The sequence below is a fragment of the Dryobates pubescens genome, chromosome 15, assembly GCF_014839835.1.
Source record: "Dryobates pubescens isolate bDryPub1 chromosome 15, bDryPub1.pri, whole genome shotgun sequence".
NCBI lineage: Eukaryota > Metazoa > Chordata > Aves > Piciformes > Picidae > Dryobates > Dryobates pubescens.
Genome location: NC_071626.1, coordinates 16,570,930 through 16,694,864, shown reverse-complemented (window position 1 = coordinate 16,694,864; position 123,935 = coordinate 16,570,930). Strand labels below are relative to the sequence as shown.

Below are 123,935 nucleotides of genomic sequence, written 5' to 3'. Positions count from 1 at the left end.
TGACCATTGCTTGTTAGAATGTTTATTGATTTGGCACAGTACTCAACAGGGCCGAGGTAAGTGTTGGATTTTTTGAAGTTGGTGCAGGACACAACACTTCACAGCAGAGGCATTTCCAGCTCTCACTTTTTAGCCAGAAATGCCATGTGCTAAATTGTGCATTCTGATATTTTGTAGTCTTATATTGTCTTTCATACATTTTTCCTTGGTTTTTGTTCATTAATTCACTTCCTTCATCTGTGCTGTGCTTCTTCATTTGGTTATCCAGCCCTGGACAGGTCTTTTGACATCTCTGCTGTGCAGGCTAGGTTATCTCAATTCAGATAAGCAGCTGTTATTTTCTCTGTGTGCTTCTTAAAATGTTGTGATAAAATTCTAAGAATAGCCATATTAGGACAGACTAAAGGGGAAGCACACACAATGCTTCTGTAAAATACCCTCCCAGCTTCCAACTATTGTGAGCTTAGAAACATTCAGAGCTAGATTTGATTCCTACATCAATATTTATTTACATGCAGTACATCTCTCTTCCTTAAACTTGTCCAAACACTATCTGAATCTATTTAAACTTTTACTGTCGACAACGTTCTTTAACATATATGGAGCTTAACAACTCACCCATGAGGGCTACTGTCTTTGATTTGTCCTGACCTGGTTGCCAATGTTATTAGATGCTCCAAAAAGACTTGTATTGGAAGGGACATTAAACAAAACTGATGCTTTTCCACCCAGCCCAGGCTGCTACTCATTACACAGACCTTCAATCCTCCTGCCCCTTGCCATTTCTTTTGTAGAGTGAAGACTCCCAGCTTACTTAGTTGGTCTTGATACTGAAGCTGTTTCGCACCTTTCATCACCCTCGTTGCCCCTCTCTGACACTTTTCCAGTCCTACACACATTCCAAGATGTCCCACTTCTAGTCTAAATTAAAATATAAACCAAGTTGCACTTGCTCCATTTCAGAGTGGTGTCCATGAGGTCATATGGCAAAATGAAAACAACAGGATAGAAGAGATTGGCACAGAGAAATAAGCTGGTATTATCTGTCTACTTCAGGTGCCAGCAGCTTCTTTTCCTGTGCAACTGGGATGCTTTGCTTTTGTGTTTGGTTGTTGTTGTTTTGTTGTTGTTTGTTTTTTCTTTTTTTCTTTTCTTTTCTTCCAGGGATTAAAGGAAGAATAGGAGACAAAGTTCCCTGCTACATAGTGAAGAGTATTTGCTGCAGGGAATGATTGCTGTTCTTCTGGAAGATGGAGAGGCAGATGCCAAATATCTTCCTGGTATTAATGATCCCTTAGAGCAATGAGCTCCAGCACACTGTGAGCTAGTGGGTGAAACTGCTGAATAATCATGCCTGTAAGGCTATGACAAGAACTCCTGACCAAAAGGTCATTTAAGACCACCTTCACAAAATTTTACAAGCTGGAACACAGAAGGTTCCAGCTCAGTGTGAGGAGACACTTCACAGCGAGGGTGATGGAGCACTGGAACAGGCTGCCCAGAGACATTGTGGAGTCGTCTTCTCTGGAGACTTCCAAAACTTGCCTGGATGCATTCCTGTGTGTCCTGCCCTAGGTGATGCTGCTTTGGCAGTGAAGTTGGACTCAATGATCTCTAGAGGTCTCTTCCAATCCTTAACATTCTGTGATTCTGTGACATCTCCATAGAATACTAGGTTGGAAAGGAACCTCAAGAATCATCTGGTCCAACCTTTCTTGGCAAAAGTACAGTCTAGACAAGATGGCCCAGTACCCTGTCCAGATAAATCTTAAAAGTGTCTGATGTTGGGGACTTCACCACATCACTGGGGAGATTACTCAGTGGCTGGTAATTCCCACTGTGAAATTTTTTCCTCTTGTGTTCAATTAGGATGTTCCAAAGAGTAATTTGAAGCCACTAACCCTTGTCTTTTCCATGTGACTCCTTCTGAAAAGGCAGTCTCCATCTTCTTTGTAGCAGTCCTTTAAACGCTGGAACATGGTGAAAGGCTCTCCCCTAAGCCTTTTGTTCCTCAAGACTGAACAGACCCAGTTCTCTCAGCCTTTCCTCATACGGCAGGCTTGCCAATCCTCTAATAATCTGTGTGCTTTCAGCATAGCATTCTTGGAAAACTCCCAGTACTCACTAGCTCCTTTATCTTCCATGAAAGCTTCCTATGGAATCCCTCCCAGCTGAGCTCTGAGCAAACTGAAGTTTGCTCTTCAAAAATCTAACCCCTTTGTCTTAGTGTTATCTTTGGCATGTTCAGCAGGATCCCAAACTCCACAGTATTGTGATTACTGCAGCCTACTAACTAACCAAGATAGTACAGAGCAGGTTTTCTTGGTTTTTTGAGCAGCAAGTCCAGCAGCACCTCATTCCTGGTTGACACATTGAATGTCGGTATGAGGAAGTAGTCCTCTATGCATTCAAAGAACTTGATGTGTGCTGCTGTATTGTTCTTCCAACAAATGCTTGGATAGTTGAAATCACCTGTTAGAACCACATTATGTTGATCTGAAGCTTCCTTAAGTGAACTTTGTTGGCCTTATCATCTTGGAGGTTGGCAGCAAATGCAAGATCCTCCTTGGAGACAAGCCCTCTGATCTTCACCCAGAGGCATTCAACAGGGCTTCCATAAATGCTGTAGTTGACTTCCATACATTCAAAGTTTTCTGTAATAGAGCATGAGTCTTCCACCTCTTCTTCCCTGCTTGTCTTTGTGAAACAGCTTCTAGCTGTCCATTGAGATCTTCCCTTCATGTGAGCTGTCCCACTAAGTTTCATTGTAATGCTTTTATAACAAAATATTAGCCTTATGTCAAGCAGTATGTAGTTTCCTGGGTAAGAGTGAGAAACTTTGTTGTAAAGATATGCAGATAAGAATATATTTCCTTTTCCTGTTCTTTCCTTCAACGTTTGAGGGTTTCAAAATGTGAAGAATAAAAAAGACAAATCTGTATAGAATAGAAATATAAATTCTAATGCCATCCAGAACTTGAAATTTTGGAAGCATTTTAAATCTATTGGTTTACAAGAAAGGACAAAGCCAGAAATCAACTCAGTGTTAGCATATTAATAATTTATCTTTGAGAAAATGCACTCAAGAGAAAGGCCTTTAAAGATCAAACAGTTTATTTGCTGTCTCTCACATCACAAGTCATCCTTTTGTTTCATTCTTTTCGTATAGTGCAGCTGAATATTAGCTCTCACACTCTCCCACTTCCCAGGCTCTCAACTAAACCTACTACTCTGCACCCAAGTTAGAAAATTTCAGATTAGCTCATTTGCAGCAAAACAAATATCCAACAAGCAAACAAAAAACCCCCAAACCCGAACACCCCCCCCCCCCCCCCAAACAAGAGAAGGCAAACAGAATAAATATTTTATTTAATGTGTCTGTTGTACTCCTAAACATGTGAACAGAAATTGGAGAATACTCTTTTAGCTGCCCATTTTCTAGGACTGCTTCTTTTCCTTCTTTTCTCCCCAGGGAGACCTCTATCACACTTTTTCCTCATCTCCAGCAGTTTTATTTTCCCGCTCTACCGGCTTTGTGACACCAGATGCTGTCAAGGTCTAGCAATTTCCATGCATTACACTTCCTTGCTGTACTGAGACAGCAGCGCTGCCACACCTGGGCAACAGGGGCACACGCTTGGCTGTTTTCTGCTTTTCAATGATTTCCGAAACTTAATGTCTCGAATAAACGCGGCCTTTCCACGATGCTTGCTGAAAACCCCCTGGCAGCCAGCCCGGGCCAGCCTACCCCGCCCAGGCTGCCTTCGGAGCTTCGACTCTCGGGCCGCACCCTACCGGGGATCCCCGGCAGCGATCAGCTTTGTCGTACTAAAAGAGAGACATAAAACTTGGAGACGGTTTGTAATAGAACACCACAGCGACCAAGTTTTCTCTTCTCTCGATCCTCCACCCCCTGGCCCATTGCCAAACAAAAGCTCTGCCTCCCCGGGTGGGAAGCAACTGACAAACAGCAACGACCGCCGCCCTGCCTGGCACCTCCCCTGCACTACAACTCCCATGATGCCCGGCGGCGGCAGCGCTGCGCCCGGAGGTGCACGCACAGCCTTCTGGGGGCCGCGCCGTGCGTGGGGGCCGGCGCCAATGGCGGCAGGCGGAGGGGGAGGTTGACGGGTGCTGTTGCCTGTCGCGCCCATTCATCGCCGACGCCTTCCCCGGCCCTTGCCCTCCTTCCCGCGCCGTTATGGAGGCGCTGATCCCCGTCATTAACAAGCTGCAGGACGTGTTTAACACGGTGGGGGCTGACATCATCCAGCTGCCGCAGATCGTGGTGGTGGGCACACAGGTGAGGCGAGGCAAGGCGCGGCGAGTCAGACCAGGCCGGGGTCGGGGAGCGGGCGGTGCGGGCTCTTACTGCCGTGAGGGCAAAGTCGAGGCGTCCATCGCTTCTCCGGTGCTACTGACCCGCGGTCGTCTCCGCCAAGGGCACAAAGGGACGCGACTAACGGAGGGTGGCAGGGACGGGCGGACACCCGCCAAAGCCGCCCTTCTCTGCTTACGTTCTCCTTCACTCTTTCCTTCCTTCGTTCCCTCCCCGGTTTCCTCTGCTTCCCCACCATTTTCAATGGGAGTGCCCCTTCCACCGCTCTCCCTCCCCTTTTGCGCTTCAAGCGGCCAAGGAGCACTCGAGGGCTGCCAGAAGGGCCAGCCCTGCCCCTCCCGTGGCCCCGCGTCAACCCCCAAACGCCGGAGGTGTGGGTGGCACCGCCCGCTCAGGGGCCTGCTGCTTCAGCGTGACCGTCATCTCTGCTCGGTGGCTTCCCATCTCCGACAGCCGCCGTGAAGTGGGGGCTGAGTGAAAGGGATGTGGTAGTGAAAAGGCATCTTGCAGGCGTGGATCGTTTTACCTTGCTACAAGTTATTCTGCCGCTTGAACCTCTTTGTCTTAGCTGATGATGGGGAACGAAGGTGAGAGGTGAAGCCAGACTTTCTGTTGACTGTAACAGTTACAACGTTCGTGCCCCAGTCGATAATGTTGCTTCTGGGCTCAAAAGATACCTTAGGCCCATTCAGATATATTCAAATGGGATGCTGTTCTTCAGCAAAACTTTTTGGCAGCAGGACATGTGTGACCAGAACTGTAGCTGTTATAAGGGAATTGAAATGTTAAACACAACTGTAACTCCAAGTTAATGGATCCTTCTTTGTCTCTGTGAAATTAACACTGTTTATTGAATGTGTGATGTTATTTGATTGTATGTTACCTAAGACAGTAATACTGACAACTCTGCTGTCAGGTGTTTCATTATATGACTTAAAATAAATGAGTTAAATGTTTAAGGCTTGCACATTGCTGAAGCTTCAAATAGGTTTGCTCAAAGTTGTCCACAGTGTTGAACAGATTGTAAGGCCATCGGCAGTCTTTCTTTGTTTTACCCATGTGAATCAGATAGATTCACTGACTTTGTCAGCCACTTTATGAGATAGATCTAAAATACTTGAGTTGGGTGGGAGAGGCATTGCACTGGTAAGCTATATTAGGTACTTGCTATTTCTGTAGATGGTAGGAGCCTATCACTTCATGAAGACTCCTTTACATTAAAAATCTCCTTTGCATGAAAAGTCACACAGGCAAGCAACTAGTGAAATTCAAAGTGAGATTTTAAAATTACTTTTCAGGTATATGTTTATATAGTATTTTTGCTCAGTCTTCAGTTAATGCTATTTTGGGACTTCAAATAGGGAGGTGTAGTTTACAATATCTAAGAGACTTTTCTGTTGGATGCTTCATCTGAAGGAGCTGTTAGCCTCTGTGATTTGCCCTGAGATGAGCATCACATTTATTTCTATTTGGAATAAGTATCACGATTCATATGTCAATGCTAAATGAATTTTTATTGCCAAGGAGGAAGGTTTCTTGATCTGATAAACAGGTAGTCTGAGCATTTGAATAATTATATTCTGTTAGGCTAAACAGTTGGGATGGTAATTTGCCTGTTTAGCTTCCCATTGCTTTCAGCTTCTTATGTGTGGTGTTGATTGCTGAGATGAGGAGAAGAATCCAGTGAATACTGTATCCAAAGCACCTGGTATGAGAGAGACTGGCATTGTGATCTTTAGCTTCAGATGCTCTACAGAGCTTCTGTGACCTTTTGCTGTCACAGAAGGTCAGGGCAACAGAAATTCAAGCCATTTCAGCTTGCTTGGTTTACTCAGTCTTTTCTACATTCTGTTGGCAAGAAACCAGTTTTAGAAGAAGAAAGTGCCAGCTTGTACCAAGCAACCCCACATGAAACTTTTCTTTCTCCTTGTGTTTTTGTTTTTGTTTCTTTGTTGGGGTTATTTGGGGTATTTTGTTTGGTGTGGTGTGTGGTTTTTATGTTTGGGGGTTTTGTGTGTGGGGGGGTTTGTTGCTGCCTTTTTGTTTTTGGGGGTGGTGGTGGTATGTGTTTCTGTGTTTTGGTTTTGTTTTGGTTTTGTCCAGGAATCTTGCCTGGGATTTCAAGCAAGGGATGTAACTAGATCATAGCTTCAGTACTGGCTATGCTGGCTGGGGAGAACTTGGGTTTTATTCCAAGTGTTTTGTGAACTTCTTGGTTTGTTTTTTCTTTTGTTTTGATACCTCACATTCATTGTATCTGGCTATGGGTGTAACTGTTTTCTGTTTTCCATCCCTTCCTCCTGTGGAATCATGCTGTTACTGTTCTGGTGTCTGTAGTGGACAAGCAGCAAAGTGAGGCTGACATTAATTAGCTATTTACATTTATCAGACGTAAGTTTTGCTGCTAATGTTCCATAATGCAGACATTTGGGGTTGTGCTGTTTACCTTTTCAGATGGGCCCTCTCAGTTTCTAAACAGCTATACTTTTTAGGTCCTGAGGGCCTCTCTGATTGGAAGGATGGCATTTTCACTCTCTTATATGCAGACTTTATATGAATTGAAATAAAAATAAAGATCAAAAAACTTGGTTGCCTTTAATCTTGGCAGAATTTTAATATAAAGAAAAACAAATTGCACTGATTTTGTTTGCAAGTGCCCAGTTATTTTGTAAGTGTAGAGAGAATACACCATCATAGATGGATGTGAATTGAGTGGCATGTTTTGTTTCGTATTTTTTTCCCCCACTAGTTTTGCATGCTTGGTGCTAGAGTCCTTTTCATCTTCTGATTGGCAATTGTTTTTCTTGGAGAACCTGTATTTTTATTAGAGTGTATGGATCTTTTATTTTGCCCACAAGGGATAGTGCAAAGTAAATGTTTGCGGGAAAATGAAGGGCAAGGGTATTAAAGCAGACAGCCCTAGTGAATGTGTTTGGGAATCTGGAGAGAAAGAAACTGTATAGTTCTTGGAAGAGGTTTGTTTTATATGTCAGACAGTTAACTAACTTTCTCTTAACTTTTCATTATTTTACAAATCTTTGTTACTAAGAACTTGTTAAATCTGAAGATATGAATTGGCTTGGTTTTGATTTGATTTTACTGGGGGAAAAAAAAGCTATGAATGTAGTATAAGCAATATTATTTAAGGTTAGTCTGTCTGGCTTTGAAATGTGGGTGTTAAATACCCCAGTTCCATGATCTGACTTAGATAAGTCTGTATTTGTAATTTCTATTTACATGAGGCATTTTTTTTGTTAAGTGAATTACTGGAGGACTTTGAGAATTGACGTGTTGAGAAAGAATGCACCCACAAATCTTTCAGTTGTTTGGTGTGTATCTACATTTAGACATGGTGTAAGTACAGCATTCCTGAAGAATACTTACTGAGCTGTGCAGATTCTCGCTCTCCTTGCTGCGTGTTATCTTTTGTGGCAGTTCTTGGCAGTTTCTTCCTGACTGATTCAGAATAGAATAGAGTAAACCAGGGTGGAAGAGACCTTCGAGATCATTGTGTCCAACCTATCATCCAACACAATCTAATCAACTAAACCATGGCACCAAGCACCCCATCAAGTCTCTTCTTAAACACCTCCAGTGATGGTGACTCCACCACCTCCCTGGGCAGCCCATTCCAATGGACAATCACTCTCTCTGTGTAAAACTTCCTTCTAACCTCCACCCTAAACCTCCCCAGGCACAGCTTGAGACTGTGTCGTCTTGTTCTAGTGCTGCTTGCCTGGGAGAAGAGACCAACCCCCACCTGGCTACAACCTCCCTTCAGGTAGTTGTAGAGAGCAGTAAGGTCTCCCCTGAGCCTCCTCTTCTCCAGGCTAAGCAACCCCAGCTCCCTCAGCCTCTCCTGATAGGGCTTGTGCTCCAACCCCCTCACCAGCTTTGTTGCCATTCTCTGGACACATTCCAGCAATTCAACATCTTTCCTAAACTGAGAGGCTCAGACCTGGACACAGTACTCAAGGTGTGGCCTAACCAGTGCTGAGTACAGGGGGAGAATGACCTTCCTGCTCCTGCTGTCCAGAAAAGCTCTCTATTCCAGTGAATGGGGAATGGCCTGCATGAACAACAGTCTTGTAATCCAAACAAGATTTTTCACAGAAAAAAATATATTTTGCAACAGCCTGTGGTGTGCTATGCTCGTTTCACTGCTTTATCAAGTTGGGATCAGCCTGTTAGCTCTTCTGCATCTTTCTTGAAGTACAGTTTTTGTTCAAAGAATGTCTTGCAGTAATTCATCAGGCCTATTTATAATTTCAAAATTCTCCTCTGGTTAGTATAAATGTTTAGAACCTGCCTAGCATGGAGTGACCCTAGTTCACATAAGAAAATTTTGCTGCAATAGCTGTTCCAACCAAAGCAGTTTCCTCGTGGAACTGCTCTGAAATTGAATGTGTGGTGACCTTTTTATTCAGAATAATTTCTGCCTGCAAAAGCAGGGAAGAAAAAAAAAGAAATTGCTGCTCTTTAGTTCTAGCATGCTGAAGTCTTTCAAAATAGCTACTGCAAATAACGTATTTTCAAAGTACCTATCTGGGTAATATTCCTGTGGATGAGATCCCAACAAAAGTGCATTACCTTACATTTCCCAATAATAGATTTTTTTAATAAAAACCTCATATGTGTATCTATTGCTTGTATGACAAAAAAATGGCAAAATTGCCGCTATTTTGCCTCGGATGTCAAAGAAGGTATATTGCTTAAGAGAATTCTTGAGGAATTACTATGTCTCACTGAGAAATCTCATACTTAGTAATTTCTTGTATCTGCTGGAGAGAGTCCAATGGAGGTCTGCAGGGATGACTGGGGGACCTGAACTTTTTGCCTGTGAATAAAGACTGAGAGAACTGGGGTTGCTTAGTCTTAAGAAGAGAAGGCTGAGGGGGGATCTTAACAACTTCTATAAATATCTGAGTGGGAGGGGTGTCAACATGAAGGTGATATTCTCTTTTCAATGGTGCCAGTGATAGGACAAGAAACAATGGGTGCAAGCTATAACACAGGAGGCTCCTCAACACAAGGAGACACTTCTTTACAGTGAGGGTGACGGAGCACTGCAATAGGCTGGCCAGAGAGATTGTGAAGTCCCCTTCTCTGGAGACTTTCAAAATCCGCCTGAATGTGTTCCTGTGCAGCCTGTCCTAGGTGTACCTGTTTGGCAGTGGGGTTGGACTCGCTGATAACAAAACAAGCAGCATGCTGCTATAGCCTATTCCTAAAATTTCTATGGTACCCTTTGCCATCAATATTAGTCTCTTTCTCCATCTGTTGTTATGAAGGACTGATTGAACTGAATTTGTGTTCTGAACAGACCCACACTCTCCACTTCATCCTACGGGCAGAAAAGGATCAGCTTTGTGTTTACTGCTTTCCTTACAGTGTTCGCAGACAGGACTTGGTAATGGATGTGGATGGGGCCCAGATAAAGGAGTGCGTCATTAGATACTGTATTGTGTTCTGAGAACAGATTGCTTTAATAAGGGAACCTAATGCAATTTGAAACAAATTTCCTCATGTGCAGAGTACTGTAGTATCTCATCTGTGTGCTTATTCACATTTACAAAAGATCCAGATTGTTCCTTCTGCATCCCAAGACAATTGTGGGAGCGGTGTAAGATGTGGTGGTTTAGTTCTGTACATAGTTTGTTGTGACCATCTCATCTTTCTGGAATACCACTCTTTTGGAAGAAGTGAGCAGTAGTGTGCAGCAGCTTGACCCATGGATTTTGGCTTCTTGCCTTGATGAAATTCTTGATCAGGACTTACAGCTATTTGTTGTTATTCCTTCTCTACTTGGATTATGTGTTCTTCATCTGTCTCACTTCCAGCCCTTTGAGACTGAGTGATCATTCTACATGTGTATAACAAGTCTTGCTCAAGAGATGCTAAAAATATTTCTAGTAAATGAAACTCTGGTGGTTTTGTTACTACTCTGTGTGTGTGTGTGTTTTCTCAGTGCATTTGATGAACCTTTACTATAGCTCATTTCATTGAGCAGGCATTCCACTTTTTTTGAGTTACAAAATTTAAGTGGTTTGTTGTTTGTCACTCTTCAGATTTGTTTTTTTTTATATTCTGTAGCATCAGTAATTCTTCAAAACAGGAGCTCTCTCACAGAGGCTTCCAGAGCTGGGTCATGCTTTGGCCAGATTGTTATGCTTCGGTAAGATTTCACTGCCCGATGTCCTGCAATAGGCTCCTTGCATGGGAGGTACCCAAAGTTGATTGGAGAAGGTCAGCTGAAGAAGAAAATTATTAATTACTTTCTAGGGTAGCCTTTTGAAGCAAAAAACTCTTAAGGCTGTCTTTCTACTCCTGTGACCTTGTCCTTCCCCCAAGTTTTTCTAGCTGGTTGGTCTCACCGCTGTCAAATTTTACTCAGATTTACTTGGAAAAATATGCATAATCTGCACTGGTTGGTTAGTCACCTATTGAGTCAAATGACAGTCTTGATGAAATAGCATTTTTCTCTGCCATAAAGCCCAGCTATATAGTAAAGTGTTAGAAGAAAAGAAGGCTTTCATTTTCGAGTTTTCTAGGGGTTTGGCCTTGTGTTTTAATAGAATAGAATAGAATAAACCAGGTTGGAAGAGACCTTCAAGATCATCATGTCCAACCCATCAACCAATCCAGCCCACCTAAACAACTAACCCATGGCACCAAGCACCCTATCAAGTCTCCTCCTGAACACCTCCAATGACAGCAACTCCACCACCTCCCCAGGCAGCCCATTCCAATGGGCAATCACTCTTTCTGTATAGAACTTCTTCCTAACATCCAACCTAAACCTCCCCTGGCACAGCCTGAGACTCTGTCCTCTTGTTCTGGTACTGGCTGCCTGGGAGAAGAGACCATCATCCGTCTGTCTACAACCTCCCTTCAGGTAGTTGTAGAGAGTGATAAGGTCACCCCTGAGTCTCCTTTTCTCCAGGCTAAGCAATCCCAGCTCCCTAATATTTTTGTTTGACACACAAGTCCTATTTTAATAGGATATAATGCTCTCCTTGTAATAGGTTCCTGTCTGGTCTTTCTCCACTAGTAGAAATGTGCTTTTTGATGTGTTGCTTGATCTCTGCTGATCTGGTTTTCATTTTTAGAAAAGTCACATAATATGTCATTAAATGTATGTTATTTTAAATACATTCAGCGCTGCTTTTGTTTCATGTTACACTAGGTTATGTACTCATTCTGTGATGTACTTGAAATCTCAAATCTGTTCTTTTGTAACTGGTAAGCTGAATTGAGATTCTGTAGCAGTAATGCACATTGTAACTGCCAGAAGCATCTGTTGGGGTTGTTGTTGTTGTTTTTCTTAAGAGAATTGTTTGGTAGAATTCTAGTAGCATTAGTAGCGAATCATTTCCTAGCTGAGGGCAACGGTTGTCCGAGCAGGTTTTCTCATGGCATGCCCGTGATGACTTCCCAGCTGCTGACAATGGGAAGAGTTTAATACAGTTCTACTGAAAAGACAAAAGCTTATCAGTCAGACTTTCAAAGTATTATGTTGGCATGTCTGTATCTATTGCTTGTTGTTATTTTTAACATGACAGTAATCTTGAATCACTCTTAAAATCTGTGTGGTCCCAGCTCCTTATTGGGCCATCTAGCCTAATTCCACATTTTATACAAAAGTGCTGCAGGAGAACATTTTACATATAGACTCTCAAAGTGTATTTGTAACTTCAGTCTAAGTATTTCCAGCTCCTTACAGTTTGTTATTGCACAGACAGATGTTTGCAGTCAATTCAATTGTTAAACACTTACACAGAGAATGGGAGAGACAGCATAAAGCAATGGAGTTTTATGTGTTTACAGTATAAAATGATGTCTTCACTTATGAAGCTGATATAATACATCATATAAAAAACCCCACCCCTAAAGTGAGAGGAGTAGAAGATTGCAATAGTTTAATGTACTCAAGTGCACATAGTTAATTTTGTATAACGCTCCTGTTAGTATTAACATGGCTAGTGTGTGTTAATACTAACAGAAGGTTCAATGCCTTAGTCTGCAAGTGAGATGTTACTGCAAGGTGCTAAAAAAAGGTCAGAGTAGAAGATGTTGAATTTCCTTCTAAGCATTTTGAACAAAAATAATTTTTTTTCTTTTCCAAAATTGTTTCTGGAGAGATGAATATTTGGGATAGAAGAATTTAACTAGCATATTAAATCAGATATGATAAGTTATGTGTTTAATGTAGCCCTAAGAGATAGATAATGCATCTATCTACATGGGTTTTAAGTATCCCAAGTAGGTTTAGACTGTTAGTGCAGACTTCAGTGTGTCCTTCATTGCCTATCACAGTATCACTAAGGTTGGAAGAGACCTCGAGGATCATTGAGTCCAACCTGTCTCCACAGACCTCATGACTAGACCATGGCACCAAGTGCCACGTCCAATCCCCTCTTGAACACCTCCAGGGATGGTGATTCCACCACCTCCCTGGGAAGCCCATTCCAATGATGAATGACTCTCTCTGTGAAGAACTTTCTCCTCACATCGAGCCTAAACTTCCTCTGGCACAGCTTGAGACTGTGTCCCCTTGTTCTGGTGCTGGTTTCTAGAGAGAAGAGACCAACCCCTTCCTGGCTACAACCACCTTTCAGGTAGTTGTAGAGAGCAATGAGATCACCCCTGAGCCTCCTCTTCTCCAGGCTAAACAATCCCAGCTCCCTCAGCCTCTCCTCATAGGGCTTGTGCTCAAGGCCTCTCACCAGCCTTGTTGACCTATGCAGTGTGATACCGCTGCTTCAGACGTGGCAAAGTCTGTCAGATGCTCTTTTGGACACTGTATTGCAGAGTAGAGCATTGTGTGCAGGAGTTATGAAAGCAACCTGAAGCTAAAATATTACAGCTTTTTTGTGTTTAAGAAAATCATGTAACTGTATTCTACTTTTCAGAGCAGTGGAAAGAGTTCTGTGTTGGAAAGTCTCGTGGGGAGGGATCTGCTCCCACGAGGTACTGGAGTTGTCACCCGGAGACCCCTCATTCTGCAGCTGGTGCATGTTTCCCCAGAGGATGGTCGGAAAACAGCTGGAGATGAGAATGGTAAGTGTAATCCAAGATTGTGTTTTGCCTAGTAAAAGAGAAATAAACTTTTAATCTTACTCGACTGAAATTCAGTTGTAATCTCAAAACTTGAGTGTGCTTCTTGAAATGTACTTGGAAGAAAACCCTGCTGTTGTACAGCTGTTCTATTTAGCAAATATCATGAAATACAGATATTGTGGATATTCAAATATCTTTAGTGTTTTACACTTTCCTGTTTGTTCTTAGGAAACAGTTTTGAGAAAAGCAAGCTGAAGAAAGCTTTTTCAGTTATAATGATTGTCCTGAGTGTAAAGAACATGATTTTCTTATGTTTCTATTCACATCCTTGTTTGCTGCATAAATAAGGTTTTTCCTGGAGAGGATGAGAACATGAAATTTTAGAATGCTAGGAAATAGGTGAGTTCTGAATAGAGTGGAGAGAGGGAAAACAAGCCTGCAGAAGGAAAACAAACTTGCAGTAGGTGCAAAAATAATTTAATGGGCACGTTCTGTGGCTTACACAAGGTGCCTTACTGGGCTGTCCTGAGTGATTCCAAGCACACCAGGAACAACTCTTTAAATGTTCTGAAACTGTCTAGTTTGAAGCTTGGTCTTCTGTAATGTTTGTATATTATCCTTCTGCAGATCAAGAAAGTAATCTCAGTTGTCACTTGGGAGTTTACATATTCATTGTATACTGACTAGTGCTCTTGACCTTATGAAAGAGCAGCAGGCTCTTATCCACCATCTGGTAGTAAGACATATCTTAGCTGTTTGTTGTAGACAGTGAAAAGTATGCAGGCATTTGATGGCTATAGTTATTGTGTTCAATTCTTTAAAAATTGTCAAACTCTACAGTATTTGTCTGCATGTAATATTTATAGCTTTCATTTCTAAAGGACAGTTATTAGTATTGCTCAGTGCAAAAGGTTTAAGCTCCAATTTTCATTATTGCTGCAAGTACAGACTAGGTAGGATTCAGGTTCATAACAATGAAGAACTTTTAGTGTTCAATCCAGGGTGGCTTGCAGTGTGGGAGATTGTACAGCAACTCAGGTTGGAAATAATGTTAGCATTTCTCTAGTCCTGTTACCTCCTCAAAAAAAGGGCCAACTTTGACTTCAAGACCAGGGTTCCTCACATTGTTGGTTTTTTTCCAGCTGGGTCTTGAAAAATTCCAAAGCTGGAAAATTCAGAGAGTCTTTGGGCAACCTTTTAGAAATGGCACATTTTGCCTCTTTAAATGTGGCTTTATGTTACTTGCATTTTGCAGTTATAGCTTCTAGTATTTTCCAGAATGCTTTAATTCTGAGTTGTGGAATAAATTATGATTTTTTTGTTCTGCTCTGCAACTTTACAGATATAAAGGATGCTTTTGTAATTGGATCAAGGAAGAGCTTTTCTGTTTTCAGTTGCATTTGATCAGATTTTAAATTTAGAGTGGGTTAATGATATTATTGCCTAAGGATGTTTGGCCCATTTAGATCTTTGTGGGGAAAATCTGTATGTAAGATGGATGTGCTGTGATCTCTTCTTGATGTTCCTTTGAGAGAGAGATGGGCTTATTTGGTGAGAACCAAAAAACCTTTATGCCTTACCAGTTGCATTTGAAATGCTGTTTTCCCTCCAAAATTCAGGCAAATCAAGGTCTAAATGGTTTTGTCACTGATCTGGTTTAGCATATCTGTGTATTGTGGTGTTCCATCTGAGAAGATGGGATCAAGTAGCTTGGAAAGACAAAAAAGATGGTAACTTTTTGTCTTGGCTTTGCTAACTGAGACAGTAGTAAGTCAATATACTATTACAGGTCATTATTGTTTGTTAGTTGGTGGGTATTGAGGTAGGGTTGAATAAGCATTTGGGATTTCCAAGAGAGAAACTTATCCATAGTCCAGATGAGTGATTTCTTCTTTACAAATTGAATATTGGACAGGAGGGTCTCAGTCTCAGCATGCTGCTTTCTGAATGTGCTGGTAATGAACACTCTGTGTGCAGATAACATTTATGCAACTGCTTCATTTTGTGATTTGTCGCCTTTATCCATCCTAATGCTTGTTCTGGATATGTACTAGTATTACACGTAAACATATCAGTTTAAACATAGTACTGGTCTGTGGTTCATAGAAGCTTAAATTTTACCTATGTCTTAGTGTTTGCATGCAGAAAACTTCCCTGTATTTAACACAAATCACAATGCATTGCTGTGCTGTTTAAGCCTTATCTTGATGATGATGATGATGGGCAAAAATTATGTCTCTCAGTAGCTTAATTTTGGCATCTTCTGGTGCACATGAGCTGCCAAAGAATATCAGTTCATACCACCTTAGGCTATTTGGTTATTTTGGTGTTTGCTGGTTTGTATTTTTTTATTTTTAAATGTTTGATAATTGGGAGCACATTGGGAAAGATAGCTGAGGAAGAATTGCTGATAGACACTTGAACTAACTTAAAATTCTTCTAACATGCAATATTAAGGATCTTCTCTGCTGTCCCTCAGTCACTGATGAGCTATGTGATTTCCTTGTGTGGTGGTCTCTGCAATAAATCAAGGTAGTCAGAAAATAGCAGAGAGATGAAATTTCCATTAAATGGAAGTGCTGTGTTTTCATAACATGATATTTCAGACTGATACATACATTCTACAGAGACATGTGTGGTTTGGTGTGAAAAAAATGTGCTCATTATGCTTTTATTGTTTCTTGTTATCCTGTAGTGTTTCAGCATATATAGTGTGTTTGATGTGGTGACACCACACTCTGGTGTTCTCTTACCAAATTGCAAAAGAAACTGCATTTATGAGAGAACAGGGAATGACCTTGTGAATTATTTAATTGGTCAAATAGCTAAGCCCTATTCTGGTAGCTTATCCATTTGTTAGGAAATGGAAAAGAGGAAGGAGCATACAGATGGTCACTTAGTAAATGTTTTGTCCAAGATAGGAAGCTGAACATTGCTCAAATCTTCAACAAATAGAATTGATATGGAACAGAGGAACAGTATGGATCTGTTGCTTACTAAATCACACTGTCAGCTTTTTGCTCTCTAATTAAAATAGGAATCCCTTACCTGCAGCTCCCAAGCAGTGTGGACCCCTCTAGGTTTTGTAGAAGCATAAGAGAAAAAGCTTTCACTCAAAAGAACTTGCCATCTAGTTAGAAGATGTGCACATTTTTTTTCACCAGTTGGATTTATTTTATTTTCTTTTTATTTAGGGGAAGAGAGTTAGGAAAGAATGAAGTGATGGGGTAGAAAAATAGAGGTCAGATGGTAGTCTGCTGAGTCCAAAAGTTGTGGAGGTAACAGGGACTAGAAAGCTAGGAGAACGGGTAAGATTCTTCATGCTTTGCTAATGTTTGTCCTTTTTAGTATTTGAGACCTTCTTGTTGTCATGCTGCAAGAAATTGTCTATTGTGGTAGCCTTTTATGACTTTAAACAGCTTCTTTCTGGTCCTGTTGTGTGTGACAAACATTTCTACTGTTTTAGGAAGGGAGAAGAGATAACATGGGTTACTGAAGTTGGTTAGTGTTGTACTCTTTTTTCAGCTTCATAAAGGAGTATTGCAGTATGGGAGGTAACAAGGAACAGTTTGGAGGGCAGTCCTAAGAAAAATACTACAGTCATGTCTAGTTTTCAGGTCTCATTCCAAGATATCTTGGCTGCAATGACCATGAAGCAATAGAATTAAAGATCCTCAGGGCAACTAGGAGGATGTATGCCAAGCTTACAACCCTGGATTTTAGGCATGCAGTCTTTGATCACTTCAGGGATCTGCTGGCCAAAGTATCGTGGGACAAAGCCCTAGAGGGAAGAGGAGCCCAGGACAGCTGGTCAGTATTCAAGGATCACCTTCTCTGTGTCCAGGAGCAAAGTATACCCACAAAGAGGAAAGGAAGAAAGAATGCTAGGAGACCTGCCTGGATGAGCAAGGAGCTCCTGGACACGCTGGCACACAAAAAGAAACTTTACAAGGAGTGGAAGAGAGGACAGCTGGAATGGGGGGCATGTATGGAAGCTGCTTGAGCAGCAAGAGACCTGGTTAGAAAAGCTAAAGCTCAGTTAGAATTAAATCTAGCCAGGGAGATCAAGGGGAACAGTAAAAATTTCTATAGGTATATTAATAGTAAAAAAGAAGACTAGGGTAGGTGTGTGCCCCTTCAGAAAGGAAACAAGTGAGCTGGTGTCAAAGATTAAACGTGGCCTTCTCTAACTCAAGGGGAAATCTTCCCTTCCACTTCCCTCTTTCTTTCTCTCAGTTAACTGATAAGGTGTGCATTCCTAACTCAAGGGCAAGACATAGCTGTTCCAAAGCTATCCAAAAACAACCCTTCTCCTCCAGGCAGGCGATAAGTTACCTGAAAGTTTTGCCTGAAAAGCTTCCAGAAAGTAACATAAGCGGGGGAAGACTGATTTACCAGTGAAACTAGTGATGAAAAAAAAACACATTTCAGGTAAACCAAAAGAGTGGATTTTTCAGTGTTGGCTAATTAAGATATTTTTTTTTGTTACCTTGAGCATCCCTTCCTTCATTTTGAATAATGCAAATACTTGCTCCTTTCCTAAAAACTCCTTTGTATTAAAGTAGAGCTCTTGAGAAATGTTTCTCAAATTCTAAGGTGTCAGTACAGAATTCCTCAGATAAGTGGGGCAAGAGTTTTCTTGCTGTATTTTTAAAAGCTTTTCTCTGATACACCTCAGGAGATTGCATTTATTTCTTAACTGTTTTTGTTCCTTTCTTTTTTGTGTGTGCACCAAGTCTAAGACAAAGACTAAGCCATTTTTCAGGGCTTTTTTTGTTAAATATAGTAAAGAAAACTTTTGGCTTGTTAAATCTTTAAAAAATTTCCAGTCTCAATGGATCTGTAGATATTAAGTTAAAAATAAGGATAAATGTAGGGTTTTTTTAGTCATTATTTTTGTCTTTAATGGATCCAGAATATGTAAATCATCATATTTCCCTCGATGACAAACCTTTGCCTTATCTATGTGAGCGAGACATTAAAATCATTCTACAGAGGTACTTGGCTTTCCAGACCTTGCAGTTTGTGCCAAACAGCACGGGCCAGAAATGTGTTCACCAGTTTGTTTTGATTCCTGCACTTCCATGGCACTGCAGAAAAACAGAGTTGTGAACTCATCAACTCTTCAAGAAAAAGTGTGGGTGGTTGGTTTGTTTGTTTACTTTTAAACGCGACAAAAATATTTTGAGACAATTCAAAGTTGAGAAGACCAATAGCTAATATTGCTCTTCTTAAATATCTCATAACTCCCATAATTGTTTTGTTGTTTGGTTGTTTTGTTTAGCTGAGCATTAGAAAGATTGTTGCCAAACCTCAGACCTTTTTTTTCCCCCATGCAGCAATATTATTTCCAGTGACATTTAAAAACATTTTTTAACTCTTCATTCCTTACTCTTTGTCATTCTTGCCATGAGTAAATGATGAGAAACATATTTTGCCAAAGAAGTTCAGCTTTGAGTAGCCTAGTGGTGCAGATAGAAAACTGTGATCTGTTGGAATTAGGTGAACAGCAATAATAAAGTCATCATCAAGTAAACTTTAATGTAGAGAATATCTGATTAACATGCATCAGTGTTTAAATCTTATTTCTGTGCATATTAATATGTTACACATTTTCATCAGTAGTAGAATAGCATGCACATCTCTCTAAATGCATTTGTTATCTTTGTAATACAATCTGCTACTGAAAGTTAATAAAATGCCATGTTAAATATGATGGGAAAAAAATTTAAACATTCAATGCTGTTTCTCTTTAACTGCAGACCCTGCTACATGGAAAAATGCAAGACACCTTTCTAAAGGTTGCCTTTATCCACTTGCCTTTGCTCCCTATGCATAAGAGTGCATGCTTATACACTAAACCACATACATTTCATGCCACTTTGTTGTTGATTACACTTTTACTTTTACACTTTGCTACTGTTGTTGATTATTTTGCTGAGTCTTGTGATATGGTTGAGTTTTAGTTTTTTGACCTTGTTGCACTAGAATGAAATTATTTTTGCTTTTCTCCTGTGCTGTTGCTGCTTCATAGAATTTTCTGCTCCTTTAATTCCCAAATACTTAAAAAAACCCTTTAAAAATCTTGATTCATCAGTAGCTTGAAATTCAACTTGAGTGGCAAAAATGTTTTGACATCAAGATGGTAGGTAAGCAGCGTGTTTGCTAATTAGCCAGATTTCATGTGGAATATTCTTCTAGAGCAGATTTCTGTATCAAGGAGCAGAGGGAAAATGACCACAAACTCAAAATTTGAAGTAAAACTTATCACTAATACTTGGAAACCTAGTTGTGAAAGTGTGAGTATCTCACAGTATGAGTCAAACTGCTGCCTGTGTTCCAAAGCAGGAATTGCCAAAACCTCCTTTGCTGTTTCTGGGACTGCTCTTGAATAGCTCTCAAGTACTTCAGTTATGACTGACAAGGGTTAAGACATTTGGCCTTTGACAGATTTGGGAAGAGACATATTCTCCTAAGACTTCATTGTTATGCAGAATTCTTGTGGGTTTTTTTTCTGTTTGCTTGGTTATCATTCTACAGGTTTTTCTAACCTTTTATTTCAGCTGTGACTTGATTGCACTGCATGGTAAAAAAAAATATGCTAAAAGCTGGGTGTGCTTTCAGTTTGTTTTTAATAATTCTTTTGTTTTCTGTTGCAAGCTGAGATGTAATGCACTGGGCCATTTATGGAAAGTGGTGGGATATCTGATTGGCTCAGTCATAATTAGGAAGGTAGACCTTCTGTAAGAGAGACAAAGACTAAGGACATGCAGTGTTTGGGTTAGCAGAATCATAAATGTATATGTCCTGAGCTATTTAATATCTAACTGTAAAAAGCAGACTAATTTTTCTTTTGCTGCTTGGAAAAAATAAAGTAAATCACATTGTAGTTTTCAACAGAGACTTTTGGAAAAAGATCATTGAAACATCTGCTTCCTCTTCCTCATTTATCAATTCTTTGTTTTCAGAGATAGATGCTGAAGAGTGGGGTAAATTTCTTCACACCAAAAATAAGGTATGTTTACTCTGATGGACTAGCAGTATCATAAATATGCTGTCATATGTACATTTAATTCTGTATCTCTTCACTTGACTTTCCCCAAGAGGTGATTATTCTGCCTGACATACTATATGCCAGACAATTGAGGATTTTCAGGTTGTTTTTTTTCAGAAGACTTCTGAAAACAGTCTTTTAATTTCAAGCCAAAAAGTTTGTTGATGTTTGTTTATGGTGAGGGTCATTGATTTGGCTGAGTTATTTATCTTAATCCTTTCTGTGTTATTTTGGTTTTCTTCCTTTTTCTGCATATTGGCAACATTAGACGGGATATTGGAAAGACAAGGAAGTATATAACCATAAGTTGTTTCATTCCACTGAAGAACTGGCTATGTCAAAGATTTTAGAAGGCTGTGAATAGGAAAGGCCTCCTCTCTCCTATCAGGAGAGAGAAGCCAAAATTGAGATGACCTAAGACTCCAATGAGAGAGTCAAAGCTTAATTCTTTGCTCAAAGTCTCATTTTTTTTCTCGGCACATGAATTATTTAAGTGTTTATCGCTTTAAACTGATTTCCTAACTATCTAGACAATGCCATAAATGTAAGGAAATCTAGAGAAGAATGTAGAGGGAACCTTTACAAGGGTAGCTCTGTGCTAATTTAATTTGGGGTGGTGGATGGAGAACGGTTTTGACAAGAGTGGGAAAATTTTAAAAGGAAACTATCCTTCATCCTCTTCAGGGTGAGAAGAGTTTCAGGTTATGTGTTGCTTATTAATTTCAAAGGATTGCAGCAAGATTAGAATTGGAGTTAAGTGTTTGAAACACTCTTTTATACCTTGTCTGACACTGATGTGGTAATAAGTGCTAATAAATGCCGTCTCACAGTGTTGATTAAATACCAGGATTCCAATTTCTGTAAGTTTTTAGCACTAATGATTGCTGTGAGCATTAGTTTAAAGACTAATAGTCATTCTTGGGCTTTCCCTCACCTTCTGTATACTTAGTTACAGAGTTTTTCACTGTCTTTTGGAGAAAAGGACATTATTTTAGACTTAGGTAAGTGGATTCTGTCTTTAATTTTTTAACAAGTTTTTTTCTTGTCTACTTCAGATCTATACAGATTTTGATGAAATTCGTCAGGAAATAGAAAATGAAACCGAGAGGATTTCAGGAAACAACAAGGTAACTGTTGCACTGCCCATCTTCACCTTGCTGTAGATTGTTTTGCTGCTTGAACCTTTCTTAAATGTTTTTTGGTGGCTAGAAGTGAAAAGCATAGAACTGTTCTAATGAAGAACACAGTATGGCTGTTTGCTATCCTGAGATTTTATTTTTTCACTGGGTTCTTCAGACAAATGACATCAGCAAAAAGAAAATGCAGAGAATTGCTGTTGCTTTAGTTCAAAGCTTGAATAACAATAGTGGTGGTGGTGGGAAAACAACCTTCAAGTTTAACTTCCATTTTCCCATGTGCATAGTTTTGTGGGATCCTAAAAATGAGCATTCTGTTATTACATGCCTATATAATCACTGGAATATAAAAGCTTTTATAAGGAGGAAAACTGGGCTACTTCCAAAGACAAGGAATGGCTTGGCATAAGTAACAGGCTTTTTTCCCCTCACTATGTAATTGTAAGTTGTATGATGGAAGAAAGTTTTTCTCATATGAAACTACAGCTTCTGCTTTTCTAAAAGGTACATTTCAGTAATCCACTATAGTAATTAATTTTTATTATTAATATATTTCTAGGGGATCAGTCCTGAACCTATTCATCTTAAGATTTTTTCATCTAATGTTGTAAATCTGACTCTTGTGGATTTACCTGGAATGACGAAGGTAAGATGCATCATGCTGCTCTCCTGAGTCACTGTGAACAGGGTATTTTGAATAGTCAGAGTGTATGTTCACTATTTGGCATTATTCTGCACTGCTAGATAAACAGCTTTCCTCGAGCTGTCTAGTCAGTTGTATAAATTTGAGATACCACTATCTCTTGTCTAAGACCTGGGTTTCTGGTGCTCTTTGCTGTTGCAAGAGGTAGATTTGCTTCAGTTCTTCTTTCTGTATACAGCTGAGGGATTACAAGTGTTGTGTTGCCAGGATCTACTTTTAAACATAAGAGGTAGCATTTGAAGTTTCAGAGTTGTACAGATAGATGGATAGTTGAAATGTTTGCAAATAGTTTCCCTGTTGCTTCTCCAGAAGTAGCCATGTGTATTTCGTGTAAGAAGTTGTATAATGGGAGGATACACTGGGAGAAATGTACTGGTTTTATGCTGAATAACTTTCTGTGGTGTGAAGATGACTTCTTTCTCTGCCTGTGCACATGTACACACTTCATTCTGCCAGTTGGGCATGTGGGTTTTGGATACCAAGTCTTCTTGAGAACAGTATAAAATAAATTGAATTGCTTCTTACTTCCATAATAGTAGTTTTCATTTTTATACCATTCAAGATCTTCCCTTTCTTTGTCAAAACTGTAACGCCTGTTTGTTGGTGAAGGGAAAGGAAAGGACTGGTAAACTTTATTTTAGATATGAACTTTCAATGAGTGGTCTCACACAGGTGTATAAATAACACACTTTTGAACAGTTATTTTTTTCCCTCTAGGTGCCTGTTGGTGATCAGCCTAAGGACATTGAACTGCAGATAAGAGAGCTAATCCTTCAATTCATCAGTAACCCAAATTCAATTATTCTGGCAGTCACAGCAGCTAACACAGACATGGCCACTTCAGAAGCACTTAAAATTGCACGGGAGGTGGATCCAGATGGTAAGCAGCAAGAAAAAAATGATCCTTTAATTCAACTTCTTTTTTAAATCCTAAAATAAAGCTGAACTTGTTTGGGCAAAAAGTCGTAAGAAAAGCAAATGTCACTGTGATTCCCAGAACATGAAATTATTGTATTTGCTTAAAGACTTCCTGCTGCAGTCTCTGCACTGCAGAGACTCAACTCAGAGAATGATGTGATGAATGACTATCTACTGGATTTCTGGCTTGTGCACAGGCCATGTAACTGTTCTAGTAGTCAGATTTGAGTTTTAGTTGCTCTGATCAAGAGAAAGCATCCCTGTGAGTGAATTTTCCTTTTGGTAGGTCGAAGAACCCTTGCTGTTATCACAAAGCTGGACCTCATGGATGCTGGCACTGATGCTATGGATGTACTCTTGGGAAGAGTGATTCCAGTCAAACTTGGCATCATTGGAGTAGTGAACAGGTCTGCCTGGGCACATGGATGCTCTTTTTAAAACTGTGATAATAGGAAGTAAAGCTTTGTATATAGTTTTAAGAGTACAGTGGCGTGATGTTGAAATACATTTCTGAATGAGCAACTAAGAAGCTTGTTGCTTGCTTTTCAAAAGCCTCTCTCCTTCTACTCAGCCATTTGCTGTTTTCTGAAAGTAGTGGGGACAATTCTAAAACAACTGTAGTGTCACTTGTTTCTGCTGTGGGTTTTATTTTAGCTTGAGGGATGCGTCTGGTCAGCTGTTCACATGAGCACTGATGCAGTCCAGATCTTGTATGTATTAGTGCTAACTGCATATGGCTGTAGTACAGCTGGCTTTATTTTCTTTGCATTAGCTAGGCCAAATCTCACGTAGCTTTGGTAAGTGTTGCTTACTTTGTTTACAGCTGCTACTCGCACTGATTTGTTTACTCTGCTGCATGGAAAAAGGAATAAAATCCTTTATTGTCTGAGGACAGTGAGTTTTGTGTGTAAAGCAGAAGCCAAGTGTTATATATGTCCTGGCCAGAAAATCAGAGGTGTAATTTTTTTTTTTCTTTATTTTTGTCTTTGTAATGATGCCTTTCGACTTCAGGAGTCAGTTGGATATCAACAATAAGAAGAGTGTAGCTGATTCCATTCGTGATGAGTATGGTTTTCTTCAGAAGAAGTATCCTTCCCTAGCTAATCGAAATGGAACCAAGTACCTTGCTAGAACACTGAACAGGTATTACATATCATAGAATCAATCAGGGTTGGAAGGGACCACAAGGATCATCTAGTTCCAACCCCCCTGCCCATGGCAGGGACACCTCACACTAGATCAAGCTGGCCAGAGCCTCATCCAGCCTGGTCTTAAACACCTCCAGGGATGGGGCCTCAACCACCTCCCTGGACAACCCATTCCAGGGCTTCACCACTCTCACGGTGAAGAACTTCTTCCTCACATCCAGTCTGAATCTCCCCACCTCCAGCTTCATTCCATTCCCCCTAGTCCTATCACTACCTGACATCCTGAGAAGTCCCTCCCCAGCCTTCTTGTAGGCCCCCTTCAGATACTGGAAGGCCACAATAAGGTCACTTTGGAACCTTCTTTTCTCCAGACTGAACAGCCCCAACTCCTTCAGTCTGTCCTCATAGGAGAGGTGCTCCAGCCCTCTGATCAGCCTCGTGGCCCTTCTTCATCCTCGTGGCCCTTCTGTAAAATAAAATAAATGTGTGCTTTTTAAAGATACTAAGTTATAAATTGGAGTATTAAAAATAAGTGTTAACACCTATTTTTACCTTCCCTATCTCTGGTTGGTTCCAAATTCACTTTAAGAATTTACTGTAGCTCTTCTAAGTAAATGTTTTCCTTCGATTATTTTGTCTCTTCTCTTTTTTGATATGGGGGTGATAAAGCTGAAACTTCCACCCTTCTCATGAGACACTGTTTTCTATTTTTAGACTACTGATGCATCATATCAGGGATTGCTTGCCAGAACTGAAAACTAGAATCAATGTTTTAGCTGCTCAGTACCAGTCTTTACTAAACAGCTATGGAGAACCTGTTGAGGACAAAAGTGCCACCTTATTGCAGCTTATTACCAAATTTGCCACAGAATATTGTAACACTATTGAAGGAACAGCAAAATACATAGAGACTTCGGAGCTGTAAGTACCAAATGGGTTTCTAGAATATTGACTGAGCAGTTAGATTGACCCAATAGCCCTTGCTGACTTTTGCTTGGCACTAGTACTGCACTAGAGCATAACAAACTCAGAAATGTTTGAATCCAAATAACTAAAAAAATGCTTGCAATGAGATATTTTTTTCTTGTTTGCTACTTCAGCTGTTATTTTATTCTTTCAGGTGTGGTGGAGCCAGAATCTGCTACATTTTTCATGAGACCTTTGGAAGAACTTTAGAATCTGTTGACCCACTGGGTGGCCTTAACACTATTGATATTCTGACTGCCATTAGAAATGCTACTGTGAGTGTTCTTCTCTGTTTCTAAGTGTTGCTGCTATATGTTGGATTAGAAGATAAAGTTTCAACAAACACGTGCTCTTTTTCAGTCCTGTGTATTAGTGATCTCAGCTGAATGAGTTAATATGAAGAAGCAGAGTCTCACTTTTGGTGTTTTAAGTAGAAAAATTGACAGTATCCAAATTTACAGCCATTATTGTACGTGGATGAGTTTAACATGAATGCTTGCATCTCATGACTGTTATTTACAGGTTGAAATAAAGATCAGCTTTGGCAACCCTTTGCTGAAGCTATTATATATTACAGAAATGGTGATGGAAGACTTCCTCTGCATTTATTTTGCATTAAGTACTTCTATGAAGACTGTCTGAGCTGTATGGGCTAGGAAATACTCAGACATTTTAATTCTATATAAGGAACACAGCTCTTTAATGGTTCAGTGTTCACAGGCCAGATTTGGTTTCTTGTGTTTATGGGAGTTGGTATTGCTAAAAATGAGCAGAGCAAGTTAGCTTCTAAATTTTGCAGTTTGCAGACTAGAGCTTGACTTTGGATGTCAGACAGGTAAGTCTGCTTTGTACTGTGTTCTGTTGAGTATAGACAGTCACATTTCTGCATGGTCAATAACTGCTTTAAACTTGGAGCACGTTAGGTACTCTTCAGCAATGATCACTGTGCATGTTCTTATCCTTCTGTTAAGGTAACAGCACTTAGCAACAGGAGAGATGTCTTGGTTTTATGTGATATATTGCATCTTTGTGTTTCTGAAGTTAAGTTAATTTAATAACAAAATGAGAAAAAAGGGAAATTTCAGGTTAAAAGTGTTTTGTGTATAGCTAACCATGGGGGTGTATGGTCATCAATGAAGCTCTGCTCAAATCAGTGACACTGTATTACAATTATATTTAACAAAAACCCCACTTGGCCTTAGACTAAGTATTGTATGTCCAGGACTGTCAAATAAGTAAGGGCAGCCTTTATTTCTGAAGTTAGGAAGAGTATGTCTTGCCTTTCCAGTAAATTTAATTTAAACTTGGATCCACAAAACTGAAAGGAATTGTTCATTGTTGTAAGCTTAGAGTGACATTAGTAAGCAGAAATCTTCCAAGACTTTACAAGGAAACTGGTTACTCACTATTTGACACAGAGTTTGTCTTAAAGGTAATAACTCTATAGCTTTTATTTTTAAATTTCTTGTAACATGTTTCACTCTTAAGATCTGAATGTTCTTTTGGGTGCAAGCACTGTGACCTGACGTATTCTGGGCTTCAGCAGATACTACTACTTAAAAATGCATATTATTCTAATGCACAATTTAGCTTTTTTCCCCCCTTCCCCTTGCTTTTGAACTAGGGTCCTCGTCCTGCCTTGTTTGTTCCTGAAGTTTCATTTGAATTGCTGGTGAAAAGGCAAATCAAACGTTTAGAAGAGCCTAGCTTGCGCTGCGTGGAGCTGGTTCATGAAGAAATGCAGAGGATTATCCAGCATTGTAGTAATTACAGTACCCAGGTAAAAACACATGCTTTAGAATTGCGTTTGGCATTGCTGGACTTCTGTCCCACCACTTCCCTAAAAAATTCTGGAAAAGCTCATCAGTAAATGTTTATTCTGTTTTCCAGGAATTGCTGAGGTTTCCTAAATTGCACGATGCCATAGTCGAAGTAGTAACCTGTCTGCTGCGTAGGAGACTGCCTGTCACAAATGAAATGGTAATTGCCCATCTACAATAATTATGCTAGGAAAAGCATCTGTTTTCTGGTGTCTTTCTGGATGCTTCTATTTGCTCTGTAATGTCAGGAATCCAAGTCATTAAAGGATTTATGACTTTTATGTGATAGCTGGCTATTCAATATCTACACAGTTCAAAAACTTCTTCAGTATTAGAAAACTGATACATAAAAGCCAAAGAGGTGAGGGAAACACTCTTCACCTTACTGTCCCCTGTGTTTCCATTTCCAGAGAAGACTCTTACTAAAACTTGATTTAACATTCCCTAGTCTTTCTGATACACATATATTTCCCTCCTATGCAAGAGAAGCTGTTTGGGATGCAATAATGAGAATTAAATTATAGTCTTTATTCTGTGTGTTTCAGAGACAAAATCAACACAAAATACTAGTTTTGCTTGGAATGCCCTTTAACAAGTGAGAACTGAAAATCCAACTTCTAGCTCTGAGTGAATATGTTTTAATATAATGGTCTACTTGAGGCTGCTTATTAGGGAGGAAACAAAGTGTTTCAGTTACTGAAGCTGTGCATGTTTGATGTGAAAACAAAAACTGTTCTGTGTGCTCACTATAAGTGAGCCATCTCACTAGTTCAAAAGTTGTATGTGACTTTTGGCTGAAGGTTAACTGTATAACTCACTTTACAGTTTACACTCATAAAATTGCTGAGTTTTGTTTGTTTTCTGCTGGAGAGGTGCTAGCCTGATGAAGCTAACAAGTTAAGTTGATGTAACATCCAAACTGCAGTGAAGGAGTGCATTCCCTTCTTGTCTTCTGTATCAGAACTTTAATATCTTGGAGGCAGTAAAGAATAGTCTTTTGTTATGGACAATTAGACTATGCTTTCTAGCATTGTATGTGATTGCTCTTCACTAGCATTAGATTTACTCACTGAAGTACTGAACTGTGAATAATGTTGAATTGCAGGTTCATAATCTAGTGGCCATTGAGTTAGCTTATATCAATACCAAACATCCAGACTTTGCTGATGCCTGTGGTTTAATGAATAACAACATAGAGGTAAGAAAATACATTATCTTTAACAGGTCTTTTGACTCCTTTAATTGAGAGCCAAAATAATGGGTAAAGGGGAAAAAAAAATCTTTCAAATTCTTTCATTGAATCATGGTTCTACATCTGGAAGTGTAACAATGTGATGAGCATATACTTTGGTGGTATAGTGATGTATTAGATTTATAGTGCATATTCCATTCAGGAGCAGTGGTTGATACTTCACTGAAAACTATTCTGCCTCTATTTCTGTTTGGAATATCAGATGGGCACCTTAGTACTTGCTCTTAAATTAAAGTTTTGGAAGGAAAGCTTTGAATAGTTATTAAATACTGTAATATTGAAGTAACTGCATTCTGTTTCATGATTAATGTATCAATAGCTATCACATTCCCCTCATTCATGAAAGGATAGTAAAACTATTGTTTCTTCTATTCAGGTTCTAACTTCTGCTTTGTTTCAACATTGTTCTTGAATCTCTGTGTTACCATGCTTCAATCTCCCTAAAAGTTTTCTCCATGAGTCTCTCAAAAGCCTTTTACAATTTCTGTGGTCTTTCTGGTTTTCAGCTTTGTTAATACTTGTTGCTGTCACTATCCCATAGAAGCAGCTGTTCTACAACTGATCTGATCAGTTCTTTCTTGATTTTGTTGCATTCAATACTTCACATATCTGGCTAAAGAGCTTGCTAATACTCTTGTCTTCCTCTTGCTTAACCAACATGTTCTTTCACAGTAGTGTTCCTTTTTTAAAATGTCATTATCTTTTCTGCTCTTTAATTCTAACCTTTTACTTTCTTCTATCCCTAAATATTGTATTGACTGGGTATGCAATTGAATTTGCCTTGGTACACTGCTCTTTGATCTAGTTCAGAAACAGTGTGTGTGCAAACTGCTTTGAGTACAAAAATTAGGACTTTGGGAAGTTGAACATAAGACATTATTGAACATAGGAGATTATTGTGTTATTATCTGGAACTTAAAGTAGTTCTTTCACATCATGTTCCTGAACACTGAAATGTTTGAAGAAAGAAAGTACATAAAACATCTTACCCTTATTCAGTGGACAAATAGTGCATAATTTCAAGAAAAATCAGATCTTTGATTGTCCTGATTGCTTCAAATTCTGTTTTCCTATACACTGAATCCAGTCTCCTTCCTTTTAGGTTAACCATAGTTAATCCTGCTGGCCATAGAAATAAGTCCTTTTAGATTACTCTGAGGATTTGAAGTGTAATGAGGACTGTAGAGTATCTATGCTGTGTAGCTTTGGTCTTGTTTTATAAAGGCTCTAGTTTGGATTATGAAATGTGTTGCAAAGAGTTTTGTAAAAGTATATCAAGAATTAACTTTTGACCAAGTAATTGAAGTAGTTTTAACCAAGTAATTGAGGTTTTCATAGATTATTAGTATGGCCACATGACACTGGATGAGATGGAATTACAAGCCTTTGTCTCTAAAATGTAAGTCATCTGTGAAAGATGAATCTTGCATATGTGTTGATACAGAGTAATACATAATTGAGGTCTTGCTGGGTTGTTTTTAAAGGAACAAAGGCGTAACAGGTTAGCCCGGGAATTGCCTTCCGCTGTGCCACGAGACAAGGTAAGTAAATGCTGCTTTATATTTATTTATTCAATGAAAGTTTACTGCATTCACTATTGATCCAATCTAAGCATTAGAAACCTTGATATACTGCCCTAGTAACAGTCTTGGGAGCTTCTTGGTATTGACTTTTAAAATTTGAACTTCATAAGATAGAAGTGGAATGTCTTTCTTCTTCCAAAGATGCAGTTTTGGGCAGGTTTAAATCTGGGATTTCTGAAGGCTGGCCTATACATTTAAATTAATATTACACTTAGTACTTGAAAAGCCTGCAGGAGTTAGTCAGAACTTGCATGGTTAAATTTATAGCTGAGCCATATTGATTTCAAAAAATGAACAAGTGATTTAAAGTATTCTGTGTGCCAGCACAGTGACTTGGTGGTTTGGCTTAGGTTTGTGTTTTTAAAGAACTCTTAAAATTGCAATTTATTGAAGTCTTGCTTTCTTTGGGAAATGATGGAGGTGGTATTTTTAGTTGATCATCATAATCCAGTCATGTATTCTGTCTCTGGAGCTTGCTTAGTATTGCCAGGATTTGGGGTTAGTTCCATGACAAGGAAATTCAAGGGTGAAATGTCCAAGTGTCATGGAAAACACTGCCTGCTTGTAGAAATGAATGATCAGCTGGAGCTTGATACAGCTAGGTGGTTAATATTAGGTGAAGTATTAAGAATCCAAACATAAGGAATATAGTTTAAGCTCCTCATATATTGTAACAGGAGTTACTACAGCCAACAGAAATCTGTTCATAAAGTGTGTTAGTTTAAAAAGTGAGGTGGAGTCCCAGAATCAATCTAATACTACTGCCTTTAATCAGTAGAAGCCAGATCATGCATAAATTGGGAATTTAAGGTAGCTATCTAGCAACTGCTTTTTGTGCTTTTTGATCCTTCTTCTTATTGACTTCACATTTATACTACTAGTGTAGAAACTCAAATGAAATTAAAGGCAGATAAGCCAAACTTCTCCTAATTGTCTTGGAGATGCTTTTTTCATCTGCTTGTATTACTGTTTTGCTTGCAAATTCAAAGTATTTTCTTCTCTTGATTTTTAAGGATACTAGTAGGTAAAAGTGTATGAAATCTGCTAGGTAGGTTTGGTGGTCTTCAGTTGAAAGTTTTTTATTTTATTTTTTTTCCCCTCCCTGCATTTTTTACTTTCCTTAGTCTGCTAAAGCTCCAGGTGCATTGCCACCTGCTTCCCAGGAGACTGTTACTGCTGCTTCTGCTGAGGCTGATGGCAAGGTCTGTCTTGATTTTTCCTATAAGCACTGCATGCACATTTCTGTTGTGGTGCACCACAGATTGTATGGAAAGCAGTTTGTACTGAGTGCTCTTGTCACTGACACAGTATAGACAACTTGGCATTACTGACTTTAGTATGTGCAGTGGCAGGTAAAGCTGTGCCATTTGAGGTGGCAATCACTCCTGTCTGTTTAAACTCTTGGCTAGAATGTATTGTGGTGCAAGTATGCAGCATCATTTGTTGCAAACTTTAGTCAGTAGTTTGTTTGGTGCAACACTGTTGTAATCAAGTATTCAGCATGGTTGTTAAACTGCATGTTCTTAATGTGTTGACCATTAAAGGAGGAGGACAGAATATGAGGTTAAAAATTAGGAGTTTCCTGCTTTCTGCAGGGAATCCTTATAGGCTTTCTTCAAACTGAACCTCCTTTTAGTTGTTTCACATAATTGTTCAATACCTGGTTTACTTTCCTTTGTGATATGTATTCTTCAGTGGTGCTTTACAATCTAGGTATGCTCTCTCTAATGTTAAAATAGCAGCTCATTACAGGAAAGAATTTTTTCCTAATTGCTTTTACTTGGAATCAGAAAATATGCATAATCACAAGTTTGGGAGTAGCAAGGGGACTCAGGCTTTCTGCTTCATTGCATATCCACATTCAGCTTCTGCTGCAAAGCTGCCATTTCCATCCTGAACGAAGTAGTTAAAGCCAAAATCCAGTCTAGTGCTCTTTTGACTATTTTTTGTCAGGTAAATTGAGAGCTACTGTGAGGATATTGTTGTGATACAAGAAGTTGCAGGAAGCTGACAAATGGTTTCATTTGTTTCCCCCCAAACCAGTCATTTGTTAGGAGGCACATACTCAACACTCCTGTTAAGGAATGTAATTTTGTTTTCTAAAACTTTTGAAGGCAGAGCAGGCTCCACAGTCATACTGAATGAGAGTGGCATTGGGTTTATTGCCATTGTGATTAGCTGTCTTGCAGTTAGAAATAAGGTAGTGGAGCTTTCCTCATTGATGGGTCTCTGTTACTAGCAGGGGTTGATTTAGATTCTTATAGTGTGTTTTTTACAGTGCCTCTGAAGAGTTGTCCAATGTTAACAAAATTTCTGGTGTGCAGAGTTTAGCTGGCTTTCCTCCCAGTATACAGCTGTTGGTGTTCTATTTGCCATGCTTTGTTTCTCCCTCTTTTTGGTTTAGGCTCAAGATCAGCACAAGGGATAAATTTATCTTACTGCCTTCTATAGCTGAAAAAAGACAAGTAGTAGCAGTAGTTCAGAGCCTTGAATGCTTCTCAAACATCAATAAATTTTTAAAGCACAGTAGTAAGTAGAACAGATACTAGGCTAATGGAGAGATAAGAATATAAAAAATTGCACCGGTACACATCAAACTGAACTGTTTGGGGTTTTAAATACTAATTTACTATGTAGTGGATACTAATACTTCTTTTGTCCTAATGTTTAAGAGTTGGGTGTTGTGGCTTTTTCTCAGGAGAAACTTGAATTTTCTGATCCAGATTCCAGAGGATGGAGCTTTATGGATTCGATTTTTGATTTGTTACCAGAAAAGCCTTCTGTAAATTGAAGTCTGGCAGCACAAATACATCTATAGCTGTGGCACCCAGCAACATAACTGTGCATATTTTTAACTGCTGTTGTAAGAAATTTCAAGTTTATATTTTAATTCAAGTCTTCAAAGAGCTGTGGTGATCTTCAAAACATACTATTGGAATGATCTTGATAGTATGGGCTGTATTGCTCCGGGGATGTGTAGTAAAAGCCAAATGATTAAGGAAGACCATTCGGTATTTCAGAAGTGATTTTTATACCCTTAAAATGCTGAGGAGTTCCTCTGTGTGAGGCATATTCACAGCATTATTAGGAATAATACAAGTTTTAAAAGCTTTCATTTTACTGGTACTTTGTGTCAAGCAGCAAAGAGAGAACAAAGGTGTGGAATGTGTAGAACAGAATGAAGGGAATATATATATATGAAAATCTCATTTTTAGTGAGCCTTACCTATTGCACAAGAAATTAGATTTGATTGGATGCTGCTTTGCAGCGCCCAAGTTCTAATTCCACTGTTCATTGTTCTGTATGTGCAGGCTGCTGCAGGAACAGGAGATGCACCTCAGGAGCCTGGAACAGGCAATTGGAGAGGAATGCTGAAACCTTCAAAAGTGGAAGAGGTATCAGCAGAGGAGAAATCCAAGCCAGCTGCAGCCCTACCTGCTAGTCCTCAAAAAGGACATGCTGTAAACCTACTAGATGTGGTGAGTCATGAAAGACAAATACTGCCTCTTTGTAGTTTAGGCTCAGGATATTAACCACCTGAATTCCAGGTCTTGTAACTTTGATACTAAGCTGTGGTGTCTATTAAAATAACTACCACTACAGCGACAGGGTCTTCTGCTTGCCCACTCCTTCATCCTTCACCTGCCCAGTTTTGGCCTGTGACTTGGGATCACTGGCTTCCTTCCACAAATTCCTGTGCAAGTGAACTCTTGTCCAGATTGCTCTTTGTAGAGAAATAAGTCTCAGTTCACATATCAAATCAAATCCCTGCTCTTTGTTACCCAAATGGGCATTTTTATATTAGAGGAAAATAATCATTGCAAACAAAACCCACTTGAGTTAAAAACAGATGGCGATCCTGTAAGTGTTTGGAGAGCTTAGTTCCTTTAGGGAGCTTTTAAAAACAACATTTAGTAGTGGTGCCCTCTCCACAGATCTGGATTTTGGTATGTCTGTCATTCAGGGATCCAGATCCACAGATCTGGATTTTGGTATGTCTGTAATTTTACTTCTGAAGAATTGGAGGTTGTTGCAAGGCAGGTTACACCTATCAAACCATAAAGCTAAAAGAGTAATAGATTATTTTAGACTCCTGAGTTTTATTTACTTATGCAAATGAGCAGAACTGGTAAACTGAGGTTGTTGGTTGTTTGTGGTTTTGTTTTTTTACATAGCCTGTACCTGTTGCACGCAAACTTTCTGCCCGTGAGCAACGAGATTGTGAAGTGATTGAACGACTTATTAAATCTTACTTCCTTATTGTCAGGAAGAACATTCAGGACAGGTAAACTTAAACTTCCTAGAAATGTTGAAGCCATACAAATGTTGTAATACCTCAAGAGTCATGTGTATAATCTGGTTATTTTATCATGTTACTTTGCCAGGGCCTGCACTTGGCTCGCAACAACCCCATGCAATGCTACAGGCTTGGGACAGAGTGGCTGGAAAGCTGCCTGGCAGTAAAGACCTGGGGGTGCTGGTTGACAGCTGGCTGAACAGGAGCCAGCAGTGTGCTCAGGTGGCCAAGAAGGCCAACAGCATCCTGGCCTGGATCAGGAATAGTGTAACTAGCAGGAGTAGGGCAGCGATTATGCCCCTATACTTGGCATTGGTGAGATCTCACCTCAAGTGCTGTGTTCAGTTTTGGGCCCCTCACTACAGGAGGGAAATCAAGTTGCTGGAGTGTGTCCAGAGAAAGGCAATAAAGCTGGTGAAGGGTCTGGAGAACAAGTCATATGAGAAGAAGCTGAGGGAAAGGAGATTTAAACAATCTGGAGAAGTCTGGAGAAGAGAAGGCTGAGTGGAAACTTCATTGCTGTCTACAATTACCTGAAAGGAGGTTGCAGGGAAGTGGGTGTTGGTCTCTTCTTCCTAGTATCAAGTGATATAATGAGAGGAAATGGCCTTAAGTTTCATCAGGGGAGATTTAGGTTGAACATCAGGTAAAAATTCTTTACTGAAATGGTGGTCAGGTATTGGAATAGGCTGCCCAGGGAGGTGGTAGATTCACTACCTCTGGAGGTGTTCACAAAACGTGTAGTCATAGCACTTTGGTTTAATGGCAAGTGACAACTGCAGCACTCGGAATGAGCAAAACGTTCTTGTTCTGCTGTGATTTAGATTTAGGTCACTACTTAATGAGACAGAACTCCAGTTGCAAAATACTGCTGCCAGGAGTGACATCAACAAGGTTATCTAAACTAACATGTTCTCTCTGTTGGGAACAACTACCAGTATTTTTATTGTCCCTCTGGTGAAATAATCTGGGGTGCACTAGTTCAATTTTGGATCCTGTGTTTATATCCTCAGGTTTTGGTACTGCATTAGTGTGATGGTTTGATTTTGTCAGTACTTAATGTAAATATTGCACCTTTTTTTTTTCCCTAAAAAAAGTCTCCAGAGAAGGAGGCTCCTCAGCCTCTCTGGCCAGCCTGTTCTAGTGTTGTGTCACCCTCACAGTAAAGAAGTTCTCCTCCATTCTGAGGTGGAACCTCCTGTGTTCCAGCTTATACCTGTTGTTCCTTGCCTTAAGACCAGGCACCACCGAAAAGAGACTGACACCTTCATGTTGACACCCACCCCTCAGACATTTGTAGAGAATAAACAATATATTATATATGTGTATATATATATATATTCACAGTCCTTACAATTGGGAAGAAATTCAGCAGCTCATGAATTGTATGAATTGCTACATTTATTTGAGGAAGCTTTTATCTATGCTAGTGGTGAATTCCTGCTAGTTTGAGCCAAGATTGCATGTGGCCACATGTTCACACTCTGCATTCCTCAGTCTTAGAGCAGTCCTGGTTTTGGATAATTCTTTCTGAAGAAACAATCTTTGTGTGCTTGCAGTGTGCCAAAGGCAGTGATGCATTTTCTGGTGAATCATGTGAAAGACACGCTTCAGAGTGAGCTGGTAGGCCAGCTGTATAAATCCTTGTTGCTGGATGACCTTCTGACAGAATCCGAAGACATGGCACAGCGCAGAAAAGAGGCAGCTGACATGCTAAAGGTATTAAAAAGATCAGGACCTCATGGGGAGGGTGGGGTGTGTTGAATTAACTTTAAACCATATAAATGAGATTTCTGACTTGCCTTTCTTTTTTCTTTGCTGCTTTTTAAGACTATGCCAGTGTATTGCTTCTCTCTGACAGAGGGGTTAAAATCAGCATGTGACCAGAAAGTATTATGTGGATTGAATGCTTGCAAAGAGGTGACTCAAATGATACTTTGGTGTAAAGCAGAAGCTCTAATCTGGGTGTTATTTTCTATTACATATTTGGGTTTAATAATTTGCTTTTGTTGAACTTTTAGTATTCAGCAGTCCTCTTTGGAGGATTAAGCTTACAATGTTTAAGTGTCATTTATGTATATGCACCATCCAGAGCTTACTGTGCCATGTAATTGTGGGGATGTTGGGACTCACTTCCCATGACCCCTACATAGATCTGTATGACAGTGTGCTGGTGACATCTCCTCGGTGCAGAACTCTTCATTTTTTTTCATTTTCAGTTCTGTGCTGTATGGCAGTTGACTACAGGTGCAGCAGAAATATGCTGCTTTGGGTTGAACTGCATAGGAAAGAGTCCCTCTGAAGCTCCCTGAAGAATTAACAAGAGGTGGTCATACACAGTGTGGTCAGTGTGTGTTTGAGAGATTGGACATCCTCAGGTAGCACTTTTCTGAGACCACCTGCAGCAAGTTTAATTTTTGTTATTTTATGATCACCATTTGAGTGAGGACAAGTGTCTGTGAAGTCCCTTCAACTGTAAACTTTATAGGGCCAGACTCGTAGCTCAGATTTCCCCAAACTGGGAGTAATACTTTACATTTTGTTTAAAGAACACAATACCAACTAATATAAAGTTTAGCAGGCTAGACTGTAATGAATGCATCAAAATGCTGAAAGTGATACAGAATAGGTACAGTTTCCCTTGTAGTCTGAGGAGGGTGTAAAGCACTAAAACTGTGTGTGGTGAAAAAGCCCTTAAGAATTTATTTAGAAGTACAAAATGTTAAGACATAGAATAGAATAGACCAGAATAGAATAGAATAGACCAGACCAGGTTGGAAGAGACCTTCAAGATCATTGTGTCCAACCTATCATCCAACACCACCTAATCAACTAAACCATGCAACCAAGCACCCTATCAGGTCTCCTCCTGAACACCTCCAGTGATGGTGACTCCACCACCTGCTCGGGCAGACATAGATGTTATTGGGAACATGTAAGTGTTGCTCAAAACAATGACCTCTTTTTGCTTCCAATTGGATATTCAGTTTTCAGTTTTTAATTCTTAACCAATCTAGAGAAATGATTTAATCACACCTTTGCTAAATTTTACCATTACCTTTTCCTTGTTTTCCACTTGCCTAAGCTTTTGCAGGTTTGGAAGGCTTCAGAGTCGTCGATGTCGTTGCTCATTTCATAATGAAAATTGTTAGCTTAGATTTGACTTTTGACATCATCCGTCCTCGGCTGCCACTGTTCTCTCTTGGAGAAATCTCTTCAGGACACTGAAGTAACTTTGCCTTTTCTGTCTCTGTGTGCAGGCCCTGCAGCGAGCCAGTCAGATCATTGCAGAGATTCGTGAGACACATCTGTGGTGAAAGCTGTACCAACCAGCCACAGGATTCATGTGCATCGGAGGTTACATTGACTTGAAACTCGCTAGGCATGGTGTACGGAGTAGCATTTGTATTTATGAACTCTTTATCTGTGTACTGCAACTGTGTAAATCTGCTCATGTAAAGACAGTTGGTTTCATCTGCAGACAGAAAAATATGCTGTATTTTGCAAAATAAGTCATATTTAATCTATATATAATAAACAGCTCTAAATGTTTCTTTACCAGCTTTCTGGTGCAAATTAAAGCAGACCAAGTGGACGGTCTCAGTGACAGTCTTACTCAAACTTGGGAAAAAACAACATTAAAGTTCCAGTGCCTGACTTGCTAAACAGGTTACCTGTGGTTAAGATGGACGGTGTAGTCTTGTGGCATAGTTTCAAGCTGCTTTTACAATAGAAGTTTAAATACTGTGAAGAGAAGAGAGCACCGAGTATTTTCTTTCATGAATTATCTTGCATGCACTATGACAGATGGAGGTGTCAATTTTATAGCACAGTAGAGATGTCTACGTATTACTATGTATGTGTGTCCCTAGGGTTTTTTTTTTCCCCCCAGATGTTAAAACTGCAGAAAAAAACCTTTGAACTTCATTTCATGGAGTACCATGTCGGGAGAATTAGCCTGGAGCTTGCGAACAAGAACAGCCTTACTAAAGAGTAGGTGCAAAGTTATTCCTGTGCACTGGAGCTTGTGTATCAATGTTGGAGAATATAATCGGGTATGAAAAACACCTTCCCCTTCCTTTCCCCTGGGACCAAGCCCTTGGACCATCTGATAGTAAATCTGTTCTGGCAGAACTGCAAAATAAAGAGAGATTTTGAAACTGTTACAGGATAGTAAGTGTTTATTTTAAGAACAGGTTAAGTTGGCCAGGGAGAAAAGGATCCCCCTAACTTCCACATTTTGGAATGTATCACAGTGTGAAACAAAGCCTGTGGGATTTGAGTATTTACAGCAGAAATTGCAGTTACTTTTGAGGAAATTGTACTGTGCTGTAAGTAGCTTTTTTTTATTTCTGTATTGGTTTATTTTTTGGGTTTGGTTGTGTTTGGGTTTTTGGGTTTTTTTTGGTTGGTTGTGTGTTTTGTTGTTGGGCTGTTTGGATTTTTGGTTTTTTTTTAGGACAATCTTAAAATTAGGGTGTTTTTAGGTTGAAAATTGTTGAGTTATTCTGATTGTAATTCATACAGATCAATATTGATCACACTAGCCTTTAAAAAGGAAACATCTTCATTTCTGTGAATAAAACTCTGGCCAGCACACTTGCATGTACTGTTCAAGCAGATTCACTTTTTTTTGTATAAAGTAAAAATGTTTATTGTGGGGTTGCTCATGTTTTATAGCTTTAACACAGCTTGCATGAAAAAATAGGAGGACACTGCTGTTAACGTCCATGGCTTGCTTTTACAATATTGGGCCAATACAGTGAAGTGTTTATTACCATCTTCAGTTCCTTCCCCTTTTCATCAGTCAGCAGGAATGGAATTCTGTGTTGTAAGCTGCTAAAGATTGGAAATAGTAAAAAATGTTAACCATTCATTTTCCAAGAAGTCCTATTTAAAAGTTTTTTTCTCATGGTAATCTTCACTTTGGCACCAGTTTAAGCACAAGGAGTTAATTCTGACAGATGCAACTTTCAGATACTTCTATGCATGATTTGAAGTAATTCCTGCAGAATATAGAAATATATTCTGTAGTTTTAAGCAGCCTAAAATGTCATGATGTATGCATTACATGTAATGAATTACAAAGGAAGTCATTGTAACAGCTTGCTGTGTATCCAGGGATGGTAGTTCTCAGACTTGAGAGATGTGAAGTTGTGGTGCAAGCCATTTTTCAAAATCAGTTTTGGTGAACCATGAAAGTTTTTAAGTTTTGTCCAAGTTGTTAAATTCCTGTCTAGAATTTACTTGACACCTCTCTCCTTTTTTTCTTCTGACATCTTGTAATTATGTTACCAACAGGGTAGAGCCGTCCATAAGTGAACTGCTACCTAAGCTTTAACTCCCAAAGTTCAGTCACTCTCGTGAGAAGAAATATTCTGACTTAAGTTTTGAAATGCTGCATAAAATAAATTCCATTTCAATTAAGAAATTCCTGCAAGTGATAACTGGCTCTGTAATGTCATGTGACATTTCCACTGTTCATTTGGGGTTTTGAAATGTTCTTTTTTTTTTTTTTTGTCTGACAAAATCTCTCAAGTTGGTAGTGTTTTGAGTGCCAAGACATGAACTTGATCTGTAATCCTCAATGCAAGTCTTTAAAAATCCATGCTGTAACAATCCTGTTATTAAATAAACAGATAATACATAAAAGTAATTAGCCCAGCAATAAAGTTTTGAACCGACTTGTGGTTCAGGTGGAAGGATGTATATGCTCTTACAACTTCATAGGATAGCTATATTTGCACAGCCTTATGTATGTTTGCACTTGCCCTCATGCAGTCCTACGTTGTTAGTTCTTGTATATGTGATAAGGTAGACAGGCTGCTGGTGGTTTTTAAACAATCTGGTCTCTGCAATTGAACTAAAATACTTAGAATGCTACAGTTACTGCCACCATCAAAAGAAATGATGGGGAAGCTATGGAAAAAAGCCTAATGAAAGCAGCAACTGAAAATTTCCTAGATTAGACTGATGGTTCACAACTGTCTTCTGGTCTGCCTAACTTGAAATGCTTCTCTGTCATTAATACACAAATCTCAGCTAACTTAAAACCCCAACTTGCTATCCAGTGAGAAACACAACCATCAGGCAGAAAAGCCACTGTAGCTAAGTTTAGATTAGTAAATGTCTGACATTAATACCTGACCTCTATGTGGTACTACTGTAAATAAACCAGCATCCCCATGCAAATAGAGTTTGTCAATAAATTACTTGGGTTTTTTAGTAGGAAGTTTCCATTTTCACTTAGTGGAATGGATGTGTAAGGAGAGGTATCTGTGCTTCAAACTATTCTGATGTAAGCATAACATCACTTACGTAAAACTTGCCTTTACCCTATGCTTTATGAAAGATTGAAAGATGCAGACTGAAGCCTTTGTTTTACCAAATACAGCAGGGGAAACAACTTGTTGGTCTGTTGTGCCATTGCTGGTAGCTTGCGTTGAATTGAGTATTTTCTTTCCTACAGTTAAATCCATTAGCTATGAGAGCAATTGCTAATGTTTCCTGTAGATCTCAAATGCATCTGCATTTTAACTTGCTGCCAGATAAACAGCTTTGAGGGAGAGAGGTAGATGATTGCTACTTCAAAGTTTCTGAGCAGGTACATCACCTGATATGGTTTTATGCTGAGTGACACTGTTTGAAGTAGTGCTGTCATGCACAAGTAGTTCCCTTCTAGTTTTCATGCTGTACACCCTCTCATTCTTTACCTCTTCAGGGCTAGCTGCCACAATGTTAAATTCAGGTCCTTCAGATGCTGTACAAATGTTTTGGGTTGCTTTTTCTTTTAATATCTGGCCCAAGTAATAACTTTTTTCTTTGCACTCTCAAATCTCACATTTGTAGACATGGTAAATACTTTAATATTAGTTATTAGTTGTTTACATTTGAACAAACAATGTCTCTGATTACCTGAATGTACTGTTAGGGTTGTACCTAAAAATGAGACCAGGGTGAGGAAGACTACTCAATTTTTCAGTCATCCTTGACTCCTTTCCTGGCTGTTCAAACACTCGCTTGTGATACCTTGTACAGTCACAAAAAGTACTGTTTGTGTCTAGCTGTTTCTTTGGAAAGTCAGGGAAAGGTTTGGATTGCTAGGTGTCAAAAGGAAACACAAACTAAATTTCTTGGGAGGTTGATGGATCTTATTCAAAACCTTGTATGCAAAGAATTTAATTCCCTTTTTTATTTTGTATTTGTAAAAAATAATAAAATCCTTTTACTACTTGATTAAAATGAGTACTAATGCTTCTGAAACAAACAGAATCAACACAATTTGTGGATGTATTTGTTTCTGCACCACTTGGAGATAAAGGAATAAAGGCAGGAGAGAGATCAGACTTGAAATCTGACTCTCTTCTAACTTAGTTCTTGGGACTAGAAAGTAGCTGTTAAATCACTCCCCTTGTGCCTGCTGTGACTACAGTACTGTATTGTCTAGGAGTTTCATGGACAAGGAAATTAGGCCAAGGAGAATAAGAGTGAGTGTTACCCTAAACCTTGAAAATAACATTGCAGCCAAGGCCCAAAGCAATCAACCACCTCAAGAACCAGACTGAGGGTTTGTCACGTCCCTTGAAGTTCTGAGCCAGCCTTACTGCATTCTAAGCCAACTAACTAGTATAATTCAAATATGAGCTTGTATTACAAATAATCTTGGTAACCACATACTGGTTTTGATTTTAAGTGACCAGAGTCTTCAGTATTGTGGCACATATATTGTGTAAGAAACCCAATCTGAAACCTCCCCTGAGAGGGGACATTTTTAGCAATGTTTATTTGATTTCAGGTGTGTAAGCAGATGTAGTGGCTACTGATAAAAACAAAGGGAGGGAGGGGGTGGTTTTGTCTTTCAGAGCAATAAAGCAAAACTACCTTTAAATGTAGATGTTGCTATTCTAACTGCCCTCGAAATACATTCTCGCTTCCATACTGTCTCTTAAAGAAAATGAGGAACCTATGGTTCCAGAATTTGGCTAGGTCTTAAGCAATAGGCTCACCTTCTGCTCTTCTGTGAAAGTGCAGCTTTTGCACATTCCCCTATCTGTAGGGTCTGACAATTTTAATTGCAAAAGCACTATAGGTCCCCTCACCTTTCCCAGTGCAGATACCCATGTGCTGTTACTCACCCACAACTAGGCACTTTAATAAAAACCAAAATGCTTTCATGTACATGCTTCAAATCTTCTGGTCTAATCTTGCAGCTGACTGCAGAGCCCACAGAAACTAGGGTCTGGATATGCCTTTGATGCATCCATGTAATTCACAGGATGGAAGAAGAAGAATGTAACCCATGTAACTGTGGTCACACTAAGCACACAGAAGACATAAAAGGAATTCATCAGGCTGATTTAAGCTTTGAAAGGCTCTGTACTTTTGTGTTTCACAAAGGGCATTTGCTCTGTAAATAACACATGAAGCTTGGAAAACTTTTATGCAACATGCCTCCACACAGACAACAACAGAAGCTTGCATATCAAGAGCTTAAGCATTTTACTTGTTTATTGTGAATCATCAGCTTCCTTCAAATTAAACTTTGTTGATAAAAAAGCAACAAAAAAACTGATCTCAAGTTATTGTCCTTACCCACTCAGGCAGGTTTCTTCTGTTAGAATGAAGTCAAACTGGACAGCAGCATACATGCTCTGTAAGAAGTACTGGGTTTGTTGATGCTTTTGCCCATCTTGCAGTAGGTTATGGTGTAACATATAGGGCCACTGTTCTACAACGCAGCAGCTTAAAAGAGAGGAAAGGCATCTCCATCTTCAGGCTTGGAAATTAATCCTTTCATCTTCTTGTGCATATCCTCTTATGAATGATGCTTTGAAAAGGCAGAGTATCTAAAATTCTCTTCAGAGGTATAACTTAGCTGCCTTTATTTGAACTCTTGGTGTGTTTTGAGAATGACACTGTGGTACTGGGCAGTCTGTGAGCTACCTTGTAGTGCACAGTATAGAAACATCAAGTATGCCTCTGAGCAGCTGAGTCAAAACGATGCATCATTTTTAGGGAGGCATTCTGCTGTCACAACTGCAGCCATTTTATAATGTAGTAATTTTTCTTTCCAACCCTAAGCAATGACACTCCATTCTTGAGAATATGCTGCCCAAGAACAAGAACAGCCTCAGGATCAGTTACTCGCATCCCATTTATTGAAACTCCACCATTTGTGATTTTCTGGTACCTTAAAAAGAAACCAAAACCAACAACTTGTAATTGCAAGAAGCAACTTTTCATTGTCATTAAATACTTAAAAGTTCAATTAAGGTTTTTTTTTTAGGTTGGATCCATAATTGAATACATTTTAACTCTCTTAACATTTACTTTTAATCCAGGCAAAGAGTGAGTGAAGTTAATGTTAGCCTCTACCACTCCAATTCTTCTGAGAGGTATAAGGAAACTTAGGCTGTTGCCTTAGACTGCCCATCTTTCAGGTGAAGATTTTATAGCTAAGGTAACTGAGATTTTGTTATCTTATACTTTTACCTCAAAATGGAATGCTCTCCTCTTTTTTAATCTAGATCACTAGCCTATTTCTACTTGATTTGTCTGTCCTAATAGTTTAACTTCTGAAAACATACTACTACAACCTGTTTGTGTGAAGTATTACTGAAGAGCACAGGTGATAACATACCCACTAGGTCCATCTAGAATGGCATTTGCTTTGCGACACAAGTCAAGAACGCTCATTCCAGGTTCAAGCAGCAGTTCAGCTGAAGGAGCTTGTTTAAAAAGTTCCTGTAACTCTTGGTCAGACATAGCTTCCAGTGCCTCCACACTGCTGTAGTAAAGGGCTTTAGTACACCTGTGAAAACAAAGATGATTGAGAACACAGTGCTAGTCATATCTCCACATAAAGCACTACTCAGCTGATTAAACCTTTCCCCAGCTTCTGTGCATCCACTTAATTAGGGAAGTATTTAAGAGTATACCCTGAATTTTTGTCATGACCCACTGCACCACAATTTTTGAGGTACTGTTAATGTATTTTTGAAGTCTACAGAATTACAACATTTTTCTCTTCTAACAGCTGAGCAACAACTACATGAAAATATTTCCTGAAAAGGTCATTACCACTGAATAAGGAAAACTTCACCTCTTGGCAGATTCTAGCCCCTCTCTTCCATGAACGAGCTTGGTTACTTCTGCAGCCAGTCGTTTCTGAGGGGCCCATTTTTCAGGTTCTTTAGCATGCATTTCCATAATGTGGTCAATCTCCTCAAGAGGAAGGAAGGTGAAGAGTTTCAGGTATCTATGAGCAGGGGAAAAAGATATTTTACCTGTACAGGCATCACTACAGATTTCCTGTCTTGGTGATTGAAGCTTCATTAACTACACCAAAATGATTCAACGTAAGAACTCCACATCACACTCTGCCCTTTCAAACAACTCTGTTTTAGTCCACATGCTTCAGCTTACCAGGGCAACACATTTTATTTAGTATTTTGCCTAGGGAAATGCCTTCAGATATAAGAAAACTCTCAGACACTTTTATGAAGCTTGTATTATATGCATGAACATGTAACTTCAATGAAGCTCTCAAACATTGAGTAGAATCAGAATGATGCGTATCATTCTTATCTAGTTGTCAGAAGGATCCACCAATATTTCCATGTGAGGTACATGCAAAGAGCAAACAGCCTAAAGGCTTCACCATGTTAGTAGCATTGGTCATTTACATAACAAGCACTCCTCCCCTCACACAAACATTTTTACTAATGCTTAATTGTGTGAGATACACTGCATGAGTAGAAATAGACGGTATGTTTGTCCAGAGGTGAGCTGAAACTAACACTCCTCCAAAGATGAAGTCACCCCACCAATAGAAAAAAAAAGGCATTATGCTTTACCTGTCTGCTCATCCACATTCTAATCTTATGATGCATCTGCTAGCATATGGAAACACGTTCCACTATCCTGTATACTTAGGAACCAGTCATGCCTGTTTTATTTAATGAACTTAGTTACAATTATCATATGCTTCTCTATAGAGCCTGTGTTGCACACGTCCAAATGAAACAGTTACAGAGAACAGTTAGGATCAGGTTTTATAAACAATGAGAAAAAGCAAAAGAAAAACTACTTACTTTTCAACGATGTTATCTTGTTGTCTGACAAAAAACTGATACAGTTCAAATGGAGAAGTCTTATCTCTGTTTAGCCAAACTGCATTGCCAGCAGTCTTTCCCAACTTATCTCCAGTAGTATTGGTAATAAGCGGGACAGTAATTCCAAAAACATCTGTTCCTGTCATCCTGAGCAAGAGAAGTCACCATGTTAAATAAATAAACAGGTTGTGAAAGTACCAGGTTCTGGTAAAGTTGACTAAAATATAAGCAATGTGTGACATTTGATCTTTGATATAAAGCACTTCAACATAATGGGTGGTGAGGGGCAAAAGATGCCAGAGCACTGTTTTGTAAAGAGTGCTTTAGGGAAAAAAAAACAAACCTTGAACTCAAACATTTTTGTGTGTGTACACCAAAAAAAAAAAGTAAGTAGTGTCATGAGCAACAGCACTACCAAATTCAAGTGAGCTGTACCTTTTGCCTTCTGCTCTGAGCATTAAGCTGCTTGTGCAGCTGGGACACTTGGAAGGCTTTTCTAATGTCTTGAATCTCTAATGTCTTGTAACAGTCAAGCACTCACTCAAGTAGAAGCACCGATGTATACTCAATGGTACTGAATGTGCAAATTTTGTTAAGACTGAAAGCTGGTGGAGAGGCAAAAGCTCATCACCACCATGTTTCATCTCCAAGAAAGGCAATGTTTACTACTATACCACAACTGCCTCTACTTCAGCGTGATTACACTAGAATGCATTTGCCAACAGACTGGTCTCAAGTTTGTCCCACGTTTCAGAATATCTGATTGCAGCTCTTGGGCAAACACGTTCACTGAACAAGAATTTTTGTTAAAAAGGCATTGTTCATGGAAAAGGTACAAATCCATGGCCAAAACGTATGTACGCGCCAGGCACGCAGCTGGCCATTCTCAAATCTGTTATGTGTAAGGGCAAGTGCCCGACAGGCGACTTTTACTCCTGGTGCTTTTGGGACTGTCAGGATGAAGCTGCCCGCATTCAGACCCTGACGCTGCGCACAGCCTGCGGGACACACCCCCTGGGTCAGAGCCCGCCCCACCTGGCCCCGGCGTACTTAGTAACGAGCTCGTAGCCGGACATGATGTTGCCCATCTGGTCGGCGCCTCCCAGCTGGATGCGGCAACCGTGGTGCTGCTGCAGGTGGAGGAAGTCGTAAGCCTGCAGCGCCGGATAGAGGAACTCGGCCAGGCTCATGCCCTCGGGGCTCCGCAGCCGCGCCTGGCAGCTCTGCCGGCTGAGCAGCGTGCCCATTCGAAGCCGCCCGCCAGCCCCGCTGAGGAAGTCGAGCAGCGGCTGCCGGCCCAGCCAGCTGCCGTTGTCCAGCAGCGCGGCCTCCCCCAGCCGCCCGGCGCCTGCCGGCCAGAACAGCTCCCGGTGGTTCTCGAACAGGCGCTCCAGGCCGGCCCGCAGACCCCGCGCGTGCGCCCGCACCCGCTCCGCCGACAGCGGCTCCCGCGCGCGCTCCCGCCCGCTGGGGTCCCCGAGGCGCGCCGTGGCCCCGCCCACCACTGCGATGACATTGTGGCCGGCGCGCTGGAAGTGGAGGAGTCCCATGACGGCCAAGAGGTGCCCGACGTGCAGCGAGTCGGCCGTGGGGTCGAAACCGCAGTAGGCGGTGAGGGGCGGACGGCCCGGCTCCAGCAGCTCCGGCAACTGTTCCTCTGCGGTCTGCGCCGGGAACACCTCCTGGAAGAGGCCGCGCTCACACTGTGCCGCCAGTAGGCCACCGGCGCCCCGGGCCCGCCGCGCCTGTTCGTGGACTCGCCGCCGGAGCGGGAGCGGCGGGGGGGCACCGCACAGGCCACCCCACAGCCCCGCTGCCCGACCGCACCTCCGCTGCAGCATGGGCGCCGCCATCTTGCCCGGGGGCTTCTGGGATTGGGGCGGGGTGGTGGCAGCAGGGCCGGGCTGGACTGCGCTGCCGGGGCGGAGCTCCGAGCGCCGCCTCTGGTTCCTGCCGCGGTGGGGGTCACAGAGAGGCGTGATAGGGAAGACCACGGTGCTTAGACTGTTTACTATAAATCATCAAGCTTTGTGTGTGATCATTTTTCTATAAATCATGGAGCAATGCATCCTAGTCTTGTGAGCAAATTATTCTTGCAGGAGTTTTGCAAGCATTTGCACACACACCACACCACCCCCCCGCCCCCAAACCTGACAACTGGTAGCAAAGGCTTAGCCGTCCATGTGATAAATAGCATAGCCATGAAAGGATAATTATTTGCATGACAGTATACTTGGATAAATAACACAGATTAGAACAGGAACTAACAGGAGCTAATAAGAAGAACAATAATGTTATTTTTCCAGTTGATTTGTTCTGAGTTCTTGAACCTCACTCATTTTGGATTCTGGATAGAATAGAATAGATGGTGCTAACGCTGAAAGAAGGGTGGAAAGCATTCTGTTTTGAGAATATAAAAACATATATGAAAGCTGAAACTCCCTCTGCTTGCCAGATGTATAAGCATCTTGATGGTTTAATGGAAACTATTTGGAGAGTTCAGGGATCTGCTACATGAAATTGAGGTAAATGTAAAAGGCTTGTATGAAAGGGGTCTCTGGAAAATGGCAGGCATGCACATGGTTTTCTGATCAGCAAGTAATGCCAGGCCCAGTGGTAGACATATCCTCACCTACATTTTCTCCTTCTGTGCTGCGTCCTTTTCTTATTCTCAAGTACATGTGGACATAATCAAATTCAACCACTACAGTATCGTGGGATCCAATTCTCAAAAGAAGGTACCATTTCCTGTAAACCACAATTGTCTCTGTATCAATTGAATTTCAAGTCACTCAAGGACCTTGGAAACTATTAAAATAATTCCCCAGAATTAATTAGTTGGATTAATTCTGAAGTTACTTAGTAGTGGCAACACTGTCTTTTGTGTCCCACCAGCAAGAGTGCTGGGCTGAGGACTGCCCAACTGACATCACAACTGGGTTGGTTACTTAAAGTTTTCACTTCTTGCGCAAGTTTTCTCCTAGCGTTTGAATCACATTCTTCTTGCAGAAAAGAAACTAATTCCATTGAAAAGTATAATTATTAAATGTAACTAAATTTAACATTTTATTTTTGCAAGCATCTCTTGGGTTGCTACACAGCGCGAAGGATGCCTCACCTCTCCGCTCCACGACACGGTGAGGTTATACCTGCGTCAGCCACGAGGTGGCAGTACAGGAGCTTGAGATGCTCTGTTTTGCCTGTATTTGTAGCATTCACGAAGGTTGCGCTTTGGGCTATTAACCAAGGAAACACACCTGCAGTGTTACCGCAGCGTTTGAGTCTGTTTGCCAGTGCATAATATGTGCTCCACGTGTGCATAACTGATTTCATGCAAAAGCCAAGGAAGACTAAACTGATTTTCTGGATCAATAATTTGTGACTTTTATGCTGCTAATAATTGATGTCTGTATTTAAGTGGCTCAACAGTCAATGAAAGCTGTTACACAAGGAACTCAGCTGCTATTAAAAGCAAAATATCTTAGGAAATGGAATGCACTGACAACATATGGCTGTGCCACTGTAAGTCCTCTCCTGGCTTTATCTCCTGCCTCCAGGAACTTGAGTACCTTGTACACATGGATTTCCCAGAGAGCTGGTTGCTTCAGTTCATTAAAGTCTCCCTCTGTCATTGAGGGGTTTTATTTACTTTTCAGCATGGCTGATGCTTGTTTTCCCGCATCCTAACAGCATTCAGCAGTGAATCAAAAGCAGTGCCAGGTGGAAATCGTTCATTTCCAGCCTTTTTCGTCCTTTCTTGTTATTAAAAGTATGTGTGTTGTTTGCAAACAGGGAAAGTAGTAATAGCTGTTTTCTCCACTTACTTTTAAGGACTGGTTTCCCACTCACTGTAATGGAGAAAGTATTTTAAGACATTTCCTATTTAGATGTTACTTTTTCAGTGACATCTAAATAAGTCAAAATAATAAATAAGTCCAAGGTACAGCTTTTCAGAAGGTGGGGGTTTTCTTTGTTTGATTTTCTCATTCAAATAACACAGAATAAATGACACCCAGCATAAGAAGTTGATTGTGGACTTGGCAAATGCCTCATGTAGCTATAATCACCATAGTATTTATTTGGACATGGGGAAGTTATTATGGATGTGTGTTTTGTTACTTTACATGAAAAATGGTAACAGCCTGCTGCTGCCTTTTCTTTCCATGATACCAGCTTTCCTTTGAGCACTTTATGGGATAGCTTATTTTGAATCAGACCATCCATTGTGAAGTCAGTGTATTAGCAAATACTTCTTTCAAATACACACAAGTTTGGGGTTTAGTAAATAAATAGCAACATAAAGAAGAGGATCATGGTAGGAATCCATGAAAGAGCAAATAACTTTTGAGATGCGAACTTCTATCGGGATATTTGAGATTAAATTCTGCCTGTTGTGAGCTGGGCGTTGAGGCTGCCATATCTGCTCAGCACACGTGCTGAGACTGCTGTGTGTGTCCAACAACATACAGCTACTTCTGCAGGCCCATCAGCAGCCTGTATCACTTCAAACACTTTGCCTGGCCGGTGGCATTGACACATGTGTGCACTTGTCCTCTCACAATTCAAGTTTCACACTTTCTAAGGCTTGAAGTGGAGTTCACTGATCTGCCCTCTGCATGATACTGACCATGGGATTTAACAGTTAACATAAGCAGGGACCTGTATTTGGCAGGGGCACATGCTTTCAAAAGCCATCTGGGTCATGGTGTATCTCTAACCCTATTAACTTCAAGCAGACTGCTTAGATGGTTGATAAACAAATTTTGTCTTCAGAGCTGATAACAGCAGGATCCTTCTGGTAAAACATGCATGATCCCTCAAGCCTCTTTTGGTTTTGGAGATTGTTTGCATGCATGCATCAGCTTTCTTACCTACTGCGGCCACAGAAGCTGCTGGCTGTGCTCCTGGCAGCTTACGTAAAATAAGATTTAAAAAGCTGGCTGGTGCTTGAAGAAATGAAAGTGAGCTTTGGGACAGGATTTTTGAGGAAATGGATGGGTTAGTACTTTTCCCTTTCAGCTTTCACCAGTTACATTCAACAGTTAATGGGTGAGCTGCTAGACATAAATTCTGATGTTAGCCATTTCTCAGAGATCACATATAATTGGCTGTATTAGCAAAAGGCTAACTGATTTCAGTGTTGATTATAATTGATGAGATAGTATTTCTGTCCACCTACATTTTTCTGTGGTGTTAAATGAAGAAGGTAATTTCACACTTTTGTTAATCTCTGGAGTTTTGGATATTACCCTGACAACTGTGATTATACAGAACAGCATGAATTTCTGGGAAGGGAGAATTAAAAAGAGGAAGAAAGGAGCAGAATATGACTGGTAGCCTGAAAGTACAGTGTTATGGAGTGAGACTACACATCATGTACCATTCTTCCAGAAAAATAAAAGCAATTAGTGGAAGCACTCAGTATTTTGTATTGTAAATTCTCTGCAAATGACCATTTTTAGTGTACTCTTTCCTGTAGCAGCACTCTTTTCATCCCTAAATTTTGATGCTCATTAGTGTCATTGGATTTGAAGGAAAAAAGCATAGAAGAGAATAGGAAAGGGTCTAAGCATTCAAAGGTAGCCACAGAAAGCCTTACTGAACTATTTCTGCTTATCTTGCCAGGAGCAACCCAGAAGGTCTTCCTAGAATCTCTAGAATCTTCCTAGACTGTTCCAAGGTGTTTCAATAGAGCTTGGGGCAGTGGGAGTGAAGTGCTTTCCAAGCTCTATCCAGAGCAGCAAGTTTAACTCTGCATGTTTTCCTCCAAACTTCTATCTGTTCTGCATTTGTTGATCTGAGAATCAGTAGATACATTTTAATTGACCTTACATAGCAACAGCCAAATAAACCCTGCTGAAACATAGCTTGTGTTTATCTGATACCAGAAGATGTCATGCTGCTTTGACTTGACACATTCAAACATTGGGTGAGGGAGGATGAGAAGATCTTCTCTAAGGTATAATACAGATGGCAAATTATTCCTTACTTGCTCCAATTCTCTTTTCCCTTCTTTACTTTTACACCTGAAAATGTGTTTTCCAAACTATAAGCAAACAATGAGTTTTCAAACTCAGGAAACTTCAAGCATCAAGAGCATGTCTCCATATTCCACAGGAATATTTTGCAGCTCTTGGCATTTGCACGTACACATGATAATGTTTCTCCTTTTGCCATGTAGTTTGTTTTTCTTATGTGTATCTTGACATGGATACAGAACATTTGTTGTATTGCACATTCCTGTTTACGATTTAAGGTGTTCAGTGTGTAATTAAATCAAAGGGCAGGGAACCTGGTGACCACTTAAGTAAGTGATGAAATACGATGTTCCCTGATGTAGATAAGTGTCTGCTTTCATTCCATATTGGTAGCTGTTTTCCTTATACTGAATCACATATATAAACAGCTGTCATTGATATTCACAGATTATTAATTTGATAAGTTTGTGGTCTGAAAACTAATCATTTGTATTCCTGCTCCACTCCTGGAAGGGAAATGCTTGCTCTTTTTTTGCCAAGAATTGCTAGTCAGTGCAGGCTACTTATACTCTGTGTATTGCTACATGATAAGGGGAAATTTTAGAGTGGGATTCTAGCTGAAATCTTCTAGGCCTGTGGGAGTTTCCCCAACTTGTCACAGATTTCTCCATATACATGATAAGGCAAACTGCAAATACTGATAAAAGGCAGAGAAAAATGTTCATTTTTTTTTCCACAGTGGAGGACTGAATTGCCAGCTGGAATCCCTTAGGGATCTACGTTAAGCTCCCTGTTGTTTGAAATTGCTATAAACAACACAGAAAAATAAGTGGCTAGTGAATGGTTGATGTTGAGGACGTGATACCAGCTCCCATAGGCATTTCAGGATGCTCTAATCTAATCATGTTCAGAGATTTGCTGTGTATCAAGGTGCTATTGTATATAATCCATCAGACATCATGAATGAGGGCTGAATGAATTCAGAAGGAGAAGAATATGCTTAAAATTAGTGTCTCTGTTAGGTTTGTAAGAAAAAAACCCCACCCTTTATTTCAAAAGCAAGATCCACTAAGAGGAAACCTTACCTTAGAAGAAATGCTTTGTTACAAGGCCCAGTTACAAACAGGGAAAATGAAGGTGATCTGTGCCCAAATGCATTTATAGTTAAAATATGAAGTGAAGCTAGAAGTGGACACAGAACATGAAGAAATAGAGGGAAATGATGGACAACCAGAGTCTAAACTGCTGAATGACATCAACGATGCTAACGAATGTAAGTGTATCTTTGCAGGTTTCATTTTTCTTTGGAAAGATGTGTCAGAGGTTTTGCAATAATAGTCCAAGAAGTAGATGAGTGGTTTGCACAAGGCAGGAGGGGTTATTTATTGGGGTTTTTTTTGGTAGAGATGCAATGCCTAACCACTGTTATCAGCCAAGGCTTAAGAAATAATTTAAATTCCTGTTGCACATCTGTGTGTTTATGTCAAAAAGCTCAGGAATGGAAAAACTGTTATCAGTGACCTGTTTTGTCTATCCTTCCAGCAAAATGAAGTGCTATGTACTGAAGATGCTTGCAGTGGTGCTTAAATCTCCACCAGATTAAAAAAAAAACCAAAACCAAAAGGCAAAAGTTATGAACTGGGGACATCCTAAACCCCATCCTTGTGGGATTTAGTTGCCATCTGGGAGGAAGTTTTTAATCTGTCACTAGATGGAATAGATCACAGAATTAACCAGGTTGGAAAAGACCTTCAAGATCATTGAGTCCAACCTATCACCCAACACCATCTAATCAACTAAACCATGGCACCAAGTGCCTCATCCAGTCTTATTTTAAACACTTCCAGGGACGGTAACTCCACCACCTCCCTGGGCAGCCCATTCCAATGGCCAATTACTCTTTCTATGAAGAATTTCTTCCTAACATCCAGCCTAAACTGCAAAATTGTTTTAGAATCATAGAATTGTTGGGGTTTGAGGGGACAGCATAGGATCATAGAATCATTAGGGTTGGAAGGGACCTCAAGGATCATCCAGTTCCAACCGCCCTGCCGTGGGCAGGGACACCTGGCACTAGATAGATTGCCCAGAGCCACACCCAGCCTGGCCTTAAAAAGGTTTCTACCACCTCCCTGGGCAACCTGTTCCAGTGTCTCATCACCCTCATGGGGAAGAACTTCTTCCTAACATCCAATATGAATCTACACAATTTTTATTTTTTTTCCATTCCCCCTAGTCCTATCATTAGCTGACACCCTTAAAGTCCCTCATCTGCCCCATTTCCCCCCTTTTTCCCCTCAAACTCCAGGGCACCTGGGCTCTGTTGGAGTCTCCTCCCACCCCAGGTGTGGCCACTTGGCCCTCCCCACCCACTCCCCTATTTAATACCTCCCAGGAAAGGCAGAAGCCCTAAGCTGAGCCCATTTGGGCTGGAGGATCCTCCTCTCATCACTGGTGAGTGCCCATGGTGCACACTGGGTGATGGTGGTGGTGACAACAAAGGCCGGGGGGCCTGGTGGCCCCCCGGCTAGTTAGGGCACTGATTGATGACTACTCCAATATTATCCATGAGTGCTGGCTGGGCCTCCTTACTGGCTGAGCTCCTCTCTGTGGTGTCTTGCTGGTGAATGTCTTGCCCCTGGTTTGGGTGCACAAATGGTGGTGGTGTAGCTGGAGCTGTTTAGTCATATGATATTATGCTAATTACACTATTTTTACCTGGAGGCCCCTTGAGTCTGCTCTCATCATTCAATAAATCTCTGCTTTTGTGCCTCACTTACAGACCATTTCCTCCCCCTCAGTATTTTCTTTTCAGAAATAAGGAAGGAAAGAAGGAAGCAATAAAGTGTATCTGGAAAATGCATTCACTTATCAATCAACTCTGACCAGGAAGCCTTCAGGAAGAGGGGCAGGTTGGAAAGTGAGAATCACTTCTTATGAATCACAAGACAAAATCAATTAAGAACAGACAGATAACCACAGGGGAGAAGATGCACTCTTTATGTTTCATGTTACTAAATGCAGAGGGGGAAAAAAAAGTTCAAGCTGGCTTGGAAATCTCACACTTCTCTACAGACAGAATTATGGAGAAAGGGACATTGTGACAAGTATCACAGTATCACCAAGGTTGGAAGAGACCCCATCCTTCATACAGAATTAACCAGGTTGGATAAGACCTTTGAGATCATGAAGTCCAATCTAACACCATCTAATCAACTAAACCATGGCACTAAGTGCCTCATCCAATCCCTTTTTGAACACCTCCAGGGACGGTGACTCCACCACCTTCCTGGGCAGCCCATTCCAATAGCCAATAACTCTTTCTATGAAGAATTTCTTCCTAACATCCAGCCTAAGCCTTCCCTGGTGCAGCTTGAGACTGTGTCCTCTTGTTCTGGTGCTGGTTGCCTGGGAGAAGAGACCAACCCCTACCTGACTACAACCTCCCTTCAGGTAGTTGTAGAGAGCAATAAGGTCTCCCCAGAGCCTTCTCTTCTCCAGGCTCAACAATCCCAGCTCCCTCAGCCTCTCCTCATGGAGCTTGTGCTTCAAACCCTTCACCAGCTTTGTTCCCCTTCTCTGGGTATGTTTGAGCAACTCAACATCTTTCTTAAACTGAGGGACCCAGAACTGAACACAGTATTCAAGGTGTGGCCTAACCAGTGCTGAGTACAGGGGCAGAATGACTTCCCTGCTCATCTCATGTGAGGTGTGGGAGCCTCCTGGTATCAGAGGGAGGGATGCCAGCCTTTTATCAGATCCGGGACTCTGTTTCAATTCAGCCCTGTGTACCTGTCCTGAATACATTACAGGGGAGCGCCTGCCAAGTCCCACTTTAAACCCCATCTTATTTTGCTCCTGATGGCACTCCCTGATCTGAGCCCACCCTTTGATGAACCTTGTGGAGCTCAGTCCCCGCATGAGGTCTGTTGGATGGGAAAAGGTTCTCATTCCCTTGCTTGTTCCTTCTCTTAGGACTTCCCCAAAATGCTGGACAGCCTGAATGTGGCATTATGAGGCAGATGTAGGCAAGGTAATTCCATCAGCAAAACACAGGCTCTCTAGGGATTCTGGGTGTCTCAGAAGGGTGTATTTGATTTTCTGGGTTGCCTGAAAAGCACTCACTTTTTTCTGCAGCTCTTGGTGCAAGCCTGCTCCAAAATCTCACTCCTGGCCCTGAGAAGCAACCATTTCTTGCCTGCCTGCCTGAAGGCACAGGATGATCTTCATTGTAGCTGGGGTTAACAACACTTCAAGGACATGTCAGAAAAATTGGTGTCATACTGGTAACAACTCATAGCCCAGAACTGTGATGTTTTTAAGAAACAGTGGGATTTGTTGGCTGTGAGCTGCAGGGAGTGTCTGGGTGAAGTGTCTGGCATCCCAGAAGCCTTGTTTTATCTGTGAAGTTATGTTGGCCAGATCAAAACAGCAGAGACTGAAGAGCAGCCCGAAATCTCCATGGTGATTCAATCCAAGCCATAGTATGTCTCGTCAATGCAAGGACTCAACTCCTGCAGGCAATGGCTGCTGAAGACTGTTTTATCAGCATAATGCTTGCTCTCATTATCAGATGAAAGTATGGTCGTGGCCTCACCTGTTCCCAGAGCTGTAAAGTGGTGGGGTTTGACCTATTATTTGCCTTCCCTTTGCCATTTCAACAAGCAGCAGCTGCAGGCTGGGAGATGTCCATGGAAATTGAAGCTGCTCACTCATCACTTGTGAAGGGAGATGAGAAGATTTCCTTAACCTGTTGAAACAAATCTAGCAATGGACAATTTCTGTTTCTGTGGAACTCCAGTAATATGAAAACCATGCTGAAAGCCCTGTATATCCCCATCCACAACTGCTGCATTATCCCGGCAAGTAAGAAGGGTGACAGTTCCTCACTAAGATGTGTATCTTAGCATTAGGGTCTACTGTGAGGTATTGTTATCCATTTATGTTGCTTAACTGTAATGTCAAACAAAACAACTGCTTCAGAGCCCAGGATAACTCCTGACTGCCAAATAGGAGTGATGCAGCTGTGTGAGCACTTTAATACTTTTGTGTGTGTGCCCCTCAAATAAGCCTGAGGAATTAATTTTTCATTATTTATCATGAGCACATGAACATAAATATATTGTCCATAAATAGCAATTTCATTAGCAGTGGTAGCTAAAGAAGCCTCTTGCATGTGTGCCTTTGATGCTGTGGTTATTCACAACCAGCGGATCATTTTTAACACTTGTTATCTATAACCATGATTGTTGTGCAACCTTGTAGGTTACATTTGTACACATATATATGAAAGTGGGGTTTTTTTTTAAAGGTGTGTATGAAAATAAATACACACTATGTGTACATAAATGCAACCTTGTAACCCTTTTAAAGACACACTGAGACTCATGCGAGGGAGGAAGAGCAGAACACAGGGAGATTAACCCCCTTGTTTGGCACTTCCCCAGATGTCTGAAATCAATGCAGCAGGCTCTTTCCTGCTGTCTTCCAAAGAGCTGGATTATGGCCTGCTGGCATCTATTTGGTCAAATGAACATTAGTAAAGAGGAAGAACAATTCAGAAGCCAACTTGAAAAGAAAAAGCAAATGGAACCAAAAACCTGTCTGCATTTAGCACCCACAGCTCACATGCAACAATGCTCCTTCAAGAGCTTCAGAAAGCTTGATAATCCAGAGTAACTGTTCCATACCTTCCAAATACGTTGAGGTGTTTACAAGGGTCTGATAAATGTTCTAAGACCACCTTTCCACTTACTGTAACTAGTTGCTTTTGGTACTTAGGAGTTCCCCAACCCATACCTCTGGTCACAACAGCCTCAGAAAAGCCTCTCTTTCGAACTACAAGAAATGGAGATGTTCAGAGCAGCATGCCCTCCATAAAATACTGTTTCAGATTAAATTTAGGACAAGTCCTGGAAACAAACAAGGTCAGAGATAAGAAATGGGAAAAGCCTGTGAGAGTCAAATGGGATAAGAAAAACCAGCTTGGAAAAGATACTTCAGAGAAAGTTACTTTGCCGGAGAGAGTTAAGAAAGATAGTCTTTCTCTGACCAGGATCCCTTCAGCCTTATATCACAATTGTATTTCCTTTATGTGGCTACTGTCCTATGAGAAAAATTAAAGTGAACATTGAAAACCTTTCTGATCATGCTAGTCCCTTGACTGACTGCCTAGGTAAGAACAGATTTTATGTCTCAGGGCGAAAAATGATCCACCCCCTGCTTTGCTCTTGAAACCAAACTTCAACATTGATTGGAGGCCAGATAGCAAAGCAGAATCAAAGCATACATTGATAAATGATCAGGATAAAAAGGATTGAAATGCAGCCATTCAAAAGTAAGTGGTAAATCCATTAAATGCAAGCAGAATTACAGGGCTGCAAATCAATTGCAAAAACTTCAGTGACACACCAGCTGAAGACGCAACGCAGCAGCTACTGGCACAAAACACATGCTTAGAAAGGTAGGCAGTCATTAGCCATGAGTCCTGCCTGTTCCCTGTGTGCTATATGATACAGACGTTTTATCAGAGTGACATTTGTGCTTCATTTCTTTTATTGGAAGCAGATAAGTCACTGTTGTTTTGCAGGAGGCTTTTTAAGACTGCACCTGAACATTTTTTTTACTCATTGGTATTCCACTTGCTTTTTCCAGCTTACTAAGAGCTTTCCACACCAGTGTCTTCCCTTCAGATTATTTATCATTTTGTTTGCTGCCCAAACAAAGTAGCATGGTTCTTATGATTTTTAATGCCTACCTGAAGTATTGTGACAACTATGTGCAGATACTGAGGAGAAAAAGCAGCTGACTTGCCACTCAGGACTTTGGGGTGGGAAAAAGGTGTGGAGGGTTTTGCTGGAGAAATGGAAACATTGTTTCACCTGACTACCCATAATGTGTGAAAAGCAGCAGCAGCTCAGATCCAGGACCTCTGGAGAGCCACCATGCTACTTGTGGACACAAGGGCTGATTGTGCTTATGGACGCTTAGGAGATTATTGTATCCCAAGCAGTTGCTACTGGTTCATCCAAGACCCCTCAGGGCTTGCTGGAGGCTTCTGCACCTGAGCAAGTGCTCAGTAGTGCTGGAATGTGACCACCCTAAATCTTCCCATCGTGGTGTCCCCTGTGGTCCTGCTGAGGGGGTGGGCTATAGGCTCCAGCTTGCCCTTGCTGTCCATCTCTCCTGTTAATCCTATTATTCCAGATGCGCAGATGGGGAGTAAGAGGGGTTTTGCTCTAGAGCTGAGGTCCTGAGAGGTTGGGTGGCTATCTCTATCTGGGACAGAGCTTCAGCCAAAGAAACAGAAGCCCAAGTGCATTTTTTAATGTTTTTTGTTTATTTTTTCCCTTCTGTTTTGTTAACCTCTCTTAATAGTGAAGGTATACCCAGAATTAATTTAGCACATATAATTTCCACTGTGTTTATAATGAGTTTCCTTTGTGCTGAGCAGCTTAATTTTTGCTTGGTTGTTTAATATTGCCTGATCTGTTGCCCTATGATGGATGATTAATCTTTACCAGCTGTGTTATTAAGCAGTTCCTACAAAGTATGAATTCAAAAGTCTGCACTTTCCCATCTAGCCTTCATAGAAAGCCTGGCACATGTTGCATTTCATTCCTAATTGCATCTGTTAGGGTGAATTATCTCCTATTACTCAAAGTAAATTGCTCTTTGATGTAAGGTCAGCATATGAATGGCTGGTTATAATTATACCAAGTTGAAACAGAATTTAGTACTATTGTGCCCAGTTCAAAATAATTCTCTGTGTCCTATCCTAGACTCCAATCAGCAATTTTCCATTGTTCCTCAGTTTAATGTGGCCATTATGAAGGAATTTTCCCCTCTGTATCTTTTGAGCTAAAAATTGAAGTGGTGTGTGAATGGCACTGACAGCATCAGAGGAATGGTGATTCTTTCTACTTTGCCATCTTGTATTTACACAGTCTTTCAAAGGGATCAGCCACTGGGTGACTCACTCCACTGTTGCTTCAGTTCATTTCACTTCTGTGAACATGCTGAATTCCCAATATACGTGTCAATCTTTATCATAGGAAGACATAATCCAGTGTCTTAGTGGCTCTGCGGAGTAACATAAACCAATTGTATACATTTTGGGGTAAGGGGAGAAAGGGAGCACACAGGATCTGTTTTCAATCATTTAAAGATTTGGTGGATGTTCCTGGCATTGTTTTAGCGATAAATACTGATCCTCTGCCACTCTGGAATGCACAGACAGTGCTCTGCTGGAGTAAATCAAGCATCTGCTTTTAAGGTAAACTTCTTAAATGAGAGGACTAAACACATTCCTAGTGTCAGACCTTAACTTCAAGGGCTTTGGTTATTTTGGTTAATCTGTAGCTAGCACACAGTGTGCCGGACGGAATCTGTTATCAGCCGTAGTTACAGGCAGCTCCAAGGCTGCATGGAGCCATGAAGTTCTCCAGCATTCACAGTTCTGCTGCTGGGCTGCCTACTTTACAGGAGCACGTGTGTTTGCTCCATTTTGGTTTTAATTGGTGGTGGTAAATACACTTCAAGAGTGAAATAATTTGTTTTGTCAGGAGAAATCTGGAAGTGCTTTCTCAGGAGAAAAATAATTAGAAAGGTTAATGTAATCCAATCTGTAAAGGACTTTAAACTCATTTGCTTGGAGATGTGAAGCAGATGTTTTGTTCACAAAACCATATTAAATTAGCCTGGGGGAAAGGGGAGGAGGGGGGGGGTCGGGCCCCATTACTGTTTCTCAAGTACAGCAAAAATGGCAAATTACATATATATCAGTTTTAAATATTGACAATCAAGTTGACTTTCAAATAAGTACAGTTCCCCATGCAAACCACAGCCATTTTTTTTCACACAGACCTTAGCGAAGCTCTTGTAAGCTGTTCTTTATTAGAAGTATAGATCTCCTTGGACAGGTTATGTAGGAATGTGGTTTTAGCAGGAGGGCAGAGACAATGCTGAAAGCCTCGACCTGCAAGTCTGTTCTTTGCAAAAAAACCACATGTAGACCAACTTTGGCAACAGTTTCCTATTGAAGTAAACAGAGACAATGGGCTGCCCCCAGCTAAGGAGGGCTTGCTCTGTTTTTGTAGAGAGGTTTCCAAGAGGGAGATTTTCAATATGTCTATATTTACATACAGAATTGTAGAAAGCCTCATCCTGCTCTTTGTAGCCTTTCTAACTACCCTGTGCTGGGCCATGAGAAGCTGAAGTATTCTGGGAATACAGTCTGGCAGCACACTCTCTCTCTCATTTGATACTGCCAAGGCAACTTCTATCAAGTTTGCTCTGGCACAGTGGTAGTAACACTCACCTGATGCAAATCACAGTTGTGCTTCTCACTCCATACCTGCTCACACCTATCTGGCTAAAATTTTGGCTGTGGTTCCAACATGCAAACTTCCAAATGTTTCAACCAGAAGAGGAAGAGTCTAGCTCTTAGTGGAAAAAACCCTTTTTGATTAAGTGTTTCAAAGCTAGATGAATCTGTTTTTTGGCTGCATATAAAAAGTCTTAATCTCCCAGCAGTTTTAGACACACTGTTTGTGCAGCAAGTGTTTCTCCACTGGAGGAATCCAGAGAGGAAATATTTTATAACACAAAACCCCTTGTTCAGGTATTGGTGTGAGCATGCCTTGAACCTGTTGTGACCCCACAGTGGTAATGTGGATGAATTGCTGGAGTGACAGATATACAAAAATGATTAAAAAGGGAAAATTTGAGTTCTGTGAATTTCCTCCCTTTGAGGTTAGCCATTCCATCTGTCATTTCAGTTACAATAGGCTTGTTGTCTCTGCAAATAATTTTTCACTACTACTGAAAGCATAACCATTCCTCTGCTGGGATTAAAGCAAAAATTTGCAAGGAACTTTAGGGCTAAGATAAGAGAAGCTGTTTCTCAAGAGAGCACTTGAGAGGAATTAATGCTGATCAATGTGTTTCTTGATTGTTGCTTGAGCCAAGATCTCATATGTCTTCTCAGGCTGATGGGATAGCAACATAAAACTTCTGCATTTTATTCCCTTGTTCTAAATGCTCAAATTTATTACTTCCCCTTTGTCTGGCTAAACCCAAAGGTATATGACACAGGAAAAGCTACTTGGCATAAATACAGAAATGCAGTTCAGGCTGAGGCACAGAGAAAACAACTTTAGAGGCAAATTTCTTAATGGAATGTGAGGTTTTCATTTCATCACTTTGCATCTCCCCAGATCATCTGTGTGGATGACCTCCATGGGTAATATTCTTTAAGAGCAATAAATGCATTCCTCACAGGTGTGATGGTGAAGGGCCCAGCTTTGAGCTCTGCTCTCATGTTTGTGAAGTGCTAATGAGGCAGCCTTCTACTATTTCCTTCTTGTTCCGCCCCCCCCACCTTTTCCCCCCTTTTTTTTTGTTGTTGACAGATTTCCTGGCATATGGAATGTGACTGATTCATCTTTCGTCTTTATCAAAATGAAGACGTTATAGCACTTGTGCTGGGTAGCCATGCCCTTCCCACTACCTCTCTATTCCCACCAACAGAACCCAGAACAGGTTGCACAGGAACTCATCCAGGTAGGTTTTGAATCTCTCCAGAGGAGACTCCACAGCCTCTCTGGGCAGCCAGTGTTCTGTCACCCTCACAGTGAAAGTTTTTCCTTATGTTAATGTGGAAGAATATTGATAGCATTCCTACCACTGGAGTGTTCTGGCTGGGCCACCTCCATACTGTGTGAAGCCATAAGCTACTGTGATCTGGAGAGTCACTGAGGAGCTCAGGGCTGCCAGATTGATTTCTTCTGGGTCTTCAGGCTGCCACAACGCAGCCAGGTTGTCTTCACTTGAGCTAAAAGGCACCCATCATCAGAGGCCCATTTTCCAATTTCTGCTATCCCACTCTCTCTTTTTAACTCCATGTTGGTTTCCTTGGGCAAAGTGGCTTTTACAGAGTGGCTACAAGGCACTAAATTCTTGCCTTTCATAGGTTAGTTGCTGATCTGCAGAAGAGAGTTTGTAGTTAAAATGCTGTTACTTCTTCAGCAGTAATATTGTAAGTTGAACAGAGTGCGAGGTCAAAAGTATCTCTTCCTGGCTTAATTCCTTCCTCTCGTCATTTCTATGTGCTTGCTTTGTAGGAAACAGAAGCATGTTCCAACAGTAGCACCTCTGGCCCAAACAATTCCCCACAGTCTTGTGCTCAGTACCATCTGACAGGACTGTCAAGCTGTCACAGAGGAGTTTCACCTATTAGAGGTGTTAAATAACAAAAAGGAGTAAGTGCATTTACTCCATTAGGCTGAGCACGTCTTTTCCTTTTTCTATTTGTTTAATGATAGTTTTCACAGTTGGAACAGGGGCATTTGCACACGAAACTGCAGACATAGCTCTTAACTTATGACTAGTAAACATTGATTTCATTGTCATAATTCTTCTTGTTTTACTTGGACACTGTCTTATCAGAATCAGAGGCCCTATGAGGTTCAGAACAACACTCCTTACTTTTGTTATGTGGTAGCCTGTCACATTTTATTTTCTAAATATATTTCAAGTTACATCCACACCCTAAATGCCTTTAATAGTTTGATTCTGTTATGTCAAGGCTATTAAACTTAATGTCAAAATGCTCTTGAGTCCAGTTCACATGGACTGAAACTGCTTTATGTGGCTGTATGTGCTTTTGCAAAATTCCTGGAGAAGTGATTAGGAAAGCAACAAATGGGTCCACCCTGCTGAAGAAAAGATGATGAGTCATTCAAAGAAGGGTGGTGTTAATGGTACTTTGTTAACTAAAGGATTTAATAAGATGCACGCTGTTACCTCTAGACAAGAATTGTGGTTAATTGTTCCCAGCAATGTTATGCTGCAAATTCATGAGAAAGACTCACTGATAGAGGGCCTGGGCTGTACTGTCCCTCCTGTCAGTGCTCTGGAAGCATTAAGTCCTGTTTTGTTTTATTTGCTACCTTGGGCCTAAATATTTATAGCACCATCTGTGAAAGAAAGATTGGCTGCTCCTGTCATGCTAGCATGGAGAGACACACTGGCATGTGCTCTCTGTTAGATGCAAAGGTTTAACTGGGGCTTTCCAACCCTTGGGGTGTGTTACTTCTGAGGTCACTGGGGACTTCTGTGCTTCTCTGGTCCTTTTCATTTGTTTTTATGTGCAAGTCTGTGCTTGTAACTATTAACTGGAACCTTTTCAGGGTTTCTGAAATGATGGTTTCTTACCTGACACTATAGAGATTTGGTTTCTAAGAGAAATCACCACGCTTTCCCTTCCAGGGCAAAGGCAATAACATTTGGGACCCACCCTTCAGTGGCAGTGTGGGAGTATATGCCCAAGAAGTAGGAAAAAGTTTGCAGGATTAAGTGCTAAAAGTGGCAGATAAAAGCTGAGGGTCAGCACTCTTCCCATTCTGTCTGCTGTGCTGCGGAGGGACTGCTGCAGCCCAGGCTCACCACAGGCTTGGGGGGACCTCTTTTGTCCCCTTGGGTGCTCGTCACACACAGTGCCAGTTTGCAAGCTATCCTGTGTCTCAGCAGAGAGCAGCCCCTGGAGCTGTCTCTCCTGTGCGAAGTGGCTCCTGGGGAGACAGGGCACAGCAGAGTCTGGCTTTGCTGCAGCCATGCTCTTGTGCTTGTTACCATGCCAGGTAAGGCAGCAACAGGCTCAAGGGCCCAGCAGCAAGGCTGGATCCTTTCATCAATAACTCTACTGAAAACTATCGCCCCTCCTGATAAGCCTTCGGCATGCCTGGTAGAGTAGCAGAGACAGTGCCAGGTGAGTCACCACACACTGCCTGGTGGCACTTCCCAGGCAGAGGTCAATGCCCTGCGCTCACTGCTCCACTGGGTTGGCTTCGAGCAAACCCAGTAGGTGGATCCCAGTAGTAGCGAGGACCTGGGCTGGGGCTGGCAGGAGCAGAGCATTGCCCTGCCTCAGGCCATTTCCTTTGCAAGCATGAATGCACAGGGATGTCTTGATTTCTCATACATGAATTGTGGCTGCAGTAAAGCACAGGAGAGTGTTTCAGTGGCAATTACATTGGAAAAAAACACAGAGTAATCCCCTTTAAACTGAGGCTGAGGATGGGTGGAGCTTTCCCTTCTAGAGTTCAGCTGGCCAGCCATAAATGAAAGAACTCCAACAGCCTTTTGTTCCTGCAAGTAATTAGATATTGCTTGTCAGGTGCAGATGCACTGTGGATTGCAATGCTAAATCACAGCCACAAAGGACTCAAGGGAGTGAGGCTTGCTTTGGCTAGCAGTTCAGAACCAAAGCTTTAAGTTAGCAGGTAATTTTCAAAGAGATTATGTTTGTGAGTTGAGTTTACAGATGCTGCTGCAGCTATTCCAAGATTAATGAAGTAATGGACTATGATATGTATCTTTGTGGCTTGTTTAATGGTTGTGTTCCTGACTCAATGGGGAATCTAAGAAAATGCTTCCTGAAATTAATTACTTTTGGGGCAATTAACATCATCCATGGTCATGAAACAATGCAAGCAAAAGGGCTTCTGGTTTTTCTCATCTCTGTAGCAAGGAAGTACATCTCTGGGACCCGAGTCAAATAGCTTCAAGCAAGAGAAGACTTGAAAAGGACTCTTGTCTTCTGAAGGAAAGAGGAAGGAGAAGCTCTTTCCAGATTCTAACATACAAGGTTATGACCCACTTTCCTGGCTCACTGCATGAACAGAGCATGATGGCATGGTATGACAGGTATGCACACAAACATTGAGATACTCTTTTCCTGGAGTGCTTCTCTTCTCATTAGCTAACACTGGGTTTCACGGAATCTGGTTCACTCTCTAGTTCCTTGAAATCCTGACCTGCAGGTGTGGCACCGCAAACTGGCCAGTGATGAGACTGGCCAGAGACCTGTGTCTTATGGACCTCACTTAAAAACACATATAAATCAACCGCATGAAATACTAGCAAGAAAGAGGATAGCTAAGTGACCCAGTTACTGTCATTTTGCTTCTTAATTTCTTCTGAGGATTGTAGCAAAAGCCTTCCTTGTCTGATGCCCACCAGGTGATACATGTCAGAGCCAGACTGAAATATGCTGGGGTACCTACAGACAGAGCCTCAGCCTGCCCCTTGCCATGTGTGCCTGGCCTAATGCCACCCATACCCGGGCAATCTGCCTGGAAAGATACACGGGCTCACAGAAGCCACAGCAAAGACAGGGAAAAACAGAGAATGAGGCATCCAATAAATGCTGGCATTGATACAAGAGAAGGCAGAGGCAAAGTGTAATCATGAGGAAGGAAAAGCAACCATTTAACTTGGTTTAAACTATTGTAAAACCCACATTCTGAGCCAGCAATGATATCCAGATGAGAACAGGGTTTCCCTGTCCTGAATGATGCTGTTACAGCCCCTTGCCTTGCCTTTGTATATAGCAAATGTTCTTCAGCACAAGCTTTGAGCTCCTAAGTGCTTCATAACACTGCTTAATGCTCATGCATTGAATAACCTCACTAAGGAAGCACTGCAAATACTTGTCATTTGCAACGACCTGAAAACTAGTCAGAAACTGGATCAGACTGGAGAGGTGCTCTTTGCAAAGAGAGTCAAAGTACAATTAACCAACTGTTCGGAATACCTTGAGGCAATCACTCTTTGGTTCAATCTGCTTGTTTTTTTTTTTTTATTTTTTCTCTTTCAGTTCAGTTCAATGTCAATTAAATCTCACCTTAAATCACAGGACATCTTTTTGCTTGATGCCAGCCTTCTTTTGTCGAGCTTGTGTGAAGACACAGTGGTGAGGGTAAATCATGGAGTCTACTGGCTTGACGTTGCTCCATCTTAATGAGAATAGGAGAAGCATTTTTCAACTTTGGGTGACAGAAGCCATTGTAAGATCACCTAGTCACTCTTAAGCAGGAAGGGTATTAGGTATTGTCAGTCTCTGCCCTTCTTTAATGTTGGAATGGGTCTTCTTATATCTGATCTAGGCCAGTCTATAAATCGACTGGTCTATAAATTCTTGGCCTTGTACCCTGTGTAACAATAACGTTAGCTTATCAACCTGCGGTCCTTTTGAACCTCTTGTGCTGGAGATAATCGATTACCTCCAGAGACAATTTCATTTTAAGTATTCCAGTATAGATTTTACTGGACCCCAACAACTGCAATATATATTTTATTAGGTTACTCATTAACTTGTTTTCTGTTCAGTCAGTTTTTTCTCATCCACTTCCTTTGTCATAGCAAGACTTTGTGTGTAGCTCAAGGCTCCTTTCAGAGCACTGCCTGAGCTATTTGGGAAGTTGAAAATAAGCTTAAGCATTTGGCTTGGCCAATTCCAACACTGTACTGAGACTTAAAAGAAAGCTGTTAGACCACTGAAATTAATACAGCTCCAACTTTTCTGATGGCTACATAGCTAGATGTGCTGCAGGCCTTGCTGGAATGATTTTCTTCATTTGCCTCTTTATTTTAGAACTGGAAGAGAATACGCAGCACAGGTGAAGTGTTGCCCATTTATTTTATTAGCATAATCACCAAGGTGAGCATTTCCTACAAAAGGAAACACATTGTCCTGAGAAGAAATTTAAGCAGATCTCAGCTTCTGCAAAGTAATTTCTGTGGAGTTAAAACCGAAATGTTATGCTCTGTTTGCAAACCTGGTCATTTTAATTAAGGGGCTTTCTTCCATTCTGTCCATGCTACAAATGTAATTTTCTTGAATGCTTGGAAGATGTTTTTAGTGCTTTCGTTAAAGGAGTTACCTTTGCACAAAGCCTTAAATGACCTGAGCATAAATTGAGGGCAATTTGCAATCAGCATCTCCAGATAGCTCTTAAAAAAAGCAGTTGAATCCTGTTCTCCTTGACAGGCAGCCCTGCCTGGCCTTGTGTTCCCAGGGAAGAGCAGCATGGTGGCAGCACCGGCAGGTTTTCATGCTTGCGGGTTGTGAAATGCCACACTCAGTCCTCGGGGCAGATTTCTGTACTGAGGCTGCCTGTAAAGACAGTGTTGCTTTTAGGCAGACACAGGCAGATGCAGGCATGTGCACACACATGTACACCACGCGCTTTGTTAGTTGTCTGCAGAGCCAGAGGGCTGCTCTGACATGCTGACACATCTCCAGTGCAGCCAATGGAAAATTTTTTTCCCTCTGGAAATGTTCAAACCTGGCCTAGATGAGCAGTAGTTTCTTCAACACGTTAATAGAATCCATTCTATTTCACATTTGTCCTGATTGTGGCAGATACATGTTTTGGATGGCTATGCTTTCATGTATGGTTGTCCTAATCATTATGAGAAGGGTATTCCGAAATGCAAAGCATTTGTTTCTTACAAGAGGTTCTTTGCTCAAACTGGGCTAGACAAAAACCAGATGTTCTAGCTCACCTGAGCTGTTTGCCCTTCTGATTCTTCTTTGCAGCCTAAGTGAGAAAAAAGTTCTGCCTTTTTCTCTGGATGTGTAATTAGGGTTTGGGTGCCAGCTGAATTTAAAGAGCTGCTAGGTAGAGAAGTCATTGCTGCTTTTGTCCACACAGGGTGCATTTAAAAGTAATACTGTAAATATGCCACAGTCTCACTTTTCTACAGTTAACTTTTGGCATGAGATTTCACTCTGTGGTTGTAAATGAACTGCAGACATGTTTCAATGGCAAAATCCAAACCGTAGCAGTAGTTTATATCTAAACTTGGCATCTTAATGCCTCCTTCTAGGATTGTGGGGTTGCCAAAGTAAGTTCTCTTCAGATTTTATCTGTGCATCTGGCCTTCACTTGGCATGGGATGGGCCTGTGTAGTGTGAAATGAAGTTACAACTTCAGCATAATGTTGAAATGTAATAAATTAAAAGCCTCTAGCCAAATGAAACTTGTAATTGGTATGCCATTTTCAAGTGAGAGAATGGCTCAGGCAGGTTCAGCATTCTGCCAGGGCTGCAGAACAGCTGTAATTATCCTGTGTGGTTTTTAATACTGCTGAGAAAAAGAAAGTGCACTAATTTTTATAACCACAGTCTGCTGCCAATGTGAGCATCTAAGTATTTCAATTAGATGAAGTGTTCCTGAGCAGTAAAGGCAGGGTCAAAAAACCTGCTATTGCCAGCAGAGGCTGAGTTACTTGTAAAGTACTGGGAATTCCTGTGGACATGCAGACATTAGACTGCCATGAAGACTGTAATTTAGTTTCAAGATTAAACTCTCTCAGGATCAGTGAAAAGCATATGTTGGAAACATGAGAGGACAGACTAAAAAGTGTAATTTTACTGCTAATCCTTCCTAACTTTTAATGCTTGACTTTTTTTCCCTCTCATTCCTGAGGCCATGCTTCTTATAACCAATGTACATAAATTTGTAAAGACACACAGAGACAGTGAAATTTGGTGTGCTTGAATAGACTTCACACCTTTCCAGAAACAGTTGAGGTGATAAGAAAGCTCTGGTGGCAAAAAAGTGCCCTTGAGCATATTGCATGAGGAAGTTCCTGCAACAAATGTGTGTGGGAGTTGTTGAATATATTTAATCTACATTTGTCTGTCAGAAATAATACACTTCAGGAAAAAAAAAAGAAAAGAAAGAAGTTGTTGGTATTTATTTAACCCTGAAGGTGGAGTAGCACCCAAACAACTATTGAACCTGCTGTGCAGTCTGAATGCTCACAAACGCAGGTAGTACTTTCGGAGCATTGATGCGTTTTGATTTCAGGTTTGTTTAACAGCCATATAAAGTAATTTATCAGGAAAGAACAGAAGAGAGCACGTTGTCTGAAGCAGGTACTTTCAAGTAATGTCAATATATAGGTAAACAATTTTTCCAAAATATAAACTGGACTAATGCACTGAGCATCTGCCAAATGCCACCTTTGAAAGGCAGCATGGAACTTCAGAGCTTCTTCCTCTTGCAAGTCTCTTCAAGTATTCAGTGGCCAAAGTCAGATCAGGGAAATAGAAGTCACCAAAATGACAGCCCCAAAATTCCCCCCCCAACATTACATTGTCTTCTTTCTTTTCCACACCATTTGCTTGGCCTTTGTCTCTTTCACAGCTTGCCCATCTCCCTTTTTTTTTTTTTTGGCTGGGTAGCGTTTCCCACCTGACCCTGTCCAGTAACACTTCTCATTGGAGGTTTGGCATCCCTCAATCCTCATCAGAGAGAAGACAGCCTCTTTCCCTCCTCCCCATGCTCCAGCTTTCCTGTCACTTCCTCAAGAAACTGCTCTGGCACTCACATCTCTTTCAATGCCTGTACTCAAATCTTTCACATCAAAAGATATTATTTTCTTCATCCCTTTCTATCATTTAAGCTGTGACAAAACATTTACAATAGCATTACTGCTAATCCAATGCATCAGGTTTTGACCACTACTTTCTAAGCATTTTCAGGCCCAGTAGTATTATGTAAGAAAGGAAAAAGAAGACTACAACGTTGTCTGCAAGTATTACTTTGTAGAGTCTCTTTTACATTAGCATCTATGAACCCTGTTACATCAGGCCTGGGTTTCTCATCCCAGCCTCCCTTTATTTTAATAACTATCCTTTGTCCATGTGCTTTAAAGGAATAAGTACAACCCTATTAATAAAATGCTAAGGCTATATTTAAAGCAGTTTTTTCCCCTAGCATCAGGAAAGAAGGAACTTCTTCAGGATCCTTATTTTAATTTTCAAAAAGACAGACTAAAATTCCTGTAATCCAGCTTTCATCTGAAGCACATAGCAGGAGCTGGAAAACACACCTAATCCAGTGTACTAGCAAACAGAGCAGACAGCCCACGGGGTGGCCCTGTCCCTCCTCAAGGATAAAGGTTGGTTTTGAAAGCCTCCATTGTTCTCTCTGTAGCATCCTGCCCTTTGCTGTAACTGAAATGCAAACACGAAGGTAACCACAACACAAACACACAGTACTGCCTGCTCCAACTATGCTGCCAAGCCACTTTGTTATTACAAAGGGGAGTTTTTATGATGAAAACCCCCATTTACTCTTTACACTATCTCCTCCCTTTTGGTTGACAGCTTTTTTCTTATTATTTTTTTAACCTCAGTTACAATTAATTTATTCTGCACTCCAGGGCTAAGGTTTTCCAGCCTTCCAAAGCTGTGTAGGGTTTAAACTCATGCATCGTTTTTATTTGAGCTATGCCCAGTGTCCAGTGGTTTGCATTACATTCAAGTGTGCTCAGGCATCCTGAAGAACACTCTGCTTTCCAGGCAAAGTTCAGCATTAGTGATTTATTTTGTTGTTATTTCAAGCCAAGCACAGCTCTTCTGGCTGGGCCCCATGATCTTCGTGGGCTTCAGAAAATTTTTTGGAACTTTCTGAAAATAGTCCCCTCTTAGGCAGCAGCTTAAAAAAGCCTCTTTCCCTCTTCATTTGAACCATTGCTTGGCTCTTTTGATTCCTGGTGAACAGTAAAATCTCTTTTTGAGGGTCAAACAAGCCCTCTAGAACTGAGGGGAACTTGAAATCTCTCAAGTTGCTGTGGCTCCCAGATATCTAAATACATTTGTGGCAGTAGTGGTGTTGTTCTGAGCACCAGAAAGCAAGAGCAAGCTGTTGAGGCCAACTCCTGTCAAGGTGAGTGATGACAGCTTGGCTCATAGCCCTGCAGCTGCCTACAGCTTGGAGACTGCAAAAAAAGTCATAGGTAAGAGAGGGTCTTGTGCAAGTTTGGAGGGAGTATGTGGTCAGCATGGTAAAAAAGACCCTAAAGATAAGCTCTGTATTTGTAGCTTGTGTTCCTGTTCCCTTTCATGGTCATGGTGCTGCCTGCACTGTGACCAAGGGTATGGGCATGTTTAGAAGGTCTTGGTATCTTGGGAGGATTTGCGGTATTGGCTCTAAACTAAGGACATGTAAGGCAAATGCCTGCCTCCTCTTCTATGTATCTGTGGATATTTATGCTGGTATGAGAGATCACTAAGGATAATAGGGTACAAATAAGGGAATGGGAACTTAGGTTGAATAATGCAAACATTTGTAACAAATGTTAAGTTCCCAAACCAGAGCTACTTACAGTCACAATGGATACAGTGCTGGAAGATATAGCTGAAGAAATGATGTAAGCAAATTCCAATGATCCTGAGCTGACAATACCTCTCACGTGTATGATACGGTTTTGGTTCTGAACATGTGAAATAGACGAGTTTACTTCATCATCATATGCAAACCTATTAAAATTTCCAAAGTATCACTGTAGAGAATGATCTAGGTAGACTATCTGCAATAAATCCCTTTTTGCCTTTGGTATGTTGGAGCAAACCTCTGTGCTGGTTTTTCAGTGGGCAGATGCTGAGGTTTTAAACAAATATACTGTGTGTAAACCCACATGATTATACTGATGCCTGATTCCTCAGCCTTGTCCCTGATGCGCTGTAATGCTGAGCTCAATCATGCATTTTCTCTGGTGTGATTTCAGCTGCTGTTTCCAGACCTTTACCTCCTATCAGATGACACCTTAAGGTTGTGTTATTGTCCCTGTTATCTGGGCAAACTTTACTGGCAAAGACTAATTAAAGAGAGGTGAAGACAGAGGATGCCAAATGCCTGGATAGGTCAAAAATACTGAACAAAGAAAGCTGGAACAGATCTTTTAGACCAAACCAAATTATTTGCAGGCATTACACAGCTTGCATTCAGAAAAACTCTCCTGTTGTAGACAAGTCTAAGTCTCGGTACACAGATATTATTAAGCAATGAATTTGCCTTTTTAAAGGAAGGGCTGAGCCTTGAAAATACATTTGCTGCCTCCCAGCAAGTAGGTTCACTAAGAACAACAAAGACCAAGGACAGATTTTTTGCATCAGAGAGAAGACTTTATTATTGCTCTAACATTCTTTGCTTTCTTTGGAGTCCTGCTGAAATGTTTTTGATTGCATACAAGTTGGAGATCAGTTATAATAAGGTGTGTCACTGTTCCTTATCCCTGTTTATAGCTTTCAGTTGTTGCCAGGTCTGCTATACTACTTTGTGACTTTTGAACACTGCTTTGACTTTAAAGAGACATGATCATAGAAGCATTTAGATTGGAAAAGACCTTTAAGTTCACTGAAACGATAGAAAGAACCCAAAAAGTTTGCATCCCCTTCTTAAGAACATCTTATGTATCTCTTACTTGGGAGACAAGACATATTAAACAGGGCATTTAAAATTGTCCAGTATTGTGTGGGGGCTTTGTTTGTGGGGTGTTTTTTTGTTTGTTTAATAGCTCATGTGAGTTTCACAAAAATAAACCAGTGTTTGAGTATTTCTGAAAGTCTCCTTCCTCATCTTTAAAATGCAGTTCTTCATTCCCATGCTACTCCATATTCCACGCTCTTTGTACATTAATTTTGCCTACCCACTGCTTTTTGGGCAGTAAAATTAGACTTGCCCTGGTTTCCTGGCTTTTATTGACCTACGGGCATATGCAGTGTTACGTGGGTTAACACCTTAGAAGAAAAAGTTAGGCTTTAATTGTCTGTTTTCTATCATATTTAAAAAAAAAAAATCATAAAAACAATGTTCTCAATATGTGGTGCTTTAAGTTCCCTTCCTCTGTGTTGTTTTTGGAGCTGGAATATTTTGAAAACAACCTCATAAAAAAGGAAAGCATTTTTAAAACCCCTCACTGGAATGCATTTGATTTGAGTTACTCAAAGCAAATGTGGAGCGCTCAGAGACCTATGAAAATGATCTGTGATGGGAAAGCAGGATTGTTTGCTTACCTCCTCAGGACACATTCTGTTCTGCACGCACCTGTGGGAGCTTCTGGGCACCATGTAAGAACAATGTGCACCTACTAGCAGTATATAGCTCCCCCATATCCATAAATAGGTTTGGACACAGCGAGATGTCACAATCCCCTGGCTGTCACTTTCTGGTAGGAGCTAGATCTTTGGCCAGAAGTACTGAAATGAAGAGGCCTGAAAATCTCCTCTGTCAAGTCCCTGCTTGAAGGATTATGCATCCCCATCTGGACAACAACAGCTGGAATAACTCCCATGCCAGCAGTCCAGCATAGGGGCACAGGACTGTCTTTCTTCATGTGGGAAGGCTTGTAAATATATAGTGTTGGTTGCCATGAATGTAGCTTAGCTCCCCTGATTTCAGAAGAGCAATGCCAGACCATGTCAGCTGATAATCCAGTCCACAAAATTTTATGTATTTATATATGAATTTCCTATTGGTTTAATGGACAATTAGACTATTGGTTTGTTGAGACAAATCTTGCTTACTGAAAGCATCAGATGGGTTCTTTTAGTGCTTCTTTTTCCTCTTCAAGGATCATATAATGGGAACAGCCTTTAGGTGCTTAGAATTTCCTCCTTGTTACCTATTCCCACAAGTACAAGCACAGTCCTTTAGAATTGCTGTAGGGAGGGTGATTACTTCAAGTAAGAGAATATGAAGCAAGGTCATATGAATTCCTTAAGCAGCATGGAGCCTAACCTCTTGTGTGTTCATCTATTAAAAAATAAAGGCAAGACTCCTCCCCCTTTACTGTCTATTGATTATCAACAGAAACATTCTGAAAAGGCAATTTTCTTAAAACAATCCCTGAATTCCCAGTGAATATCTCTGCCATCAACTAGCAAAGAACGATGGGTCTAAGTCCAGCTCAAGTGTGTGAAACATGGGTTCTGGTTAAAACCCTTTCTGGACAGTTACAAATTCTAACAGCCACATGAGGGAGGTCAAGAGGAGCACGGGACAGTAAGACAAATGTAAAATCAGCTCTATTGCTTGCTGCTGCTGAAACCTTGAAGGAAACAGGCTTAAAAAACAGTGAGTGCACAGACACAAACAATACAAAAATAACCATTTTAACTTCATTTGTGCTTTTATAATGCAGGTAGTGAAACAGCTTCTTGTGTATACTCAAGAGTCTGGAGTGTTTTATTTAGCATGTGGGAAGAAACAACAGGGTGAAAACATACTATGTCCTGAGCAGTGCACTTGATGCTTACCCACTGTAGAAAACTAGTTGTATAAAACAGTTTGAAAAGAATTTGCTGCCAATCAGCATTCCAAACCCCTCTGTATGAATGCCTGTTAGACTAAAGGCACTCATCTGAAGTTCTGACTAGTGGTAAACCTGGATGAAACTTTCACCTCAGACATCCTGAATCCATCTTTGGTTACTCTCTCATTGCTATATACAGTGATAATAAGGTGATTAGGATTAAAATCACAGAACAGCTACCCTCTAGTCACTCAAGTCTTATATAAAACTAGCATATTTTTTTCTGAGATACTTCCTCCTTCATGATGGCAACGCCAACCATGTGAAGACAGTTAGGTTAACTGGTGCATGATCTTCAGTGGTGTTATGCTCTGCTTCAATCTTTTAGTGAATTATAGGCTTTTGTGGTTCGGGTGTTGATGAAATCCGCCTTCTTAAAGTCAGCCTTTGGAATGAAAGAAAAAGATTAATTCATTATCTTCAGTGCCCATTCTGCAAGGGAAGGTGAGTTCAGCAGAGGTCTAGGCAGAGTCCTCAACAGTCAGTGGAGACAAAACAGGCATCTCCCAAGAGTGACTCCATTCTGTCTAAGACAGCTGAGATGAATCGCTGGAGTTGCTCAACTCTCCAGATTCCTAACTCATAGGTGACTAACATCAGATGAGATTAACCCTATCTGAACAAAGAGTACAGGGCAATGCCCAAATGACTCAGGAGTTTATTACTCTCATTTGACTAAATGATTTCTCTTGCTTATTAGACAGACTTTTCAAACATATTTAGGCATGAGGCAGCCTGCAGTTTTCAGTGCTGTACTTCGGTCTCTAAGAGATGTGATCTGCACAGGAACAGCGAGTAGTCTGCATTTTTTGAAACTCAGGTCTGACAATTGTGTCTTATAGGCACACCCTAAGTACCAGTGACTTCAGAAAGTTCATGCCAACAAGGATATTGCTGTACAGTCAAACCAGGAAGGTACTTACGAAAAAACAGAGAGAGCAAAATTCGGTTAGAGTTTATATGAGTACAGCACCCTTATTCTTGCATGGAGGTTTTTGGACTGGGGGGCAGTATCCTGCTGAGTGTGATGCAAGATTATTAAAGGATTCAACACTAAGCAACTTTTTTTTTTGAGCAAGTTAAAAAAAAAAAAATCAGGAAGAAAAAAGCTGCCTACTAAAATGCTAACAGCTAGAGCTGGATGATAAGGAATAGTTTTGGGTTATAGGCAATTTTAGGTAACAAATTCTGAGCAAGGAGAAAACTAGGAATGAAACCAGTTTGAAATGCAGGTTGAAGGTAGTTAGGTTGAAGTCAGCCCAGGTGTGTGTTTAAAGAGCAGTAACAGAGCAACAAAAGGAAAGAAAAAACTATTGTGTTGGCTGATTCATGCTGGCCATTTTTTGTTTGATTTTGCCTGTGGCAGTAAACGTTTGCCAACACCTTTCACAAGTCTTAGCTTTTCGTCCGAATATAACTAACACCTGGGCTCCCAGACCACACAAACAAGCAGCAGAACAAAACTGCTCTGATTTTAAAGCAGGAAGCTGCCTCGCCCTGCCATTGTTTTTGCTGGCAGCTTAGGCTCTGTGTGTCAGGTTGTTTCAGTCAGTGGTGGATGGATACCTACTGCACATCACTTCTCACCAGCTGACACATCTGGCAGGCAACATCAATGTTTTTCAAAGACTTTGCCAGTGGATATATAACCACAGAGAGAATATGAACATATAGATGAGCAAAGATTAAGAACATGCATTATTTGTGCAGAATTATGTTCAAGTAACAGAAACACTGAATTCAGAGACCACTTGAAATCCCATCATAGGTTGTTTCTTAACAGCGCAGAAGTGCAAAGAGCCCCAGAGCAGGCCCAAAGAACCCTAGAGAGTTCTAGGTCTGAAAGTACATTGTTTGCTCTAACCTGGATCTTACCTTTTTGTAAGCACTGTGGAGTTCAGTATGTGACCACAAGGAGTAGAGGAGGACTGAAGCAGCCCTGCTAGCCTTGCTGAACATGTTACTGCAATTTTGCAAAAAAAAAACATGTTTCAATTCTCACTTCATAATCACCATGCATGTCCAGACTTCAGCAAACATAACCTTGCAGCATTTGTTCTGCCTTTTTCCTCCTAAATGCTGTTATACTGCTCTTTGGGTGTTCTAGCACGTTTTCATGCTGTCCTGAACACTGAAACAAATTAAACATGCTTCCTTGATTCCCTCATTCTTCAAAATTAAGGAGAAATTAAGTATTTGATAGCCTTCACCTTAGAGCAGCTATCATATTATTCATCTTCAGTTGAGGAAAATACACCTCAGTGTAACAAACATTTGAAGGGATCTTTCCTGCCAGTAAAATCTTTAGTTACTTAGGATTCAAACCATTCAGGGCCTCATGAGGCCTCTTTTACTGAGATGAATTTCCTCTTTCATTTTGTAAAAAGAAAGGCAAGCAGAACAATTATTCACAAAGCATTCATTCTCTTTTGAGTAAGTATTGGTTGCATGTGATTACATATTGAAGCATGATTAAAGGAATTTCAATTCTGTTATCTAAAATGCCACTTTACTAACAGTTTTTAAGTACAGTGCTATTAGTCCTATAAAATGTACACCTGAGCTTTACTGCTAGGGATTACCAGTGCTGTATTACAAGGAACGGGAAACAAAGGAACCTTTTGGGGACATGTAAGATCTAATGGTCAACCACTATATATATCTCAGATCATGCTGTGCAGTTATCTTTTGATAACTGTCAAATTTAACTGTGGATGGAGCAATTGTTAGAAGAGATTTTTCTGTTTCCCAGCAGCTGCAATTCAATTCACATCACAGCTGCTTGTTTAAGATGCCTTGTACCTTGAAGTGCCGCTTTCCCTGCTCTGAGTGGCAGAGGTTGCAGTTCCCTTTTTCCTGGGAAAAGGAGAAGTTAGGGAGGAAGACTTCTCAGCTGTCTTACCTGTCATTCATGCTTATGGCAATAATCTTTGGTAGGCCATCAGCACTCAGAAGAAGTCGTGCATTGTGTGAACTGCTCTGTGTCAAATTGTACAAGGTGTAGCAGATGGATGCTGTGGTTTCACAGGCAATATCAGACCCCAGGACGGACTCAGGAAGTATTGAGACCAAATCAGGCAAAACTTCTCTAGCTACAAGTTGAAAGAGAGACAAACAGTTCCATTACTAACAGGGCCAGATTTATCTAGGGGTCCCACAAGACCTTATTCCTCTCATTATTGTCTATCAGGGGGCTGTGTGTTCCCTCAACAGAGGCATGGTTTTGTATCTGCTTTATATCAGCACAAGTGAGGTTAAGCTGCCCCGGCACTACATTGGACAATATGTATCTTGCTGTGTATCCAACACATTAATACCTCCTGTAGTGAGGTTACCAGGCCTGTGCTAGCATCACGCTGCCCCTTTCCAACAAAGTCTGTGTGTCTTGTAGGTAATCATTAATCATGGATATAGAATATATGGCAAACTGAGAAAGGGTGACCAGAGCACAACTCTTAGTGCTGCACTTGTCAGCAGCTGACTATAAAGGGATGCACACACTCAATTTTATGAGCCAGTGTATGATATTTATTTAAGATTAATGTCATACTCTGAATTCCACCCACACTCAGGAAACATCATTTTGACCACAGTGGATGTGACCTTACCAGCCAACCAAACAGCCAACAGCTCTGAACACCAGCTTAACACACTGAAATCTGAGCTGTGTGCACCAGAGCTTACAGAAAATTACTGCTGTCAGCAAGAGCTCATAGCCAGATGCTTCCACTGTAAGAAGTAATACTGGGCAATAATTTGGGGTACTTTTTGCCATTCTTCCCTCCCAGTGTTTAACTTGGACAGAATGCTTTGCCCTCTGTGAGTTCTACTCATTCTTTCAGATGAGTGTGTGACAAAGTTCACGTATATATTGAGATGAAACTGCATTCAATTCATGCAGTTTAGGAAAGGACCTTTAAAATTGAATGAGCCACTGCTATACTAAGTATTAGTCAAAGTGAGTATACCTGAGTATGTCTGACATGATAGTTGATTTTTATGTCCATTGGTAAAGCAAGGAAGGTGCTTTTCAGAAAGTACATTTGGAGTATCATGAAAATGTTCAGAACAAATTCTGGTTTTTTTCAAGTAAAATAAATGTACTGCTGGTTTCCAATAATTTTATTTTTGGAGATGTTTTATATTACAATTATCTCCATTTAGTACCACAGGTTCATTTTGCTTGATCAATTTAGACACTTTTACGCAGGTAACAATATGCCCTTTCAAATGTTTTCCCTTGGCCAGTATTTGGTGAATTTGACCTGAACTCACACATGTTTTCAGTCAATCAAAAAGAACAGTTTTCATAGAGAACAGGTTCATCTGAAATTCCCCCAGCTCTCCCTACCATGGGTAAAGCAAGAAAATTACTTTAAGTGTGCAAGGTGAAGCACCTCTCTCCAAATCTATACTGTGCTGTCTTTCCTGCATTCTTTCATTTTTTTTCCCCTGATGAAACCTCAGCTGCTCCTCAGTTTAATTCCTGCTTTTCCTGGGGGATTCAATACTTGTAATTTTTAACACCATATGGATTATCCCTTTGAAACCAGTCCAACAACATGTTACAATATTATCATTAATAGAAAATGTTCTCTAAGGATTAAATAGTGCCCAGGAGACTGTTCTGCAGACTTCTGGAGGTTGATCAGCCCCATGAACCAGCTGCATGCTTGTCATTTCCCCTTCCCCCTTTGGTGGGAGCACAGAAAAAGACAACTGATGCGAGTTCATGTTATCATATCAGCAAGAAAAAATTCACATATTCATTAAATTGAAATGAGAATACTCAGAACAGAAATAGCTTCTAAGCTGAAAATAACTATAACCTTTTAGAAATAAAGTCCTCTAAAAAGCCTGTTTTCTCTATAGAATCTTCTAGCTTCTAGTCTCAAAAAATGTATGCAGGAAAACAGTGTGAGCTGTAAGCTTCCAAAGCTTTGTGTCTCAAAGAAGGAAATACTAGCTTTGCTAAAAGAATCAAGGTTGTTCTGTGATTTATCACAAAGGATTACATATCTGTAGCAACGTGGAACTCGGCACTCTCCTCACTTTACCCTATCTTAAGCAAAAAGAAAAACTCTCTCTCCAAACTGTAGGTTTTACTTCCATCACGTGTTTTTATAAAGTAACATCAATGGAAGTGTCTGATGAGGAACATACAATTTAGAGAAAACTAGAGGTTAGAGTCTTTCTTAGGTAAAACTCTTTATTTTCAACCTTGTATTAATGGCTGCAAGCATCTGAACGACAAATCTCCTAAACCCACATATTAGGGTTTTTGCCCACTTCTTTTTTTCAAAGAAAGAAAATTTAAGTTGAAGAGAGCAGAGAGAGGAAGTCTTTGCTCACCTATATCGTTTTGCAGAGAGGTGTTGCGAGACAAGTTCCTGAGCAGTGAGACAGCTGTCTTCTTTACTGTCGGGTGGCTTGTATGCAGCATAGCTCGAATACCTGGAAGGCCATTTGCCTTCTGAACAACAGTCCGGGCTACCGCAAATGGCATCTGTTAGAAGGCATGTGACAGTAGTGTGTCATTGCCATGAATGTCTTGGCTCATAAAAAACTGCAGCAGATTCTCTACACCAATTTATGCATGATTAAAATAGTTTAAATGCAGAGCTATGTATGAGGTGCAACAGAAAAGGAAGGAGATAAACTGAAGTTTTCAGCCTTCCTTCTTCGACATGCTCCCTGGTCAGCTCTTCAGAGGGAGGTCAAAAGCTGCCTTCTCCCTTGATGATGTTCCACAAAACCTCTTCTCTGGTGCTTTTGACATCTATTCACCCCTCATTGTGTAATGAATTAGCAAATTCCACATGTGGAAGTATATAGATAGAGAGTGAGAAGAAGCAGTCACCGTATCTGCCAACTGAACTGCTGCTTATGACTCTTCCACCAACTTACTGCAACTTCCATGATCATGTTTGAGATAGTGACTCATGGCTGATTATTTGAGCTCGGTGTGGTAGGCATGTTGCACTGCAGCCCTAAACTCTATGCATGAACATTAAGACCTAAACAACATAAAAAAGAAAGAAGCTGACTTACTGGTCCAGTGCCTGCTGTGAGGTTCTGAAGAGCTCCCAGGGATGCTTCCTGGGTATAGTTTCTGGTACTCTTTGCTATTAAGGAGAGATATATCCTGATCAGTGTGGAATGCCAGAGTGATTCAATGCCTCTGGGATTGCTCTTTTCCTCAGGCAGCGGAATGTCCTGTTGCTTCTAAACATGTAAACAGATCAAGCCTTTAGAAACAGTGACCTTACATAACTTTATGCACCACAAGCTAAACTAGCTACTTTATAAGTCTCTATGATCAGATTATTTGCAGAGTGCCAAGGTGCAAACTCAAAAGACAACATGTAAAATGCCTATATTTAATAACGCCAGCCACTCCATCCAAAAAGACGAGATAGGTACAGGGGAAGCTGGTTCTCATCCCTTGCAACTGACACTAGATGCTGAGGACAAGAAGGAACAGAATGGCCAGCTAGAGTTGTACATGGATGGAACAGGAGAAGGCAGGATAGACTCCCTATTACCAGTTTTCCCTCCAACAATTCCCAGTTGTGATCTGTAACACAATGCATCAAAATAGAAGGTCCTGAGATATCCCAAAATGCAGAAGATCATGGAAGTGGCAATCACCTTGTCCTGGTTTCACTGCTAAAACTATCATGAAGTCCAGCTCAGTGGCAGGGCATCTGCACAACTGCCATACATGTTACAGATACTGCTCAAATCCATCAGAGGGGCTGAAACCAAGCAGCAGTATTTCTCAACTGATGAAGCAGTTAATTGCTATGTCATTTGCAGCAGCAGCAGCTGAACAAGGTAACAGGCATTAGGAAGGCTGTCAATAAATTTGTATTATTGGGGAAATAAATGCCACACTATCAGATACATCAGTAATAGATTAAGTAGATTTCAGGCTTATTCCCCAGATGTCACTACAGCTAATTAACAGAACGAGATGCAGCTAAACGTGGTTTACCTCTTTTACTTTTCTGCTCCGTGTTCCAAAACAGCCTGGTGTTTTATCACTGCTAGAAGTATTTCTTCTTTGCATGTACATGCTCTGGGCATAGCTCTCAGGGAGTTCTATCTCTAGCTGGTAGGAAAGATTGTGAAGAATGCACACACAGTTCTCTGTGGCCTAAAACAACAAGAAAATGGAAATCTTAAAAGCTTTGGTGTACGTTGAAGGGACATGTATAGACCTGGGAAGAGCTTTCATTTTTGGATCTTCAACAACCAACTGCAGAGCTTCTAATGGCTTACAGAAGAGTGAGTATCTGTGGCAGTGATCCACAAGACTGCATTGACACTGAAGCATTAAACATGCCCTGGGATGTTCCTGAACAGTGAGGTTAACTGGCACACAGGGCTTGCATTTGGAGCAGGGTGCATCCCTACTGGAAACAGTCCTGGGACATTATAATTCCTCAATTATGCCTGGGAATTGTTTGGGCAAGTGCTGTTTGGCACAGACCAGAAAAGCGCCAAGGAATGTTTAAGAGCTTAAGAGTAAAGACAATCAATTACACACTTTGCTGTAGCGTCAGCAAATGAAAAGCTTTGTATCCTTCCTAAGGAGGAAGTGCTTTTCTGTGGTAGAATGCTTTTTTACAATAGAAGAGCCTTTCTGGGCATGGCTAGGGTCAGGTCCACAAATCCCAAATGATTTATTACCAGCTCTTTTTTGAAAGTGGAAAAAGAAAGGAGTGAGTGATTTTAAGGCAAAATGCAGCAGGGAGCTTTTGGCACAAGCATCAAGTGAAGCTGAAGGCACTAAACACAGGCAGATGGAGAAACTCAAGTAACTAATCCTAGAGCAGAGCTGCAAATGTGCAGTAATGGCCACTTCACAGTGCAAGTTACAGCAGGTATGCTAGAAGGGCCTCACAGGCTGTGGCTAACTCCTAAGGGATGGCTGGTCTCACCTAGCTTCACCCAGACAGAAGGCAAGAATCTAGTGTAAGAAATGCTCTGGGTTCATTTGCAGTCAGTGGTGAGACAAAGAGAATGAGAGTAACTGGTTTTTGGAGATGTCCATATCCTTGTAGTTAATGGCTTAGGCAGCAAGCAGAACTGCCAAAAGCCACAGAAAAATTAAAAAACTAATCCCATTCTAAGTGATGCAAACTCTTTAATTACACTGCCACCCAAAAGGATTTAGGTTCTTAATTTCCTAAGGCACTTAATACACAGGACAGTAACCTGATAAATTTTTGAAGCTACTAGCTCGTTAGCTCCATGAGACAACTAAGAAGTCATCATCTGAATTTTTAGGCAGTTCAGTATCTCTGCAAACTGTGACTTTATGTCACTTTATATAAAAAGACAGAAATTTCTAGCTTTGGTGATTCTGATGTTTTTCCCAGTGCTCAGGTATTTTATTCTTTGAGACTGCATGAAAAAAATACTTCAAAAAGCTTCTTCCTGGACTTTTATCTCTGGTAGCAGTTGTAAAAGGCCTGGAAATAAGTTTGGCAGTTACATCACAATTGCTTCTGAATATGAGTTTCAAAACAAAAAGAAAAGTTCAATTTGCAATTTTCCCTAAGAAAAGAACTTTCATCTCAAAGAATACCTTGTCATTAGGCTCGTGGTCTGCAATAGCTCCTTGAATATAATACACAAGAGAATCAATCAAGCCAACACATTCTCTCATCTTTTTTCTTCCTTCTGGGCCAGCAGAGCTCATGTTTCTGTGCAGGGAGGAATAAGTTGGTGAGATTTAGTCAAAGATATTTACTTGCAGCCCTCTGACAAACTTTTTCAGCTAAATCTTAACAATACTGAAGTTAAGGTTGACTGCTTCCTTTCTTCAGTGCTGTAAGACAATCTGAGCCTCTACTAAGTAAAATTTTCACTTTAGTGCACTCCCAGACACAATCAGATATTCAAAAAACTCCAAACCTTGGTGTTTGGCTGGATAAGTTAAGACATGACCCAAATCTCAAGGGTGAAGATTTAAAACCCCTTTTTAAGAAGTCAACAAACTCCTCCCCAACCCCCATTCTACTTTAATTATAGTTTTAATCTTTAGGACAGTAGTTATGTCAAAAAACCCAAGGAAAGATACTTGTAAAAATTCCCATGCACACTAATGTCCTTTAGCACTTACCTACAACAAACCAGTTCTTGACCTAAGAAGATCTATCAACAGACACACAGTCTGAGAGTTTTAGGAACATTTTACATTAACAAACAAAGTAACTGATGTCAGTTGTTTGCCCAAATTCACATGGCAGTCCATGTGTTTGTAGAAGCTCTGAAGGATGCTAGCAGGCAGGAGGGGATGTAAATGCAGCTGAGCTGGTATCTTAAGGCAGCCACCTGGCCCCAGCACAGGGTGAGAGTCTGAGAACTGTGATGCAGCTGCCACTGCCATCACTGCCAGACTAGCAGAGTAAGGCAAGAAGAAAAAAAACCAGACACCATACTCAGCTGATTGTCAGCCTCCCACAGAAGTTGCTAGTATCTAAGCAGGAAAGATTGAAACCACTACAAGCTGCTCAGAGAGGGAAATGCCAGTTGCTTCCTGCAATGCCTTCTGCTGTTCTACCACAGTGTTTCAGACACTGCTCTGCATGCTTTCTGCTTTCTCCAGGCCAAAGGAAGCCACTATTTGCCTGGCTTTTCAAGTAACATTTTCTATGCTTTGTGGTAACCCAAGTACAACTTGAAAGTTAATTACAAAAGTGATTTAAAAACCCTTGAAAAGACAAACACACACTTCCTGCTTGAATTTGGCTCTAAATAAGCTACTGATTTCCAGGGAAGTAACAACACTTACGGGTTTGGGGTATAATTATTTTTACAACTGAACAAACTTTGAATTATGGAATTCTGGAATTATAAACATAGGCCTCATTATTTTGGAGTCCTGCAGCTCTGCTGGCCATGAAGTATCACATTCCAGCTCCTTTGTTTGAAATAACATTTAATCTTAACCCTATCTTAGCATCCATCACAAAGAGAGAGGGACATGTTCCTTCACACAGTTTCAGGGTGTTTATTTTGCATGCTTACTGTACCCACTGGAAATTACAACGGTTTAAAATGTTATTAATGACAAAGACACTAAGCTACAGCTTTAAACTTTCCTGTGGCTTATGATTGTAAAATTAATATAGCATTTTATACAGTCAAAGCAGTTCTGTTTATTTCCCCTGGGAAGTACATATTCAGATTACATACTTAGGCACTGTAATGACAGTTTTACCTTAGGTCACGCTGTTAACAATATCCCTATTTATGAGTTCATTCCCTCATGAAATTATATATCAAAGAATCAATATTCATACTCCTCAATATGATCTACTACAGACATCACTTTGGAATTTAATTTTAGCTATGTATGTTACACTTCCATATGTTTGTGGTTATGCTGACAAAAACTCACATGTTACAGCCCTTCTAGCGCATACCAAAAATAGTTTCTGAGGCAGACGGACTAAAAATACTATTAAAAGATAAGTGTGGAATTTCCCTTGCCAAAGACACTTCAGCATTTCATTACTTCATTTTGTCACAGTATGTTATTCTAAAAATCCTTGAACTTTTGACAACTACAATCATGCTGAACGGCTATGCAAGGAGAGGCCATCACCTGGCCTTGCTGTCTAGCATGAACATGGTGGGGTACACCACTTTGTGGCTCAGAAGGAAGAGAAGAGGTCCTGTCCCATTCTGCAAAGGAAATAGATGACTGAACTCTTGTTTCATGATCTGATGTTCTACTGTTCATACAATTATAGAAGCATTCATCTTGGCCTCTCAAGATTTGACAACTGATATGCCTCCCTCTGAGTTCAGGAGTTGGACTCTCTTGTAGTGGAGCTCCTGAAAGCCTTGAAATACTTAGCACTTGGGCAACTGCCAGGGTTGGGCTGGCCTTGTATTGTGTCCTGTTGCAACTCACATGGTGAGACTTCAGGGCTACCTAGAAATCTTCAAGTCTGCTGTGTAATTTTGTTTTACTTGCATTTCATATGAAGTGCACTGAGAAAAATACACCCATGGAAAAAAGGATCAGTTGGTGTCAAGCTCAAGAGTCTTCTTGTAGAAAAACACTTCTGCTACCCAATTAATGATATCTCTAGCCGGCATTTGTATTCAGTGGTTTGGAGAATGCAGCCTGAGGGAGATTGCTGCTTGTAGGGATGCTCTCCTGTGAATGACTCAAAACTTAAGACTTTTGCATTGCTTATTAAAAATCTCTAACTTCTGCCAGGCTTAAACATGATAATTCTGGTGACATGCCCAAACGATACCAGACAATAATGTGGATGTATTGTATCTATGTATGTGCCTGATTTATCACACCCTGTATTTGCTGCCTCTGTTCTCTCTAGCACACATGCAGAGTGTAACTTTACCTGTAATGAAACCAGCCACTTACTCATGTTCTTGCAGCATTTGTGGAGGATCAGCTAATTCCCTATTGGGAAGTATTCGTTTGACCCAGAGATGTGAGGTTAACACAAAGAAATGTAACGCAGTAAAATCAAATGTGATTTTGAGTAAAATGGAATGATAAGGTCTGTTCAGTTAGATTGTAAATGGTATCAAATGAAAGGGATACTCCCTTTAAGCCAGCACTGAGTCATTGGCTGACTATGCTGGAAATATGTTTTGCATTGCTGTGAATTATCCTTGTGACTGATAAGGACTAATTCTGCTAAAACTGGCAATCTGAATTTAACTCAATGACATGGTAAAAACTTCCGAAAGTAGTTCAGGAAATCCTATTGCCTCATGCCTTAAACAACTGAAAAATGCAACAGGGAGGGAAAAGTATCTAAAGATCTACTCACTAACTATGGGCATCAAGCTGCAAGTTGCTTGCTGGACAGGATGACATTCCTTCCAGGAACTGGGGGGAGCAGATAAACTGAGAAGGAGGCAAGAGAAGATAAGAATGGACAGCAATAAGCTTTAAAGAATGGCAATGTTATGCAAGAGGCCACGGTTCAAACACTTGTTATCATCACCCCCTTGCTCTACATTTTGTCTAACAAACTTCCATTATGAAATTGATCAGCCATTACTCTTTTAACGTATGGTGAGAGTTTTGGCTTCACTTCTCTACAGAGCAAATGGAAGTAGATGTTTGTGCACCCTCTTTATTTGAAGTTCATTGATGCTACTTCTTCCATCTACAGTGTTCCACTGTCCTTGTGGGTCATCCTGTAATTCACAAAGAACTTAAAAAAAAGAGTTGGAACAGACAAAGCCTGGGAAAGGAGTGTTACTTCTACTTTATTGCCTGGGGAGCTAGGAACATAGAGGTTAGCTGACTTCTGGAGATAGCTGTCTAGGAAGTTATGAGGAATTAGAATAAATAGTGCCACAGGATGCCTCAGTTAAAGAGCAATTAAATTGGACTCTGTAAAGAAATACAGCAGTTACAGCAGCACTTAAGTGACACATCCTGCATTGGAAAGTTCAGCATTACAGAGCTTTTGGGAACAGGTATTTGAGGTAAAAATGAAACAAGATCATTATGTGCTTTCACAATACAGCCTTCTACTCAGCCTTCCTTTTAATGAGAAGAAGAGCCATGCAAGAAATTCCATTATGTATATGAGTAAGATTCATCAACACATATTTTGCATGTTGCTGTCACCTTATCAGACTGAAAGAGGGGATATGGAGAAGGAGGCTAAGTATATTGAGACTTCTATCCATTTGTATTGGAACTGGAGACAGAACTCGTATGTGTAGGACTTTTTCAGACCCAGAAAACAAGACCTTTAAAATCCAGTAAGACCTGTTGGCAAAAGTCTGCAAACTCCCCTAGCGAGTTTAATACATCAATTTTACTTGTCAGCTTGTTGTCAGGCAACTAGCTAAGTCTTCTGATTTGTCTTACTTTGCCTGTTCAGGGCACAGTCCTTTTTATCATAGTTCAAGACTGAACAATAATACCATTACTTATTCTAATGGCTAACAAAGAATTGTGTGATGTACACAGCTTTTTTTAATGATGTTAATTTTTGTGATCCACAATTTCTGTAAAACTGTGTCAGAAGCAAAGCTGTATGACAAATTCCAGGCATAGAGAATGGAATTAACAAATCTTTCTAATATCAGGCTTCCTTATCAGTGACTGCGTACACTGCTACAGGCAGCAGAGATTCAGGACTCTGCAATACTTCTAGCAATAACTGGTTAGCACAATTAGGAGAATTCTGGCCATTCACTTACTGCAGTGTTAGTATCTGCAGTATTATTTCCTAGGTGTGAATCCATTCCTCCTCCTGAAATTCTGTTGTAAGAGGATGAAGAGAGCTTTTGTTTATTAGCAACTGTGGCACACCTCATGTGCCCATGTCAGATGACAGTGCTAGATTTGGACTGCAGGTGTCCCTTTCAGTCCCTTTTAAAAAGCTTTGGCACTGTCCTATAGCAGACTACTGTACTATACATAAGAGACTGCACTTCAAAATACTATTTTTGCCCTGCAGTACAACCTGCAGGCTGCAGACTTTATAAACATGTGCAACACAGAGTTAGCATTACAAAAGGGCAGGCTAATTACAGATTTATATTCTGGCAAGCACATGTTCTTTAAATGCCTTCATTAGTAACATCATTACCTCAGTGGACAAATTTTGTTACTGTTGGAGTGCTCTTTTAGTTTTCAGTACTTCTTTGTGCAGAGATTCGTTGTTGGTTTGTGTGTGTGTGTGTGTTTTTAAATTAATACATAAAGAAGGAATACTTCTAGACACCTGATTTGGGATGTGTGCTCATTTCCAATAAACAGGCACAAAGTGATTAATCTTAAAAATTTCAGATGTTTGTTCTATACAAACATGCTAAGACTCACAAAAAAAATGCTCTGCTAGAAATTAGGTTGGCAGTCCTGCAGGTCAACTTTACCTGTGAATTTTCCAGCCTTTCTTGTTCCAATTACAATACTCAGAGTTCAAACTTTTGAAAATGAGAACTAGAATATGGACATTGTGTTTTTAAAATAGGTATTCTTGAGCATCTAGGTAAGGCCATCTTGAGAAACTTTCCACCAAGGCTGCAGAGCCAGCTGCAGCTCTGGAACAACCCCACTCACTGACTTTCTATACAGAGTAAAGGATGTTCATAATTGAATTTTATTTAATTTAAAACAACTCAAGCTACTGTCATGCCTTATTTGTCACATACCAAGACATGTCAAGTTGCTGCAATGAGCTCAGAGAAAATCATGCCATGCTAAAACTCAGAATGTGTCCCCATTGGCTCCCTTACAGGGAAGGGATAGGTCCAGAATCCAAACACAGGAGAGGAGCAGGTCATCCCACCACAGACCAGAACATCTAACAGCCAGACTGGTTTCTGTACAAATGTAGCTTGGGCTAATTAATGTGAAAGAACACAACTTGCTTTGTTTCATAGACAACACTAGATAATACCCTCTAGCATTAGCTATTATGAGCAGTTAATGTTTCTCTGTATTTGCTTCTGAGCCATCAAAGTAAATATGCGACATGAGTTGCTGCAGAAAAAGGTACTTTACCACTGAGTATTTTGTAGAGCTAACAATTCATTTGTCTTCTGAAACTATGAGTCACATGGCATTAGCAGGCACTGTTTACACAGTAAAAATCCATGCAAAATAGATACAGCTACTCTGCTATAGGACATGTTAGCAAAAGAGGTATGTGTAAGGCAAACTGGGCAGCTTCCCGGCCTCTAAATTTCTTGTGCTTTACTAAGAAGACCTTAAAACTCAGGCTATGCATTTTTTTTTTAGTCTTCATAGAAGACTATTTTCTCACTTACATAGAAATCAAATTCTCTAAATGGAAGGATGTTATGATAAAATATCCTATTGCTGCCTATTATTTTGTGTCTGTAGAGTAGGCTTGTTTTTATGTGACTCCAGTGCCACTTGGTATCATCTTCCCATGGTTTCACACTACCATCATCAGTTAAGGGCTAAAACTACACAACATACCAACAACTGTTAATCAATGAAGGATCTCTTTGACTTCAGCGCAACTATGCACTGCCACCAGGCCTCTGATTCCCATCTTCTGTACAGATATATTTAGTCTATGGAGTATCCATCAAAGAAAGATAGAGATGCCTTATAAAAAATGATGCTTCTGCTGAATGGAACAGTAGTTTTTCTGGTCTCATGTATATAAGGCATTTCAAAATACGATCTGTATGCACCACTTCTCTGGGAACCATCAAAGTTCAAAGCAAGAAAGAAAAGAGATGTGCAGAGCTGTTTTATAATCACTATTGTTTTGGGTACCTATAGATTGGGTGCTCACCTCAAGCATCCTGTAGCATTGTAGAAGATATCAGGGTCCGGTAAAGCACTTGACTTTGCGTAATCTCGATCCGGCCAGCCCGAGTAAGGGATGAGAACAGCTTCAGTGAGTGTCTGTAGGGCTTCTCTAATCAACACATGCTTCAGCTGGTCATTGGAGGACAAATTCCACAGTAAACCTGCAATATCCAGAATAAAATCAGAATGTCAAAAAGACTCTTTCACAGTTTGAAAGATGTGATCTCAAACTCCTTGAAAGTAATAAGTGAAGGAGCTTGCTTGACACTTGATATCCTGAAGAGGAGCAGAAGTGGGTGATAAGAATCCACCAGTCCTGAAATGAGGACACAGAAATGGAGTAAAAAAAGAGCCACAATTATCTGTGCAATTAAAGTAAAATTCTCAGTATAGTTAAAGTCTGGCTGACTAGTGCAGCACTTCCCTTCTGTGGCAATCACCTTCTCTGATCCCTAAGCAACACAAGCTAAACAGGGCTAACACTGATGTCAGTGCTCATTCTCCACATTTCCAGTGAGGATGTCAACCATTCTGGACTCTTGGCAGGACCCGTGACCCTTCCAAGTACCAAGTACAAACAGGAGAATAAACTTGCATGCGAAGAGAGTAGATAGGATGTAGAAAGAGTGAGTTTACAGGTCTTTGTTCTATCCCAACAGATGGTAATTCTTTCTGAAGTACTCTTCCCCTGGAAAAAGACACGTATTTCTGGTTTTCACTACAAAGGCATTCATTGTTTCCCCAGCTGATGCTCTAAGTTTCACAGACCTCCTCCTCCAAACTCTGGCATAGTACTAGCAAATGTTCCTTTCATCAGTTCACAACAACAAAAAAATGTTTTCTTTTGTATCTCCTTACACTTTGAATTTAATTTCAGCTATTGTGAGCATTAGTAAAATCAAAACAAAAGCCAGAAGCAGCCCAGTCTCTCTTCTGAGATCAGCTCCTCAGCCTCCAAGATCAGCTCCTCAGCCTCCGAACTCGAAGATAAAAGGAAGAATGTATTTTCCTGAAGGATAAGTAAGGCTTATAAGACATAAGATAGGCAGTCCAAAGGGCATTGGTAATGGAAGCAAGTTAAGACAGAACAGCACAAATACAAGGCACAAAGACAGAATATCTTATTAAAAGAAACCAGCATGGTTTGAATTATAGATTTTGAATTATAGACATACCTAGAATAGAATCGCCAGCACAGAATTTGAGATGTTGCTCACACTGTAAGTTCTCCAATAAAAATCCTACCTTTACCCACAGGCACTATCTCACTGTACTCAGAATTCTGAGTTCTCTCGGTGGCCTTCTGGGTGTAGATGAATTTGTTCATACTAGAAAATGTCTTTAGGAGTGGGCTCTTTCCTGGTAGCTATGCTATAATGTATTCATAGGGGCACCGTTTCCCCTTAGATGGTTATTGAGAAAATGGGTGGGGTCTCTTTGAAATTTGTATTCCTTTTAATGACAATTCTATTTGTGCTGTAATCCTCCCTGCAGGAAATTTTTTCCTTCATTACCTAGATTTATACAGCATGATAAAAAGATCAAGAGGTTAGATACTTCCTGGAGGCTGATCTGGTTTACCTTCAAAAGCTCTGGTTTTTTTTCATGCCATAGCCATTTAGTTTTGGTTCCTCAATATGCTCTCAAAATACTACAAAATGCCATTCCTGTCTTGGCTCCTGCAATGTCTCCAAGTGACATCCTCTCCAACTATTCAGGACTAGCCTCGTTCCTTTCCCAAGGTATTTACAAGAGGTTTGTATGTTGAATAAAGAACAGAGTCTATGGCTCCTCGTATCAATGTATCAATTATGAAGTTTGCAAATTCAGTCAATGTTATCTTGAGAAGGCCTCATTCCCCTCGAGGAGAAATTTCACAGTGAAACTGGGTAACTCTTTTCTAAACAGGGGCATTGTGTAAACTGCTCCACAGCTGAGCCATCCTTCAGACAGAGAAACTGCTGCTCAGCAGGGTTTAACCATTTTGGTAGAAAGGCACTCAGAGGTTTGCATGTTGCACCCCTTCTTGGGTTACACAGTCAGTGTGCACAGGACAGCAATTCCAGTGTTTCCTAGGTATTACTGTACATTTATGATTATCTGGAAGCACTAATCTTAGCAAGCATACACTTAACAGTGACTGTCTCCCTCCTACCTGCAGTCCGTTCCTTGCCTGCTTTTGAAATGCAGGCTGGGAAAGAAAGCAGCTGGAAGCAAAGTTAATATTCTCACAGAAATTCATTCAAACAGCTGCCCCTTGCCCTGTAGGCTGCTTGCAGTTTGCTAGGGAACTGGAAGAATTGCTCAAGTGATGGCAAAATGTATGCCCTAGTGCCATTTTCACCAAGAGATCCAGTGTACTTCTTCCTGATTGCATATTTGGTCTTGGACAAAGCAAGAAACACTTATCTCGTGGTGTATTTTTAAAGCCATCCCTTGTAACTGATAAGATATGAAAGTACATCAGAACACTTTGCTTTATGGAAACTACAACATCTAGCTCAGAACTGCTTAAATATTCTCTTGGTGTCTTGTATGTTTTCTAAGTAAATATTCATGTTGAATGACAGCAGTAATTGCAGAAAGAAGATGCCACTTCATCCATTTTTACACTGGTGAAGGGGGAGACAATATTTACAGTATCTGTATGTGTTACCCTGCACAACCAGTCAAAGTTTTAGTCAGAAATGATGAAATTGTTATCAAGAAAAGAGCATTAGCTCCCTGTCCATTGTACCACCATTTTCACTTCTTCCCTCCCTAGTGCGTAATAGCACTGAGAGACAACACACTATAGCCGAAGTTACTAAGTGATCCAATTCTGTGTCTGATGAATGTAAAAAACTTTTAAACATTTTAATGTTGCAGAGCTGTAGAACTGAGCCAAAAGAGCCAACAATACAAAGCTTTGTTCTCCAGCTTAGGGAGTACAGTATTTCAAATACTTAAAAGAATGCAGAATTACAGAAGGTCTCAACATGCCTTTGCTTCAAGGCAGGGCTGCTTGACACCTTCTGTATTTTTTCAGGCACTGTTATTTTAATAGCTTGTGCTCCTGGTATCTTTAAGGTTCACTTGAAATAAGTCCCATTCATTTATTCATAATGTTCCCTTCTATTTGTAAAACAGAACCCTGTTCTTCCTTTGCATGCTAATTAAAATGAGTGTTTGTCATAAGCAGTGGAGTTCCTGAAGACAGAAAAATGGTCTAACGGGAGTGCACAGAGAAGTGGTGAGCATTTCTTAACTGGCTGCTGCAAACCCCAAAGGCTGGTAACCACAGGTTTCTTTGGGAGTAGTGGTGGGTATTTCCTTCCACCATTCCTTGGGCTACATCACTGTTCAGCAAGAGGTTTAATATGGGGCTTCAGATCCAAAGGAATCTTCTTTCAAAACTGCAGTGGGCCCCACTAATATTTAACAGTTCTTCCTTAAGCATACTGGAAAGAAAATGAGGAAGACAAAGCCCTGCAATGACTGAATCCAGAATGGAGGTCACTCCACTCTTTACAGCTAAATGGATGTCCTACATGAACTCTCTCCTCTGCACATAGAAAGGAAGCCTGTACAGTAAGTAGAGTGCGATCATGACTTATCTCTTATGGTGATGCCCTTGTTGATGCATCCCACCATCCTGCTGGCCTTCTTTGCTGCAGCAGCACACTGTTCAGTCACATTGAGCTTATCCATGAGAAATGTCAAGGTCCAGGTCCCTTGCCATAAAGCAACTCTCCAGACAGATACATCCCCCTTTATCCTCCATGGAAACTTCTCATGGAATCCTTCCCAATTGAGCTTTGAGATGAAGTTTGCTCTTCTACAATCTAAAACTTTTGTCTTAGCGTTAACCTTTGGTGTGTTCAGCAGGATTGCAAACTCCAAAATATTGTGATCACTGCAGTCAAGGCAGTGTATTAGCACTGAGAATACAGTGAGATAATACAGAGCAGGGTTTCATGGTTTGTGAGTAGTAAGTCTTGCAGCATCTCATTCTTAGTCGGCACATCTAATATTTGTATGAGGAAGCAGTCCTCTGCAGAAGACAGACAGTAGTCCATTCCAGAAGACAGACTCGAGTATAAACAGCTAGGAGTGACAGTGCTCAGAGTCAAAATCTGGGGCAGTAGGATCTTTGGGGAGTAGGACAAGCACTTCTGATCCACAGCACCTGACAGTTCTGGAGAGCCGTCTTCAAAAAGAACTTCCCAGTATGCACTGGCAGTATAGCGTCAGAAGTCAGAGCTGAGCTTCTGAGTAAGCACCATGCATTATTAATTGATCCTAGGCACCTCTGGGTCTGCTCCGGTCACTGTTCACCAAAACGGTGCTACAGAATTTGCTATTTGAAACCTCACTTTCTTTCTGAATATTCCAGACTTTAAGCTTCTTGCAAACAAATACACTCATGCTGTTTCTGAAGAAGCACTAAGAGACAAAGTTGCAGTTCTTCGTCTCATTTTACTGTCTCTTAAAGACTGGTCTTGAGTAAGGACCCCGGAATTTAATCTCAAGGGAATGCTTAGACTAGGTGACAATATTCTTGTATTTAGTCACTAAACATTGGCCTAAGTAAACAATCACATACCTCCCAGGGAAAGCTTGTGCACTACTTAAAGCACTCCATGCTTGACTGCACAGAAAAGAAACACTACCTGTTATTTGCTTTTTAGTCTCCACATCCCTGGTGTGTCGGAGTAAGTGGAGCAAGAGAGGGATCCCTTTCTGCTCTGACACTTCCAGTTTGTTGTCGTTGTCCTCGAATACCAAGTTTCTCAGAGCACCACATGCTGCCCGCTGAATGTCCTCATTCTGAACATCAAGAAGCTGTAAAAGTTTGGGGATACCACCAAGTGAGAACACCTGTGAGAAAAACAAAATACAGCAGAGAATAGTTAGATACTTTAAATGACAGACTCCATCCTCCCCCCACGTAAGTCTTTAAATAGTCATAGAGCCTTTTTTTTTCATTTGCTCCTACTTGAAAGACTTGAAGCACAGATCATTAATCACTTGGACATACTGTTAACTTCTGAAGTTTGTATCAGTCATAGTTAAAATCCACATCTAAGGGAGGTATCATATTTTAATAATTAATGTAAGACAATGAAACTAAATCTCTTCCACCTTTCTGCACATTTATAGTTTCTGATATGACACTTAATGTTCTGTATTTTAGCTTCCAGGTTGGTGAAATGGATATTTGAGATTTAACTCTGGAACACTTATAAACTGCTTTGAGATTTCTGGATGTAAAATGTTCCTGATGGGCCAAGTTTGGGACTTTTCCTCAGCAGCCAGCCTGATGGAAAGACAGTATTTTTCTCTGTTAACTTCTATGCATATAGTGAAAGTGTATTAACTAAGAATACATTCTACTTAGTTCTTCTTAACTGTGGCACACTGAGAAAAATACAGTAGAACCAGTTCTAAACCAACAAAAAGGAAGAGGACAGTATTTTTAATATGACCTTTCAAAACACTTGTAAGAGACTTGACAAGTGTCTTGTAAGAGACTTAAGAGATTTGGCTGATCCAAACAATTTGGTAACGCATTTGTGAAGTCCTAGAAAACCCCAAAGCTTGGGTAAGTTTGCACTGTAGTCCCAGGGTTTTCTCTTCTGGGATGTTTCTGTACCAAAGCCTTGTTTCTGTAAGCATGCCAGTGAAAAACAAGATGGAAACAATTATGTTGACAAAAAGTTCAATCACTGTGACTTACCAAGGCTGAAAGAACAACGTTCATTTGGCCTGAAAACCAGCAAAGTAAGTGGGTATGTTCTTAGCAGCCTTAACATATATGAAATGCTTTTATCAAGGGGACAGAAAAATAAACATGTTTCTCTGTATCCAACTCATTTGAAAAAGGGACACTTCAGTCATACTTTAGGAAAAACTTTTAGGAATAAAGTAAAGCTCTTTTGACTGCCTGCAGGAGCTTGTGGGATCCTCATCAATGAATTATTTTAAAGATGGTCAAAAACATCTGTAATCTAAAGACCAAGTTTTTTGCTAGCATAGACCAGCACCATTCCATGGATTTAAAATAATCTGCAACAAAAAGCATCACCATATTTAGGGAAAATATTCTACATAATCATCCTACAAGGTTTCTGGGATTATTTTTTTCATGTTGGTATACAGTGCCAGACATTATAGTAACTTATCTGCTTTATCAGCATTACTTACTTTTCTTCTGGCATCTGCCTTCTGGAAGCACTCATGCTGTATGAAAGTCACAGCAGCAAGAATCCTAGGTGTAGACTGTGTGTTTTCACTCCTCAGTATGTTCACTGCACGTTCCAGAGTCATCTCCCCTTCTAGGCTCCTTGCAAGTATACACAGAGGAAATACAGTGAAGCAAAAGTGCAAAAAACCAAAACCCTGTGAAGTTTCTTGTAATACCAGGAGATTCATATTTTTCAAGTCACTTTAGCTTTTCTTACAAAATTTTGACCTTTCCAGTAGCAGAAAATGTAACGAAAGCTTTAAGAGATGTATTTTAGGGGAAGAGAAAATCATAAATGGAAGTGTTGCAACAATAAGGTGTTCTGGACAAAGCAAACCATGCTTCACATTGTAAAAACAAAACACTGGTGGCTGAAGGACCAAAATCCAAAGATGGCCATAGTCAAATGATGTCTTTTATTGATCATGAAATGCATTGATGTTTTAATCAGTAATGTGATGATTGATTTTTCGTATTTGTTTGCATGCCTTGCTTCAATTTCTCAGTTCCCAGACTACACATACACCTGTTCTTTTTGAGCTTAGAGCAGCTGCTCTGCTGAAACAGTTGGGCAAATCTTTTTTCTCTCTTGGGACAAAAGAAAAATACCTCTGATTAAATTGAGTATGTACATTGCCTCTGACAGGATTAAAAACATGTATGGCTATTTTCCTCCCAACTTCTAGTATGTTTGCTTGAATGGTAATTGTGGTAAACAGCCATATAAGAAACTGGAAAAAGACGTCACTGGCCCCATTCTTCCCCCAGTAAGTGGAACATAAAACAATTTATGGCACAATTAGGTGCATTAGCTCTGGGACAGGTGGTTATGTTCCCTAGCCTTTTTATTTACTCTCCATCTATAGAAAAAACATGGGTTGGGGAGTTAAAAAAAAGGGGGGGTGGAGGGGGTGTGAGGAATGGGAAGGATGTGGACAAAACCAAGATGGTTTTTGTTTGTTTGTTTTAAAGCAAATCATTTTGCAGTAGCAGATCCCAGGCTCACAACTGAGACAAGAGGGGCGGCCTGAGAACTGCAGCACAACAAGCAGTCTTTGGCAGTAACTCCTTACTTTAGAGCTAGCAGAATGAAGTTGGTGCACTAGATAACCATCTGAGTAAGTGCACCTAAAATTAGACATTTTGACACAATTACCTTTTACTTTACTTACAGGTGCCTGGGAAATAAATTGGCTTAAATTACTTCTTATTTTAACTAAGCAGAAATAAATAATAATAATAAATAATGTTCAGAAAAGTAACATACAAAATGCTTTGGTACTGAGAAATGAAACACTTTCAAAGCAAGTGTTTGTGGACTGCACCAAGAGTTACTCAGTTCTTCAGCTCAAAGGTTTTTTTAGTAACAGACTGGTAGGACTGAAAGAGCCTGTAAGTCCAGGCTTTTCCAGAACAGGCTGCTGAGGAACAAGGCATACAAACTGGGCAGAAATCAGGCAGATTTCTCACAGGGAATCTTGCTAGAAATGCACTGAAATCCAATTCTTTTCCCCAAAGTATGTATGATGAACTCATTGGCTCCTACCAGCTACACTGCAAATCAGTAACTGCTGCTTGCTTTTGGTAAGGCAGAAGACAACTAATATGCCTGCAAGGACAGCAAAAAACCCCAAAGAACAATTTTGATGCACCTGTTGCAAATGTCTTTTATATTGCACTTGCCTTTATACTTTCCTTTGGTACAAATGATGTTATTTCCTATCTTCTCCCCTCCTCTGAGTTAGTGTTTTAAGCAAGTACCTTGCATCCATAAGTCCTGAGGTATGCTTGTGCAAGACAAAGATGAAAGGGACAATGTGTTGAGCATGTCAGTGGAGAGTTAAAACAAAGTGAAATTAGAACTATAGTTAGTGGCACCCCAGGGCTCTGGCAATACTTACAGTTTCTTTATTTTCACAGTTTACTTCAGCCTGATGTTAAAACAAAGTAGCTACTGAAGCTACTTTAGGTTGCAAGTCACACGTACTGATCAGAAACCGACTTAAGATCTTGAACAATGAGCAACAAAAAAGTCAGATAATGTTTCTTCTTACTTTCTTCTACATGGAACAGAATAACAGGCTTTTCAGGCTTGGGTTTTAGTCAGGTTTCTAAAACCATGTAACATAGGGAGCATGCCTACTTGCCTTGTTAGTCACTACACTAATTTTGGAGTCCTTTGACCAAATCCAATCACCTTCTTACTGAGTGGTATGCATCTCTGATGTATTAAATTGTGAGTAATTTCAGTGACTAGCAGCAGAGAAGGACTCTCTTCATGGACTTTTCAAGGTTAAGATGGCTATGTGAGAACTCAGCCTCAGGATGCCAGGGATGTCCCACAGAATATCTTTGATTGGAAGAGACCATCTACTCCAATCTTAGTCACCACTAAACCATGTCCCTGAACAAAAAATCCACATGCTGTTCAAACACATCTGGGAATGGTGACTTCACCACTGCCCTGGGAAGATCTTTCCAACGTTTAACAACCCTTTCAGTGAAGAAAGTACTTCCTAATATCCAGCCTAAACCTCCCCTGGTGCAGCATGCACTAATTTCCTCTAGTCCTGTAGCTTGCCTCTAGGGAGAAGAGGCTGTCCCATTCCTTGCTCCAATCTCCCTTCAGGTAGTTGTAGAGTGATAAGGTCTCCCCTTCAGCCTCCTTTTCTCCTAAGTGAACAACCCCAGCTCCCTCAGCTACTCCTCACAGGGCATGTGCTCTAGGCCTTTCACCAGCCTCACTGTCCTTCTCTGGACACACTCCAGCATTTCTATTCCTTCTTATAGTGAGGGGCCCAGAACTGAACACAATACTTGAGGTGTGGCCTCAACAGTACTGAGCACAGTGGGATGATAACCTCCCAGTTCCTGCTGGTGTAAATCTCCTGTGGAATTGTATCTTGTGTGCTGCTTTTCATGAGCTCCCTCACTAATATAAGCCATTATATTTTACAGACTTTTTTAAACTTTAGGTATAATTAAGAGTCACTCACTCTCTCAAAAAAAAAATACACAGGAAACTAATGTAGAATCTAGGATGTTTGAAAACCTAAACAAGACATGTTCAAGTAAAATAAATAGAAGTGCTAAAATAAGTGACATCTGTAAACATCTGCAAAATGAAATTTAGAGGTTTCCACAGCACTTCCAAAGGAACATACCAACTGGCACATAAAGAACTGTGCTGTCAACAAATATTTACATTAGGCCACAAATCTTCCACCTGAGTTCAGCATGGTATCAAGCAAGTCCCTGGCATGGTGACTGAAGATAAATATTTACACCTGCCTGCATGAAAAACACTGTGGTTGATGCTTGTGCTGGCAGACAACCAAACTCCAGTGTCTGCACCTGCAAAAGAAGAACTGAAATTGCTCCTACACAAAGTTAAATACAAAAATTGCTGCCTGTGACTCAGAAATGTACTCAAGAATGTGTTTAAATGTAAGTAAACAAATTAGTCAATAGGGTACATGCCTGTTTGCAAATTGTCTTACTGAGAAACAAAGCCCTTCCAGGTATCTCTTTTCAACATTGTTACTCTCAACTCTTTAGCTCTTGTGAGCTTTCAGATGTTTTTCCTTTTCTATATTTACTAGCTGTAAAGACGTAAGAGTCACATCATTAATACCAGATCTCTTAACTCCTGCATCACCCAGAAGTGAATATTTTGATCTGGATCAGATGTGAGCACAAGACTGTATGTGTTTGTAAATCTAGTCACAATACTCCGCACATAGTTGTGACAGGAAACACCTCATAGCAGTGGTATCAGATGATACCTCATCTCACACAGTGGCAAATTTAGACAAAGAAGAAAGATAGCCTTCAGAAAAATCAACAGCTACTCATTTATGGGAAAAGAGACATTTCTTAATAACACACTGGTGTAAATGACACCATGATTAAGTTACCTTAGAAACCTTGGAATCCTGTTTGGATAATGAAACAGCAACAGAAAACACAGTAAACAGTGCAAGAAATGCTCTCCTGTTTACCAAGTGATTTGCTCTGTGTATTGAGCCCTAAGTGCTCTCAAAACATTCAGAATTATTCTAAAATGAAAAAATATTCACTCCTGAGAGGAATTTCAGAACTGATAAATTTTCTGGTTTGAAAATGGATTTTAAGACATTTGGAAATCTTCTCTGGAAGGGAACTTTGGGGTGGGGCAATTTGGAAAAAAAGAATGCTTTTAAGATTTTAAACAATTTTCCTGAAGTCTGGGGCAGCTGTGGGTATTTCTGCCACAGAGCTAACAGGGCTTCAGATTTAGTCCTCAGAGCATACAAGATCTGGTGAAGAGAAGCTCATTCTTTCTGAGATTCAGAACAGTTTATATTTGTTCTAGGGACCGATGGTGCTACAGAGCTAAAGAAAATTCTGCCTGTCTTTTAACTGAAGTTTATTGAAACTATAACATTTCCTTTAAACCATGAACAATCTTTAAGTGAAAATGGTCAATCTGCCAAAAGCTGCTTCTCTGGTAGATTTCTGACCTGTTCTTGTGAGAACCAGTGCTAAAATCATCTGGTTTCTTACCACCACAAAATTTGCCAATACAATAGTGTGTATTGTGACTCAAGTTGTAAGTTACTCAGACATGACTACTTCATGTCTCCTTATAGAATTGATTAACTCTTTGCAAAAGGGGGTCCCAAACCTAAGTAGGAGGTATGGACTCTGCAATAAGTACTGCAGAGATGGATAAAGGGGTAGATAAAGAGGTGGAAAAAAACCCCAGCCCCCACAAAACAACACCAAAAAACAAAACACCAAAAAACCAAAACAACAACCCCCCCCCCCCCCAAACTTAAATTTATCCTAGCCAAACTCAGGATAGGTAGGTACATACATTTTTTTTTCTTCCTTTCCTCTGTTGCACTGGATTTAAAAAAGTCAATCTACTTTCTGCATCCTCTGTACTGAAATTTCATACACTGTGCTGGCTATTGAAGCATAAGCTGTTAATTTATTTTCTTTATTCTAAATGAACAGGTTCCTTTCAGCTATGACACCCCAGAACCAAAGCAGGTCCTTCATTGTGCTTACCCTAGCTGAGATCCATTAACAGTGACTTGTTCACTCTGCAGAAAACCATTTCTCCCTGCTGCTGCCACAGCAGCTGTCAGAGGCATCCTCTTCCCATCTGTTTCTGCAGTCACACTGGTTATTGAAGCTGGATGGGAAGTGTCCCTCCTGGTCTGTGTGCTTCTCAGAGTAGTTTGGTACCAGCTGGACCTTAAAGATTGCCTGTTCTGAGACCCCAAATGAGAAGCAACTGGTGATCTCACTTGTCCCATCGCACTGCCTGATGTCACATAGTTCTCCTTCTCCAAAAGGTTGGTCATACTGCGACTGTTACCTGCTTGATGGTACAGAGGTACAGCGGGGCTGGGGTAGATACCATCAAGAATGACATCATTAACAGCCCCCATCTGGGACTGTCTCTTATAGGAGCGTCCCCTGTTCACTGAATCGTGAAGAGTGTAACCAACAATCTCAGACCGAGCATATCTTGGTGGGACAGTCCCATTACATCTGCTATCTCCATGCCTCATGGAGAATCCACTTGAAATCCCTCTGTCATAGTGAAAATTGTTGGACACATATGTCAATCTTTCAGGACTTTGTTGTGGTGAAACCTCTAGTCTCTTCAGAGGCTGCCTTTGAGCTCTCTCTTCCATTGCCTTGTAGGTAGTCCTTGTCCCCCAGCCATTTGTGTAAGAGGATGGTGAAATCACCTGTTCAGCAGTGCATAAAAGAACAGGAGTCACAGTAAGATCACAGCATTTAGGATTAATAGCAAAGAAACCAAGCCAGAAACTAAAGGCAAAAATTCTAAGGTCTGCTATCAGAATCAGGAAACACAATGTGAACATCACCAAAACTGCATATTAAATGGGATTCCACAATGCTTCTTTGTTTCTACCTAGCAAAGGCAGGTACAACAGTCCAAATATTAGGAGATGGTGTGTAAGCTTCTATAATCTTCTGTCATTAACTCAAAATAAGTGTGCAAGACGCTTATGCCTGGTAGTGAATAGTCTGCTTACCAACAGAGATTTTAGTTTCAGTATTAACTTCTGCATCTGCTACAAAACTTGAATTCTTAAAAAACAAACCCAGTCAGGTATTAAAGTATCATACAAAAGTGTCTGCATATAGCTATTCATCTTATAAGGTTATTTAGCCCTCCTGCTCATTTTGTGGTAGGATCTAGTAAAAAGAGACAGTCCTCTCCCTGTTTGTCTAATCTCTTAAAAGGAGTTTATAAACATTCCAAGGAAACCAAAAGGATAATGTCACCATGTCAATGGCTTCTCTAATTCTACAATTGCAATTTAAGATGAATTTTATTTAATGGGCATGGACACTAATGCATCATCATCTTGCTTTATAATTTTCTTTTATATAAACTCAACCATCTCCCTTCAACCTTTCTTTGTAGGGTGTGTCTACAAGATTTTTATTGTTTAGGTGCATCTCCATCTTGGGCCTCTCCAATTTTTCTACCTTTTTCTTATGCTCATCTTACGTACAACTGGACATCACAACTCTACTCAGAGACTACCTGGTCTTAAAACAGGAGTCATGGCCCAACTGTTTTTTTTAAATCAGTAAGCATAGTGACATCCAGTCATAAATCAAGCCCCCATACATTCCATTTCCATATTGGACTAAAATTTTCTAATATTAAAAGCCCTTTTTAAGGTAAACTGAGAATTTATTGACTGAAGGCACAGTTCTTAGCAGATAGTTATGCTGAAATTCCTTAATTTTTATTGTTGAGGGTGATAATCAACTCACAAAAGGAGTAAAGGTTGCTGAAACTATTGGACTGAGGCAAGGATCACTGAACATATCTGTTTATTCTACAGAAACTATGCAAGGTTATCTGTATCTTTTGTTTTGGGACAAGGAAATTAATGATTTTGTGAAATACTAGACCTTGTGGCTTTTTCTGGCTTACACACAGGACAGATAGTCTCACTCTTTTTAATCCCCCCTCCCCGCCCCCCCTTTTCTCTCTGCCTAGAAACCTTTAATATTATCTTGTAGTTTTACCTCCAATTTGCCCTTTCTTATAGAAAGAGGCAATTCACATCAAATATTATGTCCAATATTATGCACTGGATGATAGGTGAGAATGGAAGATATGAGGACAGAGAAGGAAATGTATTTAGGTAATGGTTCTAACTCTCCCCATATGGAGCCAATGCTGCTTCACTAACTAGGCAGAAGCTGAGCTATTTCATTTAATGCCAATAAGCTATTCTTGAGTAATCTAAAATATTAAGAAAGTATTTGCTCCTCTGTATACATATATTTATTATATATCTGTTCTCAAACTACATTGTTTACTAATCTGGACTATGCTGAAACATTGCTATTGAGCTGCATGTTGACGTCCAAGTCTGAGGGTTGCTCCCTCTGATAGGTTCATGCCAGTTATGAGCTCTGTTACAAGCTCTGCAGAAAACAAGTATTTATCAAAGCATTCAAGCCATGAACAAAACAAACAAACAAAAAAATTAGTCAGAATAACAATTGAATATATGATTAGAGAAATCAGAAACACCATTGCATCGCAAGGACTGCACTGCTGAAACTCTTTAACGCTAAAACAAGTTGCAATAGGATGATTGGAAATTGTAACAAGCACTCCACCTGTCCTCCTGAAACTAAAGCAGTATGTTCTCCTGTGGTTTAGGATACTTAATTTCCTAACCTCTTTCACTACAATCTCAACTCCTACTCATGTCATTCATGACCCCATGGGATTGCTGGACTTCTAGCAATCTCCCAACTGTCTGTCCTGGTGAGCAGCAGCACGGCCTCTGCCTGCTTTGAGCTACTGATGTTCTCCCTGACTGGGACAGATAAAAGTATGACTTGTCACAGCCCTTGCCAGAAATAAGGTTAGCACATTTTGTAATTTTCTGCCCTGATGCCAATTCTCACAAAACCAACAGGACTGCAAAAAAGCCCATATGTACCCCAGCTGAATTTAGCCACCGGGCTCAGAACTGACTGGCAGGGGGAAAATACTAAGTGATCTCAGTTGTAAAAATCTCATTTTCTATACACCAGGCTTAAAAAGCAGACAAGCAAGCAAGCAAGCCAACCTTGAAACACTTTCTACATGCTATTATTTGTGGTAACAAAGTGGATACACTATGAGTGTGATATATTTATTTCTCTTTGTTGTGTTCCATTTCCTCACCTGGTTTGACTGGTAAGATGAGAAACTATAGGGAGTTCTTGGTGCAAAATCATTTTCAGTAATCCCCATGTTATAGACACGCTCTGGAACACTGGCTGCACGGTGCAAACTGCCTGTAAACACAGACTAACGTTAATAAGATTTTAACAAAATGTGATACTGGAATGAAGGGCAATTTACAGTACTAGGGAAATGTCCCAGTCTGCACTGCCATTAATATAAGCAAGCTGAAAAATCAGAAAGGGAAATTATCAAAGTATGTTTGCATTCAGTGTATCACATTCAAAACATAGCTAAGCAAAGCTTTCTGAGGATACAAGCCTTTTTTTTTTCAGTTTGATTTTTATTTTACTTAAGATGTATTTTTAACTTTTAGAAGTCTTGCTGTTCATGCAGCCATTTAATGAAAAATGTTTTAACAAAGCGAGATGATACTTTAAACATTCCAGATGATTCAGTACTGAGAGATGGGATGCTTGAACTGCTACTAAGAACACTTACTTTCTACTGTGACCACGCTGAATATGTGTATATGGTTTACCTTTGAGGCTCACTACAACATGCACAGTACATAAGAAATTAAAATCTTGCAGCTGTAGATTGTAGATGAGAAACATGGGTTGATGTATATATTTCTGTTACTGTGCACCCCAGAAATGCAGTTTTCACTATGTATCACTGTAAACAAATAGCATATACTGACTACACACTGTTTATTTCACAGCTGTCTACCTCAGCTCTTGGTGTTTCTTCTCCCTCAGGTGCTAATTTAATGATAGTATATTGCAGAAAGTAATGCTTTACTAATCTTCTCAGTGCTTCACCCAAAGAGAACATGGAGTCCATGGAAAAATTCTACAGCTTATGGCAGCATGTGGCATGTGATGCTGTAAAGTAGGGCTGTTTAATGACACTTCAAAGCCGTACCTGAAAGGTTTACCAATCCTACAAATAATATTGAAGATCCAGAGTGAAAGCTGCTCTGATTCTTTTTTCCATCACCCAGCTTTGAAAATAGAACAGTGCACTCTGATTATGTCATTAAAAGTGCATTCTGCTTTTAATTAAAAACTAATCAACCAACCAAAACCTTCAACCTGTTTCTTTTTCACTGATAAAATGCATTTTCCAAGAAAAAAAGGCTTCTATTAATAATTTTTTAAAGCCACAGATGCTGAAAATTATTATTCATGAGGTTCCTGGGTGGCTATGAGAATCTGCATATAGGAATATAAATAACACAGACAGGTTTAAAGGGGTGAAACAGAAGCACAATATACCTCAAACCAGTCATAATCAAGGACAGTGTGCACTGCTGAAATTTAGGCTGAACAAATGAAAATAGTCACTAAGGAAGTTAATTTGCCATGAATTTTCAAGGCAGCAGATTATTACCTACAATAGTACAGTAAAGAAATCTAAAGAACCAATCACATAAGTTGGTCAAACTGCCAAAGTTTACATTTCCAGAACCAGTCCAAGGGAACTCAGGTGCCAAAAAGATGCAGCAAAGTGCCTATTGGGATTTTTGAAAGCACCTGGTGTGTGTGTGTCTAACATCTGAGGTTTTCAACTCATGCAGTTAGACTTGAGCCTTCATTAGGTGCACTTGGGTACCCCAAGGAACTTCAGTGCACATGTATCTTTGATCCTTAGTATCTTTAGTTAGCAAAGGACATAAAATAAAAGACTCATGTAAGGAGAATAACTTATGAATGATTCTCACTAGCACATAGCTACCTGGGTAAGTCCAAATTTACGTGTCTAGTATAATACAATGTAACAGCTAACTGCCATGATTTGAGGCCTAATTAAATCATACTCTGCAGTTATTTTGTTTATTTAATAATACTTTCTTTTTTCTTTTTTTCTCAGTTTGCCCACATGGGACAGATTTAAACATGTTACTGGGTAATTTGTTAAGGCACATTCGTGGTAACTTTGCGTCACAAGAGTGGAATGATACAGCTTGGTCAAACTCATGATTTGGATTGTAATAATTACTCTGTGACATTATGAGGCTACCACATCCCAAGAGTTACCCAAGTGCATGAGAAAGCAGTAAGAGGAAGCTTGTTTTATACTGAGGAAAACTCTTGCCAATATACACCAACATCCAAACCCTACAAATTTATACAATGGAGACAGTCTGACAGAGTTGGGGCAATTCAGTCTGGAGAGGAGAAGGCTCCAAGGAGACCTTATTGTGGCCTTCCAGTTTCTTAAGGGGGCCTAGAAGAAAGCTGGGGAGGGACTTTTAAGGATGTCAGCTAGTGATATGACTAAGGGGAATGGAGAAAAAACAGACGTGGGTGGATTCAGATTGGATGTTAGGAAGAAGTTCTTCCTAAATTCTTTTTACTATGTACTGCTTATTTGTGCCAAAAACCAGTGTGTTAAAGGAAAAAGTAGTAGCTGAAATGCTGTGTCTTTCCATTAGTTATGAGACATAGAACCTGCAGTCTGATCGGAACTTGCCTCTGACAGTGAGGTTCCATTCAGTTTACTTTTACCATACTAGAAAAATTTACGTCTTTCCCATCTCTCAGATTTGCTCAGTATTACTTAGAGTCAGAAATAATTAGATAGTCCTTCTACACTCAGTGCACTAGTTTAGAAAAAAAAAAAAAAAAGGAAAAAAAGCATTTTTTGGGGGGGAGTGTGTGTGTGCACTGCTTTTAAAGTAGTAAAGTTAGGATTAATATTTCCTAACTGTGAGACTCGGTGTTTCCAGTCTCACAAAAACTCTCAGAAAATATGCACACTATTCAGTTACTCATCCATAGGAAAAAAAACACCAACCAAACTATTTGAGAGGCCACAGGATACTACAGTTGATTTCCAGCAGCCAGTCAAGAAAAGGGAGGGTTTCTTATAGGCTCTGTGTCACGTCTGTCAACCCATGAGGATATTTTGGAAAACTCAGGCATCTCAGACAGCAGCAGACACCCATGTGTGGGCAACTGAGTGGAACCGTTTATCACAGTCTCCCCTCTTCCCTGTCAGTATGAACTAAAGCAGCTCAGGAATGCTTTGGATGTGGTTGGTGCAGGAGGAAAACTAAGGCTCTTTGTTCTTCTCCATGCCTGAGATAAAAGCTGTACAAAATTCACCTGATATTGCAACAGTAATAACAAAACTTTGAGACCTGAAAAAAATTGTTCACTATCAGGAGGGAGACTGTATGGTAAAAATTGTGCAAGGTCCAACATCTCCAAAGGCTTTGCCCCTGCCCCGCCAGTAATCACAGCCTTTATCTGCACACAGATCAGCCTCCTGTTTGCCTGGATTTCAAAACCAAGAATGACAAGAGGCATCTCTAAGATATACAATATACAAAAAAAGACAGTTGTCCTCCATTAAGGAGTTAAGTGTATCAAATTCCACTTAAACCATATTGTGTTAACTTTTAGTTGTAAGTCTTTTTCAGTGCTTTTGTATTTGAACGGCTACCATGAAAGCCAATCTTTGGCTTCAAACCTCCCGCTGCAAGGAATCAATGTAGCTGTGTCTTGTACACAAAAGTCTATTAGGGACTGCAATATTTTGCTGCATCTTAAGTGCTCATCTGCTGAGTATCCACTGCCCACTCCTGCCTCAAGCAGGTGGGTGACAGTCTCAGAGACATGTGTTACTGGATCATGATGGACTGATGTGGTGACATTTAAGAACGGCATACCCAAAACTTCACTGAATCACTTCATCTAGAGATCAAAGAGCTTTCTTTTTGATCGCACTCCTTCATCACTCTGCCAGTACTTACGTGGTCCCCGAGGAGATTTTGTAACATTTTTTCCTTTGTGCTGGTCAGTACCTTTACACAAGTGCTTAAATTTAAGATTTCTTCTGTCTCAGCAAGCAGATGTGAGGAACTGAATGAAACCAACTATTGGGAAGTCAAAACCAAGGAATGCATGATAGGCATTTGATTCACATTATATGTTTACAACATAGATAGATATAAATATACATGGAGTACATTCCAGTTCCACTTATTTTTTCCAAGACAACTATCCCCAAATCTATTTAGTCTGTTAATATATTCCAGAGTAGTCAAGATTAATTAGGAGGACGGGAACTTTGCCTTCATTGTGTTTAATGCATGGCTTAGAGACATCATCTCCTGTTCATGACACTATATCATCTATTAATTATTGCTTCAAAAGCTTTACCTACCCTCTCTGTTAGGAGAAAGAGAAATTATATTAGTCCAAAAGTGTTCAGGAACCTTACTGAAAACACAACAGCCAAGCTAAGGACTTGCATGTGTAGCTGCACACTGTGCAGCTGTGTGTACCTGTTTACGTGATTTGTGTACACAACTTTTTTGAGCAGAGTAAATCAGTGTCTGTTTTGTAGGCATTTTTTGCCGTGAGGCATTTTTCAGATAGAAGCCAGATGAAATGCAAGGAAACATTCCTCTGCCTGACAAGATAGATGAGTGAAGTACAGCTATAAATGTAAAGAAGCTCACAGCTTTCTGCAAAGTAAGGGCGAAAACTTCTTTAAAGACAACGGAGCAACAGGGTATATAGCCTGCAAGTCAGTCATATCTCCCTACTTAAAAACAGGATTAAAGCCTTCATGGTAAGGGTTGCTTTCTTTTAAAATAAAAAATATTGACTTTGAAAACATCTCTTTGCCACTAAGTGAAGACTACACCCCTCGAGCAGCTTGCATTTAATCCTCAGCACCTGACAAAATCACGCTGTGCCCCCGATGCTAAAGTCAAACCCTGGTTGGGGTGAAAGGCAGGACTGAGCAGACCATTCTGACGGATCTGGCCTTCCGGCTACAGGATCTTAGCAGAAAGGATTGATTGACGTCAGTTTGTATCTCGCACATCAAAGAACATGGTAAATAATGCCTGGCAGCACTATCATTCCATGCTTCCCATGCACACCTTTCCTAGAGTTACTTTGCCCAGTCTATTAGTATGGTTTTTCTCTCTTATTTCGAGGGCATGTAAGAAAAAACAATCCCAATGGGTCCTTCCATTCTTCTTCCAAACTGGGCCCACGGCTAATATTAAGGTATTAAAATAAGCACAATAAAGAGTTGCTGGATTGGACTAATTTCGGCTTGATCCACCCCTCAGGCAGCGGTGACCCGGTAGCAGCCCTCGACACTCACCTAAGCTATAGTGGTTGGGAGGGAGAAACTTGTGACTCACTGAATGGGGGGGAAGAAGGGAGGAAAAAAAAATATAAAATAAAGAGGCGACAGAGCCACAATTTCCTGTCAAACTCGGTAAAGGTCAATGACCCGTACCGCGGCTGTCCGAGCAGCCTGAACCTCCTGGGGCCGGGAAGCCGTGGAGACGGTGGCGTCTGCTTGAGGCTGGCTCAGGTCCCTACCCTGGCGCACCGGCACGGAGACCCTTCCGGCGCTCCCGCCGCCGCCGCAACCGCCACGGACAGCCACAAGACAGCACGGAGGGGCGCAGGTCCGGGGCGGGGACTCACCGTTGTGCAGCGAGCCCCGGCTCTTCCTGGCCAGCGTCTGCTGGACCTGCTGTTGGATCCGCAGCGCCTTCTCCTCCCCGGCCCGGCCGCCCGAAAGCTTAAGCCTGGCCTCAGAGGGCAGCGCCAGGCTGGAGCTGTCCAGCTCCCCCAGAATCTGCTGGCCCAGCACGGTGCGGATGTAGCCCTGCTCGGCGGTGAGACCGCGGCCGGCCATGGGCACAGGCGGGTGCGGCTCTGATCCGCGCCGGTAACCTGTTGAGCCGCAGCCTCGCCAGCGCCGGGACTCAGCCGCCGAAGGACGACCGGGCCGGGCCGGGCCGCGCCCAGCGCCGCCTCAGTCTCTGCCCCGCCTGCCGTACAGGTGCCAGGCACGGCCCGCGCCCCCGTCCTGCTCGGCCCGCCGCGGCCGCCCGGGGCAGGGCCCGAAGGAGCAGCCCACTCCCCTCCCTTTCCCCTGTCCCCTCCCGCTCTTCCCGTTCCCTCCCCTTCCCCGCCCGCTGGAGTAAAGGGTCCGGCGTCGGGGCTTGGGCTGCATCGGTCCGGATCAGTCCGGCCAAGCCATCGGCAGTAAGGCGCGGCCGCCGCCGGCGCCGCCTCAGGCTCCCGCCCGTCTCTGTCCTCCCCGTGCGCCAGCGGGGCCCTGCCCGTAGGCAGATCGCTGTGGTCTTTCTGGGCAACTGCGCTGCGCAGCCGGGGGGCAGTTATGTCGCCTTGTCCCGCACTCGCCGGGGACCTTGGGGCACACGTACCGCCTGCGGGAACAAACGCAGGCGTTTTAAACACGCACTGACTTCGTACATCATGACTTACAGGTCCTTTTCATTACGTTCTGTGTTTTAGATACTTTTAGATTTTACCTACATCTGCTTGCACGTATGAAAGTTTCAACCTACAATAATGCGAAGCTGCTTTAATACAGTGGTTCCTGCTGCGAACAGCGACGTTTCAGGAGGCTTTGCGTTACGGCGCTGCAGGGCTGCTGGTTTGGGAGGTGTGCCTGCTCTCTGGGTTGTTTTTTTAAGGCTGTCCGGTAGATATGCAGAGAGATGACTTGGAACCGCCTTTCTTTCCATTTCGTTGTAAAGAGGCGGTGAGGAAATTGTGCAATTAAAGGTTGAAAAAACCTCCGACTCACTCTGTCTTCAGCGAAGATCTGTGCCTGCCTGCGCGGTGACGAGCGATTTCTCTACACACCGCAAGACGAGTGAGCCGGACGAAGGCTGAAGTTCTTTCTCACACTATCTCAGGCTACAGCTTGGAATTGTTATTTAAACAAACTCTCAGTCACGGTGGATTGAAAGGAGAAGGGAAAAGAGAACGGACAATGTCCTGGAGAAAGGAAAGTGGAATCTTTTAGAAAAAGGTGATCCAGAGTTGCACGATTTAATAAACATAAGAAATTGGGACACCTTCTTTATTCTCAGGAAATTTAGGACTGGGAGAAGGAACTGGCACCATGCTGAGAAGTATAGAATCCTTTTGCCCTGATTCACTCTTTCCCATTTTTTTCTTCAAGAGGGGGAGGGAGCTCTGGGCTTTCTCATCACTTGGTCTGGCTAATGTCATCCCCATTTGTTCTAATGTGACATCTCACCGGAGAGGTCATGCTAATGATAGGTGAGAATAATTTCACTGGTTAAGAGAAATTGAGTGGCACACCTCCTTATAAAAGGGGAAAGGTAATGTATGGCAGCAGAAAAGTTGGAGATAAGCTGTGGGGGTACCATCGGGGAAAGAGGAACAGCAGTTTGTGGAGAGGAGGTATCTGGAAGAACTATGGTGAACAGGGGAAAGAATGTAGCAGAAAAGTGGAAGAATAAAAAAAATGAAGCAATGAGCAGGGTAAGGCAGAAAAAGCAATGGGGAAGACACATCACAGTTAAGAAGGAATGCAAACTATGTTCAAAACCCTTTTGCTGACATACAGACAGTCACAAAAGCATTTCCAGTAAACAATAGCTACGACAGTCTCTGCAAGTATGAGTAAGGACTACTGAGGAGATTAGAAAATAGCTGAAAAAATGTGAAACATTTCCTCCTCTCCTTTTCTCTGCACACTTCTCTGTTCCAAACTCTATTGCGAACATGAATTCAGGGTAGTTTTTGTGGCTGAAACTGATTCGGTTTCACACATAAAATACATCTGAAATGGATTCAGGATTTAGAAAATACTCTTGCAGTGTGTGTCCTCAGATACAGTTTTACAAGCTCTTGGCACACTGGCATTACCTCCATTGGAAACAATGTTGAATTTTATTAAACTTATTTTGCAAGTAAATACATTTATTTGTGCTTGTGACCTCCATGGCAAAAGAAATGGCAGTTTGCTCTGGGCTTTAAAAGCTTAAATGAGATTTCTGAGGTAGATTTCTTTCCTTGTAACTAGGAATGCTGAGTAGGAAGGTTGGGGGCAGGGAGAATGGGAAGGGAGGGGAGGAGGGGACAGAGAAAGAATTTTGCCTGCACAGCAATCCAGAAAATGCTTAGCCAGGATCTGAAATAGAAATGAATTAAGAATTTTCTTACCTGAAGAAAGTAAGACAAATTCATGTAACAGATTGCTCCATGAATAGCAATTCCTTGAAGTTGCCTTATGTTGGATTTACACCTCTTCTGGACTGAACTGCAAAAAAAAAAAAAGCCCACCTGAGTCTTTTGAGAGGGAAATACTTTACCTGTGCCATTTGCAGATTGAAAGCAGTATACCTGTGATTATCCCTGAATGGATGATGACGGATAAACCTATTAAATCTATTTAAAAATAGATTTAATTATGATTTGTGTAATGATTAAGGGATGTGAAATCACAATTTGCTTTCTGTCCAGTGGAATCAAGCAGATCAGAAAACCAGATATTTCTTCTTAAGAATTAGTTTTTATTCTGACCAGGTGTGCTTGGCCTAAACCATGCAACTTTCCTCCATCAGAAGTTCACCACAAATAATATTTATGTTAAAGGTGTCGTAGTTAGTCCTTGCACTCTTCTTTCCCTTCCTACCATCCTTCTCTCTGGGTTAGGATTGAGGGAACAAGCTGGATTTGTACCCTGGAAAGAGATTATTTTCAACAACAGGAACCTTAGAGGAAATGGTTATAAGTGTGGAAGTATTCCCTTTAAATGTGAAACAGATTGAACAAAGGCTGCATCTGAAATATGCACAACTTTATTCCTGTGTACATCTCCAGGATGGAAAATGAAGTGCCATTCACTCAGTTTTGGGGGTTTTGTTTTCATTGGGGGTTATTGTGTGGTGTGGGGATTTGTTGGTTGGGTTTTTGGTTTTGTTTATCTTTTCCCTTTTAAATCTCATGGTTGAAGGTGTTATATGACAGTGCAGGTTATTCAGGAATAGCTGGGCTGTTGCTCCATCTGTCCTTTTCCTTCTGGGTTCAATTTAGTAACCCTGCTGAGGGCAAGGGACTCAACCCACTCCTGATCGCGTTCCTGTGTGGCCTGACCTAGGCGATCCTGCTTTGGTCGGGGGGGTTGAGGGGCTTGGACTATACCCTTCCAACCCTTACGATTCTACGAGTCTATGATTCTTCGCTGTCGGGTGACGACCCCTACGAGGTGCGAGAGGCCACACTGCCACCGCGTGTTCCCTTGTTGGAACGGCACGACCAAGCCTGCTCCCTCTCGCTGCTCCTAGGAAGGTAAAACTCGGGACCCAGGAAGGGGTTAACTCTATGTTTAATAGTATGAGATCGGTATTTTATTTGTTACAGGAGAGAGAACTGAAGTTCAGTTCGTCTTTTGCACCAGGCACTTGTGCTGTCTTACAGTAGCCTATCCACATTTTTAATCCCAATATGATTTTTTGGAGGTGGAGAAACAGTTCGTCTGTTTTGCCCTGTAGGGTAGTATAAAGTAAAAATTTTTTATCAGAGCCACCTAGGGGGGGGAAGTGCTACTTTTGCACTGGTTGCCTGACAGAGATGTGACAATAAAAGCAGCAAGACTCACTACCTGACCCAGACAGAGCTCACGGGATCAGCAAATTGTCTGATGAAAGAGAACACATACACACAAGATGGCCATAATCCCCTTTGGGAACCTTTGTTCACTTTGATGAGGCGGGTATACATCTGCTGATTTTGTAAATTCAGGCTGTAGCCTAAGAGCTGACTAAATGTCTTGACTTGAGAAATGTGCTATTAAAACTGCCATGTAACCACAAGGTTTGCTTCACGTCTCAAGAAAGCCAAAGGCTGAACAAATTCCAGATGCTCTTGAAATTGCTGACAACAGTGGCAGAGACAGTGAATATGACAGCCAGAACAGAGAGAGTTAAGATTTTACACAGGCCTGACCTCCATCTCTGTGGAGGTTCCCTAGTAGGGTCCAGGCCTGTTTTACATTTTAGACACCTCCTAGTCACGCTGGGAATAGGAGAGAGTCTGATTGCACAGCTCCATTAGGAAGATAATTTTCAGTGAGCAGGCATGGAGAAGGCAGGGTTAGTCTGGAGTTTTCAGCTCCCTACAGGTCCTTTGTGTACAGCAGGACCAACTGCACAGTGTGGGCTGGAGATGAGGGGCAGCAAGTTCTAGGGAAAGGTAGTAAAGCCCATTTTGCCCTAGGCAGTCAGAATGATGTGGATTACATTCTCTTGTCTGCTCTCTTGTACAGTTTATCACAGCTGGCTTGATGCTTGGTAACATTGCAGGCAAAACTGAGCAGCAGGGAGGCACGGGCAAAGTTGGTAATGCATTTAAGCATTGTAAGGTAACAGCATGACCTGGCCTTGTATTCAAGTGTTTGCTGCCCTTGGCAGTTGCCTGTGCCTGTGGTTTGCTCTTTCATCCTCATTTATTTTCTTTTCAGGTCCCTGTGCTCTGTTTTATCCTACCATTCCTAGACTTTCTCTTTTGTAATCAAGTGTAATACTTTAAAAGTGTGATTTCTTTTTCTTTCTTCTTTTTAGGCTCAGAGACACACAGAATCCGTTATCAGAGCAAAGGTCGTGCTCTGCATCAGTCAGTTCTTGAGTCACTGAGCACTGGGGAAACAGCCAGGAAAGATCTGGGAAGACACATTCAAATGGTCTTATCAGATGCTATGCTACAAAGAGCAACAATGTAATGTGACTTGTTTGCAAGATTTGGAATGAATGGAATGAAGCAGAGCTAATTTCAGTGAGTTGCAATCACTGCTGTGGATAACATGCTTATTCAGTTGGCTCAGGCATGATTATTTTCCCATGCATTAGCATTTTTGTCACTTGTAAAAGAACATGGTGTATATGTAGGAAGAGGAATAAATACTCTTAAATTGTTGACACAGGAGTATACCACCAGTGTTTATTGGAGTTGTTACTACATGCACTGTCATCTAGAGGCTTTGAATTTTATCAGGGTCCTATTTTCTTAGGGGCCTGCAAGTGACAGATTTTTGTCTTTTATAGTACAGGTACACAGCACAGCCAAATGTCTGATATCTTATCTTTATATGCAAGTCAGCATGAAAAAGAAATGAAGAATTGTGGTTATCCAGAAATTGAAAACCTCTTTATTTTTTAGCTCCTGATTCAGAGATGTATGAGTTGTAGTTATTGAGGACAATGGTGGGACAACATTTTAAAATGGCTTTTTTTTTTCCCCTGGTGTTTATAATATAAAGGTTTTTATTGATGGCATTTCCTACAACAAAGCATCTTTTGAGATAAAACTAACATTTAAATTTTAATTTTTATTTTAAATAGGAGCTCTCAACATTTGTCTTCCAAGCAAAACTAAATTTATTAAATTAAAAGACCCTATTCCCCCCCCCCCCCCCCCCTTTTTATTTAGTGGAGGTGTAGAAAACAGGGCTAACGGGACTCAAGGAGGGCATTTATTATTTTCCTGCTGTAAAGCAGGCAGTCCCTATAGCATATTGTTTTCTCACAACCTGAGGATGCACACATGGGAGATCTGTTCTTGTAGACACTCATCTGCATAATGCCAGATGAATGCATCCAAACCAACCACCATAAGAAAAGGACGAAATGCACAGAAACGTACAGGTGATAAAGTTGGCAGAACACCAAAGTTTATATCCATATTCAGTTTGAGTTGGATCCTTAACTCTTCTTTAATGGCTTTGTGCACAAAGCAGTCACAAAGCTGAGAGCTCTGTTTCCTCTGGAAAGGAAAATCTCAGATAGGCTTCATTTGCCAGCATAGTTTATACGCAATCTGTTTGTAAAACCAGTGGGTCCAGCTGGCCAGCAAGAACTGCTGTCAAAAGTTGCTCTACGTAAACAGTGATTTCCCAATGGGCTTTTCTTTAGCGCTCTCGGTTTGGGTGTGTCTTGTTTATATAATTTTGTGGGTTTGATTGCTGTTTTGCTTCCCTTCCCACCCCCTCCCCCCTGTGGTTTGTTGTTATTTGATTGTTTTGAGGGGTTTTGTTTTGTTTGTTTGTTTGTTTGGCGTTTTTACGTGTATATGTTTCCTTTCTTTTTCCTGGGGTAAATAAGAATGACAAAGATTTTATGTGCTCATTTTTTGGTAGGAATTTGTCATAGGTAAACCAAGTCAGGAAAAGTACAGTCCAACCTGACCCTGGCTCACAATAAATGCAACCAGTTGTGCAGTAGAAATAGCTGCCTTGTTTTCCATACTGGGTTTTTTTGGGGGGTAGGTTTTACTGTTAGCATAGGCCATGGTGAAAAAGTTCATATTCTAGGTGTTTTCAGCACAGTTTGGGGAGTAACATAAGAACAGAAAAATGTTGGGTTTGAATCAGATTAAAGATCTAGGTAGCCTATCATGCTGTCATGGTGGCCAATAGTGGATGCCTAGTATGAAAGCAACACAAAGGTAGGATAATACTGCCTTAGTATACTCATGCACCTTACAAGAATGTGCAGGTCAGGGATGTCTTTAGTCAAAAGAAGTACCTTTGCCTTTAATGATTTTCCCTCATGAATCTGAATAATGTCTTTTTTCATCACAGTTGCCCTTTTGTAATGGGTTATGCATCTTAATTATAGGGTATGAGATGATACATTCTCTTCTGTGTTTTTTTGAATATGCTAGATGATAATTTCACTTCATATCATCTACTTTTTAGTATCATGAAAAAAAAAAAAGGAGTAAGAGTTTCTTATTCATCCTCTCTGTGCTACTAATTATACAGTTGACTATTATGTTCCTCTGAAATTGTTTTTCCAGGCTGAAAAGTGCTAACCTTTCAATCATTGTTTCCATGTAAATTATTTCAGGCTGTAGAAAATCTTTATTAGCCTTCACTTTTCTATCTCAACTCTACCATTTTTAAGATGAGATGCCGGAACTGCAGACAGTATTTAAGGTGCTGAGACATCTTGAATTTATACAGGGATTATTTGCTTTCCTCCCAATTCTGCATCTAATCATTAATTTATATTCAGCTAGCTTTTTGGACTGCTTCTGGGCTGATATTTTGAAGTCAAACACTAGTGCAGGGGTTGATCTTTTGACAGGATGTTGAATATAAGCACATTTTGGTTACTGTTACAGAGTTAGTCCTTGACAGGAATAATGTGACACAATCCAAAAATACCACTGGGAAGAGAGTCACAGAATCTCAGAATTCTTTGGTTTGGAAAAGACCTTCAGGATCATTGAGTCCAACCATTATCTAACTACCAAGTCACCACTAAGCCATGTCCTTCAGCACCCTATCTCTGCATCTTTTAAACACCTTCAGGCATGGCGATTCAACCAGCTCTGAGTCAAAACCAGACTTTTCCCATTGAGTTTTGAGACAAAGAGCCACAGGTCAAGAGGAAGTAAAACAAAATATTCAAGAGAAGTGTAGTCCTTACCTAGAGAGTATAGAGTAAATGATGGTAGAAATCCAAAGTTGAATTACTTGTTTTGTTCCAAAGACTGCAAAATGTTTTACATGTGTTTGTAAGTTGACAACATCACCAAAACAGAGTATTTGGCAACTGGTTCCCTGCTTGCAGGCATCTGCAAAATGAAATGATGCTTGGGAGATTTTTCTACAAACATGCTGTGGCTATGGCTTGATCAATATAGTCAAGCGCTTTCATGTTCTCCCTACCCTTTGCTCCTTTGCTGCATAATGAATTTATGTATATTTATCACTATGACAGCATCTGCCATCTGTTAATCCAGATGCTAGACCTAACCAGTAGAAGTTTGCTGTACCAGTGGACTGTTCCTTGCTATGTGCTGTGTCTCTGAAGTTAAGTATCGTTTTTATATTAAAAGGAGCTTTGGATGTTGTTGCTTCCTTTGCCTGTGGAATCTTTTAGATAAGCTGTGGAAATGTATGCAGTTCCATATTTGGTCTCTGTAGTATCCTGTTTTGGTTTTAGCTTAATGAAAATTGTAACTGTAGGAATTTCCTTCTTCTGTACACTTTAGATTATTCTGACATCCTGTGCCAGCAGCCACTGGATTTCACTTCTCTTCATCAACTCCAGACAATAATGCCGAATAGGATAGTGGGATAAAGCACTTCCTGAAAATCTGAACTAATCCAGCCAAATACCTCCCTGATGTGAAGCCATTGGCAGTAATGAAGATACAGCAGGAATGAATATTGCCTTGGCGTCCACTGAATCTGTTTCTTTCGGTTTTGGCAATACACTTAGGAGTGTTATTGAAATGAATCAGCCTGTCCATACTTTGAATCCTGGCTATTATTGCTCAAGCTGTACTTTCTCTAAAATTGATGAAACTTAAGTGATCCCTAGACATGCTGTTGATAACTTATTTCTTGCTGCTGCAAAAAGCCTATATCTCAACAGGCAATTTAAGATGGAATATTTGTCTGAAGAGCAATCTAAGCAGTCAAGGACATTTTTTTGTCTCAATTTTAGCTGGAAGAAGTGACTGCACAAATTTATGCAGTGCCTGCCATTTCCTGGGAATGCAATGGCCAGTAATTTAACTGGAAAGATCACTGTGAGCATCATCAGTTACTGTCCTCAATAGACCTGGAATCACATGCAGCCAAAGAATGGAATTTTTTGTGCCAACCGTGTTTTTAAACATTGAAAGGACACCAGTGGCTTCCAGTTTTTAAATCCACATTTGATTTAGAATCTAAAATAATAAATCAGGACATAATTATTTAAGCTGTTTTTATAGTTAAAACAAATGAAATATAATAAATCTTCCTTGCAGGTCTGATTATTTCCCCTTGTCCATCAACTGTCATTGAACAAACCCATACAAACTCTTCTGGATTGCTAAGGAAGTTTCTGTGTCAGGGTACCATTTCTTGCTGCCTCTCCCATAGGTTGCCACTGAAATGTTAGTTCCCACATTGCCTCTTACACTTTCAATTAAATGCTTCTTTGTGTTGAGTGAAGCAGTAGTTTGGCCATGGGGCAAGAAGGCATACCTTGCTGCTGCTGAAAAAACTGGAAATTTAATTTGTTGGGGTTACTTTTCTGTGAGACTGGAAGGTGAAGAAGCAGGATCAAATCTTCTGGCAGTAGCAGGCAGGTAACTTGAACTACGAGTCTGCTCCCTCTTGCACAATGTCCCTCACTGAGAGAGTCTCTCAGTCCATGTTACTGCTTTGTGTCTTTTTCTCCTTTCTCTCTCTCTCTCCAAAGAGTTCAGTATAACTCAGAGTGCAGTAGCCCAGCACTACGAGAGCACACAGGTATGCACAGAGAGGTCCAGACTAATGCTCTCTGTCCAGGAGAGTGCATTGGAAAGGAAGAGACTCTGGATTTCTTGTCTGTTCACAGACAATGAAGCAGGTCTGCAAATAGTTTTCCCGAGATGCCGAGCTTTTAATCAGTTGCAATTCCACATGGACAGAAGGACAAAGAACAAGTAATTTATGAGCTGAAAAGCATTGATTGTATGTGGGAAACAAAGAATGTACTTTTACCCAAAACAGCATAGAAGTTTAACCCTTTTTAGCTAACATGTTCTCAAACCCCTAGCAGTTATAGGGCTCATTGTTGTTTGCATTGGGGGTGGGAGACAAAAATATCTTGGATTGCTGCCTGGTGTCCTGATCGTTTGACAGATAATTTGGCTACACTATAGCATGACTACATAGGGTAATATTTGGCTTTGTGTGGCCACACTTCTTTTCTCTGAAAGCCTCAGCGTGAAGAGGGGGAGTGAAAATGTGGGAATACTGTGTTTTGTGTCCTTGTACCAGAGCTGAGATTTGGCCAGGGCACAGCTTGTGTCTGCCTCAGAAACACTCTGGAGTCCATCAGTTCAGAAATAGCCACAATAAGTCAGTCTAGCAGACACAGCAGTGAAAAGCTGTATTACAACTCCCAGCATGCTAGTTGGAAAATGGAGATAATAGAAGTCTCTAGGAGATCTTCTACTTAGCTTTTCCTAAAATTGTACAGGTCTTCAAACTTGAGCTCCAGTCCAGAACTTTAACCCTTTTGTTGGCAATTAATTGATTTTGATTATTATTATTTGACTCATTGAGCCATTTCTGTTTTATTTGTCATCAAATGGTGCCTTATCTTGTAGCAGCAATGCTGTTCAGCTAGGTAAGAAATTTCCTCTCCCTAGTTTTGTCTGTTCCAGAAGGAGAAGTACTTGAGAAGAGAAATAGTATCCTCTATTTTATAAAGGAAAACTATATATATATAAAGGAAAACTGTATATATAGTTTATAGGCTTCAGTGTGAAATAAATGTGATTAACCAAATAAAGAATCTGTGCCTCAAACACTGGATATTTTGCTCGAATATGACACTTGATTGTAAAACAGACTATCTTGTCTGTGTTCTTTTTTTCTCCCAAAACCTGGTTTGTAATAGCTGACATTATTTCTTGATTATTATTGTACATGGAAGTAAAGTGCGACTGCACTTGTCAGCCACTTTTCCTACACAGTGATACCATTTTTTTTTCCTTCAGAAATTATACACCCTTGTAGCCTACTGAGAAGTAAATTAAAAAGCACTGAGGTTTATTCCCTGATTTGAATCTCCAATTAAAGTTACAATTGTTCAAAGTATTGTTTATTTTCCTTTTACAAATTCAGGATAAAGCTCCTAATGGCATTTTGAAGGAAATGTGCTTATATAATACTTCAAAATAACGTGGAAACATTGCAATTGAGTTCTGTGAGGCTTACTGTACTCTTGACTTCATTATGTTTCTTCATGTGTAAGGACCTTATTCTTTCCCCACATATATATAACTCTGCTCAGCTCTTGGGAGCTTCACGGCTATAATACTGTTGTCAAAAGAAACAGCAGCAGCAATTTCAGTTGATGATGAAGTAGAATTCTGCTGGGGGGACACCAGCAGAAACAATCATCAGACGTGGCAGACATGACAGAGAGAAGAACTGACTCATAATCAGGGCTACTAGAATAAAAGTAAGAGCCGAGGTAAGCACAAGGGATAGCTTTCAAGTCATTGCATGGAATCCACTTGGAAATAGTTGATCAAAACAAAGAAAGGTTCTGTATATCTAGGGGTATCTTGGAGGATGCCCAAGGAAAATTAAAGACAAGCTATTGAGATAGTCCTCATCAAGGAAAAAGAAAAAAGACAGCATCATTGGCACCATCAGGGATTTTGCAGTCCTGTATGTTCTGGAAGAGGACAGTTTTACTTTGATCTCCTCTTAAGCTTCTTGACTTCAAACAGTCGGTGTTAGGCAGGTCCAAAGACTGAAATGTAAAGAGAAGAGGAGCTATGGCTTAACTAGAGCAAGGTAGAATCTGCTTCCAACATATAGACAGGGAAAGAGTGATGTTTTGTGTTTTCATCAAGAGGAAAGTACCTGGGAAAGAAAGAAATAAGAAAGAATAATACAAAGAGATGGGAAGAGGTGTTAGCTTTACACACTGAAAATAGAGCCTTTGTGTACCATGTAATGATAGCAAGAAAATATTTGAACTTGAGGTTGAGTCGATTTAGTCCATTGTGCCTTTGTATTGTGTGTGTGCTTTGCATTGTGCCTTTGTATTGCTAGTGCCTCTTTAATGGGGGGGGTGGGGTGGAAGATTGGAAATATTGGGAAGTTTCCTGTTATAATAAGCATAGTAATGAGACTGTAAATATATTAAACTATTGTAATAAGCATAAAACTGAAAATGTAAAATAAGTTTCTGACAGCAGAAATATGGGATAGCATAAAATATCTCACTAAAAATTTGGATACTTTATTTTCAAATTTCCCTTTGTAAAGTGAGACAATAAAGAAAAAAATACATTTCCTGCTTGGTGAGACAGGGCACTGAAAGTTTTAAGGAAGCTGTTTTATATCAGAAAGAATGAAGACTGAGCTGAGGCTATCACACTATAAACTGAAATGGAGACTGATAAAGTATCGGTGAATTTGCATGTTTCATATCACTTTATTATATTCTACAGAAATGGAGAGTTGCCCTGTGGGGTCTTCTGTCCTGCTGAGACAAAATTGATACAGAAGCAATTTCCATAAAGAATTGCAGGTTTACTTGTTGATATATGCTATGGGGTTGAGAACATACATTGCAGTATCCTTTCAATATGACATGGAAGTAAAAGAAGACACTCAGAGGTATTATAAGCCATCGAGGAGCTTAGAGCTCTGGATAGGGATTTCACATAAGCTTAACACTATGGAAGAAACAAGAATAAAATATGGTGGCTATTAACTAATGATTGGGTAGTGTGACCTGGAAGCCACTGAAGGTGAGAAGATTGCTGCATGATTTATTTTGAGCAGCAATGCCATCCATTTTTTACATTGAAGTAGCAGTGATAAATCATGACTGAAATAAAGACATCAATTGAATGTCAAAAAAATGATGGATTGAAAGATGTGAGCTTTAACTATGACCATCAGGAAAGCTTTTGACTTTAAATTTAGTCTCCATGAGATGTGTCTGAGATGAGATAATCATGAATGGTTTAAAAATCTCTTACAAATGTATATGGCTTCTACAGAGAAATGTGAAAAGGTCCCTTTGGTCATTTATCTATAAGAAATGCTTCAGTTCACAGAAATAACCTGTAGTGTGTCAGAGGTGGGCTAAATTAATCAACGTCAATGGTGCCTTTAAAGATTGAAAGATACTGTCTTGCTTGAAATATCAATGGGAAGTATGGAAACCCTCAATTCAAATAATTGAATTAATCCTTAAAAATATTTTTCAAGTAGACTTCTACTTGATGCAAGTAAAGAAGATACAAGTAAATATAAAAATTAGTGACATTATCACTACTGCTCATGTTGCAGTGCTGGAGGCAAACTATAGTGATAACAAAGTAGACTAGACTAGACTAGACTAGACTAGACTAGAATTAACCAGGAAGGAAAAGACCTTTGAGATCATCAAGTCCAACCCATCATCCAACACTATCTAATCAACTAAACTATGGCACCAAGTGCGCCATCCAGTCTCTTTCTAAACACCTCCAGTGATGGTGACTCCACCACCTTCCTGAGCAGCCCATTCCAATGGCCAATCACTCTTTCTGTGAAGAACTTCTTCCTAACATCCAGCCTAAACCTCCTTTGGCACAGCTTGAGACTGTGTCTTCTTGTTCTGGTGCTGGCCACCCAGGAAAAGAGACCAACCCCCATCTGGCTACAACCTCCCTTCAGGTAGTTGTAAACAGCAATAAGGTCTCCTCTGAGCCTCCTCTTCTCCAGGCTAAGCAACCCCATGTCCCTCAGCCTCTCCTCACAGGGCTTGTGTTCCAAACCTCTCCCCAGCTTTGTTGCCCTTCTCTGGACACTTTCCAGCAAGTCAACATCTTTCCTAAACTGAGGGACCCAGACTGGATGGTCAGCCTTTTGTCATTCTTTAAATCAGTTTAGGTTAGGAGTTGCTGAAGTAAAAATGGAAATCAGAGGAAGCACTGTGTTATTGTGGGGCACATTTGAGGAAAACCAGGTGAAGCCGTTGCATAGATATTTCAAATCCATGCCGGCAGTATTATACACAGAGTTCTTCCTCAGGACTTTCTGATCTGTGGCTCTTTGGTCTTCCTGTGCTGTTGCACAATGCCTGTGGGATTTTCTTCTCTCTTGGGTCTTTATACAGCCTTCTTCCTTGGAAGTTGTTGACTAGATAGATTTATCAGTTTGTACCCCCTTTCAATCTGTTTACAACAGGATAGCAGTCCCCATAACTTCCCAAAAAAGCAACTCAGGAAAGAGAGTTCCTGCAGGTTGTGTACACAATGTGAGTCACAAGAATATTGCATAGTTTGCATGTGACTCTCCCATCTTTGAAGGTCTGGATTAAACAATAAGGCTAGGATGCAGGGATTTTGGTGGTTTTTGTAGAAGTGGAAGACCAGTAGGCATGGGAAGCTCCAAAGGGAGCAGAAGAGCAATGGCTGGTTGGGCACATGTGTTAGTGTTCACTAGCTGCACATATGCCATCTGCTGAACAAAAAAAAGCAACAGGGAGCCAGTCACGCTGAAAGGAAAAGATG

General features: G+C 40.7%; 3 protein-coding genes across 6 annotated transcripts; 1 reads left to right on the top strand and 2 right to left on the bottom strand.

Moving 5' to 3' along the window:
- The first annotated feature begins 4,091 nt into the window (after window positions 1-4,091).
- DNM1L (dynamin 1 like) lies at window positions 4,092-38,662 on the top strand. Of its 4 annotated transcripts, XM_054167618.1 has the most exons (20): window positions 4,092-4,303; window positions 13,252-13,399; window positions 19,162-19,200; window positions 20,368-20,414; window positions 21,509-21,580; window positions 22,149-22,235; window positions 23,010-23,172; window positions 23,497-23,617; window positions 24,222-24,353; window positions 25,073-25,279; window positions 25,479-25,599; window positions 26,949-27,104; window positions 27,215-27,304; window positions 28,250-28,342; window positions 29,881-29,937; window positions 31,104-31,181; window positions 33,292-33,459; window positions 34,156-34,265; window positions 35,837-35,996; window positions 37,538-38,662. In XM_054167618.1, exons 1-20 carry the CDS (start codon window positions 4,202-4,204, stop codon window positions 37,592-37,594), a joined length of 2,208 nt encoding a protein of 735 aa, XP_054023593.1. In that variant the 5' UTR covers window positions 4,092-4,201; the 3' UTR covers window positions 37,595-38,662. The 4 variants fall into 4 exon arrangements, with proteins under 4 accessions (XP_054023593.1, XP_054023594.1, XP_054023595.1 ...); XM_054167619.1 differs by lacking the exon at window positions 19,162-19,200; XM_054167620.1 differs by lacking the exon at window positions 31,104-31,181.
- A 4,194-nt stretch (window positions 38,663-42,856) lies between these two features.
- On the bottom strand, window positions 42,857-48,712 carry YARS2 (tyrosyl-tRNA synthetase 2). Its single transcript, XM_054168092.1, has 7 exons — window positions 48,510-48,712; window positions 48,024-48,139; window positions 46,442-47,402; window positions 45,371-45,538; window positions 44,380-44,535; window positions 43,918-44,088; window positions 42,857-43,467 (listed from the first exon to the last, which is right to left on the bottom strand). Exons 1-7 carry the CDS (start codon window positions 48,710-48,712, stop codon window positions 43,308-43,310), a joined length of 1,935 nt encoding a protein of 644 aa, XP_054024067.1. The 3' UTR covers window positions 42,857-43,307.
- Window positions 48,713-74,051: 25,339 nt separating this feature from the next.
- PKP2 (plakophilin 2) lies at window positions 74,052-109,982 on the bottom strand. The gene is made up of 13 exons (XM_009899643.2): window positions 109,557-109,982; window positions 104,092-104,204; window positions 100,917-101,608; window positions 95,822-95,960; window positions 94,288-94,495; window positions 89,619-89,796; window positions 82,919-83,036; window positions 81,320-81,481; window positions 80,374-80,547; window positions 79,675-79,828; window positions 77,225-77,414; window positions 76,198-76,285; window positions 74,052-74,707 (listed from the first exon to the last, which is right to left on the bottom strand). The coding sequence occupies exons 1-13, from the start codon at window positions 109,768-109,770 to the stop codon at window positions 74,639-74,641; spliced, it is 2,499 nt and encodes an 832-aa protein (XP_009897945.2). The 5' UTR covers window positions 109,771-109,982; the 3' UTR covers window positions 74,052-74,638.
- Window positions 109,983-123,935: the final 13,953 nt, after the last annotated feature.

What these genes read in the sequence shown, in the direction of transcription:
- DNM1L (XM_054167618.1), top strand. Translation starts at nt 4,202, where the DNA reads ATGGAGGCGCTGATCCCCGTCATTAACAAGCTGCAGGACGTGTTTAAC. An exon ending in ATCATTGGAGTAGTGAACAG is followed by an intron (nt 23,618 to 24,221) that starts GTCTGCCTGGGC and finishes TTTCGACTTCAG; the next exon opens with GAGTCAGTTGGATATCAACA. An exon ending in CTGTAAACCTACTAGATGTG is followed by an intron (nt 33,460 to 34,155) that starts GTGAGTCATGAA and finishes TTTTTTACATAG; the next exon opens with CCTGTACCTGTTGCACGCAA.
- YARS2 (XM_054168092.1), bottom strand. Translation starts at nt 48,712, where the DNA reads ATGCACACGTGGAGCACATATTATGCACTGGCAAACAGACTCAAACGC. An exon ending in GGCTACGAGCTCGTTACTAA is followed by an intron (nt 45,539 to 46,441) that starts GTACGCCGGGGC and finishes TCTCTTGCTCAG; the next exon opens with GATGACAGGAACAGATGTTT. An exon ending in GGGCTAGAATCTGCCAAGAG is followed by an intron (nt 44,089 to 44,379) that starts GTGAAGTTTTCC and finishes TTGTTTTCACAG; the next exon opens with GTGTACTAAAGCCCTTTACT.
- PKP2 (XM_009899643.2), bottom strand. Translation starts at nt 109,770, where the DNA reads ATGGCCGGCCGCGGTCTCACCGCCGAGCAGGGCTACATCCGCACCGTG. An exon ending in AATGCTACAGGATGCTTGAG is followed by an intron (nt 83,037 to 89,618) that starts GTGAGCACCCAA and finishes CTCCCTGCACAG; the next exon opens with AAACATGAGCTCTGCTGGCC. An exon ending in TCACAGCAGGCACTGGACCA is followed by an intron (nt 79,829 to 80,373) that starts GTAAGTCAGCTT and finishes GCCTTCTAACAG; the next exon opens with ATGCCATTTGCGGTAGCCCG.